The 144,179-nt window shown below is 48.1% G+C and overlaps 1 protein-coding gene across 3 annotated transcripts; it reads right to left on the minus strand.

Moving 5' to 3' along the window:
• Positions 1-8,043: 8,043 nt before the first annotated feature.
• Positions 8,044-116,171, minus strand: TOX2 (TOX high mobility group box family member 2). 3 transcript variants are annotated; one of them, XM_072350116.1, is made up of 9 exons: positions 115,983-116,171; positions 75,634-75,699; positions 56,172-56,417; positions 30,120-30,359; positions 27,048-27,275; positions 18,729-18,809; positions 16,348-16,749; positions 14,208-14,338; positions 8,044-9,281 (listed from the first exon to the last, which is right to left on the minus strand). In XM_072350116.1, the coding sequence occupies exons 1-9, from the start codon at positions 116,082-116,084 to the stop codon at positions 9,245-9,247; spliced, it is 1,533 nt and encodes a 510-aa protein (XP_072206217.1). In that variant the 5' UTR covers positions 116,085-116,171; the 3' UTR covers positions 8,044-9,244. The 3 variants fall into 3 exon arrangements, with proteins under 3 accessions (XP_072206217.1, XP_072206216.1, XP_072206218.1); XM_072350115.1 differs by having other exon boundaries at positions 16,348-16,764; XM_072350117.1 differs by lacking the exon at positions 75,634-75,699 and having other exon boundaries at positions 16,348-16,764.
• Positions 116,172-144,179: the final 28,008 nt, after the last annotated feature.

Genomic DNA, 144,179 nt, shown 5'->3' on the forward strand with positions numbered 1-144,179 from the left:
TGGATTTTACCCCCTGACAGTTGGGCAGAAATAACTCACTGGGTGTACTTTGCAGGCTGTGCAAGAAGACTCTTCTGTGTTGAAGGTGGAAGCCATTGGATCACCCAAGCAGCATCCCAACCTCCTTTTCCTCTTTCCTCATCCCTCATTGCACAAGGTAGACATGAGCCAAAGGTACAACCCAGGCTCATTTCTGTGCTTTGGTGACTCCAATCCAAATGTATCCACTCTTGCTGCAGATGCTTCCTGGGTGTTAAGCTGTGATGGCCACATGCTGCATGGAATTGGGTTGTGATGGGTTGGACTAAATGATCTGAGTGGTCTTTTCTGACCTTAATGATCCTGTGATTCTCCATTCAAGACTATCAAAGGGAAAAGCAACTGCTGTAGATAAAGACATTGTGCCCACTCAGTGGGTGGGAGAGAAGTGAATGGCACAGATGGGTGGCTTGGAGACAAGGTGGGGGTGAAGAAGCTGTTCTAGAAGGTGCAGAGCTTTGGTGCTGCCCAGAACAGTTCAGGAACTGACACCTGCCTGCATCCAGCGAGCTCCATCCCTTTGGCCATCAGGTGCTTGGTGGGCTTTGCAGCAGTGTGCACAGCCACAAGGACCTGCAGCACCCACATGCAGCTGGGGCTCCTACGGCCCTTGGGTTGTTGGCTTCCCTTTGAGTTTTAAGAGGAGCTTTCCATGGAGGATCGCTCTCACTCATGGCTGAGAACACTCATGAGTGCACCTTTGCCTCTCCCAGCCCAGCCCTGGTGGGAACATGACCCTTTTCTGGTCTATCTTCCCCCAAATTAATTTCTTCACCTTTAATAATATGCGTGGGAGAGTGGTTTCCAGCAAGTGACACCCGCTGAGAAGCCCCCCCGGCAGCGGCCTGCCAGCCCTCCTCCTCCTTCTCTTTCTTCTTGCAAACACCTACATCCTTCCTGTATTGTTTGAAACCACAAGATAATAAACTGAGAAGCAAACGCTGTCAAACGTTGAGTGGAAAGGTCTGTGGTGGGAGGTGGACCTTAGCGCCTCGTGGGCTCCACCTCCCACTGCAAATACCACCGGAAACCTCCGTCCTGATTATTGCATAAGGAGGAACAAAGCCATGGTGCTTGGTTGGCACTCCAGCCTTCATTGTGGTCATCACGACCTTGGCCATCCCTGCTGGCTGGATTTGGTAGCCTAGGGCTCCTGGTATCTTCTGTTCCAAAGGGCTTCTCGCTAGGTTCTTACCAGCAGGTATTTGGGCAAAGGGCTTTTTCAGGTGCTTGGTCCCAGCCAGCAGGTTGGTAGCCCACTGCCCAGTATGGGCACACCATGACATAGGGATGCACTGGGAGCTGCCTGTCTTGCAGACCCTCAAGGTAACTGGAACACAAGTCCCCAGGTGAACGTCCCCATGCCTGGCTGCTTCAGAGTGGGCAGCTGAGAGCTGACTGCTGGGGCACTCTCAGTCATTGTGACTTTGGGTGATGGGCACATTTGAGCCCCTCAACACCAGCAGTGGGGGGCTGGGTGCATCCTGTCCTGCTCAGTGTGGCTCTGCTGCCCTGCATCCCTGCATCCCTGCAGGACAGTGACCACCACAAGACCAGAACAGGTGAGGACCAAGGTTTGTTTTCAAGCACGGCTACCTAGTGGCTGTCTGGGCAATGAAGTAAGCTGCCTTTAAGGACTTGGAGAGCAGGACCAGCACTTGCTGACCCATTGCTGTGCAAAACATGGTGGCAGACAGTCCCATGCAGCTGAACCTTGGGAAAGAATGGAAGAAGAGAGGAAAGATGAACTGGCAGAAGTCTCCTGTGACACTCCAGGAGCTGCCAGTTGAGCACTGGCACTCCAAGCACACGTAGTGTTGCTCAGCTCCAAGGAAACCCTTCACTCAGGTTTGCTTGTCACTACTCACCAGTTCCCTTGCTCCTCTGGGATGGAGGCATTCAGGAAGGTCAAGCCAGTTCCCAGTTAAGCAATGTTTAATGGACTTGTTCTTGTGGTAATCTGATGTTATACCAGAGGAAATATTAAAGTCCTGATCAGACAAGACAAGGCTTCAATGCTGTGACAAGGGGGTTGGAACCCAGATGATATTTTGATCCACTTCATGCTGATGTTGGAGTGCTGCCCAGCTCTCCAACATGGGGTAAGCCTTGCATTCCCCACACCAACCCTAAGCTTTGGGATGCACTGAGCTGAGTGGAGACCCCGAAGTTACCGTGGCTTTAGACCAATTTAGCACAGCAGGATCCTCTGTTCCCATTCTGAACCAGGTCTGTTTTGTGTTTTGGGGGGAAGCCCAATGCAGTCAGTGGGGCTTACTGTGGAGTGAGGGTGGGCCCGAGCCAAGGGTGGACAGATTGGAGGTCAGAAGGAAGGTGGTAGAGGCGCGTTTTGATCTTCTCATGGAAAACTTCTGGATGAGAGAAACAAAATTGAAGTTTATGTCTCATTCTGGATTCACATTTTCTTTCCATTTTGGGTTTGAGAAAGAAGAAATTATTCATGTCTTCAGTTCCTCCCCCCCCCCCCCTCTCTTATTTCTGTCTTTCTCTCCCTGTGCCAAACACGAGAACACAAAGGAATGGATGGATGATGTTGATGGGAAGGGAAGACATTTGCTCCAGGTTTTCCAGTCTTTTCAGCTCTTTATTTAATGCTGCAACTGTGTAAAAAATTGCAACTTGAAAAGCCAAAAGTGAAGTGCCGAGTTATTCCAGTACAGAGAAAAGAAAGGAAATCAATCCTTGGATGTTTCTTGCATTAATGCATTCAGTATTACGGAAGGGCTGAAGGAAAAAAACCAACAAATAGAAGCATGGGACCCGACCAGCAGTCCTTCATTGCTGAGAGGGTCTGAGAAACCAGATTTTTCTCACCTCTCAAGTGGAAACTGTACATTTGCATTGCATCGTAAATTCAGATTGTTTTTCAGTTATTCAGAGTGAGATATTCACTGTTTCTTCTCATGGTTTATGGAACCCCAAAGCTGATACAGCCTTCGGTCCGAAAGTGTTTCCAGTGCAGTTACTGAGTGCTGAGAGGGGCTCTGAGAGCCCACGGAGCTTTGGCTGAACGTCTCCCAAACTCTGAGGAGGGTTTTTCCCCCACGTGCTCTGAGCCCACAGTTCGGTGCTTGGGGTGGGGGTGGGACCATCTCAGAATCACAGAATCACAGAATCACAGAATGACCCGGGTTGGAAGGGACCTCAAGGATCATGTAGTTCCAACCCCCCTGCCTGGCAGGGCCACCAAACACACACCTTTACTAGATCAGGTTGCCCAGAGCCCTGTCCAACCTGGTCTTGAACACCTCCAAGGACGGGGCATCCAAAACCTCCCTGGGCAGCCTGTTCCAGGACCTAACCACTCTCCTAGTAAAGAACTTCCCCCTAACATCCAACCTAAATCTTCCCTCTTTTAACTTAAAACAATTTCCCCTAGTCCTGCTATTATCAGCCCTTTCAAAGAGTTTACTCCCCTCCTGGGAGTAAGTTCCCTTCAGGTATTGAAAGGCTGCAATGAGGTCACCCCGCAACCTTCTCTTCTCCAGGCTGAACAAACCCAGCTCCCTCAGCCTGTCCTCATAGGGGAGGTGCTCCAGCCCCCTGATCATCTTCGTGGCCCTCCTCTGGACCCTTTCCAAAATCTCCATATCTTTTTTGTACTGAGGGCTCCACACCTGGACACAGTACTCCAGATGGGGCCTCACAAGAGCAGAGCAGAGAGGGACAATCACCTCCCTATCCCTGCTGACCACCCCTCTCCTGATGGAGCCCAGGATCCCATTTGCCTTCCGGGCTGCCAGAGCGCACTGCTGGCTCATGTTAAGTTTCTCATCTATCAGGACCCCCAGGTCTTTCTCTGCCGAGCTGCACTCAAGGACAACTCCTCCCAGCCTGTACAAGTGCTTGGGGTTCTTCCGGCCCAACCATCTCCTCAAAGCCCAAGTGAGGGAGCCGGGACTTGCTCACCCAGCTCACAGTGGGACCCTTGGTGGGATGAAATTCATTTTGCTCATACTCAGGGCAATGAGTTTGATGTGCTCTGAGTTTTAGTGACTCAGCTTCGCTTTCCAGGCTGTCCCTAGGGAAGGCAGCATGGCCATGACCCCTTGCAACCTTCACTCGGTGGCTGAGTTGATGCAAGGAACCCCCAGGAGACACCCTTTGTGCATGGAAACATCCTTCGTGTCCATCCTGTCCCACCTTCTTCCTCAGATAATTTGAGAAGCTGGCAGAGCTTCTCCATATGACATTTCCAAGCTTCTGGCAGGGCAGCTTAGGGAATGCTTGCGCTCTTTTTTTCCCTCTGTATCCCACAGTGATTCAGGTGAGTGGGAGACTGCACAAGTCCTATAGTGGGCGGTGCTACCCAACCTCTCTGCCAAAAGACCAGCCGTGATTCAAGCAGTTAAATGAGGATCTAATTACAAAAACGCCACGCATAACTACAGCAATATTTTGTGTAAATTGCTGGAGGATAAAAAATTAGTATAAACTGTGCTGCAAGCCAATGGATCTACTCATATTGTAGCGCTTCCGGAGACGGCATCTAGCAAATGTCTGCCTTCCAGAAAAAGGTTCAATATGTTCTGAAATGCCTCTATCCTGTTTCTCTGCTACCTTCCCCCAAGCCGTGCTGTCTCCTGGAGAAGTCCCAAATCCCTGGGATTTCTTCCAGCCCTCCTTTCATGGCCGGCATTACAGGCTTCTAACCAGGAAACAGATATGAGTGCACGTTACCTGAGTGCTCCAACCGGATGAAGAGATGTGCTCGGGCACCCGGCATCCCCACCAGACTCCTGCTGTGTGGCACGAAGGGATGCAGCACAGTTGGTGGAGCAGGAGGTGGGTCTGAAAGCCCATGTAGTTCCTGCCAGCCCCCTTCCTCCCTCACTCCTTGTCCCCCTGGGTGCAGATGGTGGCCCTGGTGTTCCCTGTGGGGCCATACAGGCCAGCACAAGGCCCCTCAGCTTCACAGATGACAGTGACCTACAGTTCTGTAGTCTATTCTATAGTCATAACTGTCTTCTGTGACCAAAATTCATCTGGAAAGCAATGAGACGTATATTAATTACGTATTGTAAAGCTGGAGATGTTTTACTCTTTCCCATGGACTCGCCAGCACATGGTGCTTGGTTCATAATACAATTGTAGTGTGATTCCAGCCTGAGGAATTGCATCCTCCCACTGAAGCTGAGGGCTGGCAGGACCCAAAGCTGTGCAGGAGACTTTACAAGCAAGGACCAGCCCTGCAGCACCTCCTGGCATTGCTCCTGCTGCTGAGTGTGGCTCCTGAGAGGTGAGGATGGGGACATGCCAGGGACTAAGGGACATTCAGGATCCCACTCATCTCAGGGCTCTCCCGTTGAAGGAGGCTGGGAATGGTGAGCAGCCTCCCCCAGAATCCAGCTTGGTAAGGGGAGAGCACAAAGCCCCCCACTATGTCCCTTTGCTCTTGGAAACCTGATCATCCCACTCCAGCAAATGAGGGGTGATAGGTGATGCATTGCCATGAGAAGCTATATTCAATCCTGTGTATAGTCTTGCCTTTGCTGCCTTGGAGACACAGGGGCATGAGCACGAGCAGAAGGGCAAAGCAGGGCAAGCGGGAGCCCTGCATCAGCTGAGATGGAGAGCTGAGCACTCTGAGCACCAAGTCCCTTAGCTGCACTCATACTGCAAACCAGCACCCCAGTATCACCTGAGAAAACACCCACCTTGTATGTTGTGCAATAGTTGACTTTCTGTCCCCACAGATAACACTGACAGAGCAACAGAAAACTCTCCAATGGGCTCACAGAGTAATAAAGTAACCCCACTAGGAACAAAGCCTAAAGCAGTTGCCGTGTCAGGTATGATGCTGACTGACCACGTTGCAGTTGAAAGTCAAGAAGAGCTGAGGATGCGGTGATAAAACATTTGATCTAAAATCAGGCTTTAAATTGCCCTTCTGGGCAGCACAGCATTTCACCCAGGATTGCTGTTATTCCCCTCATCTCTCTCTTGCAATAAAATCATTGCTCAAACAGATACTTTTGCACTGCTTGTGTTCTGAATGCTGCACTCTGCACCGTGTAAGTGCTCATACTGAGGTGATGCTGAGCATTTTGGACCAGGGGGTTCAAACTTCCTTCATACACCTCCCTATTCCAAAGGGTTAACACTGCTGAGATCCGCTGATGAGGCTGGGAAACTCCCCCTTACATTTCACTGTGTTGCTAATTACGGCCTCACAAGCTCAAGTCAATTAATGAGGTTTCTCCCTGTGTGCCTCCTGGCTTTCATCTCCATCATTAGGAACACCTGCATGGGTCTGGTTTGGATGGGCTGGGGTTGGACTTGGTTGTCTCAGTGGTCTTTTCCAACCTCGGTAATGAGGATAAGGGGTTGCTCCTTGTCTAGGAGTAGCAGCTCTGTGGGCAGTCTGGCACCAGTGTGGAGCAGTCACACCCTGCTCAGGCAGGAGGAGAACGGGGGGAGCTCATATCCTTCTTCAAACATGGAAAAAATCACATGCAGCAAGGAAAGCAATGAGTTCTCTGCGATGTTCAAATGTGAGGGATTTGCTTTGTAGGGAGAGAGATTTAGGTTAACTGCCTGGAACTGAAAGGTTCTCAGGGGGAGGTTAGGTGCACAGAGAGGGCTCATGCAGGTCTGACCCTGCCCCAGGGCGTACAGGGAGGTCAGGTAGCTTTTCAGACCCAGTTACTGTATTTTCCACTAGAGCAAACAGTAAATGAAGGCTGATGTCACTCTGCTCAACTCAAGGGTTGCTGTGCTTATACCAGAATGGACAGCAGGACAAGGAAGAGGCACTTGGTGTTTTCCATCCGCCATTCAGAGAGCAGGAAGGTTGGGGTTAAAACATGTTACAGCTCTAATGAAAGCTGATTCGCAGAGTCACATCTGGATTTCACGCCTCACTCTCATGCAGAGAAAGCAAATGTTCCCTGCCCTGTGTGATGAACCAGAACTTGGTACGATAGATGGACTTCATGCAATAAGCACAGGGCACAGCAGCATTTTGGAAGGGTATATAAAACCACTGGGCAATGAGAAATATCTTTTATCCCTTAAAAAACCCTTAAGCTCCCTCTGAATTGTTACAATGGTCTGAAGGCTCAAAGTTATTTGAAGTCGTTGGAGGATAGAAGTGTTAAAGCCACCTTTGTCATTATCAGATAACAGTGGGACTACTAGGATCTTAACTACGACATCTGGACCTAAACAAGATGATGCCCCACACTGCACAAGAAACACGGCCATGCTGCTGCTTCACATTTTGCCATTTAAATGCATGCTGGCAGAAATGAGGCCTTATCTAAATGACTGCAACTTGTGCGCTAGGAGCAGAGCATGGCGAGACTCCTATGGCCAAGGCTGCCTCTGAAAGTGGTACATTAATTAGTGGGTGTGAAATTTCACATTGTGTCAGTTTCTGTGCCATTCACATCTTCCATCCTTGCTGTTTGTTTTCATCCTTCTCACTAGTGTTTCCTAGGAAGAGTTGGAAAGGGCTCTCATGGGCAGCTGGTGGCCATGGACTGAGGTATGGGTTATTCCAGGGAGGGGGTGGAGTCACCGACCCTGGAGGTGTTCAAGAAATGTGATGTTGTACTGAGAGACATGAGTTAATGGGAAATATTGGTGGTAGGTGGATGGTTGGACTGGATGACCTTGGAGGTCTTTCCCAACCTTGGTGATTCTATGATTCTATGCTATGGTTCCATGATTCTACACTCCTAAAGGCACTGAGCGATGCTCAGCTCTGCTGAGTGTAAGGTGGGTGTTTTTGAAGAAAGCAAATGAGAAATACTTGTCTGCTGTGCTGGTCATTTCTCAGCCATCCATTTTAATTGCCAGAGGTGGTCCCAGACATAGTAGATTAAATCCTGTTGACCCAAAGCAAGGGGAGGAAAGAAAACAAGCGAGGATGTGGTGGAAGAGGAGGGAGGGATGGGACAAGGGCAAGGCATGGGCAGCACGGCCACGTAGGCCATGGCCAACCCCAGAATAAGGAGACAGCGGTTCAGTTAGATTTTTCTTCTCTTTTATTATAAAGAAAGGTAAGATAAGCATTGTGAACCCAATGTGCCAGGTGCTGCCAACACAGCGCCGTCAAACAGAATAAAAAAGGAAAATAAAACCAAAAGAAAAAACGCACCTTATGAGAAACCGTCATGATGCTCTCTAGTTCTTCATAAATAGACAAAAGTCATTGTCAGCAATTCTTTAAATAGATGGACATATGGCAGAAAAAATAGAGTAATGCCATACAACATGGATATAAATCGGTCCATTTCTTGCTGTACAAATAATAGAAACGAGTTTGGCAGGCTGTTTTTTTTTTTGTTGTTGGTTTTCTTTTATACACATCTCCCTTCTATGTGTAACTAAAAAAATGTGCTACAATTAATATAAAATGCTTTTACTATAAAGGAAAACTACTAATCTTTGTCACCAAAAAATCTTAAAGATGTCTTTAGCACAGCTCTAAAACACTTAGCAAACTACTTACAACTATCCAACAAATTATATTCTCATGGCCTGTTTCACATCTTCCCTCCCGTATTTTGCCTTTCTCCTCCTCTCTCCCCCACCACCTACCCAGGAATAGTTTTTATTTACTATTTTTTTTTGTATTTTAATTCATTTTTATTTCTTTTTTTTGTTTTTTCTCTTTTTTTTTTGTTTTTTTTGCCAGACATCCAAGGCCTTTGCATGTACAATATTCACACAAACTTCACATTGTTTTTTTAATTCTTGCACAAAGTTTAGTGCTGTTAGCAAGTCAAAAGAGTGCATCCTCCTACTGAGCTGGCCTAATGCTTGAGGACACCAGACCCAGGCTTACGTTGCATCTAAAAGCAGTTCACTAGGAAAGTAGTCTGTAGCTAAGCTGATGGCAAGCAGAAAAATTGTGTCCTTATTTCCTTACTATTTATTATTACTATTATTATTTTGTTGGTTTTGTGTTTATTTAATATTTTTTTTAAAATTTTAATTGTTTTACTTTATTTTGTTCTTTGTGATTAATGAGGTTCTGGCCTTCCACGGAAAGTAGACTTTAGAGTTCAAAAGCAATCAGAGAAAACTGCTCTTCGAGCCTAGGGACAAAGCCAGCGACGAGGTGCAGAGGTTGCTCTCTTGGCAGTACGACTTGCTCGGAGCCTCGCCACGTTGTCTGTAAGATAGAGCCTCCCAAGTGTCCTTCATCTGAGCCTCCTGGGACAGATGGTGAGCCTTAGGTGAGGTAGAGTGCCTTGTCCCTTGGCAGCATGCTGTAAGGGAAATGAGAAGAGGAAGTGAGACGGGCAGCCCTTGGGAGTCAGGAATGAGCACTTACACAGCCATCTGCACACCTGGCTCACCATTCACACACCATAGGATCACAGAACATCCCCAGTTGGAAGGGACTCCACACAGCACCACCCAAACCCTATGGCTGAGAGAGGTGCCCAAATGCTCCTTGAGCTCTGGCAGCTCGGAGCTGTGACCCCAGGAGACGAGTGGGTTCATCTCCCAGATTAAAGCACGATGTTGGCTTTGCTCTTGAAGCCCATTTCATTTCAGTGGGTCTTCTTGTTTGCACAGATCTGATAAGAACATTATCAGCTCCACAAAGACATCTTGGCCTTCAAAGTAGAGAAGAACACTGCAAAGCTTTGGGAAATTCTGGCGTGGGTGCAATTGTGAGTGGAATAATGGGGAAACAGCAGCCAACAAGCAGTGCTTTTGTTGACAGAGTGCAGCACAGACGAGTCTGCATTCTGTTAATCTCCACATTTTATAATCTGCATTTGAAATGCAGAGTGTTCCCTACTGCACTCAGCAAAGATTTTAATACCGGCGAACAGCAGAGAGGTTCTCTGATACTAAAACTTCATTAATTTTACAAAGTAGGCTACAGAACACTTCCCAGTTCATGACAATGTATTGCCATAAATAATTGAACCCGAACTAAGTGCATTCGTGATGTTTTGCCTCTGTCTTTTGATGCAGTTTGCTCACTTAGTGTCTGATTCGGAAATTTCTCCCACTTAAGAGTGAATTGCTTCATGGTTAGCAGGGATTGGAGAGGCTGTCAGCATCTGGATGGAGCAGCTGGCTGTACATGGGCAAGGTTTATCTGAGAGCATCTCCTCCTTAACCCCGAAGGGTGGGAAAAGAGGAGAAAAGGTGCTTAACGCTGATAACCCCAGGGAACACAATCTGGGTAGGGAGGTGAGGCCTTGCTTTGCAGTCAACCTGGATGTGACTGCAGGAGCACCAACACTTCTGCTGGGCTTAAACACTTCTGTGCCGCATCCTTAGGTGACCACAGCCCTTCCACCACGGGTTGGCACTGATCTGGGACAGCTATGCCAAGGAAGAGCCAAGCCAGCTCACCTCTGTAATGGCACCGTGCAGTGACACGCAGGTAGCGGTTTTAATCAGCTCACATAATTTGCAGGCCTAGGCTATGGGTGAGGTGAAATTCATTGGGATTTTAGACAATACACAGAATAATACAGGCTGGAAGGGCCTTGGAACTGCCTGGTTCCCATGCAAAGCAGGGTCAGCCACAGAGCAGGTGGCTCAGCATCTCCAGAGTAACGCTGGGCCTTAACAACAACATCTCCTGCAACCTGGAGGATAAAGTTACCTCCTGCAAATGAGAGGAAGGAGGTGGGAAGATGACTGGCATTCAGTGCTGCCACCACAAGTCTAAACAGTAGGAGACAAATGGAAACAAACCCTGCAGACTGCTTTGGTAGGGAAAGAGCAGAAAAATACGGTGAGGTGCCTGGAGGAATTACAAAAGGTTTGCAAGTATTTGTAAACTGAGCTGCAGCCAGGATACAGGGGAGATAGGAGCCATGGAGAAACTCACTGCAAACACAGGTATCTGGTGGGTGCCTGGGAATGAGCAAGTGCGAGAGCAAGGCTGTCAGGTGGGGGAGACAGGGGACTGCATAAGTCTGTGATACGATGGCAAATAGCAATGAAATTGGATGCTGCAATTGCTTGTGGGAAGTGATAGTCATGCACTAAGCAGAAATAGAGAAAGGAGGCTCGTGTCTTTGCTAGCAGGCTGGGTTAGCTTGGGCTTAAGCCCAGAAAGAGCTAGAAAAAAATTGGATGGAAGTCAGTGAGCAAAAACTCATTTTAAATGGGGAGAGGATGGGCTAAGAAACATCTAAAGCTCCCTCTAATATGGCTGATTTATGAATTAAGGAGTGTCTGTTTGAAGGATCCTGGAATCTGAGGGGTATGAGGGAAGAAGAGACTTTTAATGGCATTATAATAAGCACCAGTTGGCTGGAAAAAGAAAAAAGCTTCAGCAATCCTTCCTAAAGGGATCTATTAGATGGGGGAGGACAGAGAGAAAGCCCATCTCGTTAGCTTTTCAGATGACTGGATGACAAACACAAAGGAAAATGCAAGACTGGGAGGTTTTACCCCAGCTAAAGCAGTGCCAGCACATCACAGAAGCTGAAGAAATGCCAAGGGCAGGCATGAGATTGGCATCCTTGTCTGAGAGCCAGGCACACTGCTCGTGTGCTGGGGCAGTCAATGGGATCCTTGCTTTCAGGAACCTGGGGCTCCACAGCTGAGCCACATCACGACAGAAAACAATCCTTTTTCCACCCGGCCTATCGCTGATTTTGCTTAAATCACAATTAAGCTGAACACCATTTGGAGGTTGAAATGGGCAATAACATGATCCAGAGGCTTCCCAATGATACCCAAAGCCGTGCTGATGAATCAAACCCAATGAGATGTCTGTTCCCTTTGCTGCTCTGCATAAGCCCTGCTGGCAGCTGTGGCTCACCCTGTGCCCAGCTGTGGCTCACCCTGTGCCCAGCTCAGAGCAAGGCAGCAAGGGGCCGCCCAAAGGCTCTGAGCATAGCTAGCAAATCAGTGCAGAACTGGATAAACAGCACAGGCAGGAAGATGAAGAGATCTGCATCATCACTTTCCTGGACGACACATTTAAGATACACACGGGCTGTAGTGCAGTTGTAAGAAGTGGGTTGTTCCTATTGATGTGTATGGACACTACAAGTGGACACTAAAGAATCGTGGAATCAATAAGGTTGGAAAGACCTCTGAGGTCATCCAGTCCAACCACCAACCCATCCCCACCACGTCCCTCAGTGCCACATCAGATGCTCCATATGCATCTGAGTTCATTTCTATAACCCACTCTCGTAATTATCTGGTAGTCTCTGCATAATCTGTCTGGTTTTAAAATGATCTTATTATATTTTTTTTTCCAGGAAGCAGTGATAAACCCATGAAATTCAATCTTTCTGCTGTGACAAAGTCATGCAATGCATGAGCTTTGATCATGAATTGCATGGGCCCTGTGCTAACAATACGGCGCTACAGCCGGATGGCAAAGAGCTTGTTTTAGCAACACAAAACCCAACCCTGCCTAGAATGTTAGCATTTCCCCCGTGTCTGGGAGTCACCTCTGCTCAGCATCTCCACAAATAACCCTCCAAGTGTTTTGCCTGCAGCATCTAAAATGGCTTTTATCATCAAGTGCCAAAGAGCTTCCTCTTCTGGGGTCGTCTGCAGTGCCTCTGCTAAGGAGCATGCCAGATTCCCCAGCAGAGCCCAGAACAATCCCCGTAGCTGAGCACCTTCCTCAGGCAGACACGGCCCCATTCTAATGGCTTGGTGAGTTATTTATTTCCCTGAAAGAAATAAACGTCTGTACAGTCTGTGCCCAGCCCAGCAATTGTAAGTGCACTGCTGGCACAGGCGGGAGCTGTACTCTGAAAAGCCTGGGAGCTTGCTATTATCTCCAGTGAAAGCACTATGTTCCAGCACTTCAAGCAAATCAAACAATACTCAGAAGCTACCAACCTCCTTCCCTACCTGCTCTCACAGCAGCCCCCGTGCCTGTTTGACAGAGCACAAGAGCAGGCTTGAAGCTATTAATGCTGAGCCAGGAGCGCTGGATTAGGCTGTGGTTGGAAATGGTTTTTACACCCTCACTCTTGCCCAGCTTTGAGATGAACCTGATGTTTTGATTTATTGGGGAACTCAAGCTGTGTTCCCCTTTGTGCTGGCCCTCTTGGGGTGTAAGTGGGAAGATCTGGACAGAAGAACACCTGGTAGGTGCAGAGGACTGAAGTCCAGCTTTAAGGAGGATGAAGCTTTGTGCCCACCATGGTTAAACCCTGGGACAGATAGAGAGAGCTAGAGAAGACTGTGGCCTTGGTGGTAAGAGTGATCACTTAAGATGTAGAAGGACATTGCTTATGGACATGGCCAAATGCCCTCTAACCCCAGCATCCCTTAGGACTCTGCTTGGGGTACGCAGGCACAAAAGGTGAAGCTCTTCAACATGAGTACAGTTTAAGCTTCTCAAGCAAGCAGCAAACCCACAAAATTACTGCTCTGGCTGCACACAGTCACCACTGCCAGCCAGCCCACACAATTATCCAGCAAGTAGCACTAAAATGCCTATTTACAGGGCACAATCATGGAGTCATAGAATCATTAAGGTTAGAAAAGACCTCTAAGATCTAGTCCAGCTGTCCACCCACCAACAATATTGCCCACCACATCCCTAAGTGCCACATCTACACATTCTAGTTGCACCAAATACTCACAGGATTTATTTGTTTATTTGTTTGTCTGTTTATTGTAAGTAACAGGGTGGGCTTCCCTGCCTTGCTCTGGAAGGAAATGTCTCAAACCCTTCCATTGCTCATGGGATGGAAAACCTCCAAAAAGGGAAAGCCCTTCATGTCCAGTGAAAATATTATCTGTGTTTTTTAAGATAACTGCCTTCACAGCTTGAGCATCATTTACCATAATTAGCCTATCCATCATCTTGCTGTCTGTTTTGGGGTAGGTTCCCAGCTGTTGTAAGCTGTCAGACCTCCAGTCATTTACAAAGACATGATGTACCCTGTGCTTTGTAGTGAAAAGGTGCTGACCCGTTTTGCTCACGGGAGGCAGAAAAACCTCTTCAGAAATTGCTCCCAGAACTCAGTGATGGCTAAACCAACTTTATTGGCACTTTAAGCAACTCGAGTGACTCGAACCTAGGACTCAAGCTGTGGGAGGAAGCACCATGACAAGGACATGCAAATTCTTTGTGCAATGCGACATCTTCCTCTCTTTACCACCCATCCCTTTTGGAACTATATTTTCATAGTTCAGGTGAGAGAAAATGTGTGAGCAATGCCCTGCTGTCTACTGGCCTGCAGTGGTTAATCCCACACTCTCTGCTGGGGTAGTCATTGTCCCACTCAGTGCTTCCTGGAGGATTTGATGCACCAGGCGAACGGGGTCCAACGCTGTTTGGGAACTCAGAGGAGATATGTGAGAAGTCCTGTGGGGTGGAGAGAAAAGGAAGGGTTACATGCATGGACAGAGGCAGGAGACATTGAACATCTAAGCATATTGAATAAACACGACTGTATGCCCCAAAGGCACTGCAGTGCAGGGTGTAGAGCCCTGACATGAGGAAAACAGCCCAGGACCCAAAGCCCCATGGTGGGGCTGAGCAGAACATGAGCTGCTGCAAGCATGTGTCCATGCAGCTACAACTCCCATCCCGTTGACCCTCTGTTATTTGGGTCCTCAAGGGAGTGGTAGGTGGCTGCAGGAGAAGCACAGCCAGGAAAGCTTTCGCATCAGTATTTGGGCAATCAAACCCATTTTTCCACTTGAAGTGCTGCTCCTTTTGCAGTGAGGCATTAGCCTGTCACAGAGTATGGTAACAAGGTAAGGAACAGCCACACAAGCAATGCTGTCTCCGTCAGCTGTCACTGCTGGCAATTTAACAAGGGCTCTGTGGAGCTGTTTTATCTGAAAGCCAATCATGATCCCAGTTTTGGGGGGCTTGCTTAATTAGGCAACGTGAATGAAAAAGGAGAGTTGTGGCAGTTACCTGACCAAGATTATGGTTTTATCGGAAACATCCAAATTAGGGAAGCATGTGTTTTTTTTTTTGCTTTACATTTAAATACCCCAATTAAAGTGATTATGAACATCCCCTGAAATACCGAAGCTACATTTGATTATGTAGAGCTAAAATACAACCAAAGTGTGGGGGAAGTTATGTGGGATAAGCTGAGCAAGCTGGGAATAAAATCCTGTGCTTGGACTTACTTTCCTAGATGTATCACCTCCTTACAGTGGTCAGGGATGACCACGCTTCCACATCCCTGTTCTCCTTTTCCTTTCTTCCACTACAATAGCTGTTCCAAAATGAACAACTTCTGTTTTCTCAGAGCTAGTCCCAAACTGAATGGGTCATAATATGTGAAAGGAAGCTTTGTTCATTGCTAAAGTACTGTGTGAATTTTGTGATATACAGCTAGTAAACATGTGAAACCCAAATTACTCAACCATCTGGGTGAATAATACAGTTAAAAGTATCATCAAGTAAATGGTAGCAGCTGTGAATTCAGAGCATATGTCCTTCACTATGAATAGTTGGTCCAGTTCATATTCCAGATGGAGAAGCTCTGGAAAGCACTCATCTCCCTCTCCATATACTGGCATGTTCTCTATAAGATAGAGGGGTGGTTCTTGCTGCTGCCAGCTTTTCCTTCAGATCCATGTTCTTATCAGGTTTAGAGGAGCAGCACTGACCCCTCAGCTTGGCTGCTCAGTGCTGCCAGCCGCAGGCATGGCTATGGGTCATTCCCTTCAGCAGGTTTTACACCTGCCTAGCACGGGTCTGTGTGATTCCTGCTGCTGTTGTTAGCACTAGAATACATGTAAGCATCCTCTCAGCTCCCTGTCACAACAGCAGTGTCCTCCAATTGCTAGCCAGTTATTGGAAAAATGCTCATGTTATGTCTTTCTTGTTGTGGCATTCCCTCAGTTCTTTTCCTCCAGGTGAAACCCAACTCTGCTGCTCTCTGGTGTCCTTCCAGCTCTTCATTTAGCAAAGTTATTGGGGCTTTTCACAGCCCATCTAACCCATTGCTTCAGATGACTGATCGGTGAATCCAGGCAAGGCTAGGGGACCACATGCACAAGGCACTTCTACCAGGAGCAAACCCAACCCCTGCAGCTTTTCCCATGGACAAAGCCTTCATTGCCCCGGTTGCACAGCCCAGCCCTGTTTGTGGTGCTCCTGGGTGTCTCAGCACTACAGACAACACCACCCCAAAATGTGTGATGGAGGATGTGCAAAGTGATGGAGCCAGGAGAGGCTCCCCTGACTGTCAGCACTGGGGCTGATATTCCTGCTATGGTGACTCGCACCAAAGTCCTTCCAAAGGGGGCAATATTTCCACCCCCAAACCACATAGTGACCAACCGACCCCACACAATGAAGGGGAAAGATCCACCTTTTATCGAGCACATTGCTGGTCATACACTCACCTGCTGCCCGGGAGGCGAGGAGTTCATGGGGGGCTGTACCTGTAGTGCCATGGGGGGGGACAGGAGAGGCTGCTGGGGGACCTGCTGCATGCTGATGGGCTGGCTGAGGAGGGAGCTCTGCGGGTGGTGCAAGGAGAGCTGCTGGTGCAGGGGAGGGCTGATCTGGAAGGTGGGTGGTGGGGAGGCACTGATGCTGGGCAGCATGGGCTTGGAGGGCAGGGTCCTGGGGAGGCTGGGATGGCTGCGGTAGCTCTGCAGGTCCGACGGGGACAGGAAGGAGCCCAGGCCGGGGTAGGGTGACGAAGCCTGTGGTGGCATAGGGTACATGGTCTGCTTGGGTGGGATCATCTTGGAAGCTGTGTTGGCCTGGGCACTTTTCGTCTCCCCCTGGTCAGCAGAGCTCTGTGGGAAAACAGACTGGAAGTGGGTGAGAGAGGAAGGAGGTACCATCATCTGTCCCTAGGCACTTGCCCTTTCCAACCATGCAAGAAGAATCAGAGCAGAAGCATGATTTGCACTGAGATCCTCCTAGAGCTTGGGCTGATCATGCTGCTCAACTCTACGTCTGTCCTACCCAGCACATGCAGCTCCAGCCCAGGGGCTGGCACAGTACCCATAGCTGAGAAATTTAAGTCCAGTAACTCAAATATGCAATGAAAAAGCTTTTCACAATAAGGCTGGTCAGGCACTCGCCCGGAGAAGTGGTGGATGCTCTATCCCTGGAGGGGGTTCAAAGCCAGGTTGGACCAAGTTCTGATCACCTGATTTGTCTGTAGGCATCCCTGTTCATTGCAGGGAGGTTGGATCAGATGGCTTTTAAGAGTGTCTTCAAACTCAAACGAATCTATGACTGTGATTTGGCAGAGCCTGGAGCGCAGGAGAGGCAGCAACCAGCACAGATACAAGCTGCCTGTCCACAGCCCACTGCTTAGGTCCACATAGGTGGGTGACAAGATCCCTTTTGCTTCCACTAAGGCACAAACGGGACTGTAAAAATACTCCTTTCTTAATCTTGAGCATTTCTGCAGCCCGGTGGGGTCTATAATGCACAACACAATGGTGGCCTCATTTCTGCAGGAATAAGAGAAGAATAACAGGACATTATCTGGCTCGGACAATGAGGTTTTTGTCTGGTGATGGGCTCTGTAATGATCCTCCAGATCTTTTCTCACCCATCAGCAGGGAACACACCGTGCTGTTTTACTCAAAATAAACTTGCTCTTCTGCAAAAAAAAATTGGTCATTGGAGAAAAATGGAACCATAGAGTGTGGTGACTCCATGCCCTCCATGCTACCCTACCCCACAACACTGCTGTCCATATTCAAGGTTTCCAGAAGAAGAGCCTTTAAACCCCAAAATAGTTATTTCCATCCTCAATTCAGATGTCTGTCCTTGCTGCTGTTCTGTTCACAAGACAGTGACAGCACTCACATCCGTGCCAAAGCTTTGAGCCTGCCCAGCCCACACCACAGTCACACGGATCCCACAGACAATGGTGGATCTGGGACATCACGTTATCTCCTGTAGCAGCTGAATATGATTAGTAAGTACTGAGGGTGTGGTATAGAACCAAGCAGATATAGTACGTGCAGCATAGCACATCCAGGGAGCAGGAAGTGGACAAGGTATTTTGCTGTTCCAACCCTATTCTGCCCCTCACAGTGCCCTGAGCATGTCCCAGTGCTAGGCCAGAGCTGTGGGCTTGCTGGGAACCCCACAAGGGCTTTGTGAGTCTTTGTACTTGTGATTGGACAAACACAGCAGAGATGGATCAAGGCATGGACCAAGGCATGAGACGTTCAAAGAAGGACTAAGGCACCCTGAGACACATGGCAGCAGCTCAGTACCACTGCAAGGTGTTTGTGGGCAGGAGATGTAGCACCACTCCTGCAGATACGACCTCACCAGTGCAGGTCTAGCCTCCTCCCTCACCTTTCTCAGTGTCGAGATACTGGCAGCAAGGAGAAGCAGGTTTGTGGGGTGGCAGCTACATGAACCACCATACTGTTGGCACTCTTGGAGCTCATATCGCAGGAGAATCTGTCCCTCTCCCTTTTTCTGTGCCCTACCTCAGTGCTGGCACTGCATGGTGGGGACAGGCAGCAGACACCCCTTGGTCCCTGAGCAGGCTCAGCCCTCCTCTGCAGGGCCAAGTGCTGATGAGGACATTCCAAAATGGGGTATCGCTTTGGTACTCCTGTGCTGGCCACAGTCACACAGCAGAGCATTCCTTTAGCTCCTCGGAAAGGCAGTTAACACCAATATCTGCTCTGACAGCACAATTACATTGCATTCCTTACAAACTCAGAAGCCTGGGAAGTCCCATGGGTCACAGGGAACTCATCATTGCCACATGCAGAGACAGCTTGCACCAACATACCTTGGAGACCAGGCTGGCCCGGTATGCAGCCAGAGCTTTCAGATACTCCTTCTTGGCGGCTTCTGTTTTCCTCTTGTATGCCTGCAAGGACCAAATAATGAAGAATTATGACTGAAGCAGAATGGGTTGCTGCTGCTGGGTTGGCTGCACCCTCTCTGTTCTGTGGGAGTCTGCATGGCCTGGGCAGGGATGGCACTCTGAAACACAGCATGAAAACCTCAGTTCTGCCAGGGAGGAATTGACTTCAAATCAAGCAATGAAAGCCTTGAAAGGCTTTTATAGGGTGAAATCACTATGTCTGCTTTCTGAACAGGAGCTGGAGGAGAGTGAGATCCAGGCTCTTGGTAGAACCAAGTCTGGTTCCCATTGCATGGAGAAATAATGGCGTTATCCAGGCAGGATGGCTCCCCATGGGGTAAAGCACATCAAACTGAACATGTCAGAAGAATATTTTAAAATAGAATACAAAATATAAGCGAAAGGAAGAAACTCCCTAGAAAAATATCTGTCGGCTCTCTTCTCTGCTGGAAACTCAAAGCCCTCCTCAAGCGGCACAAATGAAGGTAATTTCAATTAGGACAGTTTTGCATATGTTTCATTCTGCTTTAAAAACAGCACCAGCCTTGAACAATCAGCACACTGAAGCCTGCTGGGGAAATATAGCTAATTTCTGAGGTCTGTTTGCTTGCTGTTTTACCAGGCCCTGAACATGGGCACCGCTGCCCTGGGATGGTGCTGGGAGGTGATGGAGTTGGGGTGATGCCTGTTGACTTTAACCAAAATGGGTCGTGCTGCCAAAACGAGAGCAGGAAAAGTAAAATGACTGCAGCACAAGAGTCTTGGTGAAATTCATTTGAGCAAATTAAGCAGAATTTCCTTTTCCATTCAGGAGTTTGACTCAGCATTGCTTTCATGTTGTGCTTTTATAAGTTCTCGTGCCACCTGCCATGACAGCACCCTTCCAATAGCAAAGAACCTCCAAACAGAGCTACCTGCTCCAGCAGCCAAGCCACGCAGATCCTTGAATTTCTATCTCAAACCACTGCGGATCAGATATATTAAAAAATGACTGCCAACTTTATTTTCTCTGCTAAATCGGAGCAAATTCTGCAATAAAACGTTTTGCCTCGACACGCTGCAGCTCTGCAATTTGTTCAAAAAGGAGCATTTTTCCAAAGTTTGTCTTTGGCTTGATGGTATTTGGGAAGTGTTATATTTGCTCCATTCAGAGCAAAATTACATTTTGAAATGTCAGCCTGAAGAAGAGTTTGCCCGTGAAAAGCAACTCTTTCTTCCAGCCGTACCCTAATAAAAGCTATTACCACTCCCTACAATGCCTCCCTTACACCCTTCACCCAGAGCTCCCACTGTAGCATTTAGTGTAAAACAGAGATGTGGGGTTTCTGGAAGCTCTGCTTCTAACAGATGCTCTTAAGGGCGGTATCCGATGCTACACAACAGTCACACGAATTCCTGCATCATAGGCTGCTACAATGATGGCCACAGTGGTGCTGGTGAATTGAAAATGTTGCTTTTCTTTCCTCTGAAAATACCTGGAGTAGAGGAAATCAAAGCATTCACAGCTACACAGGGATAACTCAGTTGTGTGGAAGACTTGTCTGAAGAAAAACTGCACTTCATGGCCGTGGGCAGGGAGAGGGCTGGTCTATTACGATTCCTTAACCTAAATGCAAATAAATGGATAACTAACCAATTCAGTGCCTACATTCATCTCAGGCATTCAGTCTTTTTGTGGTTTTCTTCCCCACTCTCCATCTGTCCCTGTCTTTCCCAGCACATGGCACAGCTGCCCAGGAAGGGGTTGGAGTCATCATCCCTGGAGATGACCCCGGAGAGGGATGTGGTTTTGTGGTACAATGGTGATGGGTTGATGGTTTCACTAGATGATCTCAGTGGTCCTTCCAACCTCAATGCTTCTATGAGTCTATGGGCACTGCACTGTGCTGGTGTCTTTGCCCACGGCTGAGTCCCAGGTCTATTCCTGTCTCCACAAATGGGGCTCAGGGCAGGGCACAGGGAGGCCAAGCCCACGGTGTGTCTGTGGATGCTCTCCCACACCCAACTGTGTCCATCTCATGGGTGTTCCCAGGGGTCCCCCATTTTGGTGTCCATCCTGCTGGGTCATCTGCTTGAGCACACAGCATTTCCTACACCCACAGTCTGCCCTATTGAGGTTGCTTAACAGCAAAAATGCAGCCCACTGCACAAACCTCAGCACAACCTCTCACCAACCCTCTGTGCAAAAGCAGCTTCACTGCAGCATTTATAACCTTTACAATTTTAATTTAAACATTGACAAAACCACGTTACTTTCTAATTAAATCCCATTTTCTCCCAGGGATTTTAATTTCCAAGTAATTTATCAGATTTAAGGATCCTCAAAACATTTTGCATGTTTTCCTCTCTAACCTGCCATGCCCGCTGACTTATTTTTCCTACTTGCTAGCAGGAGGATTCATTAGTCATTAAGCGAGTGGGTGGGTTGGGGGGGGGGAGCAGAAACGGTTAGTGATTATGAAAACACGAAATCAGAGCTGTAAGAAGCATATGTTGGGATCGTAATCCTGACACCTCTGTGTCTCAGCAAAGCAGCTAGTAATTGTACCGTAATGAAATGTTCTTGTTTGATAACCAGTTAATTAGAGAAGACAATTATTCCGAACCCCGCTGACGCCCACGAGCAGCTCCGTGTCGTGCAGGCACAGAGTGGCAGCGGGAGCTGTTATCAGTAACCTCTGTTCCCAGGCATTTAAGAGCAATGCTGCTTTCCGAGCCTGGAGAGGAGCGAGAGGGACACTCTGCCCCAGACCCACCTTCCTCTTCCACGCAAGGGGTGCCTTGGTTTTACATTATCAGTGTCCATTGATCCTGGGTGCACAGCCCCTGCTGCAGTGCCAGCTGGAGTACGGGGCATTTTGCTTCAAAAAAGAAATACAGGTCGAGGCTGGAGCTCGTTGTTCCTCAGGGTCCTCTCCAAGCTGAGCTGCTCTGCTCTGATAGACCACGAGGAGAGAAAAGCTGACAAGCAGAGTGACCTAACTAAATGAAGGACTCTACTGACTTAGAAGACCAGGAGGAACCACAGCCTCCAAATGTGACACTGCAAAGAAGGAGGCAGTGACCGATCCTCTGCAGATAGGAAAAGAGGCAATGAGCTTAAATTGTAGCAAGGGAAATGTTGGCTAAGCAAGAGCAGAGCATTCCTAGCAGTAAGGATAATTAAGCACTGGAAGAGATTGCCTGGGGAGATGTGTAATCTCCACCACTGAAGGTTTAAGAACAGATTAGGCACACATCCATCAAGAATGGCTTAAGTAGAGCTGATCCTGACTTCAGGCAGCAGTATGGTCTGGCTGACCTCTTAAGTCTCTCCTTGCCCTCCTTTCTATGATTCCATGACTCTTTCCCCCTAATGTATACATTTGGATTTTATTCTGCTTGTAATTCTGGAGATTTTTTTTCTTGTAACTATTATATACTTTCCTTGGAGTTATCTCTTGGGATCATCACAATTTATATGGCTTATTTGTATGATCACTTGAGAGTACTTCCTCACTACACCCCACCACCTGTCTGCTTTGCATACAGCCTTCATGCCTCCACTGAGAGTGCATGTAACAAATACAGCCACGTCATACCTTCAGTTCCCATCCAGCTCTTCCCCAGGTCATTGCATCCCCCTCAGCATCCCTCCTGCTCCCTTCTTGGGAAGGGCTTAACCCATTCCTCTCCCATTACAATGAGCTCACCCAAATCACATTTTGTTTGTTGAAAATATTAACACACGTCCTTCTGTCCAGTAGCTGTGCTCTGGGTTGCTAAAGCCTGAGGCCAACAAGCTTGGCCATGGGAGGCACCTGTCCATGATGACCATCGTTGCTAATTAGGTGCTCTTCGTCTTCAGGTTCTGCCAGCTACAATGTCTGACAGCCTTGAGGACACCTCCATGGAAGACTCTGGCTATGGAACTGTTCTCATGGCTTCAGGAGAGCTCCTCCCGTATGCTGGTGGAGCAGTGCTGTGAAGCCTTAGGAGAAGGAATGGATGGACACATCCCCAAGCAGCAATTACCATAAAGCATCCCAAACACTTCCTGCTATTTTTCCTCTGCCATCGTGTCACCCGGGTGTGAGTCAGCCCTTCCTCCAGAAGAGCCCCCAAAATGAAGTGAAGGATGAGGGTGACAAATTCAAACCTTAACCTCCAAGGAGGAAGAAAAACACACAATACACACCTTCCCCAGCTCTCATTTTGCCTGTCACACATTTGGAGCTGCTTTCAGAAGCAGCCCTGCCTTTTCACATCTTCCTGATCGCTACCCTGATCCCCACAGATCTTTCCTGACATCATTTGGGATTGGTGCTTTCATTCTTCTCCAGTACATGACTTTTCTTGGCACTCAGAAGATGTTATAACTGGGCTCCTTCCAGCTCCTTGCTGCCAGGTGTTGGGAAGCAGCCAGTAGCACTCCTGGCTCCTGCACCGACAACCCTGGAGCAATGCTGGAAGCGGGCAGTTTGCTGGCCATGCTGCATGCAGACCCCACAGGACCTCCACTCTGTGATGGCTCTGCCATAATACAGCCTTCCAGCTGGCCCCGGACTTGTCTGTTCTCTAGATATACGTAGTGTCCTGTCACCAGGTGATGGATCAGGTTCAATGAGCAGATGGAGCTGATTAGATGGGTGATCTATTATTTTCTGCTGAGCAAGTAATTCTTCTGTTGGGTAATTTATCCCCGGAGTCTGCATGCTGTGTTATTCTCAAGGCTGTGCATTTGTATGGGAAAATCACGTATGCATTTTGCCATGGAGCAGCTTTTCATGGCTGAGCCAGCATGAGCATCGTGAGCTCACATGTGCTGGAACCCTTGTGCCCTTGGTGGGTCCCCAGATTATTCTCATGCCTCAGGCCCTGTTCAACCTCTTCGGACAATGCTGTCATATAGAAATAAAACAGAGCAGGGGATTCTGGAGACTTGAGCAGGGCCGGGAGCTGCAGGAGGCTTACAATGGCAGGTACCCCACTGGATGATAATGGCTGCATTAGCATTTCTCTCTCCACCGAAGTCTAAGCTATCTCTACAGGAACAGCTGCTAAACTATTTGCAAAGTTCAAAGAGTACGTATTAATATTTTTTCTTCCCCGAGTCACATTCTTCAGATTCCCATGTAAGCTCCTTAGGAAGGGCCACGCCAGCTGTTGAAGAATGCAGATTACAACGTCCCGCTAATGCAGCACTGCGGATATTGCAGGGCATTGTTATTTGCGGCTGTGAGGCACAAGCAGCCACGCTGGAAGGGGTTAAAGTGGGGAAGAAAACCGCCACTTGCCGAACAGGTGTCCTTGAGCAGTACCCAAGGACACGGAGATTGCTAATCCTGTATTCCACAGCATGATCAAATCACCAGGCAACAGATATAAATAAAAAAAGGCAGGAAATAAGGAAATTTAGATACAAGTGTGTCAGAGGGAAAATGAAGATTCATTGTGAAGAGGCTGAGAAGAGGAGAAGAAGAAGGAACAAAATGACAAAGGCACAAATGATAAACCAGTGAGAACGACAGAGAGGGAAAAAAAAGCCCCTCTGTGAAATGCATGGCTGTGACAGCAGCAGCCAAATCAAAGATGCTCCTAGATTATATGGTTTCTTGCATAATGTGCATTCTGATTCCCGCTCAGTGTTTGTCTTTCAGCTCGTGCACAGGGAAGAAAAAAAAAACCCCATATCTGAAATGGTACGTGAGCAACCTTTATTTTGCTTGTTTCATCAGGAGGAGAAAGCAAATTTGCTTTGTGGGAGCAGCAGCACCTGCTCGATGGCAAATAAATAGCTACAGCTTTGATATTACAATGCATATAATCATTAGCAGCCCAAATGCCAAGGGATTAACCCTCTCTGTGCTGCCTGTTCTCCCTGGCACGTAGTTGGCATCCCATTTCCTGCTGTAGTAATGGTGGGAATTTGGTTTATAGCGTAATGTCCTTCCCTGTGCTGTCCCTGACCAGGCAGGAACAGAGCACGCTTCAGGCTGGGGAAACACTGAGCCTGCTGGCAAGTAGAATGAGGTGGGTAAACCTCATCTGAAGCAGAAGCTACAGCATGAAAGCATCAGACTATGAGCTGCATGGTGGGGATGAGCTCTGCACATCAGCCTGACAGAGAAGAAATGCCCTGGCCCAAATATCTCCCTGTACTTTGGGATACGAGGGATCCAAGTCCAGAACCACAGTGCAGTCCCAGAACTCACCCACCAGCCCCAAATCTCACAGCAGGACCACGGGAAGCTTTCATTAACTAAAGCCTTGGTCTGACTTGAGTGAGGACATCCAGACTTAGCGTTCTGCACCTCTTCTGCAGTGAGGTTATGAACTTAAAGGTCTCAGATGGATCTGAGCCATCGGTGCTCAGCTGTCCTGCTTGGTCACTGTCCCCTCCCCAGAGAACTTGGCCGTCTGCCTTCATTACACGTGCACATCACGCTTGCAGTCCTTGGGAGAAAGGACATGCTGGACATCCTTGTTTTTACATTTTAAAGGCAGTTGGCTAATGTGTTTTCTGCTTTCTTCCTTTTTGCTTTCCTTCTTTCCATTGTGTTGCCTTACGAATCCAAACAAACCTGACAGGGTTGCTGGCAGGAGAAAGCAAACAGGGACTAACGGGGCTCTCATCCAGCCAGACGCTCAACACGCAAACGTGCCCCATCGCACAGAGCAGTGCGGCGTCCCTCCAGCCTGGAGGTAACTGTGCTGGGAGGGGAGCGCACAGCTGGAGACAAAGGCAGGAAGTTAATATTTAAGCATCCAGACAAGGAACAAATGACTTAATCAAATCAATTACAGAGGGAGAAATGGAGCCACTTAGAAAGCGCGTGTAAAGAGACAGCGAGGCTGCTGCTATCTCATGGAGGAGAAGAAGGGAGAGTTAGCCGGGAAGATAAACGGACTGGTTAAATCCCTGCTGTTAATTAAGAGCCGAGCATTTGCACTGTGCTGAGTCAGGGTTGCCACAGTACTTCCACTACATAAACCACATTTGCAGATGAACTCAGCTCCCAACCTACAGAGATATTTCTATCCAGATGGAGTAAGGGAGAGGCAGAGCAGGATGTCAGGAGGGAGGAAGGCAGCAGCAAGAGGAGATGGAGAACCTGGGGCAAGTTTTTTTTCCATGCTCCTGGACCGCTTGCAACGTGGCCCAAAGCCATTCTCTGCACTGCAGATCCTGGGGAGGCAGCCTCATGCCTCAGGGACAGCCTCACAGCCCGGGGACAGCCTTACAGTTCTGGGGACAGCCCCATGCTCTCAATCACTGCACCCATGGGCTGCAAATGAAGCCCATGTGGCCAGAGGACTTTGGATGGATTTCAGGAAGAAGGTGTATGAGAGGGAAAGGCGGAGTTGTCAAAGCATCAATGCAACTCTTTGCCCACTGTGGGGACTCCCAATGGACCAGCAGGATGGCTATCAGCCAGGCAGACTGCCTTGTTTGTAAGGTGTGGGATGGAAAGCAAGGCAATTTTCTGGTAGCATGACTTCCACTTCAATGACTTTCCCTTGCTGCTGCTCCCACCCTAAATGCAGCTGCTCTGAGTTCAGGCCCTGGGCATCCAACCAAAGTTGGAGATGGTCTGAGAGGAGGGCTCTATGCGGGCAGGACCATCAGCCCCATTGTGGTTGGGCTCAGAGATGCATCACACACAGTGTCAGACCTTGCTCTGCCCAACAAAAAACCACACGTGCTGTGGAAAGTGTTCCCTGGGGCTTTCTCAGCAGGGAGAAAGCAATTATAAACTGCTGTAACTGACTCAGCATCAGTGAAGTGGTTGAACCCAGACTCGCATGTCTCCTGTGAGGATGAATGCTGCCAACAGCTCCGAGGCAGGAAGGTTTCCTCTGTAGGGCTGCTTCAGATGCATCCCGCTCAAGTTTTTAAGCCCTAAACATTCAGTTTCTGGCCAGTGAGGCAGAGAGCTAACCATTTTTTTCCAGTTTCCAGACACTCTTTGTAAGCAAACACAGAAACTTTTTCCATAAAAGAGCTCATGCCAGGGAAATACCACTGAGGTTGTTACAAAGCAAGTCCTTATCAAGAACAACTAATTGTCAGAAACGTTTGCACTTCCCCGTGTAACAGCAGAGGCTTTTTTTTCCTACAAAAAGAGCAGAGGTGAAACAGACACTGTGTATCCTACAGGGCCCCTGACTGTGATCCTGAATATCCTGGGGAGATGCTGACCCTTTGCAATGGAAAAATACATTAATAGCTGAACAAAAAGCACTAAAAAGATAACTCACTTGTTTCTGTTCTTCTCCCAAGCCGTCCCACATAGATGCAACAATTTTTGATACGTCTCCAAAGGTAGCATTGGGGTTTTGCCCTTTGATAGCAGCTTGCGTGTCTCTGAAAAACAGGGCATACGCTGACACGGGCTTCTGAGGCTCATTGGGATCCTTCTTCTTCTTCTTTTTTTGGCTTTTAGGCTTTTTGCCCAGGTCTGTTGATGGTCTTTTCTCTCCGGTGACCTGCAGAAACCAAGAGAGTCCCTCAGTGGGCAGCTGTGGGCTGTCTGACACTGGTCTTTTTCCAGCTGGTTAGGAGTAGGGATGGGATGGGGCAGGAGCAGGAGAACTTCCAGCACAGTGAGGATGCCCTAAGGGTCTTTTCTGCCCCTCCTTCCAAAGCTGGGGTGTTCCCAACACGGATCCTTAGTCACCTCCCTTCCTGGCATCACAAGATCACTCTCTCTATCCTTGTCCAGGACCTCTTCAAGCACACTGCTTCCCAACTCCTGAATTCCTGCAGACTCATCCTACTGACCTCCATCCCCACAGCCCCTGTTTGTGAGCTGCTGCTGGCAATCCTCATCTGTACATGACTTGACCTCCCCATGCTCATGGCAAGGGACACAAGCATCCACCCTGAAGCACACATATTGTCTGCCCAAACATTGCTGCACCCTGATGATGCTAGAGTACTCCCATCCACACAAACATACAACAACCAACTCTTTGAACTCTGCACAATAAGTGCTTCACAGTCACTATTCCCTTATTGCAGCCTGTCTGGGTGCTGCCAGACGAAGCTGGGTGCTTGAACCAAAGGGATCCTAGGGTTGGGAGCCAGCAAGGTGCAAACAGGGGTGCTTCCAGTGGAGGCACCACAGAAACAAGATCCCAATGCTCAGCCTGTGCTTGGGCAGGCTGTTAGACATACAGCACTGACATCCTGTCAGTGCTGGGAGCAAAAGATCTTTGCTTCTGATGGGTTTGCTAATTTGATCATGAGCGCAGAGGACTTTGATTTCAGAGGCTTCACGTACATTGGTACGGTCAGCAAGGGGAAAAAGGGCAGCCCTGCTTGTGTTCTCTGTACAGAAGAGCTCAACTGGTCATTAAGTTCAGTATCAGTTCAGTGACATTTGTCAAAGGGACAGTGACCATTAGTGAATGAGCAGAGAGACCAAAAAAAGGCATTTAATTTAAAACTGTCCAATTGGGCTTGAATGGGAGGCACTGAGGTGAAAGGCCACCTTATTAGGAGGAAAGAAATTCATAACAGGGCTTCAGTCCATTAGCAAGTGAGATGGCATCGTAACTAACCACAGTCCTTCCTGATTCACTCAAGTGCCACATGGGGGGCTGACCTCATAGCCATGGGAATGAGCTGGGGACATCACAGAATGGGTTACGTTGGAGGGGGCCTTACAGGTCATCTAGTTCCAACCCTCCTGCCATGGGCAGGGCTGTCAACACTAGATTTGAAGGCAGAACACAGCTGACAGCTTTGGGGAAGGAAAGTTTCTTTTCATTGCAGCACAACAGCCATGACAATGGCTATGGAGTCAGCCCTGCACCAAAGAGCCAATGGCATTGATGGAAAGGCCAAACAGAATATCCTCAGAGGTGCTGGAAGCCCTCATACATGTCAGACCTTGAAGGGCTGAACCTCATGGATGCCATGACATTTAGAACTATAGAGACCTCTAATCCAGCTGGGATCTGACAGCTGGTTATAAACGCATCTCCACCCATGGAACGACACAGCAGTGAACCGGTTAACCCCAGTACAGCTTGGAGACCTACAATTACAGGGACCCTGGCTCTGAGGACCTGCTGCACCTGAACCACCCTCTGCCATCAGACCCATTTCTTTAATGTGCAGCTTTCTTGTCCACAAGATTGATTTCTGCTCACTGGAAATTGCTTTGATAACCTGTTGTACAAGGACCATTAATGGCCATACCAAAAATGACCAATGGGTACCTCAATGTTTCCAACAGCATGTTGAGAAAGCAAACAGAAACCTACAGGGCATACAGCAGCTCTTCTACTTTTACACTTCTGCTCTCCTTCCTCCATCAAATACATCACTCCTGTTTCACCCACCTCGCTGGGCAGTTTAAAGGGCAGAAAAATGAGGGGTATACATTTAAGATCATGAAAAATCAAACCACTGCATGTAACTTGGACGGCTCTCTGTATTCTTCCTACCCCAATATACATCAGTGGCCCAGTGAGATGCAGCCACCAAACCATGTCACTGGGCTGCCAGGAGAAGAGCTGAGCAAAGCTGAAAGAGGCAATGGAGAGGACCTGGTGTGTAACTAAAACGAAAACTCATTTTCCAGTGACAGGAAAGGTTACAGCTCTATGTTAATTGTCCAGAGCTGTGTGATCAGGCTCTGGGAGACAGCAGCTCATGGTGTCCAGTGGCACATCCCATCTTACAGACCCCCTTGACATGCAGTTGGAGGGTTCGTGAAGTTCCACCTATAATCAGTTGTGTACCACATCTTTCCACAATTTTAGTCCACCAGACCTCAGTTTGGCATACATAAGTGCTCTCTGCTTTGAAATGCTCTGATCTGAAGTGAAAGCTGCCAAAGGTTAAAAAAATTACATCAATTATGAGAATAATTTTGCCTGAATTTCCAAGGAAAAGCATTTGCTCTTTTTACTAATTCCTGGCATTTTCCTGCTTCCTTGCCAGTCCCTTTGCTGTTTCTGGCTCCAGTTACACATTCACATCCCATCACAAATAGGTATTTCTAAAGGATGAGGTTACAGCATTGGTGCTTTTGGCATCATTCCTGGATCAGCACTTCCAGGTGAAGGTCTTCCATGAGAGGCTTTGATTAAAACCCACAGGGGCTGACCTGAAGGCATGGAGACATTAGGGTGAAGAGATAGTAACCCTGTGATCACTGCAAGTTGTCCTCAACAAACAATAGAGAGAATATATATATATATATATGGAAAGCTATTTGTCCAAAAGCAATGGATGTAAAGTGCTCTTACTTGGAATGACTGGAAAACATCATCTAATGTCCTCCTACTATCTGATGTAAGAGCTGTGACTGCACATACCTTATAGTGTGACTCTGTCTCCTCTTCCTGAGTAGAGCTGGAGGGAGATGGTGTAGCAGACTTGCTCCCTGGGGGTGATGGGGAACCATGGGTGACACCGCTGCGCATCCCCATCTGTGAAATGAGCTGTGACTGGCTGAGGGCACCCATGGGGCCAGCCAGCATGGCGGGGCGGTTCAGCAGTGGCACTTGTCGGTTGGACTCGTAGGACGCAGCGTCCGAGTGGACCATCTCCTGGATCTGTGTAAAGAAGAACATCACTTTGTAACTCAAAATGTATTCAGTTATTTGTGATTCTGTCAGATCGCTTTATGATGCACTCATTGGTTGACTCTAAAGGGATGACAAAGCCTTCCTCATGTCCCTTCCAAGCAAGCCAGGTGCAAGAAATGAGTCAAGTGCACCAGGGGGGCTCTGTGAAGGTGTCACAACCAACATGTCAGCTGGTGGGTTAAATCTAGGGACAAAAGTGGGGAACACAGAAGCCATCAGGGAAGTCTCAGGCCCCCATGTCCACTGTGTTGGGCTGCCCTATCACTGTTACTTGGGAAAAGAGGCTGACCCTAACCTTGCCACCACCTCCTTTCAGGCAGTTGTAGAGAGCGATGAGGTCTCTCCTGAGCTGCCTCTCAATTTTAAATACTGCTGCTTGATATCACTCAAAATGAGCACAGCACAATAACATCCAGAGAAGGGCAAAGGAAATTCCTGGGTCGTCATTGCTATTTTGCAGTGCGTAAGTGATGTAAGTATATGCAAAGAGATGAGAGAGGATGCTTTGTGGAAAAGCTGTCCCTGAAATTGCCATGAAGCCCTAAATCCCATTTCTCTGTTCTCATAAGAATGAGGGAACATCCAATGAGACTGAAGTAGCCAATGCCAAGCAGCTGCAGTGACACAAGGACACTGCAGTGGCCACCAGCACCAACACTGCCTCCTGAGGCTGCTGGGCCCACCAATCTTGGAAGATCTGGAAGAAAAAAGTGGAGCTGCCCCAGTGCTGAGCCCACAGCCCATATTTCCCTGCACCTCTCCATCCTTGCAGCACTGAGATGCCCCCCTGCATCATCCGGTCCAGCCTCAGCTGAGCAGTGAGTGGTGGGAGGGGAGAGAAAACCCCATTGGAAACACTTTTTTTTTTTTTTCCTTTTTATATGAATCTGATTAATGTTAACATGAGCTTAAAGACCCAGGCTTTATTTCTTAACAACCTTCATTTCTGATAAGCCTGCTGAGGTGCGATCTCTCATTACCAGGGGAGGCTTGCCAGCTCCATTAGCAGCGCACGCAGAAAGAAACCTGGGGAAGACCTACAGGGGCTCCGCAGGCTTCAGAGGAAATAAATCCCAATGCAAAGCCAGCTTTAGAGACACAGGTCAGGAATCAGGAGCTTTGAACAACACAAGACAGCACACTCCGCTCTTACTTTCCCATTCTCCACCAGTAGAGAAGCATGCATTAGGGGAGTAGACTTCCCCAGCTTTGTGCTGTTGTTATACGAATTACAAAGTGTAGGGATTTATCGCGCCTTGCATTTACACAGCAGCAAGAGTTTGGCTGAGGCTGGCTTGGCGGCCACGCTGCACTGCTGCTTCCAAGGAAATGTGTGTTTGCAGAGGCAGTGGGGCTGGATTTGCTCCAGCACGCCGCCAAGAAAACTCGCTTCCTGAACTATGTGAAGTGTTATGCACTCTTCAAGTTGCCTTGTTGCAAAGGTCAGGCCTCTCCTTGCAAAATACAACACATAAGACATCCTGACCAAGAAGGCATTAAGCAAAGTAGGGATGGACAACGGGCTTGGGTAGCATGGGATGTGTCAGGGAGGGGATTTCTGCACCTACAATAGGATTTGCAGTCATGGTGGAACAGGCAGTGATGGGGAGCCTGCAAGGGTAGAGAAGGGCTGGCAGCCCCTGGCCCTCAAACAGTGGGATCCTTCCCAAATGGTGGTGAAAGAAATGTATGCTCGGCTCAGATGACGTCTCTTTAATGATACCTTTCGTGTTCAAGGAGATGTCCTGCTAAGGAAAAGAATAATGGAGTGTTCTTCTTTTAAATTTGAATGAGGGCAGAGTTTTGAAGATGGCTGTTTCAGAAGTGATGGGGATGGCCATGAAATGTGGCTTAAAATTTCATCAAATTTAAAACAGCCCATTCCCATCTGTAGGCATGGCAGACTCTTGGGTTAGCACTGTATTAAGACAATCTTTGTGAAACTTTTATTATGTGGCCAATAGACCGCAACAGCTCCATTTATCCATTAAATATGTAATCATACACTTTTTTCTCTACAGTGCGTGTTATTTATGCATCAGAGCAGAACAAGTCCAGGAGTGCAATTACGGATATGGGACACGTGCTGCAAATGTTGATGAAAATTCACAGGTAAAAGGGAACCCGAGCCACCTGGAAGCTGACACCATCCCAACCACAGCAGTGTTTTTCCTAGGAACCCTGAAGCCTCCTCCCAAGCAGCTGTCTATTGCTGTACATCATTAGGAACTGGCATTTTCAACTACAGTCTGCTGAATATTGGTGGTTCTGCCTCCCCAAACTGCAGGCTCTCTGGGCAGTGGGTTCTGCTGAAAGGCAGCAGCTGGATCCAACAATTATTACTCACTGCATTTCTCCCCAATACCTATTTTATTAATAAAGAGTTTGTAAAGCAAGATGACAGCTGCCCCCTCCCCAGAGCCTCTGCCCATGCCTCCAAGACTCCATTCGCTGCAGCACTGATGATCTCAGGGCTGGAGAGGGCCATTTGTCCTCTCCAAATTGAATGTGTTTATAGAGTGAAAATGAAGGTGAGTCACGGTCTTATAATGTCATTAAGGTTGGAAAAGACCTCTAAAATCATCCAGTCCAAACCCAACCCATCCCACCATGCCCAAATCCCTCAGTGCCACATCTACCCTCTTCTTGAAAACCTTCAGGGACAGTGACTGCACCACCTCTCTGGGCAGCTGTGCCACTGCACTGCCACTCTTTCTGAGTAGAAATGTGTCCTCATATCCAAACTGAACCTCCCTGGGCAAAACTTAAGGCAATCACCTTTCATCCTGGGAGCAGAGGCAATGATGGCAAAGCAGAGCAACACACGAAGCCCACTGTAAGCCCAGGGTAATTACCTATAAACACAATCAACACTGTCACCAGGACAAGCTCCCAGGACAGGCTGGATCTTGCTGCCTCATGCAGCCCCAGTGCCATGAGCTTGCTGAGAGATGCTGCCAGACCCTGGGCATGTCTGCAGCCTCCATGGAAGCTGATCTGCATCTCACGGGGAACAGAAGCGAGATGTGATGCAGCCATAGATGAAGTAATTAAGTGCATCTCACTTAGCAGATTCCCAAAGGCTGCGCTAACTCAAAGACAACTTTTTCCCCCACAATATTTTCTTCTTCTCTCTCTCTCTCTTTTTTTGTTTTTTAAATGAATATGCAGATCAGTCTATAAAGGCTCCAGCTAATCCTTCTGAAGGACAGAAATGGGCTGACAAACACACAAGCTGTGCTCCTTGCTGTGGGAGAAGGGCAGGGCAGCATGGGCAATGGAGTCTGTGGGTCGGGGCTGTGGCCTGGGAATCCCTGGGTGTGCTCCTGGGAAAGAGCCATTACAATCACATCAACCAGGGAGAGAAATTAGCAGCTGAGAAGCTTCAGAGCCAAGTTTTCCCAGCAGGCTTTTTCCTGTATTGAAGTTTAAATGTAAACGCATCACCATAGCTGAAATACTTAAAGATGATTTACTTAAAAAAGAGAGAGAGCAGGAGAGAGGGAAGCTGATAAGAAAATATATCCCCAATTACCACCCCTCCTCCTCCCGATTTGTAACTGCTCCTAATAAACTTTCATGGTCTATGTAAAATGCTTTAGTGCGGTGACAAATTTCTGCTGGAATTTGAGATGTCTTGTTCAGAGTAATAGCTATCTCACACAGGTGCCCAGCTGCTATTGTAAAATCAGTAAGCATTTAATTGAAACAAATGACTATAATAATAGTACATTATCCCTGCAGGCTCATAGCCATAACAGTTTTAATTATTGAGTTAAGAGTCAAACTAATTTATCCTTTAAAGTAACAGCCACATCTTTGGTTCCACCGATCATCCCGTTATGAATACGAAAGCAGAGGGAGGAGAGGATTTACAAAGGGAACGGTTTGCTTCTGCGGGGAGTTGGGGTCACCTCCCATCTGGCTCTGTGCATGTAGGGGGTCCTGCCCATAGCTGAGCCTACCCTGGGTGCTGGGGCTGAGCATCCCCTTGGATCAGGTGCCCACAGCTGCCAGCTTGTGGGGTTGGGACACGTAGAAGATTTTGGGAACCACATCAAAACTGCAGTTCTTCTCCATCACTCACACCGAAGCATGGGTGTTCCCATCCCTCCCATCCCTTTCCTGGAACCATCTGGGTCCTCATTTCCAAATGCTTTTTTATTCCCCTAGGTAGGACAGTGTTGGTTCCTCAGTGCATATTAACTCTTTGTGGTTAGTTTACCAGAACCTACCATCATTACTTGCCTACTTGCTGCATCATCTACACGCTCCACTGGCAATTATGTAATGCTTTCAATGGTAAAAATACAACAAACCCTGGGAAGGCAGAATGACAAACTGATCCATCAAACTCGTATCACATTGATTTCTCATTGTTCGACTTTCTCAACACACTTCGTGCTTCCAAGTCAAATGTCTTGCAGATGCCTAAGTATATTATGTTAACATCGTTACCTTTAGCACCCAAACCTGTAATCTCATCAAAAAAGATATCAAGTTAGTTTGACAAGATTTGTTTTCCATCAGCCCGTGTTGATTGGCATTAATTGTATTACCTTCCCTTAATTCTTTATTAATTGAGGCCTGGATCTGCCGCTCCGCTATGTTGTTGAGAATTGATGGCAGATTGACAGGGCTGTAATTACCTGGGCTGTTCTGTTTCCCTTTTTAAATATTTGCACATTAGCTCTTCTCTCATCCTCCAGAGCCTCCCCAGTATTCCAGGAATTAATAAATATCGGCATTAGTGGTACTGAGTGCTCCTCGCTCTGTTTTTTCAAGCCAGACAAGCTAGCTCAGCCTGCTGATTTAAAGGGGATTTGAGCAGATATATTTGAGAAAAGAGAGTTTTACGGTCTGCTCTAAATGCTACCTAATTTGAAACCCCGACCTTTCTAATTGATATTGGCAGCTTCAAATATAACGCTCTGCAAAACAGAGCTCTGCTGAGCAGCCACGCAGCCAACACCAGACCATGCTCCTGGAGCTCCTCCTGCTTCAGAGGTCTTTATACCCATCCTTCCCTGAGGGCTTCTTTTTCTGTTTGCTTCTGGTACTGCAAAACCTGCTCCATGTCTCCTCCAGCCTCAACCAACTCCCATTTCCATGGTCCCCACCAGCAGCCACATTTCTGGACCCATTTGGTGTGAGTGTGCCCTGGAAGCTCAAGCTCTACATTCAATATTCCAGACACTTGCCAAGTTATCCCCTCAAATGAGAGGTAACGGCGTGTTGTTTCCCTGAGGAGAATCTCTCTGTCAGGCACAAAACAGGACCAAGGGCTGGGTTTGGAAAGCACCTGCCTGAAATCTGCGCTCAGCACTTTGACAGCTTGTGATCTAGTGGTACCACATCCTGCTATTACAGGGGAAAAGAATCCTCCAAACACAATTAACACCTCGTTATGAAGATTACTGTTACTTCTGGGTGAGCACAGCGGTGCAAAACAGGATGGAGACTGCTTGGCAAACGGGAAACATTTCTTGTTAATGTTCTTCTCGCTCCCTGTGCTGGAGGAGCACGGCCAAAAGGAACTGCTCAGTACGACACAAACCCAATTCTGTTTTTGTGTGATATGACTGTCCATCAGGCTCATTTGCCAGTAAGAGTATTACAGTGTACTTGCAGGGGTGTCCGTTACTGGATCCCCTGAGAAGTGCCATCCAGGTGACAGACCTGCTCCAACTTGCTTTTTAAGGAAAACACCCAAGTTTTGCAAGTTTTGCTCATCCCAAATCCAAAATACCAAATCCTGAGTCCACCAGCCAGTGGGATCACAATCACTGCAACTGAGATCAGGATCCGGGCAACCTGTGCCCCAGCCAGGCTGCCCACGTGTTTCTCACATGCTCTCAGTCATGGAAAAGGCTGTAAATAATGTATTCAATAAACCTTTTCTTTTTTTTGAAGTACACTATTTCATGGATAAGGAACAAGCTTGATAATTCAGTGAACATGTTTGCAAATAATCTGTTCCATTAATTTCCAGCACGTTTTCTGAATACATTATTTAGTAATTTTTTAACAACCACTTGTACATGAAGGCAATCTCTGCTCACCCAGGCATGACATCACCACGTCCCAAAAGCAGGAGCCAGAACTTCCCCATGATGGGAAAATATTCAATAACACAAGGTTCTTGGCACCCCACCCATCCACAGGGGGTATAAAACTTAATCAAATTACCATATCCCCTTTGTGTGTGTTGCTGCAAAGCAGCAAAGTGTGGGGGGGTAAGAAATCCATGCAGGTGTATGGGCAGAGGGGCTGAGAGTCCTAGCAGTGGGGATGGGGTTGAGCCTGTGGGAGGAACTGGAAGGAGCTCTCCAGCATGGAGACACAAGATACTGTGGTGACATCCCATGGCCCATGCTATTGGGGATACCAACAAAGGGCTGGCCTCGCTCAGGTCCCAGTGGATGCTGCTTCTGCAAGGTGATCATGGGGAAGGTCTGAGGCTGCTTCTGGTGGAAACAAAGCACAGGAAGATGAAGACCCTGTGCATGCCAGTCAAAGCTATCCCCATGGGCATCAAGAGGAGAAGTCTCTCCACTATGATGCTATCTATCCGTCTGAATTTTATGGAATCACAGAGTCCTTTATCTTGGAAAAGATATTCAAGTTCATCACATCCAAGCAACAACCTGACCTGAGAGTTTTCTTTCCGTATTAGTTTTCACTTTTTAATCCCAAGGATGCTGTCAAGAAGACAGATCCATAATCCACAGTTAAAATCTTCTAAGAGAGTAATTAACTCAATAGCCGGGCTTGCTGCATGCTTGTCAGGATCACTTATTGCTGCAGAGGGCCCTGGACACACTCTGCAGGTCACCTTCGGCTATGGAGATGCTCCCCAGCAGTGTAGCTTAGGTAGACCACAAAGCTGTCCCACAGGGTTTGGGAAAAGCAGATGGATTCCCTAGAAGCAGAGATCTGGTTTTGTGCAAACAGCCTCAGGGATAAACAGAAGTTATGACATGTTTTACGTCTTGAGTTACAGCTCAGCCTTCTTTCAAAAAGATTTTGAACTGCTGAGATGGAGAGAAGTGCTCTCCATGAGCTCTGCTCCTGCAGACCTCGTGGCACTCCTGGCACATCTATCAAAGCAATAGGGCTGCCAGACAGACAGAATTCACTTCTCAGAAAACACAATGGATGCGATGTCCATTTACACTCCCTACGTAACAGAGGACAACATCATAAAAAAAAGCCAAAACAAAATACCCCACAAATACAAAAAAAATGGGATCCAAAATGGAGCAAAAAGGGAAAAGGAGCACAGGAGATGGCCCTTCTACCATCACGAAGTCATGCACTGGAATGCACCCTTGTTGGGACCCATTGCCCTGTGGTCTCTCCTGGCTTCTGAAGATATTTTACACATTGCATTCACACCAAGCAATAGACTCAAAAGTAACGACAGGTCTCCATGTTTCATTGCATGGAGTATTAAAAAAGAAAAGGAAGAAGAAGAAAAAAAAGAAGTAATTTTAGAACACAAGCACAAATTGGGAAGAATACAGACAAAAATCATCCTGGTGGTATTAAACACCATGAAAAGAAAAGCTGGCAGTATGAGAAAGAGTTAAGTCCCCTGGTGCCGGCCCCACATCTGCACAAACCAAATCACTTCAATGCACCTGCAGGGAGCTCCGTGAGTCTGTAAATCCAGCTCTGCTGGAGCAATGTGAGTCAGGGACCGCATCTCCTGCCCATCAGCTCCCCACTAGCTAAACAGAGAGCTGCTCTGCAGAGGGGAAACTCCGGGAGCGGCAAGGTTTGCAGCAACTTTGCTGCATCACATAAACTGTTAACAGAAGGCGCCGTCTGTTATCTGCTTGTCTTTAATTAGAGGGAATGTGAACACTTTTAAAAGAGGTGCGAAAAGCCCGAATGATGTTTCATGCACAAAACTAATTGCAGGAGGGAGCAGAGAAGAGAAACACTGAGAGAGCACTGTCTCCTGCCACCAGAGCCAGATGTGATAACTCCTGCTCTGCCTCACCAACAAGCAGCCCTTCTCATTTTGTCACTAATAGAACCACAGATGCTATTTCAGCACAAACTGCAGACGTGCAAAAACCAACGTAAATGCAGTATTAAAACTATACAACTTCAGAGAGTGTTTATTTAGGCTCCAGCAGCAACCTTAACCTGTGCTTCTGTGCTGCCTGCACTGTGCAGTCCGTGCTGTTGGATTATTGCACTGCATTAAGGGCTAGTGAGAGCTGCTCCGTCCAGCAGTGTGTTGTCCTGCTGGGATGCTGCCTGATGGATAACAGGCACCCGGGAGATTCCTTCCTTTCCTTCCACCATGGAGAGAGCCGACTGCTGGAGGGAACAATGCCACGTTTAACAGTTTGTCTCTGCCCAGCCTGCAGTGCCACCACCACAGTTTCCTACCTCCAGCCTTCATTTAATCCTGGTAATGGGAAGGATTTGGGCCACTGAAACCACTTCCCTCCTTCCTGAAACACAGAACCCATTGGTTTTAAAACCACAAGCAGTGCTCGACCCCATTACACGCTTAATTTTTTCCACTGGGATTACAGGCTGACACTGGGGAGCTTGATCGATGGAGTCCTGAGGTTTGATCAATAAATGTCACCGATAACGCACTGCATTACAGCGATGCTGCCCATTCATCAACTTCAGTAACTGCAGCCACCCAAAGGCAGAGGCACTGAAGCAGCAGCTTGGAGGTGTGGGGTGGCCTGAAAGCAGCCTGGGACACCCCAGCCTTGCAGCAGCTCCTCCTCAGTACTGATCACATTGACCTTGTTTGGTGGACACAACGGGGCAACAGCAAACACTGCCATTAGGTTCTTTAAAAACAACAACAACACAGCAAAGCCAGGAGGTGAGGGGAAGCAGGAGGAAGGCAGAGCACAGACAATACCCAAGGGCTCACAGTTCTTTAGGGCATTGCTGTCTCCTCCATACTTGTGGCACGCTGTGGCACATCGCTGCTCTCCTGCCTGCTACAAGAAATGTGGTGCCTACTGCAGAACGGCACCAGGACAGCTCTGCAACACCTCCATCCTCCTCAACCCCAGCCATGGGCCTTGCAATGGCCCAAAGCCTTCCTACAATCTTCCAAGAACAAAGCTTTCTGTTCCCAGCTGTACTTTGCAGGTTTTCTCCCAAACTCAGCAACCCTGTCTTGTTCCTGTTCTACAGAATGCAGCCATTCAACCTTGGGGTTCCATTGACGCCCATCCTTGCTTTTGTTTAAAGACTTAGAGCTGCATATAGGAGGTGACCAGCAAAAACTGATACCACTTTTGCAGACACGTTTCCCAGGAACATCCAGCATATCCCAAGTAACTATTCAGGCACTGAGGAGGATGGGATGGGACAAGCAACGCTGCAATACAACATACTGGGTTTACAGGGACCGAGCAGGAAACGAAGACAAAATACATTATCTGGGAAGAAAGGGTTACTTTTCAATCGAAAATTAATGCACTGAATTCTGAATTAACATGTGGGATAATTAAAACCATCTTTCCAATGAATTTATTATAGGATATACAAAGCTAATTATAAATTCTCTGTTGCTTAATCCCTTGCAGTTTGCTAATGCGGCGTTGAAATCTCTTTGGCCACACTTGTTTAAATTATTCATTAGACACAGCAACAGTTGTGAACTGTAATTTAAATTGGCATCTCATGAATATTCAATTAATACAATAAACACCAGAATGTTTTACAGCACGCTGCTCAATAGTTTGTGCTCAAGCCCGTGTTTACACATTTTTATTAACTCTTTATAAAGGTGTTTCCTATTTATGGCGCTGATTACAGTGAGAATAAAAAGTCCCACTCATAAATATTTGTCTCATCATCTTAAGAAAGACAATGCAATTAGGCAAAGCTTCCAAACCCATCATTAATATTGGGCTCATATCCATTCCTATCCATGCGCACATCTCCCCCCACCCCCCATCCAGACAGGCTGGGTGGCACCCATGGGTGCCCAGTGCCACACTCCCCACAGACAGCAGGAATGGAGAGAGAGATGTAAATATTTACTGCCAAGGCTTGGGCCAGAATTAGTAAATAAAACACATCTGGAAAGAGGCTCCTCGTGTGCGGTAGCCTGATGGCACTCTCATAACAGGGTGTTTTTAGCAGCAGCACTACAAAATAATTATCGAGTGGCTGTTATAATTCAGTGTGTTTTTCTGCTTTAAGATGGAACTTTTTCATTTCAAAGCACGGTCCCGCTCTGAGGAAAGGCTGTAAGAACGGCATGGTGAGGTGCTGCAGCTGTGCTCAACAGCAGCACCAAGTCACACTGCCTTGGTCTGGAAATTAAAATATTTCCCCCATATTGCTAGCTCTGCCAACAAGGGTCAGTGATGTGAAGGTGAAGGGAACAGAGAAGCAATAGCTGCAATTCAAGGCTTCAAGATGTTTCTTTGGGTAAATCCTTGGTACTGGATTGCCCCAGAGCCCCACTGCATGCACCAGGGGTGCTGTGCCAGGCAGGGCAGATGCCCACCTCCTTGGCACAGAGATGGAGCCATGCTGCTCGGTGAAAAGGCAGCTTCTGCAGCCAATCTTTGAGAAACAAGCAGCCAGGGCATCTTCATGGACACGACAAAGCCAGTCTGCTTGCTTAGCAGTACCTCTGTAGCAAAATAATGTAATTCTAAAGTTCTTGCCAATCAGGGCATTTTAATTGGCCTGGGGGCTTTTAGGCTCAGAGTTGTGGACAGTCACTTCCATAAAGGCATCTGCCTACATCAAGCTATGCATGTTTTGGGCAAATGGAAGGCACTGACAGACACCTGCAGTGCTTTGCATCCACCTGGATCTGTGCTGCTGGGGATAGGCCTGGTGCCTCCAGCTCATGGCCTCACTGGCAAATCCTTGTTGAAAGCTGATGCCTCAGGCCGATCAGCCCCTGATAAAAGACTTCAGGCAACAACATAATGTTACATCTGATGCCTTTTTAGAAATACATCATAGGGCCCAGCATTCATTGTGGTGTTTGCTTGTTGGTATTTGCATCTGATTTCTGAAGTCTCCTCCTTCTATTCCGCTCTGTGCATAGCAGCAGCCAGCATCTCCGCCACGAACTTTATATTCCTTTGTATTTTCTTATATTTCTCTATGGCAAAAAGCTGGTTTGACATCTGGCAATTACAGCACGGTGGCTGGCAGCCCTCTGCTCACCCCGGCCTTTATTCCCAGTGACAGAACACACGCGACTGCCGTGCTCCTGTTGTGATGCTCAGCCCCAGATCCACCCCCTGAGCCGGTGGAGGGCTGCACCGCCCCATGAATTAGTGAGCGATCCCCCCCCCCCACTGCGAACTGCATGGGGCTTTCAGGAGCAATCAGTGCATTTCTGTTGGTGTTCCTTCAAGCTGTTTCTCATGTACCGCAGCTGGCATCTCGTTTCAACTTCGTGGTAGAACAGAGAAAATCACGACACTTTGTACTGCTAATGCCTTTCTTTTTTGATCTGTGAATAATTTTCTCTGCCACTGCGGCAGCTCACCCAGAATACCAAATGCATGTAACCGTGCCAGCTCAGCTCTGACGCCAGCCCTGTGCTGCTGTGATGTCAGTGCGTGACTCAGCCTCACTCACTCCCTTTGTGTTCCTGGATCCTGTTCTGCCTGTGGGAAGGGCTGTAGTTCCAAGCCCAGGTGAGCTCTGCAATCTGTATTTACACCTCTAGAAGTTGCTCTTGGTTTCATTCAGCTGGGAACTGCTTCTCCCCAAAGCCCTCAGGTCCGCATGGGATGCTGGTGCAGCACACCCAGCGAGATGGCTCCTGGTGAGCCCTTTGCTCCTGCAGATTCCAGCCTCACAGGGCAGTACAAACATCTCATTTGAAGATCCAAGTCCCTGAGACTGATGCAAAGTGCAAGACATCCCTTCCTCCTCCATGGCTGCACTTGGACCTGTTCACACCAGTGATGACATCTGCTAACTCCCTGGCAGCTTGCAATGTGCTTCTGGCCCTCTTTGCTAAATAGCTGGAAAAATCTGTGTAATTGGAGGCACCTAGCATGTGGACTAGTGCACCTGAGCTCAGTGTCCAGCTCTCCTCAGAACACCACAGAATGCTCATTCTATCCCAAGGCTCAGACAAGTCCATTGAGTCACACTGCAGAAAAGCCTCTCTGCCTCTTCTGGGCCATAGCCAGCCAGGTGCTTGCTTTAGTCCAGGAGGGCAGCTCCTACCTGACTATCAACCACCCCACAAAGCTGGCTTTTTCAAGTTGGCACTTTCTACATTTGCAGTGTTTTTAACGAGGTGGCCAGGCTCATTGCTTAGTAGTTTTTATGCTCATGACTCAATGCTAGCACTATCCAGCACTTGGCAACCGCATTGATGGCTTCAGATAGAAAACCTGTTTTTTTTCACATACATGCATTTCTTTTTCCAAAGGACTCTATAAACCACTGTCTCTAAAAGACTTTTCCTAACACCCTTGTCAGATCCCCTGCACCAAGATGCAGGGTCGGGTTCCCACTGCTCCAAAACAGAAAACATTCACAGCCCTGGCCCCAAAGGAAGGGGCTCAGGGAGTCAAGCCATGAAGGAGCCCCTGGATGGAAGCCCTGAACTCCAGCTCGTCCTGGCAGTGCCACCAGATGTGCTCCCAGCTCCAGCCTGGGGCTATAAACCAAGCTTATTTCTCAGAAGCTGATCGTAAGCTCATAAACAAGACATGCTCATGTCTCACCTGTTTCATGGCACTGCTGGCTGCCCTACGTCACAATCAGTTTGGAGAGGCTGAGAAGTCTGCTCTGCTCATGTTAAATACTTGCACTTCTACCCAGAAAGATGCTAGAAAAAGGCTTATCTGAGGAAATATTAAACCCAGCCTTCCTTGAGCTAATGCTGTTTCCCATCACTTCGGTTCTCAGCTCTTGACAAGACTGACACGTCTTTGTGAGAGTGAGAATGGAGCTCATGAAGTCTGGTTGCAATACGTATTGATTTTAATGATCCATGCTTTTTAAATTACAGTAGAATACGTACTACAAACGAGCCATCTTACCACAGCAATAACTGTAGTTATTCATCTAATTTTTCCTCCGTGAACCCTAAATGGAAGCTCCAACTGAAGTCTGGTTATTATTATTTGTGGTGCACATGGAATCTAAGTGTGCCAAGTGATCAAAGGGGTATTAAGATGCTACTGGCTACTCACCTCTTTCTTGTCATCCTATGGACAACTTCCCATACAAAGCAAACACTACAAACATGGAATACAACGGGACATGATTTAAAACCACTGCAAGGACTCTACTATGATTCCTCTGCTTCCACATCTACAATGACAGCTGATGGGAGTGCTGCATCACACTGAGGACACGAGAGCAAAAATCTGGTCGTGATAACCAAATCCTTTGACCATTCATGGGCAAGAGTGAAAATCCACATGAAATTCATGGGTTCTCCCACTCCCAGAGAAATGCAGAGCTTCCCAGTGAATGGCTCCATTAAATCAGCATGGCTGAGCTGCTGTTGGCTGAACTAAATTCACCGTACTGTGTACGGCTTTTCTACTTCACTGAGAAGGCAAAGCAAAAGGGAATGAGGCAAACTGTCACTCAGGAGAATTCTAGCTTCACTCACTCATTACGGATCATGAAATCCAAACTTTCAAAGGGACTTCAGTGTAGTCCTGGATGGATTTTTGTCCCAAAGCACAAAAGCAAAAGGCAGGATTTCTGTAGGCAGTTGTTTATCTGTGCAAACCTGAAGATGTTAACACATGCCAGAAAGGTTCACGCAAGCCATTCCTTGCAGGATGAGGCCTGGATGTGCAGCTCTGTGTGATCCCAGCAGATCCAGGTTTTCTGCCTCTTAATTCTGCGGGGATTCACAGCAGAGAAGTTTTGTTAGGTCACATTTCCCCTCTGGGACTGTGAGAAGCCAGAGTAAAAATACATCCTAAAAATCCCCCTTGTCCAGCTCTACACAAAATACCTTCCTCAGCCAGCCTGACCATACAGGTCTAAACTACAAAATAAATATTCTCTAGGATAGCAGAGGAAATGTTTACAGAACCATGCTGCTTAGCCACACATGCACACATCCCATAAATCAGCAGTGATATTGCTCTTCCACTTGGCATTAATACAACACCCTCATCAGGGCATAATACTCCGTGCTGAACTTTGGCTTCTATCCCTTCAGGAATTGGATTTCTGCCTTGTAAAACAGCATGGCAGAACCACAGATGCTAAATTACAAAAGAAGGAAGTTCCAAATCTGCTGTGCCCTGCATGGGACAGAGATGTCTGTAATCTGCCTTACAAATTCCCTGACACAATCTGTACGGGTTCCAGCACAGCCAGTACTTCACCAGTTCGGTCATTTGTAAAAGGATTAAAAAATCTTTTCCATCCTATCTGGGCTCCACTGTTGGGAATTCATCTCTAGGGTAAGTCGTGCTTAGATGCTCCATAAATGCTGTAAAGTATCTACCACTGTAAGCATTCACTGCCCATCACAGAGAGGCTGAATTTGGCTGGGCAATGGGCAGCCACTGAGGCAGCAGTAACCTCCAGGAGTACGAAACCCATAATGAAATGTGACCTTAAAAAGGAATGGATTTTCCAGCTGAGAGAACTTGGCCAATGCTAGCAATAGACCTAAACCACCATGGTTGGCTGTGGTGCTGACCATGGCCTTGCTCCATCTCTGGGGGTAGGGCAGGGACTTTCCATCCCACCATGTCTACCAAGACAGAGAAATCAGAGCAAGCCCTTGGATTTTGCAAGTCATCAGCTGGGAAAGGAATGTATCCTATCTATCTTGCTTTCACCCCTGCTTCCCTCTCTCCCAAACTGGATGTCTTCAGTTTAGCTCAAGATGAACATGAAGTCAGAGAACTCATTTTGAAAGGAAAAGTGATTTCCCTGCAGGTAAGAGCGCAGCCTCTTCCCTCAGCTTAATGCTAACCAGATGGCCAGCTGTCTGCAGTCAGTTGCTAAAAAACACAGGCTGAAATAATCAGAGAGCCTCTAGGACAGACACAGAAAGCTGATACAGAACTGGAAACAAGCCATGAAAGAGCCCAACCTGTGAGGAACTTGGAGCTGTGTGCAGGACTGGGCAGAAGACCTCTGTGATACAGCAGGTGGGCCAGTGCTGGCAGATGGATGCTTTGTGTTAAGAACACGACATCCATGCTGTGCTCATAGCTGGAGCTCAGCTCCTGCAGAGAGACTGCTTCTGCACATGCAAACCTAAATGTGCACCTTTAGGAGATGGCTGGCAGAAGCTGGTGCGTCCTCATGGGCTGGCACTAGTGTGTGCGGGAAGAGAGCAGTGGGACGGACCTCGGAGGTTTAATTTGGGAACATGCCGAAGTCTCCATCCCCACACTGTTGGGATAGAGAACCAAGGCTTTGGATGCAGAGGAAGCAACACAGAGCTGCCTGATGGTGCTCCAAGGAAAGGAAAGCAGTTAGCACTTCTTCAGCCGTCAGTTTTATCAACAGTTTACAACAAATCAGTAGTAGTTAAGTGTTACCTCTGGCCCAGAACAGACATGGGCCAATTCCATCCAGCTTTGGGAGCTTCCCACAGACCAAGGTGCACAAGGATCCCTAAGAGTTCCTTCTTTTCCCTTTCATCCAGACAATGATAACATACAGGGTGAGCTGGGCAAAACATGCTCCTCCTCTACAGAAACCATCCAGGATAAGGCCAGTCACTCTTTGCTATTCCCTTTTCTTGCTGCGACACCTCAATTCACCCCAAATCCACCCACTTTTGCCTCTGCCACTGCACAGAGCAGCCACTCCATGCACTGCAGCATCCCCCGATGTTTACAGCTGCCTCGTGCTGCTTACAGGACATCTCGATCTATAATGAGAAATGCCCACTGCAAGGAGATAAGTGTGAAGTATAACACCGACAATTTCCATGGATGTTGAGGAATTGCAGCAATACACTCCTTCCATCGCGCGGCCGGTCGGAGAGACCAAACAATTTCCACGGTGTAAAAAGAGGGTTCGTAATGGGATTCTGCAGAGCTGAGAGACGAATCGAACCACCAGGCAGAGCATTATGGAATGCTTTCCAGCCAGCAGAGCCAAAGTGAAACACTCGGACATATAACATTACCAACTGGCTCGCTGCCATGCATCAGTTGCAGGAACATTTTTCTCTTTCTGTGACAAGCTGCATCTGTAGCAATCATTATAATTTCTCTTGACACTGCATCCCACACCTCTTCGCAGAGGCAGTTCTCCAGCACTATTCTTTATTTAAATGGTAACTTAGATTTTCCCTGGGCTGTGGGGTTGGGAACTGTTTCAGCTGCAGCAAAGCAGATGGGAAGGGTGCCAGGAGATGCGATTTTCAGAGTTCAGCCCTCTGCGTCTTCTGGACCCATCCAGATTCACACCCACCCCATTGGCTGAGGATCAGGACGGAGGATGGGAAATCAGGTTCGAGATTCCCATTTTTCTTACTTGTTCTCCACCATCACTGCAAACCTTACAGGTGCAGAGAACTCCTTCTACAAGGCTGGGACTGCCATACACAGCAGAGGAAATCTTACCACCAATTACAAACCCTCTCCCTTCCCTTGAGCTGAACCACGTGGCTGGTGGGGCTCTTTGATCTTGTTGCACAACAAAGCCAGTTCCAGCCTATTATTTTTATCGTAAGCACTTTCTGTTACTTGCCTCTAAAAATGGCTCCCATTTTAATAATACAACAGACATACTCAACGTGTACACACCTACAGCAGTGAATAGTCACTGTAACTTCTCTGTCTGAAACAAAAGCTGTGGAAATTTCCATCTTTCTGTGCTCTCCTGCCCCAGGTGTGCAGCTCAGCAGCCTCCAAAACGGGCTGGTTTGTTTGTGAATGGAACTTCTGGAAAGGTGCTGAGAGCCACTTAGTATAGCACAGCTTGGAATGAGAATGCTCCTCAAAGGGGCACGGATCCTCTCTTTTGACAAGGAAGATCCGAGACAATGAGTAATTGCCAGAGCAGGCTAATGCAACCTGGTAACAAGTAAAGAGGAGGCAAATGACAGCCAGGAGATAAATATGATGGATCTGAGGGATAAGGGTAATTAAAAAGAGGCTGCAACATTGATCAAAATGTTCCGAATGGGATGCAAGGAGCTGACAGACGTGCTAGTTTGCTGGGATAACTGACAGCGTGGTTTGTCCTGCAGCCAAAGTGCTGCTGGTTAAAGCTGGCAGGAATCATTCTTCTCTCAGCTTTGTGATGCACTTCAGAGTGACTTCATGTTGCACAGGGAAGTGGGTTAGAGATGCATATAGGAACATGAAAAAGGCAGTGTCTTTTGCACATTGCAAAGCACAGCACTGAAAGGGCAGCAGGCAGGGTGAATATGGGCAAAGCACCCGCTGGGATAGAGCTAGCCATGCCACTTTGGCAAGGCCACATCCCTGGGTCATGCCATTGCTACCAAGCCAAACAGGTGGCAGTCAATCTTGGCTTAGATTTACATCCCCATGTTGCTACAAGTGATGGGGCACAATGCAGGACAGGGTGCACAGTTGTGTCTGGATGACTGTCACTGCTGGAAATCACCACAGCCTCCTGGGCATGGCCCAAACAACAAGTTCTTATATATCCTTTGCCATTAGCTCATGTGCAAAAAATCAGTGCAACTCAATTAGTGAAAACAAATGGGGACAACCAAATCAGTGTAACCAAACACAGGGCTTGCTTAGCAGCGAGCCCCTGGAAAGATACAGCTCTGATTTTACTTCTTGTTCCCAAAAGGGTCCAAACAGGTCCTGAAAGCTTTACACCAAAGACCAATATTTACGCAGAGATGATTGGATACAGTTTATCTCACACTGCAAATAAAGGTACGATGCTTTGCAATGTCCGGCATAAGTTTGCGTGGATAAAGGTAAATCTGACATATTCTGACTGTTCAGCCTGTGTATTTTTTTCTGATCTTTACTTTTTACATCATTTCCTATTCTTTTTCAAGTAGGAAGGAAGGAGATGGCAGATACGATTCAAGCACGCCACAGGAGAGGGAAGAGATGGTCCCCAAGCACAGCAGAGTCCATGGGGCTCCAAGCACATCCCTGGCTCTTGGGACCAAGGTGAGAGATCCTCCAAGGGGAGGTGGAAATTGGCCACGTTCAAGCACACTTTTCCTAGAGCCACGGCCCAGACTCCTAAGAAACATTCTTCTGAATTTCCAGATCCAGGGGGAAAATGTCATCAGTGGGAAGCAGACAACCCAAATCCAAAGGGTTAAAACCAGGCTGAGCGATGGGAACCCATCTGCATGTTTGTGTATGCAGAGATGAACACATTTTAACATCAGAACCAGTTCTTAAAACAGGCCCATCCCACCTCTTTAGCATATTTACTCCGCACACTTCCAGTTATTTGGTATTGTTCTCAAAACCCCCTTCAAGCTGTATTATTTTATCCGTGACTGCAACTGGCAGCTTTTATTTTCCGCTATATTTTTTAATTTAGATCATGTTTTATTTATACCACTGTCTTTTATGAAACCCCAAATTTCAGAACTGACACGAGCACGGCACACACCACGTAGACTTCTTAATATCAACGTGGCGGAGGAGACAACAACAAAAAATGACAGGAATAAATCTGGGGTTTTATGTCACCGAGACGTTCTGCGACGTAAGTGACATTTCTCAGCAATACAAATTGTACATTAAAAGATAATTTTCAGAACATGATACCAGCGATGGAGTGCAGCACCATTACGCAAAGTAATATCGTAGCGGCGCTTTAGCAAATGCTTGTTTTTATGTTGTGCTGGTTTGGTACCAAGATTGCAGCGGGTCTTGCGAGTGGATTGAGGAGTGATTAAGTTTACGGTGCGCAAAAGCCAGTTATTTGGCAACCTGTCAGCACAGCGTAATTGATATTTTAATTACACTACTAATACGCATGCTGTTCACAACGAGCCTCCTCGGTGGTGTTGCACAAGCTGCGTGTTTACAGCGCTGATGGTTGTTCCTGAGAAGTTTGCATTTAAAAATCGGTAACATTTTAAATGGCCGTAAAAGCAAAGCAAATTGTTTTGCAACTGCTTAATAGCCAGCAGTGTGCGACGTGGGGGGAGCAGGAGGATTGCCACTAGGCCTGGGGACAATGCTCTCATGGGGATATCGTGGCTGATGCGGTGACTCCAAGTGATGAGGCTGCCAATGGTACTGAGCAGCCTGAGGGCAGAGGGGAAAGGTGAGAAGAGCGTGTTGCTATGGGATGGGGAAAAGGCTCCCCATGTGGTGCAGAGGCACTGCCAGCTTGATCTGATTTAGAGGGTGGCAGCCCTGCCTGTGGCAGGGGGTTGATACATCTTTGAGGTCCATTCCAACCCAAGCCATTCTCTGATTCTATGATTCTATAACCACAGCTGTTACAGCACACTGGGATCAGACCAGCTCTGGTCAAGTGATGAGCAGGAGGAGATGGGATAACAGTGTGCAGAACAAAAGCAAAGGAGAGAAGAGGCATTGCTGCAGGCACACACACACACACACTCTGTGAGCCTCTTCCTGCTGTGGGTAGAAGCACACCTGAACACTTTCCTGCATCCCCTGGTTATGGGACAGAAGGAAAAGGATGGACACGAGTGTGTAGCAATGACTCTTACCTATGACAGGAAGGATGGATGGGGAAGAAGAAATCTAGATAGAGTGTAACCACACAAGCATCCCAGAAGCAGCTCAGTTTATCATGCTCACTGCAGGCCCAGCCCTGCTGCTGTCTGAGCACCAACACAGCTAGGACCTGGTGCAACCACTGTCACTTGGAGCTCTCCTGCTCCACCTGGCCTGGATCATGATGCAGCTGCAGCAGCTGCAAGCAAAGAGCTCAGGCTGGTGTTCAAGATGATGAGAAGCCCCATGAAAGTTCTCCCATAGAGGAGGAGCTATGTCCCCATAAAGACACACACTTCTGGCTGCAGCACCAGCTCTGCACCCAGCACCACACGTAGCCAGAAACAGCCACGTTTGCTCTCTGCAAACACACAGGGCTCAGCCACAGCTGCCAGAACTTCCCCAAGTAACTATCAGACCGTGCCCCTTCCTGCTCTTAAATACACAAACAATTTGCTCTTTGATTGGGAATCTTGTCTGCCTGGTTCTGACCTGGAGCAAAATGTTACAAGTGATAGGGCTGAGAAGGGGGGTGGGGTGGGGGGGAGGGGCGTGCATGGAGGGAAGGGGCTTTCATATGAAATGCCAGCAGACATCAGAGCCAGCAGCATGTGTGGGTGTAGCTAAATTAAGCTCGCAAGTAGGTGGGGCAAACGCCTTAAACAAGTTTGTGAAGGTAAAATAACGTTCATTAAAAATAGAAAAACAACTGAAAAAATATCCTTTGTATTCAACTTTGCACTCGTACATCATAATGTTCCAGTAAAAGCCCATTTTCCCTTGAGATAATAAAAGAATTGAATTTTTCCTTATCGGTCATCTATTTTTCTAGCTAAAGCTATTACTCCCTCTCTGCGGTTGCTAGGCAACAAGAAATATTAATAGCAGCTTTTATTAGCTTAGCTTTAGCAGTGGAGTACCAGAATGAGAAAATGGAAAACATAAATGTGTTACATAAATCTTTCAACCTTTCAGGGTTTGTGTTAGTCTCTGTTTTCATAATGATTTATTGAAGTGATGGTTCATTTATGAGAAAAAGGAGTGTGAAATAAGAAAACGGAACATTACCCTGAAGGACTGTTTGAAAATAAATAATTATAGGAGGTGAAGAAAAGCTGTTTAAAACCATTTTTCTGAGTTTTATAAAATTTAAAAAGACATATTTCTTTCATTTATTGCCTCTGAGAAAAACACTAGCAGGGAATTGCAAACAGGGCTCTGTTTAATACAAAGAGCCCTTCACGTACGGCTGTGTTATTGCTATTTTCCACCAAGGGCTCGTGTTTGGAGTTCAGCTTTTAATAGTGAACCGTTAGTAAGCAGGAAGGCAAATGAGTCAAAACCTGAAGCACACACCATGGGAGTGCACAGGGATCTGCTAACCCTTTGCTCCTGGTGACGTGGTGACATGGTGCCAGCCCATGCTCAGGACACTGCTGGAACCAGAGTTGTTTCTTAATAACTTATTTCACCAGGCAGTGATTTAAAATTCTTGCAATATTTATGCACTGGAAGTATTTGCCAACACCATGTAAGCAGCATTGCCTGCTGGAACATCTCTATCACCTACGGAGCTGCAGCGCTGTGCGTATCCAGCCCAGTGCCCTCTTCATGTTCCATACTGGAGCTACTCAGACAAACAGAGATGCTCCTGCCCTCTTGTGACTTGGGCTCCAGTTGAAAAGATGGGAAGGATGGGAGGTGAAAAGAAACCCATAGCACCAGCTGGGGAGATGCTCTTGCCAGCTGCTTGCATGCCGGAACCAGTGCTGGAGCAGGCTATAGAGCTGCTGAATCATTAATGTTGGATAGACCACCACTAAGATCCCCAAGTCCATCCATCAACCCATCACCACCATGCTCATCAAGCTATGCCACTCACTGCCACTGCCAACCTCTTCTTGAAAGCCTCCTGGGATGCTGAATCCACCACCTCGCTCAGGGTCTTCTGCTGGTGACCAGTGAGATGTTTGTCCTCAGAGACCTACGCCACCCCCATGGCCCAGACAGGCACACAACCCTACTCTGGAGAGGTGGCTGCTTTTCATCTCCATTTCTCACAGGGAGCCAGGTAGGTGTGTCACAGCTGAATTTTTTCTTGGTTTTGTGTTCTTTTTTCTTTCTTTTTTTTCCCCCTTTCTTTCAATTCCACAGAAAAGCCCCGTAGTGCTACATTACAGCTGTCTGCTTTCCAAAGCCAAGCTACCTGAAGTTGCATTCATCCTTGTTGCTCTGATTCTTCCTGCCCTTAACCTCTCCTCCCTGGAAGGAACCCCTAGGAAACAATAATTAAAGCCAGTAACCCAGTGCATAGAGGTTCCAGACCTAACCAGAAATCTGACATCTTTTATGCCACGAACATGCTTCCCAACACTGATGATTTTGAACATTTTTCAGATGATCTGGTTTTGCTCAAACTGAAATGAAACATTTCCAGGATATTTCTGGAGTCTTTTTCTATTTTTTTTCTTCTTCTTTTTTTCACTCAAGCTGATGCACCAGCTTGCTGATAGCAGAAAAAATTCATCACCCAGAGCTCAAGGGATAGTTTCTTTCCAACCTCTTCATCTCTCCTTCTCTTCCCAGCAAGGTGAAGAGAGGGACCATTGGACAGCATTTGCCTCCAGAAGAGCTAAACAATGAAGGAGGCTGATTTGGGGTAGCTTATTCATAACTACATCCAGTGCAAATGTCAAGAAAGAAAGTCAAGTAGATCTCCCATGATAAAGAAGCACCACAGAGTGGAGATGCACGGATAGTTGCCAGGTCCTCCAATCAAACTCTCATACTGATGGCAAAGTCAATGCTTGCTCCCTAACAGCTGCCACTTGGAGTGTCCAAAATGACGTTTCCACCAGCAAAAAACACACAGCTGTGCCATAGTTCCACCCAGCAGAGAAGGGTGCAGCACCCAGGACTGGGCACCATCCCACCTGATGAGCAGAGACACGCCGCTATCTAATATTTATGGAAAAATGTTTGCACTGTGCTGGAGATTCATGGGCTCTGACCTTGATCACCCTTTCTTTCTGTCAAATATGTTCTGCCAAATCCCTTCTGAAATCTCATTTATTCACAGCAGCTCCTTCCCGCAGCAGCACCCCGCCTTGCTGCCTATCCCCAGCAATGCACGGTGCTTCCCAGCTCTCACTGACATCCAACAGGTCCCCACTGGACCCCTATGAGGGCTCAGTAGCCACCTGTCGACACCAAAAAGCTGAGAGGATGCTCAGAGTGAGCAAAGTCACTCTATTTACTTGAAAAACAGGTCTTTTTTCCTCTTTCATTTTCCTAAGTATTCACCATTTCTCTGTGAAAATCACATCTCTCCTATTTACTTTCCCTCCAACCATCCTCCTCCCTTCATAGCAAACAATAATAATAATAATAATAATAATAATAATAATAATAATAAATAGATGGCAAGGGAGAATAACCTGTCCTGTTAAGAATTTTCCAACTCTTTCTTTTGCCCAACACAACTATAACATGCCTTCCCCAAGGCTTCACCTTCACTATCCAGCTCTCAGCCTATTGTGGGATTTCCTGCAGCTGCTTTAAATCTGCTCTGATTTAGGTCTTCACCTGCATAATGGGAACAATTGCCTCCTTTGCAGAGGCACTGAGAGGCTTAACTCAATGTATGGACAATGCTGGGACATCCCGGGACAAGGAAATGACACATGGGACAGACCAGCCTGCAGGTATATTTTTCACCTGTGAGCTGCAGAGGAAATAATCCATCCCTACTGTGCTCAGTGAGTCCTCACTCATGCCTTTCCAGCAGGCTGAGATTTGGCACAAGGTTGCCTTCTGCAAAACACCAAACTTTTAGCTGCTATTTGGAGAAGCCTTACCCACATCCAAACACTTGACCTTGACTCGCTCACCGTATTTTTTACTGCATCCCAACCACAAGACATGGCAGCTGAGGCAGGAAATAGCTGTGTGTGCAAAACGCGGTACAGAGTACAATGCAACACCTGCCCTGGAGCACAGACAAACTTCCATACGCTGCCTCTGCAGAACTCCAGTTGTGTTTCCCATCACTGCCTGCATCACAATAAATCTACTCTTTTTGGAAGAGCAAGCAGATAAATCCCTTCCTTTTTTTGTGGATGCTCCATCCCTGCAGGCATTCAAGGCCAGGCTGGATGTGGCTCTGGGCAGCCTGGTCTGGTGGTTGGCGACCCTGCACATAGCAGCGGGGTTAAAACCAGATGATCACTGTGGTCCTCTTCAACCCAGGCTATTCTGTGATTCTATGATTTTATAATCCCTATATCAGACCCTTTGCTGCTGCTGCAGCGCCCACCTGAATGTGATGAATGGGTGGGTTTGGAGAAGGTCACACATGGCACAGTGACAGGCAGCAAGGCCTGAAGCATCTTCATGGTGTCTCACCCAGAGAGCTGAGGCTCAGTGGGATGCGGTCAGGTGGTGTCAGTGACACAGGCTTAAAAATCTGCTCTGTTTCTTATATTTAATTACTCCATCATGCACATGCCTTGCTCCCCATGGTAATTATGGAACACGTGCCACAGAGGAGGTATACTGGAGTGAGGGGAACTCAGTGTGGGCATCCAAAACCACAGCTGGGCAGGAAAAAATAGGGTTGGGAGCTGTTCCTGTAGCTCAGGCCTGACAGCATGGAAAAAAAGGCTTCGGTGGGAGGGGAAGGCAGGATTTAATTTCAACTTGACATTGCAACACCATTCGCACCCTGATCTACTTCCTTTACTGCTGGGACCTTTGAAGACGTATTGCAGCTCCGGAGGTTTCCACTCAAAACTAAGCACTTTCAATTCACTATTGGCTGGAAAATTCAGGGTTCACTGGATTTTTTATTTTAGTGGTAAGGGGCAAACAAATCTTAATCTCTCTATTGTATGTTTACAGCCCACTAAGCCCCCTTCTTATCTTCTCCGGTTCAGCCCTGATTTATTGTCACCACGCTGCATTTGTAAAACAGTACCATAAAATAAGAAAGAGAACATTTCCCAAGGACTACTCCAAAATAAATTATTTCAGACGTACAGAAGCTGTTTAATAAATCCCACTATTCTTGTTTCTTTAGGTATTTTAGAAAGTGATTTATAAGTGCAATATCACCTCTCAAAAATGAGACAATCAACACAGGATAAAATTATTGTGTTATGAAAATAGGGGTCAGGAAAAAGGGTTGCGCTTTAAATTAAACTAGGGGAAAATATTTCATCCGAAATTGACTCTTTTTGTCTCAGAAATGAATGTTTTAATCACCTGCGAACCTAAAAGCTAACACAGAGACCTAAGTAATATTTAATTTCATAGGAATACGCTCGTGTTCAATATTGATAGGCAGAAGATGATGTTTTTCTTGAACACACTAACCACACAACTTGGAGATGCACCAGGACTTTAGAAAGCCTTGGGATTTTCCTAGACTAAGAGATAATATCCCATTTAAATATTTAAATATCACTGTCTTTCAGACCATTATCTACTCAAGCAATCGACACCAAATGCTGTCTAGCTAGAGCAGTTGCAGGCTTGCAGGCAATGCTAATAAAGTAAAATTAACTCTGTTTGATATTGATGCCTTCCAACAGCACCCATGAAAATCAATGATCTTAGAGAGAAACAATGTAGAAAACTAACCATAGAGCTAAATGAGCTAAAGAGGAAAATATTATTACACAGCTCCAGTGTTAATTCAATACCACAGCCAAAAAACAAGAGAACACCTTTCCTCAATGCTGCTGCTGCAGAAGCGTCTTAAGGCCTAATTAGCCCCAAAGTTCCTTCCCAGAGCTGACTTCACTTCATTATCCCTGCGTTATTTATTCCTATAGAAGCATCATTTGAAACTTTGCAAGGTATCACCTTACCACCGTGTGAGCCAAAAGGCAACTTGAGCTTGCAAGAGCAAGCAGGGATCTTGTTCTCCTGGAAATCAAGAGGAAAACTCTCCCTCCATGGGGCAGCCGTGCTCCTCCTGCCAATGCCACTGAGCCACTCCTGCAGCAGGGCACGGGGTGGCAAGCAGGAGGCTCAATCCCCATCCCAACAGCTCATTAAATGTACAACATCTCAATCGGATCATGGCATGATGTACAGAAATGGCTTAAATGAAAGATGAAAAGAGGGGGAAGTCACTGACCGTGGGTAGCTGGCTGGAGAGGAGATGCCCATCCTGACTCAGCATGTTGGAGACCATGATGGCTGGCAGGTCCATGTTCTGGTAGGGGTACGCGGGTATCAGGCTGTTTGGAGGCAGGCTGTGGCACAGGGAGTGATATCCAGCTTCGTGGTCCACCAAGTGCAGGAGTGAAGGGTCGGGGAGGTTGGGAGGTGTGATGGGTGGGATTTCGTAGTCTTCGTTATTCTCATTCTGACTATTATATGTCTAAAAAGCGAAAAAGACATTTCACAATGCATCACCGCCTTGTTGCTTCAGCAAATAAAAGTGATTGCATTTCCCAGTGAAAATGTTTTCATGTTAACAGAAAAGTTGGCTGCAGCCCTGGCCATCAGCTGGTCATAACCAAGTAGGAACCAGGTAATAAGCACTGCATCATCAACTGCAGGAATCCGCAGGTTCTTGAAAGCCACCAGTGCTCCTGGAACACTGCTCACTGCCCCTCTCATTCCTGCTGCAACCCTTTACCAGTTTATAAGCTCCTCTGAAGAAAGAAAGCCTGATGGTGCCCCACAATGAGGTCTGTCCTTCCTTATATTCTCATACAAATCTGGTTTGGATTAGCATGCCTTCATCTCCGTACCAACACTCCCTGTGAATGTACAGAGATGCTGCTTCTTTTGTTTCCCATGTTTTCTGCTGATTTGTGTAAAATTAAGCATTCCAATTTGTATGAAAAACATATATATATTATTACACCTGTGTAACTGCTTTTATATCAGACAAGAACATATTTGCTTCATAATGTAAGCGTAAACCTATCCAACACTATTAATTACGGAGGCAGTCTCTGGCAGAGGAGGCTTATTCTAAAGATCTACTGTTTCACTTATTATTATAGCATATGAAATTCTGATTAGCCATAGTATTACACACATGGATTTTAAGCTGAATTTCTCAGATCACCTAGCTTCATGGTTGGATTTGGACTTAATACTCGATTTAAGAGCAAAACCCCAGGCGTGTGCAAAACTAGTTGAACATTTCAGGCTTTATTAATCCATTGCCCCAGAGCTCACACTTGGGTTCACGCTCTTCATCACCCCCAGACTGCAGGGAGAAAACCCTTAATAAAATGAAATGAAATTAAAAAACATATACATTTTCTAATCAGAGCTCAGAGAATCCAGTAGGAGAGGCGGCTAAGGGGAAATCCACCTCTTGTCTCCTCTCATCCCATCACAAAAACAGAGCAGAGCACATATGCTGCACGTCCCACCCAATTACTGAAATTCCTACTTGCTTTGGGGAAACACGAGTACACCAGAAATATAAGAAGGAGACCAGGCTGAGCTAGCTCCGTATCAACAGTTATTGTTCAGGGGAAATTCAAGCCCAGTTGTTTTTCCAGTCAGGTTCTGTCTAGTAGTGGTATTGTGCTGGCAAGGTAGGGGGATGAGAGGCTGCACACAAAAGCAGACAGATCCCATTTAATACGTCTAGCAGTTAAGTTTTCATTTGAGCTACACTCTTCGAGGTACATAAATTCGTCTCCAGCTATTTAAGAGGATTTCACTCTGCGCTTTATGGAAAGGGATTTAAATAAATCATTGCACAGCAAACTTGTTCCTCCAACTGGTTTATTTTGGTATCAGGTATATAAGCGAGTGGCTTTTCTGCGCTTAACTAAATTATGTAAAACCCACTCAAAGTTTCCTAAAGCTCTCTTCAAAACTACCAGTTGCTTGTGCTGCCGCAAAGCAGCTCACGGAAGGGCTTTGAGGTGGTTTTGCCCCCGCTCCCCCTGCACGTTCTTTACTCTATGCTATTCAGCCTGGGAGAAAAAAGCCTTGTGTAACTCACACAGCCCTCCGAAAGAGCTACAGTATTGTGCAGACCTATCGGAATCACAATCAAAGCCGTACACAATCAAAATCAGATTAGACAATATCCAATCAACGTAATCAGCCTCGGTGCCTGCCAGCTTTTACACCACACTGCAGAGAAGGATTTTCCAAAACAGGCCGCCGTTATTCTATATGTGTTTTAAATAGATGGCAAGAGAGATAGGGAAGGGAGTCAGGGTGGGAAGGGGGGGGCGGGGGGGCTTTATTGTGGCACACTGTTGGCATGGCCAGGGGGATGTATCCATGCCTATGAAGGTGGGCTCACATCGCACGCACAAAAGCCATCATCCCCAATCTCCTGCCAGCAACACCCCATGCCCCTTCCCACCACCGCCCGGGTTGCGTGGTGGATTCTGTTTTCTATTCTTATGTTAATTTGAATTGAATTAAACAGCCAATTATACGTTATAAGGATACATTACAAATTAGATTAGCGAGCTGGCCTAAACCCTTTCCTCCCACCAGGAATCCCAAACCAGGCGCGGGGAAGCTTGCCCTGCTGAAAGGCCGCCCGTTGCGGACTGCACAGCGAGCGAGGGAGATCTAGGATTTTCTGCTCTCAAACAGATGACAGTTGTTGTGATGACACATTATTCCCTTTCGAATTAAAACGCTGACATCAGCTGAAACAACAAACCTCCCCGTGCCAGGCCTCTCCAGCTCAGCTCTGCCCTCTGTTCCCTGTGAGGAGCTGCAGCCGCCATGGGTGCTTCCCTTCGGCCTGCTCTGCTCCAGGCCCAGCAAACACAGCAACCTCAGCAGAGCTCTGGCTGCTCACAACCCCTGATGTTTTCTGGCAGAAGTAGACATACTAAGGCACTGTCCCTGGCACCCAAAAACCCCTCACAGGATCCACAGGCAGCCCACATGAGGCTTGCAGGGAGGAACACTGCGGCCGATAGTGACCTGTGCGGAAATAGAGATGAAGCGAGAGCTTTGCAGGGATAAAGCCGGTTCTTCTGCTTGTCTCCAGTGTCCCATGATGGGATGCCTGAATTTTAACACTAAAATTGAATGTTCTTCCATATGTCCATAGACAAGGATCTGAACTAAAAGGGTATCAAGCTGCAGACATCTTTTCCAAACATCCTTAAGCTATATCTGAAAACTGTATGGGCCAAGGAGAGAAGCAAGTAGCCCTCACCCTAGAATGTCAGCAGCTGGCAATGAGCAAACTGGAAATAGAATCATACAACCATTAAGGTTGGAAAGAATGTCTAAAATCATCCAGTCCAACCCCATCCCAGCCCACCATGCCCACTGACCACGTCCCTCAGCGCCACATCTACCCTCTTCTTGAACACCTCCAAGGACAGTGACTGCCCCACCTGTGCATCTGGGCTACAGCATCACTGCTCTTTTAAAGTAGAAAGCTTTCCTAATCTATCTGAACCTCCCCTGACTCTGCTTTGAGGCCTCTTGGGACAGACAACTGTACTTTGCTCTGCTCCCATCAGCGTGCTGCAGACAGGAGGAAGGTTTGGGGAACAGCCTATTACTGGGCCATTTAGGGTCCGTCTGCCCACCTCTGCACTGTGACCACGCAGCTCCTGCATCCAGCTGCCTGAGACTAAGGGATATCCAGGTATCTGAACACTACTCAAATCTCAAAGAGCTGAATGGGAGCCAGCCAAAGTCATAATCACTGCCTTATTGTGAATGACACCAAGAACCCACCATGCAGGTAGCTTGAAGGAGCTACAAGCCTTGCACACATCCACAAATTAAGCCTTTAGCTTTCTCCTGCCTTTTCCTTCTTGGACGAGGAGGGAAATACTGTCTTTCTTTAAAAAACACTCTACAGCTGGCCAGCACCACTTCTCCCCTGCTCATTGCTATTAATCATAGAAGACATGACTTGACCAAGGACCTGGGAACCACTCTCCTCAGAAGCATGGCAAACATCCAGTGACCCCAATTCTTCCCTGAGTCGTGCTCCATGTGATTATCCACAAGGATCCAGAAGTTGCAGCCAAGCCCTGATTCAGAGAAATATTATTCACAGTGAAAAGGATAGAAATTCGCAGCATTATTGCAGGTAAATATTTGCCCTGTCAAATAACACTCAACAGTAAACGCAAGCCTAAGAAAGAAAATGTATTCCCAGTAAGGTACAAAGGAAATATGTCGACTGATGTGATTCATCGCACCCTAATCATCCAGATGAAACAAAACACCATGGACTCTCCCACCCCTTACCTGCTAACGAAGCTTTTCCTGCAGCTAACACGAGAGCTTATTGCTGTAGGAACGTGACCCCCTAGGTATTTCAGACATTACATAGGGTTGGATGAAGAGCAGGCTGAGAAGTCTGCAGAGTGAATAAAACATTGCTATTTGTGAACAAGTGCGACCAAAGGCTACCGTGACAGACACCAACAAAGCTTGTGCTCCTCTATGCATGGAGAGCACAGAATGCTGTAGCCACAGGGGCAGCAAGGTTGGTTCAGGTGGCAGGAGAAGGTGGAAGGCACCTGAATGTTGCAAACCCTAAAGAAACACTCCAGTGCCAGCAAGGACCACAGCACGGTGCACACCATGGGGCTGCCGAGGGCAGCACTCCCACCTGTGCCTTCCAAAGCCCCGTGCCAAGATGTGAAGCAGTGCTGATTTTCTGCATCAGCAACTCTGGGGCTTAGCAATGGAAATTGATTTGCCTCATCTCTGCACGTGGAGATCCTTCCTGTGAATAGCGGGGCCAATGAATTACTTGGGTAGAGTTGGAGGGATACTGTAAAGAAGTATTTATTAACAGCCAGCCACATGCAGTCTACAAATTGCCTTCGATGTTCTCCCAGCCCCTTTTAACATTAATTTTCACATGCTCAGGTTTTTGACTGAGGGAATAGGGTTGAAAAAGGAAAAATGAGTCCTTGCACAAAAGTAAACGTGCATTGAAAGTGCGTGCACAACCTCCAGTAGCATGCAGACATGCCAGGAGCCCAGCAGGATGGCAGGCAGCCCCACCACCAGCAGCAAACTGGGTTCTACCTGCCTGCTGAGACCTCTGTGCTCCTTTCCTTCCTGCAGTGTGGGATTTAAATCCCTAACGAATGTTGGTTCAACCAAAGAGCAATCAATCAAACTCTTTAACGTTCCCCAAGTTTCTCCTCATTTCCTCCTATTGTTGCTTTGATACACATTCTGCATGCTACGGTGAACCCTAGCAGACAGACAGCCTCCACCACAGTGCTGCTGGACATCAGTGTCCTGGAATGGAGCTAGAGATATACTTCTTCATCCTACCTGCCCTTTGTCCCCAGTGCTGTAGACACAGATCCCACGGGATGGGATTTCAATCAATCCCTTCTGAATGGTTTAAACCAAATTTGACAGTGCAAAAGAAGCCCTTCGGACAAGTTTCAAAATCCAAATGTGCATGGAAAGGAGACACCAGAGTCCTAAACATTCACTTTTGCCCTGCAAACTTTGGATCTCCTTGTCTAGCGGCTACTTGGGTGAAGGGATTGCCACGATGGGGTGCCACGTTGCTAAGCAGGATGGAAAATGCAGGGAACTGGCCATGAGTATTCACAGCATACACTCATTTTTTACATCACCTGAGCTGTGGTTGACCTGCATCACCACTTCAAACAACAAAAAAAAAAAAGAGCTAAAAATAATGGAGTTCTGCAAACAATTTAGAGCAAAAGAAATCAGCCATAATGTAGGTTTTTAAAAAGGCTCCCAAGTCCCTCTCCCCCCACTTCCCTCTCTTTTTTTTAATCAGTGTCTTATCCAGGACTGGAATCCTGTCAAGAATAGTGGATAGCACACAACTATAACTTCTTATTATGTGTATAGTGATTTTATGAATTCAGTGGGGAATGAAATGCAATTTTGTCAGACTTGTCTGTGTTCGTAATGACCAAGTCAAATTAATCATGGTGGATAATACTCCTGTGTCAGCCATTCAAGAGATTTTTTAATAGAATTTTTCTGATTCATGTCTTGCGGTACATCAGATCTGTAGTAATGCAGGCACTTCTAAAAATCAGTGCAATTATGGCTTCTTGTTGGCCTGTCATTTTCCTGGAATAAAAATGTCTCTGCAAAAGTCATATACTGTATATAAACCAAAATGGAAAACAAAAATATAGTTACAATTAAGACTTGATTTTTCCTAAAGATTTAATATCTTCTCGAGGCCGTTATTTACAGGCAATACATAACACAGCGGCACATGATGCTGAAGATGGACTGGCTTATCACAGCACACACCGATTTTGTCCTGGTTGTCATTCTTCCTCTGATTGCCCTATGAGTTAGTGCTTTCGTAGGCATGGAAATGACTATCCCATAGAACAAACAGGGGATAGGTAATGGGACTGCAGTCAAATTATTGTGTTTATTAAAAATATATCCAAGAAAGCCCACAGAGATCCCAAAGGGCTCTTGTTCAGGAAAATCTCTGGTTCAAGAAAAGGTTACAGTTACCATAAAGGCAGATAGACATGCATGGGAGCAGCAGTGCAGCATTCAGCGGTGTATAAAGGATTAGTAATGGTACACTTATCCTTCTGAGGGAAGAGAGAGACCTCTAATTCCCCAGAGACAAAGACAGAAATGAGTTTTGGAAGAAGTTACCCCCAGGAATTAAGTGGAAGAACAATGTAATCCACCCCAGCTCTCAGCCTTTCCTTCCTTCATTACCTGGCGTTCTGCACTTATTGCCATGGAAGGGAGCACAGGGAGGGTTCCCCACCTGGGCCAATGTGGGTGCCAGTAGATCTGCCCCACAGCCACCCCATGGCACCAGGGAGAAACACTTCTGGGACCACTTGGGGGGAGGAATGGAGACACATCACCATGTATTGTGCTCCCAAGAACTCAAGGCCTGCCTAAGGCAGCAGATCAGCAGTTCAGCCGGTCAGGTTAGCTGGCTGAAAAACCAGCCTATAGCAGCAAGCATTTTGGAGGAGATAAGCAAACCTCTGGTGAATGTTTCTTGAAGCCCCTCAGAGACCAGAACAACTCACCGCCCACTCTCACCTCTCTCTTCTGTTTTTACTAACTTTCCACCTCCCTGTATTCCTATTACATTAAGTTCTGGAAGTCAATATCCAGCAGCAGAAAGCTCTGCATGCTCCTTACAGAACATGCCCCAAGCTCCTGCTTTGCAGGTTTGTTGTTACTGTGTCTCTGAATGCCATTTTCATGGAGCAGAGTATGTCCAGCCTGTGCTTCCCCTCCCTGTGCTATCCCCAGCCACAATGGGACCCACATGGAAATGCTGCCTTTAAACTCCCACCTCCACCACTGAAGGCAACACCACATTCCTACAGGCACAGACCTTCCCCTTCTAAACACCTGGGATACACAGCTCCAAGTCTGCCCAGGAGCACTCACTATTGGCTCATGCAAATATTGGCAAATAGCTGGAGCTACAACCCCTTTGTTGTGTCTTCATTAGCAGGACTCGAAGGCATATTTGATGCACAGCTGCTCTTTTTCACCTGCAGCAATATCTAACTGCAGTATCTGCTCTGAGCATGGGTAGATACCGCAGTACAGTTTTGTAGCTGTTCTTTCCCCAAGTCTTTCAAAATAAACGTGGCAGAGTTCCAGGGGAAGCTCGGAGATGTGCAAGCTCTGTTCCATGTCAGCAATGCACACCCTCTGTCATCTGTCTCACAATTGTTTATAAAGCTTCATTTTAAAACATATTCTTTAGGGACTGCACATTCGGGCAGAGAGGAGCCAATAGGGATCTAAAATTAGATTGACCAGATAGGACAAATGCAAACCCTTTGCTTTGCTTTCCTGGGCTCTTTGCTGTTAGTCAATACAAGGAATATGATAATATTCTACTCAAGAATATTATGCGTTTCTGGGAATTATTTGAGGAGTACAGACTTTACATAATTGCTTTTTTTTGTCTCATGGCATACTGAACTTGCATAATAAGATCAGTGCACTTCACAGAAACTCATTGTTGGGCTGGCTGGATTTGGTATTCTGCATCGAGCCAAGGGTACATTACATAATGATGTATAATGCACTGTAAGCAGGTCAAGAGATAAGGCAGCCTGCAAACAGTAATGGAGTGCATATGGGGAAGAATTAGCAAAAAGCACTCTAAGAAATTAATTCAACCCAGCTTGAGTCGAGCAAGGACTCAGAGCAGGAAGGAAACTTTATTCCGTACCCTGCTTATCCCCTTTTGGCTTTCATTTTGTTTTTCCATTGAGTTTAAAACTGACTTTGCACTGCATTTTGGATGGGTGCTCTGTAGCAAGTTTTCTCCTTTGGGAGCTGGTTGCACAGCCCCATTCCATTTGCTAAATTTCTGTTACCTAACATGGTACCTAACATGGGCTGGGGCTGGGACCTGTGCTGCCCAAAGCATCGCTCACCACCAGCACGCTTCAACTTTGGACCCACGTGCTTCCCCAGTTCCACTTGAGGCCCCAAGTCAAACTGACAAGGAAATGATGTTTGCATGATGCAAAAAAGGCAATAAAGCCCACGAGCAGCAGCACAGCCCCTTCCCAGTGCCCAGACTAGACGTGTCTGATTAGCACAAGGACGGGGAGAAGTGGGGAGAGCCTGCATAATGTGTGCAAGCTAGCACCTCCCCCAGGGTGCCCAGCTGCTGCAGAAGCAATTTCACAGCTCATCATCCATTATGAGATTAAAATAATTTATTTTTTTTTTTCCTCCTCTGAAGTACTAATAAATTGTGCGGGCAGAGCAGAGTTAGCATTTACACAAATGGTAGTGAATCACCCACCTAGTTATTTCTTAATGGATTGAGTATCTGCTTTCCTCCTTATCCTGTCATTTCCAAAACTAAAGATGCAAACCCGTTTATCTGCACCGTTCAGCTACAGGGTAATAGGTACAAAGGCAAAGAGGGGCCTTGCCCAGCGATTCCCATGGAACAGCACCAAAACATCAGTGTGAAAGGGGAAATAAGCTCCACAAAAGGCCACCTGAAATCACCCCAGAACTCACTCACTTCTCCTTCTGGGTGCAAAACTCACTGAGGCATCGCTGACACAATGCAGCTTCCATGGTACATCCAGTGAAGATGTAAAGCTGCAGTCAGAGCAGAGCTAATGGCTCTGGGAACATCCCTGCTGTATTATGGTATCAGACGGAGCAGGCATGTTTAATGTTTAAACTTCCAGCGACAAATGCCTACAGCAAATATGTTTTATGTATTTATTCAGTGCTTCTTATGCACCTGTCACCTTAGTAGCTAAGGTGCTGCTTACTTCTTTTTATATTATTAAAATTGAAAACATATCAGTGCTTTGTGACATGCCACGCTCTCCCCTCCCCTTTCTTCTCTCCATCCCTGAGAGCAGCTCGATATCCTTTACCAGCCCACCCCCTGCATAACATTGCAGACTGCCAGAAAGGGGTTGAAATGGGAAAAGGAAATTAACTGGAAGCCCCGGAGCAATAAATCAACCTCCCATGTTATCCTCAAGACTCTCAGCCCCAGACCTGGCCCTGAGCACCAGGAGAAGCACCGATGTCAGACACTGAGTCAGTCCTGAGAGAAGGTGGCAGGAGCATCCCCTGATGCTAAGCTCAACAACTGGGTTCAGACAAGTGCTGCCTCCAAACCAGGCCAGGCAATGTCAGTTTGAAGCTGAATGTGACCTGGGCTGGTAGGGCAAAAGAGAAGTTAAAGATTGCCTTTGGAACTGGGATGCTTCCCTCCTTGCAGACCCTGAATATGCAAAATTCATCCATGCTCCAGCCTGCCCCGTCTGTGAGAGGTTAAGGGCAACAGCTGGGATCTCTCTTTGCTTCTTTTGAGTTTACTGAGCTTCCAAGAGCCACAGCCACAAACCTTCCTCCACTACCACCAGCACTAGAATGTTATCATTCACACACTTATCCAAAGCAGAAGCTGTCATGTCACAGGAGCACAAAGGTGCCGGGCTGTTAGGGAAAGCACGAAGCACCAAGAGACTCATGACAAAATGATGAGAACCATAACCTGGTGCACAGCCAAGTCTTCAAATCCCCAGCGTAGGTGTGAAAATCTCAACCTTAAGCCTCCAATATGTAAATTTGGGGGGAAAAAAAGCAGATTTTAGCTTTAATGATTTTAACATATTTTTTTTTTCTTCCCCATATTTTGTTTATAATTTTAACATATATATATATATATATATATATTTTTTTTTTTTAATAATAATAAGCCTATGTATAGAATCACACACGTTGCTCTTAGTGGCTCATCTATGTCCTAACTCACAGATGTTCATCAAATACCCTCTAGAGAAGAAGTGGCCACGACAAAACGAGTAACTACAACCACAGGATCACAGAGTGGCTTTGGTTGGAAGGGACCTTAAAAGATCATCAAGCTCCAACCCAACTAGAGAATATCCGGGCACAATGTGGGCTGAAAGCAGAAACAAACTCACATTTGCCCTGATCGCTCAATGGCTTCTGCTATCATCTTTTAAAGTGTGGACAAGACATAAATATGCCCACAAACTCAAAGCTGAGTGTTTCTATTGCTCAGAAGGACACCAAACCATGTACCCGGTGCCCTTCTGGCTGTTAACAAAAAAGAGCATTGTAGGTAGACCCAAATGTGACCAAAATGGGACAGGCTCTCTGAAGAAAGATCACCAGAGAAGCTCCTATCCCTGCTCTTGATATCAAACAACAGAGATTGGAAGCTGTGAGGCAGACCCTTGATGCAGAGGTCAGGAAGGCAGGGCAAGTAGATGGATTGCATGGTGTCTTCCAATGGTACGAGCAGCTTAAAGAGATGCAGAATGTTCAGCATTTCACAGAGGGCTTTCCCCTTTTAATCCCCAGCATTGCTCCATGAGCACAATGAATTCGTTCCCAAAGTGGCATTTGAGTGCCCAATCATTCCCATCCCATCCCGTCCATTTCTTCTCTTGACGTTTCATGACCCGTTTTCTCAGGAAAACCTTAAAAGCTGACTTAAAAGTGTTATCCCAGCTAGTCCTTCGTGTGAGCAAACCCAGGGAACTGCACACAGAGCATTTGTGCACTGCACCTCCAGCACCAACCAGGTCCGTGGTGGAAATGGGCACCCAGTGGGTGTTTGCTTCCAGACTGTGCTGGTGATTGCTCGAGCCTGGGAAAGCGGCAGTGCCCGGCACGAGGCTCGGCTGCAGAGCTGTGTGTTTGCTTTGGAAGTTAGCTGGAATTCTTAAAATAAATTGGCTAAATTGTCTTCCAGAGACTGATGGCTTTTCTTCTCTTCCCTCCTTAATAAACTTGCAGGGGTATCTTTATTGTTATGTCTAATTTTAGGGAAAACTAACATTTCCTGAGATTCAATTTCTCTCATAATTGTTGGAAGGAAACTAAATTGTCTGCTGTAAACATTCACTGTATTGTGTGAAAAGTATCTTTATTGCAGCCCACTGGGAATACCAATAAAATCCCCAGCCCTGGCCCTTCCTCACTTCTCTTTTTCCCTTTAGCTGCCTTTTTTCTCTCCCGTCCCCATTAACATCAGTTCAAACATTCTGAAGTCAGGCCACGAGAACTTAAAATATATTATTTAACAATCAAGGGTAGAATAAAGGCTTGTGAGCAGCAAGATCCTTTCTCCCTTCTCCTTGCTGCTTTCTATTACAGCAAATGAGAACGGCTATTCCATTTGTGTGTGTCCGTGCTCAGAGTTGATGAAAAAAATCTCATTAGTTTAGTCTGACATATACTCAATACAGCCTATGTACATACATATATATATATTTCATTTTATTCTACAGCTGCAAAATGATACTAAATTTCATCAGATTGGAACGAAAACTGTGGTCTTGGAACATTTCCCTTTAAGGGTCTTATATTTATTCAGAATTCATGAATCATTTTCCCGTAATACAACCATAATTATTCTTAAAGTGTTATGTTTGAAGGTTTAATATGAAATACTTGCAAAAAGCTCTTTTTCACTTTGATAGTTTGTAATCTTCATGGTAATCAGATCAGTTAGCCCTTCACACAGCAGCCTGGAAAATACAATTTAATATGAATCTCATACCCTTCACTCATGTTTTAATTAAAGTAATAAAAGCCAAGTCATATTTTGCCCTTTCCAGTGTACACAAATGTATAGACCTGAGCACACAGCATGAGCGCAGACTCTTTTGGTGACTGCTGATGAATTACCTGGCCTGAGATGAATCTCAGAGGTCGCTGCCCATGCCAGCAGTGTCACTGATGGTCAACGAGCAGAGCTGCAGTGCAGGTGATGGGCAGCGCACTGGGTCAGCTTTGCCCCTTTTTATGCCATCATCCTTCACATGGGCAAACTGTCAGGTCTGCTCTCCTGCCCAACTGCATGAGTACATAGATTTTGGAGCAAACACATGGACCTGGTGTGAGCAGCAGTGTTCTTGCTCTTGGGATGCACAAACTCAAGCCAGGGTCGTGGAAGCGCAGCATTGGGGCTGAGCCCACCCTGCACAAACTTGGACAGCCCCACACCCCTGGGGAGCAGAGGGCTTGTCCTGTGGCCACAGAGGTGCCTTCCTGTTTGCACAGGCCTCCATCCAAACTCTGAAGCGGCAAGCGACATTTTCCTGCTGGAAGCGAGCAGTTCCCCAGCTAATCACCCTTCGGTGGCCGCAGATCCAAACACAGGATCCAATGGGACAGGAGAAGTAATCCATCACTTGGGGTAGGAAATCCCAAGAGCACAAGGCCTGGAATCTTTTCAGTATTTCTGCAGCCCACGATGCTACCTTTCCCCAAATAAACACCATTTCCCAAAGCCACTCCCCAGAGGTCCATACCAGAAGCAAATGAACCTCTGCATTCACAAGCAGGATCCAAAACCGACCCCCCAACAGGGCACAGCAGAACATCTTGCTTGTTACAGCTTAGAAATGATGATGCAATCAGAGCCCAGCAACTGAGAACACGGCAGCCCCAGCTCCCCATCTCATGGCTTCACAGCAGTAATTTGGCTCTCAAGAGCAGTGGCTGACTAGAGGGGCAGGAGTGGAGGTTTTTCAGCACACACAGCTTCGTATCAATGCAATGCTGGGGGTTCAGAAGTGTGAGCTGCTCCCCCCGGAGCTGCCCAGGTTCCCCCACGTTTTGCATCAAAGGCAGCAGCTCTGCAGGCTCCACATGCGCTCACTTCCAGCGGCATGGAGCACAGTAGGAAATCTTTGATAAAGTGATAAATGTTGTTGGCTGCATACCATCTTCCTCTATATTTTGCTGCTATTTTATTAGCTGTCAGCTGGCTTTAACAGCTCATCAGCATTGCTAGACAGCCAGCCCATGTGCTCCTTATGCCATGGGAGTCACTGTGCTCCCCAGCAGGCCTCCTCCAGAATGACTTAGCCTGGCCAGATGCTTGGAAACACAGAATCATTAAGGCCAGAAAAGACCTCTGAGATCATCAAGTCCAACCCTCAACCCATCACCACTACTAAACCATGACCCCAAGTGCCACATTTCCATCTTCCTTGAACACCTCCAGGGATGGTGACTCCACCACTTCCCTGGGTAGCCATGCCACTCTTTCTGAGAAGAAATTTTCAACCACAACAACAACCTCAGAGTTTTCTCTCTCTACAAGGCGCCTTCCACACCACCTGACAGACCTTGTCAGGTGTATAAGTTGCTTTTTTTATACCCCTGGAGTAAATGCAGCAGAAACAAAGATGATTCATTTGGTCTCGGAACTGCTCGGTCACATTAGCTTTTCACTCCGTGATGTTTTTCAAACACCCTATTGTTAACAACTTAGGAGTTCTATTACTGTACTACCCAAGCACTACACAAGCAATGGAAGCTTTGGTTGCTAAGATGGAAGTTACAGGAATTGCTTCTCGACTTCACTTTTCAAAAATTTCACTGTCACATGAGAGTTCATACAAAATTCACAAGCCTGGATCATCAGCTATAATGCTGTGCTCACCTCCAAAACCCCATATGGAAGGGATTCCATTAGCTGCTGATTGTAATAAATGACGTGTAACACTCTACTGTTCATTCTAAAATAGTACATGAGATTTCTCTTGAACTGTCTGCCAAGAAAGGCATTTAATATCTATCAGTGTCTTCTCTCTATTTTTTGTTCTCTAGCACAACATATGAAATGACACAGCACTGCTTTAAGAACAGCAGAAAAGAAGTAAAATCTTAGTACAGCTGCAGTGCACACTACGACTTCCACCACACTGCAAGCACAGTTTAGTCCTTCCTTTCAACTTCAGTACCACACAAAGCTCACTTCTCTTCACCAGGGATCTTTAGATATATATATACATGTGTATTATGGATATGTAGAGACATACATGCATATGTAGGCAAGAAAGTCACATACAAGGCAAAGCGCGTGATACCGGTAGACCTTCAGGAGCATCAGAGCTCTCCATGCCTGGAGGCCAGAGTTTCTCCTCTTTGACATTCTCCTACTAATGTCAGTGATTTTCTCTAACACTGACCATCATCTGACCATCATCCGTTCCTGTAATCAATACACAGCCGAGATCAAGCGATTACAAAGACCCTGAGATCTATCTCCTCCAGTTTAAAATGAACTTGTGGTACTTGTGGTTTCAGATGCAAAGACCAATCCCACTCCTTACAGTATCATACTCCATAGAATATCTCAAGTTGGAAGGGATCATCAACTCCATAAGTTCATCCAGGTGGAACCTGGACCTGAGTGGAAATTACAGCCACATTACAGTGGGCTCTGAGCTTTCCCCTGCCACTGTGCTGTGTAGTCTTTAGTGGCACGAGTCAAGGGAAGGGTTGTATATGAGTCCTGCCCAGCCATGTGTACGGTCATCTTCCAGCCTTCCTTCTGGAGGAAAGCCAGGCCTGAGCAGCAATGGTGGTCACCATGAACAACCTGCTGCAACTATGAGCCTCAGTCAATGGGGACAAATAGCTGAAAACTCCTCCACATTCACATGTCCTGGGGGGTGAGGGACAGAACAACACAAGTAGACGTTATCCTCCAGCAACTGCACTGCCAGCAATGGAGCATCCTCACCAAAAGTCAGTGATGAAGGCAAAACACAAGGGAGGAATGTCCACACTGGTCCTGCCCTCCACCTCCTGACAGGGAGGAACCAAAGAATCATTAAGATTGGAAAAAAACACTAAGATTATCTAACCCAATCACAAGAAAAAAGAAAGCAGCAGGCATTAGGGAAGGACTAAGTGTCTTCATTAGCAACCTCTAATTGCCCTTCAAGGCAGTGGCTCCTGGCTGCCCAGAGCGATGCGTGCTTCAGGCTGCACTCTGCCCACCAATGGACGGGACCACTGATGCTCACCCTCAGGTATCTGCTGGAGACTAGTTTTATTTTACCAACTGTTGCTATTTCTCCACGATTCAGCCAAGCTGGGTGGGAGGCCCAGGAGGTGGGAGTGTGGAGTGTCTGCCAGGATTGTGACAAGGTTTGATGGCATGTTTTATAGCAGAGCCTGCCAGGAGGAGCTCTGTCTCGTCTCAGCACTCGCAGCACGCCAGGAAGGTATCAGAGGCTTCCCATGCTGTCATTAATTTCTAATTATGCCATCGGTTACTTTCTCTATTATTGCTTATTTACCAAACACAGCTTTATTGTGACATCTAGTTCCTCATAACTAGCAAACCCATTGTTATGCTAAAACTAATGTTCTAAACGTTATTTATTATTTGATAAACCTTGTGTAACCCTGAATGAGGACATTAAATGGCAAGAACACTACTTCAAAATCCCATTTTAAATAAGTCACCAAGACAGCTGTGCCTTTATAAAACACATTAGAGTGGCACTCAGAGCACATATGGCTCAGGGATATATACAAATTATACAATTTCTGTCATTCGGTCAAATAAGAGGGACGTTTTGACCCCAGAAATGAGTCAAATGTAAGTTGTAATTCAAGCCCCACCGGAGGCTCTGCTGTAATGCATCCTGACGGCTGATCAAGGAGCCCTGACCATTTGACCCAGCAGTTCAGCGACTCACTGTATCTATTATGGCTAATACAGACCCCAGCTTGAAGATGTACGGGGATAAACAGATAAAGGGCAATAGACACAATAGATAAATGTTGATTTATCCACATCCAAGCACACATACATGTGCAGATGGATTCCATGCATGCAGGAATGGGCAGGCATGTGTAACCTTGTGCTAACATCTGTAAAGGGACACATCTGAAAACAGATGTATATGTGTGTGTGTATGACAAACCTAACCTCTCTCAACTCCATTTCCCCCAGTGCAGTTATTCAGTTGAGCTCCTGCCGACTTGCACACAGCAAGAGAAACCCCAGCTTTACTCTATGCCACGTGGAAATATAGTGTCAAAATTAATGAGAATATGTTAAACACCCACAGACACAGCAGTAGGGTCCTTGCTGTGCTCTCAGCCACAAAGGGAAGGAGCTGCTTATAGCAAAGCTTCCTTCTGGCTTGAATAAATGACACTGATGTGTAACAGTGTTTGCACAAGGAGTTGCGCAAATTAACTTGTCGGTATAGAAACCAGAGTGCTGCTCAGCTGGAACAAGTCGTGCACAGAAAGCTTCTGGGATGATGATCAAAAGTGCCCGGAGGAGCAGCCAGAGAAAGGTGGTGGAAAGAGAAGAAATGTGGCAAACGCACTCATCAGCACGACAGCATTAGTGGGATCCCCACATCTCAAAGCCAAACCCAACACACTCCCACCCAATTGTGGATTTTGCCCTATTTGAGGTTACTTTCCCCATCAGAAAGGACTCGATGAGTGACTTCCCTTTGCAAACGACTTTGCAGGTGTTTTTGTTTCTTTTAACAGCACTGCTGCGTCTCTTTCATGATACGTGGCCTGGTTGTGGTTCTGGGCATTTCTTGGGATTTTTCCTTCTTGTTGCTTGGGGATGGGGAAGGAAAGAAGCAAAATGGGCAGGGGTGAGGAATGATGCTCTGCTGATTCAGGAGACGCATCAGATCCCTCACTCATCTCGGGGGTCAGATGTCTATGACTGTTTGATCAGATGTCAGCTTGCATTTATGCTCCGGCTCCTGCTGGGGGTTGAGTTACATTTCACATTTGACTCATTTCTGGGGTCGAATGTCCCAGCTATTTGATGGAACAAGAGGAATTATTTTCCCCAAGCAGCCTGTGCCGGTGCAGGTACGGATCTGTCAGTGCCCTCATTGTGTTTTAGGCTCCTGCATTTCTGCATTTAGCTCTCAGCTGAGACAAACCTCTTTGGGGATGAAAACAAGAAACACGGACTACAGCACACAAGCAATCACATAAAAGAAGATTAGGAGGAAAGCAGATCAGCTGGCTTTACAGTGCTCATGGCAGTTGGTCTGTACAAGTTAGCAGCTCAGAGCTCAGCAGTGCAGAAGAAGGAGAGGGAAGCCATCCTGCCTTCCCCTCCTGTTATGAGAGGCTGCTTAGGATGAAGACTGTGGAAGTGGCTGTGAGAAGGTGATGTTGGGATGCTGCAGCTTCATAATGCTTTCCAGGGACTGCTCAGCACCAGAGCAGCCCTAACTGCAGGCTCTGCAGTGGTAAAATGAGAGTAATCTTATCTGTGTGATGGGAAGGGATGGCTCCAGAGCTTAAGCAGTTTTTGTGTCTCTGGATGAGAAATGTAAAGCATTACCATGATGGACAGGAGCCATTTAAGTGGGAGGAGATGTGGTAAACTGAATTCTGCTTCCCACCTAACTCTCCGTATAAATTATGAAAGAAAAATCACCAGAAAATGCAAACTACAGACCCAGAAGCAAAAGGCAAGTCCCTATAGCCCAGAGCAGTGTGAGCATCCAGCCCTGCTGAAGCTCCATCTGCGGTGCCCAATGTGGCCAAGCAGCTTAGGACCACAACAGTGGGAAAAACATCATATCCATCAATTATGGCATGCTGGCTCCTATAATTAGTGTGCAGGACTTGTCTTTATCCCCACGAGTGCTGCGGACCAGGCACTATCCCACCTGTCTTATGTGGGCATCCAGGGGCTGATGATTTAGCTGCCGCTCAAATGGGGCTGTGAAAGTGCTCTCCTGCTGTTTAACGTACTCATTCAGGTTCCAACAGGTCGAGCAAACAATAAAAAACATCTGGATTCCTCATTTCATTAGAGGCACTGTATTATTAGTAATAAAGTCATGACCAGTGCCATAAAGCACTCAGTGGTAAACAGGCAGTGATGTGAATGTATGTGGGGGGATGTGAACTGATGGTGATGATGGGAGAAGTCTCAGAAGGGGCATGAGAGGACCCTGAGCTCCCCATCACGATGCTCCCCACCCCACAGAGCCTGTGCCCTGGGGCACAATGCAGTCCCAGACACACTGTCACCAATCACCCACAGCTGAATTTGGGGCATAGTCCAGAGGAGGAAAAGGCACAGTGTGGAGTAACCCATCAGTGTATTCATTGCTTTGTAAACAAGCTGCTGTTCATTTCTGATGGTGCCGTCACCTGTCCAGATGCTCTGGGCAGTATAGGGTGGGATGAAGCTGAACCCCAACCTGCAGCACCTTGGGGCCACCCTGTTCCCTTCTGCCTTTACTCAAGCTGTGACAATTCCCGGTGCTGACCACAAGCAGTGCCTTGGTTGGTTGACTGTGTTTGAACAGCTGAACCACCTTAAAGTGCAAAGTTTGCAGCTCCTTCCCCACTCCTGGAAATACTTCTTGCACAAGGACAACCCCCCACCCGTGTCGTCTCACTCTCTAAGTGGATGAACAACAGATTTCCATCCTGTTTAATATACAGATAATTTTTTTCATCATAGGAACCCAAGGTAGATGTTCACCAGCCTCCTAATCTATAGCAATGCTGTGGCATCTCCCAACCCTGGCAGCAGGAGTACACTGACATCTCATCCCATGCAGCTTCAGCAGCATTTGGGGATAGATGGAAATCTTCACCCAGCTGTCCTTCATGGTCTTGCACTGCGCTGAGTTCACACTGGACTCATCACAGTCTGCACTGCACGTGGCTGTGGTGATACAACGAAGTGGCTCAACTCAATCCCCAGATGAGGGATTTGATATGAATATTAGTGACAAACTTGTGATTTCCCTTTCACTGAGGTGCTTCATGCCGAGGATCACAGAAGAACACAAGTGGGACCACCCCTGGTCTCCCAGTTGGAAGGACAGGTAAGAACGTGCTGAAGTTCTCCCCTCCCAGCAAGATCTCAGCGTGTGCCTATAAGTATGTATTGATTCATAGACATTCAGGGTTCACTGACGAGCCATTCCTGCTCTATGAGTTCACAACGGCCCCTGTGAGATGTGAACAGTTCTATTCTGATCCTTCCCACGAGGGTTCATAGCTCCAGAACAGGAAACCTTTGATTCCTTTCTTCTCCCCCAGCCAGCCCACCGTCAACCTATTCCGCTACAGGAAATGCTCTGCGTGGGGGCAAGGAGAGGCACCCACACTACACACAGTGCTCAGATACCTCACCTCTAGAAACACCACTTGCACCTCCATATACACTGAAGGATGCTGACCTCCTCCGTTCTCCCTTCTGCTGTCCCATGACCTGGAGATCTCCCAACACTCAAGCTCTGCCATAGCCTACGTCTCCTAGAAAGCCTCCCCCACCCTGTGCACACAACCCACCCAACGCCAACAACACTTACCTGATTTGCCGACAGAAACTCCTGGGTATTGTCGTTCATTCCCATGTACATGTTCTCCCCATCAAACTAGAATGGCAAAAGAAAGTTAGAGTTAGAGAAATGCCATCTGTGTGCCAGGGTTATGTGCTTCCCTGGCTCTTTCCAGAGCCAAGACTTGCGGAATGAAATCCTGAGCTGGTCCTCGTGTACTTCTGGGTGTGTATGAGCCCATGAACATCACTGATATTGCAATGGGATGTGGTTGCATAGCATGGTTATGGTAATTCTTTCAGCAAAATGAAAGAATGAGTCACTCCGATTCAAACTAATAATCCAAAACTGTGCAAAGCTGTGCAAATCCACAGATTCAGCCAGCAGCAAGCAGTGCTGAAATGAAGTTCTGCCTAAAATTCCCACTACACCATCAGTGAACTATAAAAAGACAGTTTCCATCAGTGGAAATTTCCAAGACAGCAGGTCACCTTCAGTCCTCTCCCAGACACCTATGTATTCCTTTATCCCCAAGCAGACACAGGATGTGCACAAGGGGTTCTACCCTAAACCCCAGAATGGGGCAGTTTGGTGTTGTTTGCAAACTCCCTGTGCAAGAAGACGTATTTCCTTCCCTTCTCATCCCCTCCTGCTCACTGGGACTGCATCTCTGTGGATGGGGATCCAGAGGCACCCTGAGCACGGTGTATTCCCATGGCTGCTGCAAGTCTGCCTGCTGCCTTCACCTGGTTCTGAGCTGCTCGATCCAGCCATTAGATGCTAAACCAGCATGGAGAGCTGCAAAGCTCTTCTCGTTAATTAGCTACAGCTGATCACTTGCTCCGGCTCCAAATGAAGGAAAAATGCCGTCTAGAATTGACTCAAAGTGTGGTTGGGGCAGTTCTGGAGGTGAAGTTCACAAATTAATTATGGCAATAAAATGGGATATGCTGTAAAACACTCCCGAGACAAGGATGGAGGTACAGCTGTGAATGACACCGTGCACTTAACAAGGGGAAGAGCCAGCCCTCTTGCCCTTACAACCGGATGATGAATTGCAGATTGTTCACCCTGTACGTGTCCCTTTGCTCTCTAATATGAGGCTGACAAGCAGTTATGCCTTAACAGAAACGGGCCGCATTAAGGCCAATAAAAGAGAAATCTAAATAAAGCCAGGTGAAGGTTTTTGCGTAGGCTATTAATTACACTTCCATTTCTCCGAGTGCCACTGGATTAGCTATTAAAGTCTGCAGAGTTAGCAAAGCCCTGCGTGGCATCAGAGTGCACAGACACCTCTAATTGCTGAACCCTCCTCTGGGACAGCACAGAAAACCAATTAAGAGCAGAAAAATTACAGCTATTCACCAGCCAACAGCAACTGCAGCGGGACGGAAGGGGATCCCCGCACGTGTGCAGGATTCCCTATGACCCCTCAGTGAGGAAGGAGCAGCGGGGTGCAGCAAGCACCAGCATCCCTAAGGGCTTTCCAGGACCAGCAGCAATTCCAGAAGCAGGACACACTGAATGGAATTTCCCTCCTTGTGTACAATGATTGCCAGCACAGCCGCTGCTGCTAACGCGCTCTCAGCTGGAGCTGACGGCTTTCCTGGTGTGCAGACTCAATCAGCTCCACAGCCTAAAAACCCTCTGCCAGCCCGAGCGGAGCAGGCTGTGTTTGCAATGGAGATGGCACAAGGTGGTGGAAAGGCTCAGCACTGACAGTGTGGCAACAGCACCGGCTGTGGGGAGTCCATCTCTTTGGAACAGGGAAAGCAATGGACAAGGCATCTTCCACTGCGGGCTGCCAGAGCAGGGGGACAGCTCTTCTTTCTCCATCCTACTCTATTTGTCAGATGTTTTCTTATGGCATTTTATTATTCCAACCTCCATTCCACACTTCCTTCTGCCCTTTATGCCTTCGTAATAACGGTAATGAATCCTTCCTTCAAAATTACCGTGCCTCTGATTGCCAGGCTGAGCAGAGAGCCTGAAAATCAAGGCTCAAAATACCACCGGAACTCTGGAAGTTCCCCAGTGCTGATTTTTGTCCCCTCTCTCCCAGGCTATGAAGGTGCAAACAAATTTATTAGGAATTCTCCCATCGAAATATCTTTTTCAACTAGACACTTGCATCTTCCCCAGCAGCCAGGTGGAGCAGATGAGCAATGTGCTCTCCTTCTTCTTGTTATCCATTTGCTACAGAATGCACTTTGGAAAAATCAGCCCCATCACTGCACCTTGGACCTATTTCAATAGCTCTGCAACATTTTAGTACGTCCTGTTGGTTCTAAACATTTCCTCCCCATTCACCATGCTCTGGGTGCAGACATTCTGTACTCAGACCCCAGATTCATCACACTCATGCTGAATGATGCACGTGTGGAGCAGCAGTTACCTTTTCCAGGTCCTTGCTAATTCACAAGGAGTCTGCTCTTGCACTGCTGTCTTCATCATGCCCTTGCTCTTTTGCAATTGCTTCATTTTTGTTGTTCTTCTGTTAACAGAAGCAGCCCATTGAGCAAACTGGCAGCTGTGGCTAATCCTCAGCTCTCCTGCATGGACTGGGGATGAGCAGAGGGAGCTGTGAGTGCTCTGTGTTTGAAACCGAGGGGTCTGAAACACACACAGTCAGAGCTGGGACTGGGAGTGGTGGGGATGATGCACTGTGATCCAACATCACACCACGACCCAACATCACACTGTGACCCAACATCACGCTGCACCCAGGGGCTTCCCCCAGCCCCACGGCATTGTCAGAGCTGCAGACAAGCCCAGGGAGTCACGCAGGGCCCATGTTAATAAGATGTGAGAAAAACAAGAGGCGTGTGCAGCAAGCTGGGGCAGCCCCAGGGCAAGTGCACTGAGGGATCGGCTGTGAGCAAACACACGGGGTAAATGTTTGTTCACAGGGAGGGACCTGCTAGAAGGACATACAGCCCTGGCAAGGCTGGGGACGTGCTACGTGCACTATCAATGCCAATGCAGCAGTGACCAAAAGCTACCATCACCGAGCAGTTACTTAATGCCCTGAAGAAGGAATGGGATGCTCCCAGCAATCCCTACTGCTCAGAGTCACAAGCACTGCCCTCCACTTTGCTCCTCATGTAGGATGCAGTATCAGGTCCCCTCTCAGCCATGGCACTTTTATTTCCTGGGTGCTGGGTGCACTGGGGCAACACCTGTCATGGTTGGGGTGCACCTGGTCATCATGTCCTCAGCATGTCACAGAGAGCAAACAGAGAAAATCATAGAATCATAGATTCATTAAGGTAGCAACTTTCAGCCCTGCATCCCCACGGTGATGCTCTGGGACATCTGTCCCTAGGCTCAGCCCTATGGGCTGCAGCACAGCACCCAGCAGCCCCCAGTGCTGGAATGGATGAAGCTGATGAAGCTGTCAGCACACAGCCCTGGGATGGGAACAGCTCACTGCAGCCCAGTGTGTGGCCGCCTGCAGAGCCACGCTGTGATTTCCTGCAGGAGTCATTTGTATCACACCTCCCTGGAGAATACAGGGCTGAGGTTAGCTTAATCTCTTTAACTGCAGTTTCCCCCATTAAGGTCTTTACACAACCTCTGGCCCAAAGTGATCTACTTAGCATTATTTATTTGTCCACTGCAATGCTTGGATGGCCCCCTCCGTTGCTGCTGTCAGAGAGGGTCATGGGTTCAGACACAGATTTACAAACCCCACTCCTGCAGGAAAGCTCCATGTTTCCCAGCTTCCATGCAGCCACCAGCCTCACTGCTTACTGCAATCTGCCTCTGGACAAATGTCATTAGAAGGGAGCAAAGCGATGCAGATGTGGCAGTGGAAGTGCACCTGCAAAAGGGCTGCACAACCAAGCACTGGTGGGAGCCAACTGGTTCCCAAGAAACAGCGTTTTTTCTATGTAATACTAAATCATCACATCACGTGGATACAGGTGAAGGCTTCAGCCTTAAAACTATTAGAAAAAGTACTTATTTTTATAAAAGAATATACAAATAGGATAAATCTACAGTAACAGTTCTTTCCCAAACACAGCAGAAGCAGGAGCACAGCTGGTGATGCCAAGGGGTGACCAAAGTATGACAAACAGTGGTCCAGAGATTAAAACCACATGCAAAAGGCCAAAATGATCTGCACTGCCTCCTTCTGATTTCAGTTGTCCCTCATCCTCCTCTGAGAGACCCAACTGGGCAACTACCTCAAAATGGGACATCCAAAAAGGATCGACTGAAAGCAACGAAACCAACCAACCGACCAAAGCAGCCACTCTGATTGGCCTAGTGGGACTCAAACATCTGTGCTACAGGATTCCAAGCTTACAAATGCAGTGCGTAGCCCACCAGTCAGGCTCTGCAAGTTCAAAAGGAACCGGAGTTGCAGGCAGGTGCCAGCAGTGTTTGGTTTTAGCTTCGTTAACTCCAAAGTACCAGAATTAAGTTTCATTTTGGGTTTAGAAAACTGCAGACTTGTAGGTCCGACTCCCACACTCTGAAACCAAAAGCTCTTAGAAGCCAAACCCAGCTCATCCTGGGACCAAAGGAAAGGTCCTTCTGCTCACAGTCAGCAAAAGGACATCCAGTGGGTTTTAGCAGGGCAGTCATGGGCGAGAGAGCTGGGTTATAATCCATCCAGTTCATAATAGAAGTGATCTAGAAGGATTCAAGTTTATTAATGAGAAAAAATTATGCAGGCTGGCCACAACTAAAAGCCAACTTTGAATGGCTTTGTGTTAAGAGTCTCACAGCACTAAGTGGCATTGAGGAAATGGAAGATTAAATTTAATGTCAATAAATGCAAAGTAATGCACTGGAGAAAAGCAATTCTGACAACACAGGCACGACAATGGGCCTTAAAATAGCTGTTATTGTCCAGAGAAGAAATAGTGCATTCATCCTGGAGAGTTCACTTCCAACTTTTGCTCAGATCTCAGCGGCTGCCAAAAAACACCATTCAAGATTTAGGAGTTATAAGGGAAAAAACAGAGGATAAAAAGATAAAGCATGTATTTTCCACCTGCTATGATCAGAGGGGTGAGCAACACAGATGGCGTGGCATGCACAGATGAGGACGAGATGATGCAGAGGGTCAAAGAGATGCGCACACAATCCCAAGACAAGAACAGGGAATGGATCTTCCTCCGTACTCACAACCTGAACTCAACAAGCAGCCACTAGAAGCAGTGCTGGTGGAACCAGCACCTTGAGGGAGTCCTTTCCACAGGGCCAGCACCAAAACCTCCTGCTGCAGCATGGAGGGACCCAGAACAGCACTTAGCCAAATGGGAGGGGAAGCTCAGTGCAAGCTCTCAAGCCAAGGGGAGGATTTCTGGGTGCTTCTGTGCCCCATGGGCACCCCAGCACCTTCCCCAGCCTTCCCTTTTGTTCCTGCATACTCGAGGCAGCAGTATTCAACAGACAGCATGCATTTATCTCACGGACCGGCTGGTATTCTGTGTGCACCGCTCACCAAATTATTGTTATTACATTATTTGGGGGGGAATGAGGACTTAAACTCATTTACCCGGGCCTTTCAGAGCCTGCAAAAGAGTTCAGGTTCTTCACAGAGGCACACAAAAAAATACGTCCACTGAAAGCTACAGGGAGCAGCAGAATTCAGTCTAAAGACTGACATGGAAATAGATTAATTTTTTTTTTCCCCCATTTCATATTCTAATTACAATTCTTCTCCCCCTACTATTTTCTGTTCTCATTACAGTCTTAAAATTGCTCTGCAAATTCTGTACCTTATTCTGCTCTTCCTACCATCTTTGTCATGGAAATGAGAAACAGAATGTATAAGCATGAAAATATTGCCGAGATCAAAATTCTGCTTAACCCTTTCTTGTGTGACTCCGACAAGAGGCAAAAGCAGCACTGCCAGCAGAGCACAAAGCAGACTGCTCTCCATCCATCCATCCACCCATCCATCCATCCATCCATCCATCCATCCATCCATCCATCCATCCATCCATCCATCCACCCATCCATCCATCCACCTACTGATCCATTCACCCATCCACCCACCCATCCATCCATGCTCAGAAGTGCTCACACTTGCCCTTGCATTGTGCATGGGGGATGGGGTTGGTTTTTATTCCATCCTATGAGGACAGACCCTGACCAAACGACTGTGTTTAGCTGTAGCTGCCTGGTGTGTTGCTGGCTGGAGGGAGGCATGCAGTGCCCCAGCATCCCCATGCCCCAGGTACATCACATCCCCTCCTCCTCAGAGCACAGAACTGCTGTACAGCCCAACCAAACCCTTCCCAATTTCTCTCACAACTTGGGAAGAAAGAAATACTTTGCCATGGGGGCACAGCCCTGCCTTCACCCCAAAGCACCCCATCCCACTGCTGACTGCACTCAGGGCCATTTATTTGCAAGGTACAACCAATGGAGCTGCACGTCTCCACCACCTACATCACATCCTCTATGAAACCCAGCAACAAGCACACCCTGTATTGTTTATCAGCTTACGCAGGTGCTGGAGGTGTTTATCTGCAAAATAAACCCAGGGCCCTTGCTAAGCTGCTCCTGCTCCCTCAGCAGCTGAATAATCCCGAGAGCTGTGAGTGCCTCTGCCATGTGCATTGCTGGGGAGGGAGGGAGGAAGGGAGGGAGGAGAGTGAATGCAGCACGTTTCCTGGCACTGGGCTGCTATGTAGACAGTCTGAAACAAATACAGTAAGTGATAATGAGACTTAACTGCACCGCTTGCCCTGCTGCTAACACGTGTAATTCACAGGAAATGGGGAGAGGTAGAAAACGTCCAAAGATCTGAAAGAAGCCGAGGAGGCTCTGTGCAAGGAGTGCTGTGAGTGTCAAAGGCATCTAGAAACACTGGTTTTTTTGCAAGACAAAACCTTGGGCTGAGATAAAAATAGAGCTTCTACCTGTCTGCCTCTGCAGCAGCAGCCAGTGCTGCTCCGCTGTGTGAGTCCTTATGGAGGTGCTGATTTTGGAAGGGAAACAACAGCCCTGAAATGGCCAAGGAGGGGAGGGGACAGTTGGGAAGAAAGCAGTCATAAGCCAGCAAGTTTCTCTGTCTTATTCACAGGAGAACTTTGCACCACACACAGTGGTGCTTTGATGCACAGCCATGCCTGGGGATGGATGCAACCTGATCTGTCTGTAGGTGTCCATGTTCATTGCAGAGGAGATGGACTAGATGGCCCTTAAAGGACCTCTCCAACTCAAACGATCCCATGATTCTGTTTCTTTGCAGGCATCCATGGGGTGCAGGTCTGACATGCACATCCTGCACGGGAAGGGAGACGAAGAATCAGTTTTCAAAGCAACTTTAGAGAGAATGGGAGCATTATGCAAAGCTGACCAAACCGTGGGGGGAAAGCAATCACAGAACCTCTGCTGCAGTCATTTGGAGAGGAATTTCCAGCAGGCAGATATTTGGCACCGGTGACATCTCCCTCCCGCAGCTATGAGCCTGGCGCTATGCAAATCGCCTGCAGCCGTGCGATTTATGACCTGCAAAAACAGGCTGACAAAGTATATTTGGGGCTGACAAAGTACAGCTCAGCTCGCAACTCGAGTGTTGAAGGGTGCGCCTGGAGCGGGGCCAGGGGACCCACTGTCACCCACCGGCCATGCTGGGTTCTTCAGGGGGAGAAGCAAAGGAGAAAACAGGATTCCTATCCGCACAGGGCGTCCCTGTGTGCTGTCCCTGTGGGATCAAGCAGATGGAGGCAACAAGCCACACAGTCACAGGGTCATAAAGGTTGGTAAAGACCTTTAAGACCATCTTGCCCAACTGTCCACCTACTGCCACTATGCCCATCAACTCATGTTCCTTAGTGCCTCGTCTGCATGGCTCTTGAACTTCTCCAGGGATGGTGTCAGCACCATCAAAGCTCCCCAAGCACATCACTGGGGAAAAAGCACCTCCAAAACCTTCAAACCCTGACCTCGAAGAAGAGCAATTCCACATGGAGCTCAGCGCAAGGAGCGGTTCCAACACGACCCACCAACTCCCATTATTAACAAAAACCCAAAGCACCTCTCTCAAGCATTTCTCATTTCAGCTCTTTTTGTTGGACACCTCTCCATTCAGCTTCTTAATCTTCCCCGCAAGTTGTACTGCTGTGTAACGTTTTCATTAGAACAAGGAGGCAATCCACGTTCACTTGTTATAATGTGCACCTGAGCACTGACAATCCCCTGTGCTGGAAGCTCACGGAAATTAAGGCAACTAATGAGAAAGAGGCACCTCTCATTATTATTCTGCGCCTGCCTCGCTGGAAGTAATTGACTTGAGTTATCATTACTATTATTACAACTATTATTATTATTACTATTATTAACCCTAACAAAAAGTTTAAAGCACGTTAATGAGAAAAAGAAAAAGCAGCTTTGCCCGACTAATTAATGGCTTAAATAAAAAATAAACAAAGGGAGTCTTCCCAATTTGAGCAAAGTCCTGCCTTTCTCCAAGCAGTTAAAAGCAGACTGACAGCTTTATAGATAGGAGAATGGGCGGATAAGATAAACACGCACAATACAAACTTGTCCAAAGCTTTTACAGTCTTTCTCTGCACCACTTCCAGCTCATTAAATTACAGTATTACTATAGATTTGCAGCAAAATTATCTTTTATCTTGGCTTCTTTTAAAGCTATTTGGCATTTGCTAGTATTTTCTATTATAAATCTAATTGCAGATTCCAAACAGACAAGGGCTCATTAAGCCTTAATTATGCACATGTTGTTTTCAACAAACATTTTCATTTGGACTGCTGTGAGCTGTAATTGTTCAGAAGGCACCGCAGCCTCTGAGCTACACACTTGCTGGGGATGGCAAAAGCTGCTCTCAAGTGGGTCATGGCTGGGCTCAACGACCAACCTGCAGCCCGGGGTGCATGGGGTAAGCCGGTCCTTTGGTAATGCTGCTGGTTCCAGTGCTAGGAGCCACCACAGTGGGTTGGAACAAGGGTGGGGGCATGGTTTGGGATGGGACACTGAGCACGGTCACCCCTCGCCAAATCCCAGGTTGGTTGAGGTTGGAGGCACTCTGGGTCCTGCTGGTCCCATCCTGCCCCAGCAGGGCCACCCTGCACTGCTGCCCAGCATCCTGTCCTGGTGGCTTTCGAGGATCTCCAAGGAGGACACCCAACACCTCTCTGTGGAAGCAATGGGCACCCACACAGCACTGCTTCCTGATGGGCAGAGGGAACCTTCTGCCCAGACCTCACCAACCAGCCTTCCCCAAACCTCTGTAGAGGAAGAAAAACATCATTTTGATCCATAATTTCAGGTCAATTAATGATTAGGGCTCCAAAGGAAGGTGGGAGGTGCTGGATGCTGCTGGACCCAGGAGTTCCTTGGCAAGGTTTTAAATGGAAACACAAAAGTATTTATGTAGTCAGCATTGCAGCTTCTAGCCTAAAATCCTGCCTATGAGGCATCCAATGTACCATCTCTGGAGAAGAGAGATGACCAGGAAAGGACCAGTTATGTTAAGAGATCAGTAACCTCCTTTGTCGCCATTTCTTTCTCTCCTCAGTGTAGGAGATGATGAATTTCCTGCATCCCACAGACTCACATCGCGCTGTTAGAAGGAAAATGTGCCAGAGTAAGCATGAAATGTTATGGCCTTGCCCTCGAAAAAGACAACTTTTCAAGCACTAGTTTGTCCTAGAAAGGCTTTCTAGGTCATTTTGACTTGGCATGTATATGGCTGACCTACTAAATCTCACACAATAAAATTACAGAGTTTCAGCCAGTCGGTGTCAGATCATTCATAACTTCAGAGGCAGTATTTACAAACTCGCTATTCATGTATTCACAAATAAGGTCTTGCTCGGCTCTTTCTGGCAGGAGAACGCCTGCCCTGTTCAACATTAAACTCGTGCTGACGGAGGGAAAACGTAAAAGCCGCGCTCCCATCTTTGCCTCTCCTCACACAGCCCTCACCCCCAAATCCCACAGGGTTTATGGTCTCGCTGTCCCTTTTTACTCAGATAAACAGTCAAAAATGGGTTTGTCGTGGAATGGGGAGCCCAGGGAGTGCAGGCACTGACTGCTAAATGGAGGGCTGAGGGAGTAATTAAGGAGCTTTGCTCACACTGTTATTCCTGGGCTGTGTCCTCTGCATTCTGACTGCTGGTCCAGCCCAGCACAGTGCCCCTATGTGAACCTCATGGAGATTCCTCAGTGGGTCTATTCCAGCTGCAGCTCTACAAAAGAAGAGATATGTTTCCACCTCCACCTTATTCACAACTGTTAAGAGAAAGAAGCCTCCTTGTTCTGGACCCTCCTTGTCCTGTGCCAGCACAAAGCACTGCACCAGCCACAGGGTGCACGAGATAACCACCAGCACTTCGAGGAAGCGCTTTCCCAGGGTTTACATCATATAGAGATTTAAGCACCTTGGAAAGGTGAAAACACTCAATTAGTGCTGCCAGGCCATCATCTCTGTTTCCCTCCATTCTCCTGCAATCCCCTAGAGCTGCATGTACAGCACCTTCCCCACCTCCTAATTACAGGCTCCATTGTGCCAGATAATGCAGCCCCAGCAGGCTGCAGGGAGCCTGTGTGACATCCCCACCGTGTAACACTGTTGGCTACAAAACCAGAAGAATTCATCACCTCCTCTGGTTGGTAAGTGGGACCAGACACTTGTGTGCTCATTGGAAAGGAAAACAAGTTTGGGTCCTTTACACCAAACACAGTGAATCTCCCAAACAGCTGAAAGGTCCCAATTTCTATCTCTTGAAAAACAGTGTTGTTGTTGCTCTTAAAACACGTATATAAATCGTCACAAGTCACAGTGGGAACAACGTTCAGCCTGGTCAGATGGGAAGGATGCTGTGATTGCCAACATAAACAGCTCTGAGCAAACACCTGATGTGCAAATCGAGTTCACCTTTGCTGCTCAGTGGGGCTGGAGTTACAGCTGGAATGGGAACAGTCTACAGCACAAAAAACCAGCGCTGCAACCCCAGGGTTCAGAGGCTGGGGCAACTTCTGGGCTGCAGGATGCTGAATTCCCACCCCAAACATCCCAGCAGGACAATATAAATCCAAGCTACCCCAGCAAACAAGTGGGGCTTTGCTCTAACCAAACTGGAGTTTATATGTGATGCTGTATGTGACCCAATGCTGATGAGAGCCAAAGAGGCAAAACTAAGCACGTCATTTGTTTTTCAAGGCAGCAATAATTAACACACCAACACAAGTATTTAACCAGGTCTCCTGTTGCTTAATATCTTTATTAATGACCTGGAAACCAGGCTGTATGGCAAAACAAAGTTTGCAGATGAAAAGAACGCTATGTAGGTTAATTGCAAATGAGGAAGTCCTGGGAATTGCAGAGTCACCACACCAAGCAGAACAGCAGCGAGCAGGAGAAACCCAAAGCTGTCAAATGCACACAGGAAGGAGCTGCCTGAAAGCCTTCCAGTCTTCAGCAGGTTTTAAATTAACTCAGCATTAAGTGATAAGTCCAACTATCGCGTCAGCCGCCCTGCGCGAACCTCTACTGAAAGCACAGCAATAGTAAAATGATAGAGTGCAAAAATAACAGGCCAGAAAATAACAGAGAAAATACTGTAATGCTGTTATCCAAACTGTCAGCACATGATTGTTCCAGGTACCGAATTCAGCTCTGCTCACCCTTTCTTAGAGAAGAGGGATGGGAAAATAGGGAGAAAACGGGAAACCAGGCTGCGTGGCAGCAGAGCACTGGAAGGATGCACTGAGGTCTCCCAGATCCTTCCCTTCTCCAGGCTGAGCACCCCCAGCTCCCTCAGCCTGACTCCATAGCAGAGCTGCTCCAGCCCTCTAAGCATCCCTTGGCCCTGCTCTAGACCCAATCCAACAGCTCCATGTCCTTCTTGGGATGGGGACCCCAGGGCTGGATGCAGAACTGCAGGTGCAACATCACTTTCCCAGGTGTGCAGTGGGGATAACCATTCTCTTTCATGGTGAGATGCCTTGCAGTGCTGAATTAGAAACCCTCTGCTGACAAACTGGTGACCTGGAATTTGGTTTTGTGTGGTTGGTTTTGTAATGCAGCCACAGCTCTGCTCAGGGCTGGGTTAGAGTTGCAATTCATAATGAAACCAATGAAGGCTTTCATCACTGAGAACAGAATTTAATAGTGTGCCAGGCCAAAAAAACACATACAGATCCCAAAGCAGATGATGGCAATGCTTATAGGAAAACAAAAGGGAGAAAAATCACCTTGGGCCTTAGATTTATACCAGTGAGAAATTTCACTCCACTTTCCACCCAGAAACCCACAGTGTTTTACTGAGAGTTTGCTTCAGGGCATTTGTCCCATGCTGAGCCAGCAGTGTGAGCAGCAGCCCTTGGTGCTGGGGGCTGTTTCCATAGCTGTCCCCTGAGCCTCGAGCCTTTCTGGGGAACTAACTGGGGAAGATACCATGGCAGGAGGGATTCAGTGGCAAGAAAGGCAATGACTGCAAGGCTATTGGAGAACTGGAAAATACAGAGATGTTTAATGCCTGGTGCATTAAACTGGTGTCTGTGTCCCCAGTGATGATGTACTACAGCAGCAGCTCCCCATGCCCAGAAGCCCATAGAACTCAGGGGAGAACTGTGCATGGAGCTGGCTCCAGCAAAGGGACATTGTCAGCAAGAAACAACCCATCCCCAGGCTTCTCCAACCTTGGGACCAGACCTGCTTAGCATCTTCCCCACCTGGCTTGTTGTGCATCATCGCCACCATTCGTGGCCAAGGGCTGCTTGCTGCAAGAGGCTCACTCAGTTGCCCACATCCAGCTTCCCAACAGAGAGACACCAGTGGGAGGGGAGGCAGGGTGAGAGATGAAGGACAGGCAGCAGCAAATCCAGCTGCTCAGCAAGGAGACACAAAACCCCACCACAAGCCCCAGCATCCCGGCTGCTGCCCAGCTCCAGGTGTGCAGATGGGACTACAGCCCTGCTGTGGGTTATTATGGGGTTTGCAGCCATCACACAGTGACTGTGGTTGCACCAACAATGCACCAAAGTGGACTGAAGGTGCACTGCATGATTCTTTGGCTTTGGCCCACCATCCATCACTGATGGAGTAACTCAAAGCACAAACACCATCCTGTAACAGGGACAAGCTGTGTGTCAGCCAACACCTGCAGCACTGCTGCCATGGGATGGGGCAGACCCACACATCCCACCATGCTCTGTGACTGCCACTATCACCCGGGGGGGATGGAGGGAGGGCACAGCCAGTGCTGGCAATGCCTGGCCAGGTTCACACTGCTGGCAGAGAGGGAGAGGAGCTAAGCTACATCAAAGAGAGAGGATACCAGGAAAAAGCAAGCAAACAAAGCAGTCGGGACCATTTTTGGCCATATTTCCTTCTCACTCTCCCTCCCCTCCTCACAGTGATACCTCCAGCTTCCCCCTCATCACTTGCAGCAGAGCTTCGTGCAGGAGAAAGCAAGCTGAACAGCAGCACCACAAAGCTCAGGGCGGCTGCTTGTGCCTGCTGACACCTTCACACCATCCAGACAAAACCTTTGCGTGCGCAGTGCCACAGCCTCACAGCTTCCTGACAACTTTGGGACCAAATCTCCATTAAGTGGTTATTATAATTTTTTTTTTTCTTAAACAGACTTTTGTGTTTGAAGACAAAACACGCAACAACAACAACAGCAACTGCAGGAACGAAAACCAGCAGCAGCACACGGCCAAAGCAGCCCCCAGCCAAGGACTGCTCGGCTCTGCAGCAGGTGAAAGAGAAGCCCGTGTTCCAAAAAAGCCTTGCCATTCAAACGCTGCTTGAAAGTGAATGAAAATGCCAACCAATCAAAGTCCACGGCAGGATTCAAAGAACAATATATCCAAACCTCAGCGCCGTGGCCAAGGATGTATTTGCAATGCAGGAGCACTACAGCAGCAGCAACAGAAGCCGTTTGCAGGAGTAAATGAGGTTATTTTGGCAGCAGAGCGGATGTAGCAAACAAGCCACTTTAACTGAATATGGTAAACAGAGATGGAGTGATTATGGCAAGAATGAACGTAATAGGGTTCTGAGCTGCTTTGAATTGCCTCGACGGACCACAATATCTGATAAAACCAATGGAAAAAGTTCTGGTTTCCTCTTGCATATAATTGATTATCTTGCTGAGATCTGCTGTTTTGTACACACACACACACACACACACACACACACACACACACACACAGACCTCTGAAATTCAGTTACTTGGTGGGGCTGCCAGAAATAACCCCGGGCAGGAGCAGTTAGGCCGTGTTTATTTTTGCCTGGGGTCAGGGGCTCCAGAATTGAGCTCCTGAAATAAACACCTTTGGTGGCCCAGCTGCACATGCTCCATGCACAGCTATGTGGCTCCTCAATGGCTTTAGGATAGAGGGAATAAGCCTGGGGACAGCATGCTGCCATTGATGGGGTTCTCCTCGGGTTCTCCCCCTCGACAGAGCAAATCTGGATTTGATTTACAAAAGGAGCTGCAGCCAGGATGGAGCAGGGATGGAGCAACGAGCTTGTGCTCTTCTCTCCCCACTGCCCCAGTCCCCCTCTGGTTGGGCATAGGGTCAGGGAAGCTTTGCAATGGGATCCTCCCAGTGCACATTGCCTTTGGTCATAGAGAAGTGGGGGATCCTATGAAGGCACCTGCTGTCCAGCCCCTGCCATGTCCCCAGAGCTGGCTGTGGGATGGAGCTGAACAGCTGAGCTTCCCGCCTGCAATTCATTTATGATTTTACTTACTGAAACAGCACTCAGCTAAACCTGTGATTAATATTTTCCTCCCCAGGCTCCTAACATGACAAAACAATAACTAATGAGATAGAAAAGCGAACCCAAGTTACAGTAAGCACAGAGAAAGATGCATAAGCTGATGAGCAGGGCAGTTTGCAACCCATGGTTTTTGGGAAGCAGTACAGCAATTAAGAACAATAAAACAATGGAAAAGCAGGTGGAAGGTCCTCTGTGTGCTGTGTTATTTTGCCTTATCACAGAATCATAGAATGGCCCGGGTTGGAAGGAACCTCAAGGATCATAAATTTCCAACCCCCCTGCCAAAGGCAGGGCCACCAACCTCTATATTTAACACTAGACCCAGGCACCTCTGTTGCTTTTATCCATTATCCTCTATGGGGCATCACCCTGCAGGCTGGGCTCACAAAATCCCACTGGCCAGGTCTCTTCCCATCAGCCCAAAAGAGCAGAGCATGGCTTCTCAGGTACTGTTCCCAGCCAGGATGCACTGGGAGAGGGTTTAAATAACAGCTGCATCAGCAGAGAAGCTCCCCTGGAAGCTGAGAGCTCAGAGGCAGGTGGCAGCCCTGGGCTGGGGACAGTGGCACAGTGCCCGCAGCATCCTGGCTGCATGCCACCATACATGGCAAAGCTGGGAGCTTTGCCCTCAAACCCACACTCCTCTCAGCTGGTAGTTTGTGCCTGCCCCATATCTAGCTCAGGTTTGCATAGCAGAGCTGATTCCCAAGGCACAGCCAGGAAAGAAAACCTTCCTGCCCTCCCCACCCCCAGCTGGGGTCAGGCTGCAGTTAATACCAACAGGAGCCCCTACACAGAGAGGGGATGGGTGGAGCGATGCAGAGTGGAGCAGGACAGCAACCCTACAGAACAGGTGTGCTCAGATGGGGCAGCAGGAAATGCACAGCCAGATGGCTGATGGGGAAAACAATTTATTGCTTCTACCTGTACATACAAGGCTGTTTCAAACTGTGCCTATAGAGTAAATGTTCAAATAAATCATTGCTTAAGCCTTCCAATGGAGTTTCTCAAAGTTTCATTTTCACTCAGAGCATAAATGCATGCATACAAACAGAAAACCCGGCACGTAAAGCTGACCAAAGCTAAAGTGCTGCAGAAGTTGTTATACATATGGGCACAAAGACGCAGACACAGTTTGTACACCCCCATCTATTGATGTGCATGTATTTACACACGTGTGTGTGCATACAGACACTGACCCCCTGCAGCCCCGCTCCCACAGCTCTGCCCAGCCCCAGCCTCGTGCAAATAAGAGCATCTGTGGATGTGATGTGATGGCTGTGCAAGGCAGGGGACATGTCACAGCGATGACTTGTATGTTCACTAATGACTCCAAGATCAATGGCACAGACAGGGGAGAAGAAAGCGATTTAATTTCCCCATCAACAGATTACATGGGTACACGAAATATTCACTGTCAGATAAATGTGTTACCTTCATTCTTTCAGCCCCTCAGTGGAGGCAGTAGCAAAATGCTATTGCTTTGCCCGTGCTTCATTCTTGCATCCCCTCTGAGATCCTGGCCACGTGAAAGGGATAGAAAGGACAGAAAGCTTATGAAATATTTGCCTTGCTAGAAGGAAATCTGGGTGCTGGTAACTGCCTGGATCTGCACAGCACTCAGGAGAAGAACACAGGGAAACAGGAGGAGGAAGACAAGAAACTTCAGGAAAACCACAGAGCAACAAAACCATGACGTGTACATGGGGTCTGGGGGATAACCAGAACTACCAACCCGATGACAGGTGGAAATAATGGGCTGGGATTGCAGCAAAGAGCCCAGGAGATGAGTGGGATGCCATAGGCAAGGTCTGTGCTCCCTGCCCTTCATGGGATGCTGAGGATGGGGACCAGCAGGGTGAGGAGCAGCTCAGGGTTTCCCACCAGCCCAGGTCACTGTACACCCCCAATGGGTTTTTTGGAGGCCTCATCTTGGAACTGATTCATTGAAAGCATCATCTTCAGCAACCAGCATTTCCAGTCAGCACCGATTGCTGCTCAGCGTTGGGTTTGGAGGTTTTTTCGAGCTGGGTAATTAACACACGCTTAAAAGAAAGTTGTCTCCATCCTCAGGAGTCTCACAGTTTACTGCATCTCTCACTTGAATTCATGTATGACTTGCATTTCCAGACATTATGTAATGAGGTTTTTGTGGTCCGTAGAGCTTTCTTACCAGTTCTGTAGCTGATGCAGCCAGCAGCAATGACAGCACACACAAATACTTGTAGTATGGGTTTTCAGCACCTATCACTCCATACATGCACAATAAACCCCCGCTGCCTTCACTAGCAATGGCATGCTTGGGTTAAGATGACCCCAACACAACTGATACACATCCACTGTGCCCAGCAGGGCCATGAGCTGCCCGAGGGCTCTGTGGCCATTGGAGATGACAAGGGTTGAGAAGGACTTTTTGGCCCAGCCTTCTTGCAGCACTGCTCCCAGGGCAGGAGGAGCTCTGCTTCAGCCTGGGCTCACCAGAAAGCAGAAACTCAATGGTTTCTCAGAAATCATCCACTGCTCGAGGAAAAGTATATAAGGCACAAAACTTACCTCAAGTCCACCTGATCACAAAAGAGGAAAGCACAAATACAGACATACGGGGTGACAGCCTCAGTTCTATAGATAGTCTGTCCAAACCTCCCGCATACAACGATGGCTCTTCTCTCACAGATTTCTACATGGGCCCTTTGGAAACCAGCACCTGGCCCACTGAGGTACCTGGGTTGAACTGGACATGGTAAAACTGCACTGAAATTACTGCATAAAACTCAATGGGTTTCAAAGTTCTAGTGACATTTCTACGTTCCTCCGGTTCGATCTACACTGCAATACGTGGCTCATGCCAGGATGCTCATCTTTCTGCTGGCAGTAATTCTACCCAGATTCCATAATGAAAGCTTAAGTTCCACTCAGGCCAACAGGCACAACCAAAGCACCTAAAATCAGAAGATGATCACAAAAAAACCCCAGAGCCTGATCACAGCTCCCCCACTTAACACTTCAGGCACACAAAAAAAGTAGATTTAAATCAACTGCACACCCACAATCATCGTTACATCAGCTCAGCTGCCACCCAGCACTGCCAGCGCCCAAACACTATTACAAACCAATTGCTGAGGCGAAGGCTGTGAACCACAAATCTACAACAGGAGGATGCGTAGCAGTTTTGGTCAGCTTCAGCTACACAGCTCTATGCCACAAAGAGCCACCCTGCCTGCAAAGGCTCTAAGTGGCATGAATGGTGTTGGGCAATAAGTTTGGTGCCCTTTAACTGCACAGCACTGAGAGCATGAGCTATAACCAATGCTTTCAGCAGCGGGTGATAAATCACGCGCCCTTTAACTTGTGTTGCAAATGTAGTTAATTAGGAATGCACGCTTGTGTTTTTTTTTTTCATGCATTATTTCCTGCTTGATTTACACGTGCTGCCTTTATTTGAATACTTGCTGGGATTGAGGCTCTGGGGTGCGAGATATGGTGTGAGCACAGAAGTGCAGAGCACTTGAGGTCGTGTTGCTCTGCAGCCTGGAGCCAGCAGTGCAAAGAGCAGCAGCAGCAACAGGTGACCAAAATGCCTGACGGACACATGATGGGAGAATGGCTGCCATTGGGACCCTTTGCAAACCAGAAGTACAGATAACTTACTCGAGCATTTTTTTCCCATTGCAACTAGCTTTATAAAGCTGCTTTCCAATTGCTTCCATAGGTATTTTGCTAAGACTGGGGCATGCCAGCCTCTTTGAGCACCAAAGCTCAACATCCTCCTGTGCCCCTTACACCCCCACCACGTGGAGACCAGCTGCCCTCATCCCCATCCCCGCTTTACCAACTCCACACCACAGTTTATATCACTCCTCATTACCACAAATCATCCCCACTCTCATTCCCAGTTATTTTGTCCCTCTTTTTTTCTGCAGATGTTTTCGGGCTGCCGACAGCATTTTCAGCACTGGTACAAAAGAGCATTTGTTAAAATGTTCCCTGATGGCAGAAGGTTCATAACAGATTCAGAAACCCGGTTGTAATCAAGGTAATTTCTTAGCACTCATCTGCCGTACAGAACTACCAGCAGGATGGGGGCCCTGTTATCTGCAGGAGCAATATATGATACGCTCATTTTTTCCCCTCTATAAACTTCTATTATTAATGATGGAACTTTTTTTCCCAGCCAGCTCTTCCCTTGGTGGGAAAAGCAGCCATCGGTGACATTTGCCAATTTAAATCTAATCCTCTTCATCTGCGTGTTGACAGGGCTCCGTTTGACTCTACTCATTGATCCAGCCAGGAAAGGCTACTCTATAACTTAATCTGATGTCAAACCACCATGTGTCCTGTAAGAAATAGGCGCTGTAGATCTCCGTGCTATAAATATGTCACCAGAATTAACTGGAAGCACTAATAGGTCACTCGATGAGCCCCGCGGAGCAGGCAGGGCACCAGCAGGCTGTTGTCAAGGGACTTGTGATTGATGACACCAAAAACGAGCCAGAACAGAGAGCTGTCAGACAGCCAGCTTGGGGATGAGGGACTCGCCAACATGCTTTGCTCGCCACGTGTGTCAATTAAAACAGCAGCAACAAATCCTGTTGGCTAATATAAAACCAGAGAAGAGCAGCAGGATCTCTTCCAGCTCTCCCAGCTTGCTCCCCTGCACCCAAAGCCTTTGGGCAGCAGCTAAAGCCAAAGGAGAAGCCTTGGAATCTTGTCACAGGCAGAAATTGCCCTTGGAGGATATCAGGAGCCTGCAAAGGGATGGTGGCGGGTCCCAAAAACGCAGCCCAAGTTGCATCTTTCCACTGCAGCCCTTTTCAACCTGATGACGTGGCTTTTGATGCCTGGCTTAATTTCCCTGCCCCAGCCCAACCTGCTCCAGCTGCTGGGAGAAGTGTCAAGCGTGGTGTGGAACCGTCCTCTCCCACAGGAATCATAAACATTGTGGGGACAAAAGCTGCCCGTGTGGGGACAAAAAACGCCATGCTTCCAGCATGATGCTGTTTTCCTTTACTCATCAATGGTCTCATAGATGAATTAAGCCCAGGACGAGCATCCCACTCAGCCTTATGTGATGTCCTTCCCATTCGCTTGTACCAACTTTCCATCTTCTCCTCAGTCAGGCAATGACTCTCGACTCATTCCACAGCTTTGTTCTCCAAACAAGGAAGCCACTGAGACCAAACTGTCATCATTTTCAGCCATGGCAGTGACAAGCTTTATCCTTTATAGCTCCCACAGAGGAGTTCTAAACCATGGATGTAAGATGCAAGGCTCCAGACACAAACAAGCACCCATCCGCCCCTAAAGAAGTCTGGCCTCCAGCACACAGCTCGTTATCCTGGGAGCCAACCAGATGCCAAGACTGGCAGACCCAAAAGTGGCCCGACCCTCCACGCTCCTTTTCAGAGCTATTTTTACAGCTATAAATTATTTGTGCTGGGTGCCTACAACACAGCGTTGAATGGAGTCAGCTCCTCCATTCAGCCAACCCATCCCAAGAAATATCACAGGACCAACATTCATTCAGGTTTCAAACCTGGTCAGAAATCACTGGATCCAACAGCAAGCACAGACTTGAATTTACCAACCTTTGCTCTTTCTAGAGGTCCCCAAGCCCTTGGCAATGCACCAGCCTTAATGCCTTGCCCGTGGGCTCAGCATCGCTGCAGGTGCTGCCCTGACCACACAGAGCATCATGATGTGAACGCTGAGATGACAGCGAGCCATTCCAACAGGCAGCTGATATTACAGACCCACCTCCAGCAGAGGAGCCAGCAGCACCTTCAAACAGAAACTGGATTCTTTATTTACCTGAGCAGATGTTCACCACAGTGTTTTCAGAAGCCCGGAGCTGGGTATTTGTCAGCGCTAATGGGATTTCCAGGAGCCAGCTTGCTTTAAGAGCTTATTTTCTCATTCAAATTGTAACAGTCACCATTTTCTGGTTTGTGTTGCCTCTCTCACCCATGATTATCTCCCCGAGTGCTCACTTTTCTCTGGGTCACTGAGCGGGGATCTGTTCTAATTACTGTCAGCTTAGCTTTTGTGCGGCACCCCATCACACCAGGATCCGGGCTGCATAAATAAGCAATGTGTTTGCTCTTTGTAGGCTTTGCTAACCAAGACACAGCCCAGCTCACTTCATCCAGCCGACCGGCTCGTGCCACCAGCTCACCTGAAACAAAACCCAACGTGCCAGAGCCCTCATGCTTGCCAGGTTTGTTCCTCAGTTTCTTCATCACTTCTTGAAAATGGATGCATTACCTCTGCTAACACCCCCCAGTGTAGATGCTGCTTTGCCATCCTGAGGGGATGAAGCCACATTGATACTGATGGCAGGGCTGCAGTCCTGTGAGAGGCTTGCTAAATTAACAGCATCCCTGCCAGAAATCCTTGTGCCGCATGGGAAGGCCTAAACCAACACCCAAACGCTGATCCTGAGCCACGTGCCATACAGAGAGGTATACAAAAGGTCATAAATTGTCTTTTAAACCCTCAGATCCTCTGATTGGGAATTCACCGCCCCTTCTGATCGGATCTGGAGTTCTGCTTGTTGTGCTCTCCAGAGCGAGGCGGTGGTTACAGCGTGACAGACCTGCAGGACAGCAATCTGCACGAGGCAACTTCCAGTGCTTTGGGGGTGCAGGATGGAGGGATGCTCCCTGCAAAGAAAGCAGCCCTCTCTTCCCTCCACAAGCAGCACCTCTCCAGCCTCAAGGACAGAAACGGCTGCAGAGCTCAGCACAGGGAACATAGCAGGGTTAATACCTGGACATGTCAGAGGGCTGCCAGGAAATCAGATGTGCTGCTGCCAGGAAGAGGAGGAAGGCACAGGTAGCTCTGAAACAGAGCCAGCTGCTGGCTCAGAGGAGGAGCAGTCTGCAAGCAAAGCAATGGGAGCTGGGTTGACCAGAGACAGATCTCAGTGCAGCAGCACACACCTCTGAGCAGAAGCCAGCAACGGCTGCAGAAGTGGTGAGCTGCAAGCAGGAACCTGAACAAATAAATACGAATAATAAAAAACAGGCACCCCACAAGACTTTTATTAAAAGCAACTCTTTTCTTCTCTCCTTTCCAGGAAGTGACTTTGCTGTCATGTCTCCTGGTGTAGTTCAGGACCGCTCTCAGGATGCAGAGCAGCATGTTGGCTCCGAGCTGCTTCTTGCAAGCATTCAAAGAAGTGAGCATTCATTTATTCAGCTGCACAGCAGTCACAAGAAAAGCACGAAATATCCAAATCAAACTGCTTGCAAGCATCCAACAGGTTGGGATTCGGGCACATAAAGCTACTTCTTAAACAATGCCTCCAGGCAAACACATTCAGCAAAACACAGCAGCAGCAGCGCACAGTTTGGGAGCAGACAGAAGAATCAGTCACACAGGAGCCTCATTCACAATTACAGACTTGGCCCACGCTCCTGGCACACAACTGCCTGCAACGCAGCGTGTCCTTCAGCTGACATCTGCTGCTGCTCTGATGCAAAAGGACTTTCGGTTTTGTACTGAGTGAGAGCTGTGGTTGAAAGCCTTGAAGAATAAGCTACTTGCAGACGGGCCCCATAATTCAAGAGAATCTTATCTGAGGACTTTGTATTCTTATCAGAAACATTCTCCCATTCATCTGATAACACGTAGATACGTTTCTTTGTAATGAGATGCCAATGAGAATCTGGCCAGAACCTCCTAAGAGTGAAGGCAAATGGAGACAGCAGAAGGGGTGCACCTGGCCTCCAACGGGAGCACAGGATGGAGAAGACGCCGTGCTGTGTTTGCACCACTGAGGTGGGCTCTTGTGCTGCCCCAGCAACTCACAATGGGAGGTGCAGAGATGGAGCGGAAGCTTCAGCCCAGCATCGCTTCCAGCAGCCCAAGCATGGTTCAGTGCCAGCCATGAGTCATGAGTAACCCTGAGCACATCCTCACCAGAAGAAGGCCAAGGCAAAAACCACAAGTAAGTGTCAGAAGTATGAAAACAAGTGGCATTTCTCCTTCACTTGTTAGTGATGCTGGAATCAAAGGTTTATACAGGACTTAGGTGGTTTTAATCCGCATCCCATGACTCTGGCAGCTTGGTGCTGCCTCTTAAGGGCTGTGCAAAGCTGTGCAGAATCAAGTCTTCTTGTAAGGACAACCCCAGGCAGAATACTGCTGTCATGAATCAGCAAAAGCTGCTAAGCCATTTCTCAACAAGCTCTGTGCTTGTAGCAGGGCAAAAGGTGAAGAGTATCGCCTTGTTACCATAATTCAATATTGAAAAAAATACTGAACTCCCATTTTCTGACTGCAGCTTTGGATTTTCCTCCTCTTCTGCTCTAAGATTTACTCTCAAAGCCCACGTACCAACTTAGCCAGGCAGTCCCATCATCCACATTTAACTGGCCACCAAGGGGAGAATTACTCTTAATTGCAGCTTATGGGCTCGTGCTAAATAGTCTCTGCTGAATACAGAATAACCTTGTAAAAGCACGAGTCTGAAATGAAGACTGAAGTGAATGAGTCTGAAATGAAACGTGGCTTCTTGCTCCAGCCCCTCAAACCACCCTTCAGCATATCTTCACCACTTTTCTTACCATTTCATGAGGCCTGCAAGGAACAGTGCTGCATTTTGGGGCACCATGAAGACCTGTAGCATCAATGGGGAAGCACAGTGACAGACACTGCTGTGCTCACCTGGCTGCAGGGATATCCAGGCCTCCAGCACACAGCTGTTACTCTATGTAGGTGCTGCCCCATGCCCAACACGTTTCCTGGGCATCACACAGCCCTGCACTTCCATCCATGCCCAAGTAGACCTGGCAGCACCCAGCAGAGGCAGAATTACCACCATTCTGCACCACCAAACCACAGTCACGTACAAATTCTATAAGCTCACAGGGTTTTACATCTTAACCTCCATTCATTTTCAATCAAAACGTGGCCTTTTTTTATACCTCTCGTCTGAAAAATAATGAGAGAGGGAGAGAGAAAGAGCAAGAGAGCCAGAGAACAGAGCCTTCCTTCCTCCTCCCTGTCAATATTTTATCACAGCAAACACCTGCCATGCAAACAGCCCTGGGAGAAACAGGAGGTTCGTGGAACTGCCTCGGCAGCAACGCAGACACCACAGGAAACAAAACAACCTGCACTAGCAGAAGAACCACGCTGCAGCACAGCCCACAGAGCACATGTTTGCATGTTTCGGAGGGATATGAGACAAATTCTGCTTTATTTTTCTTGCTGATGAAGGGGGTGTGACTGCTCTGAGCCCAGCCATTGCAATTCTGAGTTCTGCAAAGGGGGGTTGCAAGCAGTGAAAGCCTTCCTTGGCAAGGCTCAGCTTTGGCGGTGGAAGCACGAGGCAAAGGCAGCAGAGTCTGCACTGAGCTGTCAAACTGGCAGGTTCGGCACTCAGAGCCTCCTGCTGAAAGCACCAGGATTCAGAGCGAGGCGAGATGAGAGACACCAAAGAGAAAGAAGTGTGGGCAATCACTCCTGCTTCCCTCTGAAAGACTCAGAGCAACGGCTCCTCAATGCCCCCTGCCCGGGTGGGCAGTACTCGAAAGAATTACTTAGACTGATATTTATGGAGCTGAGCGGTGTGGAAATTGTCTGATCCCCGTATCTTCTGCACTCCTGGAAAGCAGCTGGGATGACACCTCGGGGAAGGCACCATTTATTTGTTATGGAGCACGCTGGGATCAGAGAGACTGGAGGTTATTATTTCTATCTGAGATGTGATTTCAGGCTGTGAGGACAATTTTAGACTGTGCAAGCCTGAAATAACTCCGTAGGCCAAATTTTTGACTTGTAACAGTACTACCAGATTCACTTGTCATGTTATTAAAGACCCACACCACCCCACGGCTTACACACACACCAGGGCTGTCAGTCCTGGGAACCAAAAGCATCAGTGAGGCCAGACCCGCTTCTCACAGCACTGCTTTTGGCTCAGTGGTGTTTTTTAAGCTATCATACGCTGCAGTGGGATGGTTCTGTTCCACGGCCACGTCCCGGCTGGCTCATAGGGTTCACTGAATCATAGAATGGCCTGGGTTGCAAAGGACCACCATGATCATCTAATTTCAACCCCCTGCTATGTGCTGGGTCACCAACCAGCAGCCCAGGCTGCCCAGAGCCACATCCAGCCTGGCCTTGAATGCCTGCAGGGATGGGGCATCCACAGCCTCCTTGGGCAACCTGTTCAGTGCGTCACCACCCTCTGGGTGAACCCTGTGGTTCCTCCAGGCACAAGGCATCACCACCCAAAGCAAAGCATCAGATGGGGGGGGATGCTCCTGTGCCCACAGCTCCGAGCAGGGAGGACTTCACATCTCATGGGTTACAACCCAGGGGGAAGGCTGCACAGCACCTTGCCTGGTGGTTACAACCTCCACGTTTGGTTTTCCCATTCCAACAAGCACCCTGATCACCTCTGGGGTTCCTGCCAATTCAAGCCATTCTACGATTCTATGATTCTAAGTTGCTCTTCTCAAACATGACCAGATGTGCAAGTGGTCAGCAATCACACCAAGTCCACTGACACCATATAAATGATGCTTATCCTGCTCGTCACACCGGGCCCTTCACACGGAGAGAGAGGCTAAGCTGTACCCTGCAGGAAATATTGAGAAATCCAGTCTTTTTGGTGGAGAGATCCTCTCTAAGCACAAAAACCACAGGCCCATGATTGATGGAGCGGCTGCGTTTTCAAACAGTCACACAATCCCAAAAGCCAGGAGCAGCACCCATCAGTGAGCACGTAGAACCGTCTGCAGACACAAGGGTTAACAATCTTATCTGGGGTCACCAGAAGACATTCCAAGTAAAACCCACAGCACGCAGATTTCCTGCTTTCTAACCCAATGCCCTATTTATACCTCTCTTTCTTCACAATGCCAGTGACAGCTTTTTCCTCGCTCACAGGCATGTTTCCTGCTTCTTGAGCTGTGACTTTCATTTGTAGCTCATTTCCATAACCTCAGAAACAGGGTTTCAATGGAAGTGTTAAACGTACTGATAAATTCTTCCCAAACCTTAAAGCTACGGGCAGAAAGAATGGAGGCCATTTACCCCGTATCAAACAATTGGAAATTATATATTTCAAAATCCTTAACCTGAACGTGGCAAGCGTTATCTCTGGCTGATAACGGAATGCCTTGTTGCTGGTGAGACAAATAGCAGAGCCTGTTTCCAAACCACCAAGACATGGTTGGATGGCAAATAGACTCTGCGTGCACAGTGACTTTCACAGCCTTCAGTTCTCATGGTGGGGACATTAAAAAGAGAGGGGGAAAGGAGAAACAGGGGGAAGACAACCCTACCCATCGTCCTCCCAGCCATGAGCCTGAATGCATTGCACTGCACAAGCAGGGTGCACAGGGGGGTAAAGTGAAGAAAGAATGAATGGAGCTTTGCTGCAATGTCTGTGCTTGGCTGAAGCTGGCAGAAGACACTGCCACCAGTGCTGGGATGAAACGTGGCTGCAGACAGACCGGGGCAGCAGCACATCTCCACCCTTCTTGGAAAGCTCTTGGATTGTGTGTCCATCAAGTCCTGCATCACCAAGCCCAAAACAGCTCTATTTCAAAAATGAAGCTGAACCGCTCCATGCGAACTACAGGAATGGGGACAGAGCTGCAGCACAAAGCAGGGCTGCCCCCAGGCCCTGCTCACACCCAGGGACACCAGCAGCTCTGTACCCCTACAAAACCACGTGCACCATCAGGATCCCACAGAACAACTTGACTCCTCTCTTGCTTTCCCCCTCAGCCAATCCCATGCCAAAATCCAGCAGTCAGAGAGGTGGCTCGTTTCGGAGCAGCCTTTCACTTCCCCATCTACACTTACAAAACACGATCCTGCTGATTCCTTTTATTCTATGCCTGGCATTGAAGAGCTCTGCACAGAATTTGAATGGTGCTGCTCTGGAAATAATAATAATAATAATAACAATAATAATCTGGAAGGAAGAAAAAAATTAAATTCAATCATTGCTTTACCCTCTGTGAACTGCAAAAGCCTTGGGAACATGAAAAGGTGCTTTCTGAGGGATGTTAAGCATTCAGAAAGATCAGACTGCACCGTGCAATTAAATGTTCCACAGACCTTTGTTAGAGGACCCAAACCTTACTCCTATGTGAACTCACACCCTCCCGCTGGGAGCACATTGGATTGCCTTTGCTTTAAACCCGCACTTCGGATATTCCATACCTTTCCCTTTCATCATCCCCCAGCACACACTAATGCTGGCAGAGTTAATAGTGACTGACTAATTTTAAACCCTATGATTACTGGAGCTGATTTATATAGTAGCTTCACTTCACAATGCTGTGAATCACGCACGCGGTAATTGCCAAGTTCAATTTTAGCTCTGTCATACTGAAGCATTAGTTTTTTATGCCTCAGCTGTTGCCTCCTCCATGCTATAGAGGTAAGTTGATAATGCAGTAGGATTTGCTGTTAAATATCATAATATTATGATACCCCGTGTCAGATTCCTGCAAGCTTTGTGAGCTGTGCAGTGTCTATTAACTAAATACTTTATTAAAGGAATGGTTTGAAAAGGTTTCTATTCTAATTTAGCTCAGAGCACTGAATACTGGGGGAAAAAAAGAAGGGAAAAAAAAAAAAAAGCTGTGGTTTAATTCACCACCAGAAGTGACTTGGTGGAAAGCAGCATCTGTCATCATCATCATCAGGAGGGGGAATGGCTGTTTATGAGGGTGGACAGCGATAGGACAAGGGGAAATGGTTTGAAACTGAGACAGGGGAGGTTTAGGTTGGATCTTAGGAGGAAGTTTTTCATGCAGAGGGTGGTGACGCACTGGAACAGGTTGCCCAAGGAGGCTGTGGATGCCCCATCCCTGCAGGCATTCAAGGCCAGGCTGGATGTGGCTCTGGGCAGCCTGGGCTGCTGGTTGGCCAGCACATAGCCGGGGGTTGGAACTGGGTGATCTTTGTGGTCCTTTTCAACCCAGACCGTTCTATAATTCTGTGATTCTATGATCATCAGAGCTGAGTGGTGGGAGGCACAGAGGTGGGACCAGAGCCTGTTACAGCAGCACTGGGACCAGAGGTCCCACATCTCCAAGGTCATAAACTGTTTTTTTGTGCCTAACTCTCTGTCCACCCCTCCTGAGTGGTAATGGGGTCCTGGCAGCCCCACAAGCACTGCCAGGAGGTGTTTTAGCCAGTGAGCAGGGAGCTTCAACATGCAAAGGCAGGCATGAGCAATCATCTCCTAAGAGTCCTTAAAATCACTCATTTCTCGGACTTCAGATTTAATTCTTTAAATATATTCTGCTCATATCAAATCTATCAAGTTCACAAAAACTGGAACTGCCTTCTCTTCTGGTTCACAGCAGAAGCCCCCAGATGTCAGAGAGGGCTCTGTGACATGCAGGGTGCTCCAGGCACTGCCCGGGGATGGGTCTGGCACCACCTCTGCGTAGAACTCCTTTCTGGGACAGCCAGGGCAGAGAAATTGCCTCTATAGGCCCTATTACTCCCAAATAAAAGTGGACAGATATGCAGTTCCAATGGTCACTGCAAACATGGCTCTTAACCCAGCTCTGCACTTTGTGCACGACTCAGCAATGCAGGCAGCAGTGACCACTCCAACAGCATCCTTTCCCATTTACCTTCCCATTTACCCTCCCATTGTTGCCCCAAGGAGACGAGTGTGGAAGCGAATGAAATTCTCTTCCACTATGTTTTCCTCCTGGTTTTCTGAAAGGAAAGGAATTGAGGTGATGCGCCAAAGAGAAGATGGCTTGTAGGCCTGGAGCTGCAGCTGGACTGTTCAGGTTCTGGGTAATGCGGCTGTGGGATGCTGACAGCATCCCAGTCTCAGAGACCTGAAGGAGCAAACAAGAAGGGACTGCAAAGGGGCACTGCCTCATGCAGCAGGGGAAGCCCAGCCCTGCACACCTCAGCCCTTCCCCAGCAGCACACAGAGACCCTCCTGTTCCCAGCCAGAAACTGATCCCTCCTCCAGGATATCCAGGTCACCCCCATCTGGTTTACAGTTCAGAGATAATGAGCTAACTGCAACGCGATGCTTAAAATAAATGGACAACACCTTTGCACAAGGAGAGCTTGACTTCTCTTTTCAATGCTCGCAGTCGCTTTCAAAGTGTTACTCATTGCATTGAAAACAAAACCAGACTAAAAATGTCCTTGTTACTGTATGGGAAAGGAAAAGAAGCAAGCAGGTGGCCTTGGCTGCACGATCCTCTTACCGCAGCATTGTTACTAAACTGAACGTTTACACAGGTCTGACAAATTGTTTGCAATGAGCATGCAGGCAGCAGTGCTACCAGATGTTGTTCTCCTAATATTTGCTATATTACATCATTGGATACTGCTGGAGAGCCAACCTGTGCCAAATTTGCTGAGGCCTTTGGTTTGCTGTGCATGCATCTGCAGCTCCAGCGAGCTGAGCTCTCTCTTGGACTTGGGTGCACAGGAGCCTCCCGATCTCAGGGCTGTGCATGCACATGTGCTGCTGGTTTGGCAGCCACCCTGCACCACTGACAGCTATTGAGGCCATCTCTCAGCTGTGAGAGCTTCCCTCCTGCATCCCACTGTGAGTCATGTTGGGTTGCACCTCCCAAGGGGTCTGACCAACCCTAGGCTCCCTCATCCCAGCGCCCAGAGAATGACAGCACTGGATGGAAATGCTTCAACCACTTTGCTGCGGTGAGATGCTGCTCTTCCTCACTGAGTTTTACACCCAAACATGGATTTCCCACCCTGAGACATGTGCTACTCATCCTCGCGGCTGTTGGCTCCAACATCAGCCCCAATGAGACTGAGCAGTGCTCAAAAAGTGCTTAAGAACTCTAATGGAGAGGTCACAGCAAGTGTTTCCTTTTCTTGTTCAAACAAAGCAAATGCAAAGGTAACCCTATTTTAAACAAGCTACCATCACCACACACACACACACACACACACACACACAAAGACACCGAATATTCTCCTCCACCATATGGTGCATTCACTTTCTGCTCTTCACAGCGACGTTCACATCGGGCTGTGCAGCAGCATGATGAGGAAACTGCAGATCTCTGCCCTTAAGATCCTCTTCTTAATGAAGTCAAGAAGGCTCTCTTTAATGTATATTTCATTTCAAGCTCTCTTTCTCCCTACTTTCTAGAAAAGCATAATTTCAGTGACATTATTTCTGAATTATTCCCAAGCAGTGTGTTCTTAAAGTATTCCCAGCTGTCTTTGACTTATCATTGGGCTTCATTTTTCTTTCCCATCCCCACCAGCATCCATAACAGCTGGGAGGGAACTGCAATTGTTCCTACAGCCCTATAAACCCGAAGCAACTCCAAGGAAGCAAAGAGAATACAGCAGGAATGTTCCTTGCATCCTCTGCACCACCACAATACTTGCTGAGACCATCTCCACCTCCAGCCCCATTACAGAGCCTGGAACTCACATTCAGGATAAACCACCTGGCATTACCATCCCTTGATAACAAACATGAGTCACTGTGTTGCAGAGCACAGGGAGCACACTGTGTTGCCATGAATTTATATGCTCTGTCTTCAGCACTATAAGTCTTTCTTTGTTTCTAAGACAGGCTTTGCATGAATATATTTGCCCTCTTTGGTCATAAAGGTTTGTGTGCCCCTTGACATGCACCCAGATGTGATGAGTAGCATGAGGAGACCTGCAGCTTTCCAGCTGCCCTTCTCTTCTAATGCATCCCAAAGCCACCATCCCAAGGCACAGGCTTGCAGGTGGCACCCCGAGATGGCCAAGACAGCCACCCTCCTGTGTGAGCAGCTCCTAGGGGTGGGTTCCAAGCAAGAAACTCAACCAGAAAACCACCAACCAGCCAGGACACCAACAGGCTACATCTAGATGTTCAACCACAGTGCACAGCAGTACCCATATTCCACTTCATCTCTAGTTTGAGAGATGGCATTCTGGGCTTCAACTCAAGTGGCCATGAGCAACAACACCCTGCACACACAACTCCATTGCTGCTGTACATCTTCTGGTCATGCTATGGTGGGATGCAGGCATCAGCCCCCAGCCAGGAGCCAGACCAGCGCCCTTCAATTCCGTGGCACTGCAGATTAATCGGATGCTGCAATAGGAATAGATGTACAGCTACCTTAAGCATTCATCAACCTTATAAAGGTTAATTCATTAGCCTTTCTGCTTTGGAGACAGGTTCTGCTTTCACTTACACCTCCGCAGAGTCATCAGCTCAGAGGAGGTCTCAGAGATGTAATCTGGGCAAATCTTATCAATGAATTCAAATCTTGAGCTAGATCAGGAGGAGGAATGGATTTAGCCTAATCCCCTCCAAACATCCATCAGCATCACCTGCCAGTTCTGCGGGATTTAATCTCCCTCTAATCTCTCACAAACAGTGGAGTATGTGGGGAGGAGACTGGGCATGCAGCAATGGTAGTTCCATCTCTCTCCCCCTCCCTCTCTCTCGCTCCCTCCAATCTGGCTGCCAAATCACATTAAGAAGCACTTAGAAATTCATTAAGGTCTCTGCTAGCATCATTTTCCAGGCAAACAACCAAGGGAACGTGCGTGCTCCAATGGAGGTCCCACACCATTTGGGACAGGAGGAGAGATCCCATCTGTCCCTGTAGGGACAGCATCCCCGTGAAGGTTCTCAGGAGCTCCAGCCCCAGTTACAGTGAGCACAGGGACCGTGCAGACATGGGTAAAAAAAAGAGGTGGAGATGCAAAGATCCTCGAGAAACCACTCCCATACAGTGCACACCAACACTGCTGCCAACCCATCAGCATCGACAGAGACCCCAGTGCCAAGAATGAGCTTTGATATGCAGGTACCACACTCAGCAACAAGCTTACATCCCAGCCCCAAGCTACTAACAGCGTGCTTTCATGCCTCCCACTAAAACTATCAGCTGTGAGGGTGACGTTGGCTCTGATTGCCGTGGATAACGAGGCCGGGGGCTGCTGGCTCTGGGTGCTGTGCCAAGCGACCCGTGGCACGCCGTGCCCGACGGCAACGCGGGCGCCAGTCCCATCCGCGCATGCAGGAGCCCCAGCTCGGGGCGTTAGCGTGTGATTCTAGGTTTACATAACACTGCCAAACGACTTCTGGCAGAAACAATCGGTATTAGCAAGGGAAAGGAAGCATCAGGAACAGCCGGCGGAGCACTGAGACACCTCTCACAGCAGCCCCCAGGCTAAAGGAAAAGATAACAACGCAACAGAAGCAACGCTTGGGCAACAGAGATGAAGAGGGGAATCCTCCATAGAGGGAATCTGTAGAGGAGACGAGCAGGGAATTCAGCTTTCCCTTTCTCACCTCCCTCCACCCCCTTGGACCGAGCTCTTGCTTCGGTTGTGGCACGCAGGTCAAGTCTGCATCACTTAACCACAGCAAAGGGAAAATGCGCTCCCGCAGGGCCCCGGGCTGTGAGGTCTGAGCAGCTCCAGCTGAGCTACCTCGGCCCCGGGGCTGCTAATTGCGGAGCTCAGTAGTGCTCTCGCAGGGATCCAATGTGCTCATCACAGTGGCCAGGCAGCCCCGAGCAGCCACACAAGCGTCGCGTTGGGCTTTTTAAGCTCGTTCAGCCTGGATGGAGCTGAATTATAGAGTCATAGAATTATAGAACCCTTAGAGTTGGAAGGCACCTTTTTTGGTCACGGCAACAGGTCCCACTTTAGATACTGACAGGCTGCTCTCAGGTCACCTCGCAGCCTTCTCTCCAGGCTGCACAGCCCCAGCTCTCTCAGCCTGTCCTCATGGGAGAGGTGTTCCATCCCTTGGATCATTTTTACGGCCCTCCTCTGGATGTGCTCCAGTCTATGTCTCTTCTGCACTAAAGACTCCACATCTGGACACAGTGCTCCAAGTGAGGTCTCACAGCACAGAACAGAGGGGCAAGATGCCCTCCTTCACCCTGCTGGCCGTGCTGCTTCGGATGCAGCCCAGGATATGGTTGCCTTCCCGGGCTGTGAGGGCACACTGCTGGCTCACATCCAGCTCCCCATCCACTGGTACCCCCATTAGTAATGATCGGCCTTGAGTTTGTCTCCAAACAAGCACAAAGCCCAAAGGGAGCCGTACCTCCCTGATGGCTCCTCCAACTCCAAAGCAATGGCCACCAGTTTCAGCTGTCCCTGTCCAATGCCACACTGCCACAGGCTCCTGAGACCTTCATTGCCAAGCAAGGGATCCCTTCCCATCTGGTACCATCTCCACTCTTGTGACACGATGACACAAGATCCAGATCCGAGAGTTTGACCTTCCTCGTCTCCAAGTAAGATTTTAGCATTTTCAAATTGCTGCCCATGATTTCCAGCTTTGGGAGCAAGTGAGAAGCTCCAGCTGAGCTTCACAACGTTGTAAGACAGCTCCATGAGACAAGAGGATGTTAAATCCACATTTTCCTCTTAATTCATTTCTCCATAATTCACTTAGAGAAGGGAAAAAATAGGAACTGGATTTATGGATTCACATGCATACTGGAGGACAGTTCTGCATAGGACTTAAAATGAACCACAGCTCAAGCTAGAAATGTTTCCATGATAACCTTGGATTTACCAGTTCTGCAGTGATCTCACTTTGACAGTGCACAGAACCTCATGTTTAGGAATGCAACCTCTATATCTGACCAGCCCCAACACAGCAACAGGCTTTCCAAGGAGCTGCATGTGCCATTGCTAATTTCTTACATACACTTCCAGAGCTGCTTCCAACCAACATTTTATGATTTTAAACACATATCTGTTTCATTTGTGCTCCCATGTAAGTTTGATATCCCACTTTCATGCTATAAATTGTTATTTGTAGTATATGGTTACTCCTACCAGGGTTTTCTACCTGTTCCCAACGGAAGGTCACTGCATGTTGACCACCTTGTGTCAATGGCTGCAAGTGCATGAAGCTGATGTTGATACATTTAGATAGACAGCTGGATAGACAGTTGGGTAGATAGGTAGGTAGGTGGATGGATGGGTGGGTGGATGATGGATGGATGGATGGATGGATGGATGGATGGATGGACGGATGGATGGATGGATGGATGGATGGATGGATGGATGGATGGGGAGACAGATAGGGAGATAGGTAGATGGATAGATGGGTAGATAGGTAGGTGGATAGATAGACAGATAGACAGATAGACAGATAGATAGATAGATAGACAGATAATACTTCTCCCCTTTCCGAAGCCCAACAGTAGAAAAAACTGTTTAAAACTGTTCTCAAAAAGCCCTACGCATCGGTCTGACTTAACTGAAACAGTTCAGTCTCCCACGTGTGCAGTTTGGCACGGCCACAGCAAGCAGACAGCTATCCACAATTCACTTGCCACCTTGATGCAGGTTGTCAATTAATTACAGAGCATATGCCCCCGGTCTCTGGTTCACTCTGTGACCTGCATCCTTCTGGGCAGACTTTTTAACTCAAGGAAAAACAACAACAACAACAACAAAAAAGCCCTACCGCTTAATAATGAAAACATGACTCTGGCTTTCTTGGCATCTAATAAATTCTATTCTCAGCCTTAACAGATTTATCAGGTTTAAAAGCATTGTGTCGCCAACATCTGTTTGGGCTGGAGGAGCCCAGAGCGTAACTCCAGCACAGGTCCCTCCATACCCGCAGGCTGAAGGCAGTGACCTCACTGTCTGGCTGCAGGCTGGGCCCTGCTGGAAGGTTTCCTCCTGCTTCCAAGGGCCGTTTGATCTTCAATCAACAATGCTTATCAGCAGCGCAGGCTGCCAGCCATTCCCCTAAGTTCAGTATTTTTAACAGCACATTCTTCTTCTCCTTTGAATGCTATTTAGAGACAAGATAACGCATTGGGGAGAAGCCGTCTGCCTGGACTTAATGCTGGCAAACAGAGCAGGATCCCACCAGGAGCAGCTGAGCCCAGATTCCTCCCAGCAGCATTTCAGCTTTTCCTTCTTCGGATGACATCCCTGCACTTTCTGCACCCACCATTCAGCTCCATTCTTTTGGTCCCAACGTAGGTTGGTTTGTTTTGTCTGCTCCAGCTTGTTTCCATGCAGAATTGGCAATTGGCATTGCCCCTTCCCAGTGCCCTGGAACCAAGCTCCCCATTGCCGTCACCCACCTCATCTCCCCAGCAGCATCCTCCTGTTACAGCAATTCAGCAGCCCCCTACAGCCCAGCACCTTCCCAAAGGAAGACTGGGGAATGAACTGCTGGGAACATCCAACAGTGAAACCCTTTGGGGATAAGAAAGCAGAATCCTAGAATTATACAATCATAGACTCATTAATGTTGGAAAAGAGTGCTAAGATCTTCTAGCCCAACCGTCAACCCACCATCACCATCATATCCACTAACTAGTGCCCCTCAAAACCCATGGCTTGGGAGGAAAGGAGCCTCTGAGGAGCCTTGGGAGGGCTCTGCATGCCCCACTCCAGGGACCCAGGTCTCAAGCAGTGGATGCTCAGAGCTCAGGGTGAGCTGAGCCCTAAAGCCTGGGATACTCCAACATGAGCCGCTGCATCTGGAAATGGAGGCCAAGGGCAGTTCCTGCAGAGGATGAACAGCAGAGCCACAAAGCAGCCCTTATCTCAGGCTCTGGCCACATGCACACAGCACGGGCTGCACCTCGCAAACAAAAGGAGAGGCAGTGTGCTGGGAAGGGGAGAGCAGGGGCAGAGCTGCATGCAGACAGAAAGGGGATGGAGCCTGTGGGTGAATCCAGATGGAAATGGGAACTCTGAGTCATCGGGGCGGTGGGAAGGAGCTGCTGCTGGGATCCACACAGTCTGATACAGAGCTGGGAACCAGGTACCTCCCCACCACCCCAGAGATGCGGAGAAATTCCACCATGAGAGCAAGGGGCTGGGTGTTAACCCAACAGGAAAGTATATACGTGTATATGGATAAAGCTCCCTTTTACACAGGCTGGCAATGCAGCCCCCGGCTCATCCATCTTCCTCCAAAAGGTTCCTGAGCACCACATGCAGCCCCAGTGTGCACGGGCTCCAAATCACCCTTCCAGAGTACCCACGGTGGGCAGAGGGCCCTGCTTTAACACTGTGCTCACAGCTGCCCAGCCACACAGCTGCACGCTGCGTCGGGAAGGGATTTCATGTATCTGTGGAGCTCACACAGTCTGTGCATGAGATTACGGCAGAGGAGAGGGATTCCGACACATAACGCAAAGGTTCTGCCTGCAGGCAACGGTGGAGCCAATGCCATTTTACAAGGAAGATATGGGATCCATCAGAACAAACCATCAAAGGAGACAACAGGAAGAAGGGAGGGGGGATGACAGGAAGGGACAACGAGGGATGTGTGTGATTAAGACATTTTAAACTGGCCTTCTAAGTGCAGTCACTTCTTTTGGTATAACAGCACTTGTTTCATTAAGTTTCATAGTGAGATTCCCCTTCTCTGCTGCATCTCAGCCCCAGAATAAGCTTTGATTACAGGGAAACGTATGGAAAGTCACAAAGGTGGAACATCAGAGCTCAGATGTCCATGTAGGAGTCAATGGTAGCAAGGATGGGACCACAGCAATGCTCTGCCCCGAGTTCAGGAATGAAGAATTAAACAAAGAAGAGATTGGGAACGTGGCACACCACAGCTTCTCTGGGTGTGAAATCATCAAGGAAAACACATTAGCAGCACAATAACTTCTTTTTTTCTTTAATGTAGAGCTGTTAGGAAAACACAATTATGTGCTTCATTTACACTGAGAGATAGAAGCCAACTTCTGGTAAAAGCATTTCGAGCTCATTTTGTCAAGAAATAGAAGATGAACGAGCAGGATGAGCACAAAGGTAAAGGCAAAGGAAAAAATAACAACAGCCCCTATTGGGGTCCCAGTGCCCACATTTCCAACCCAGTGGGAGCTGCTGGCCATTGAGAACCAAATGGGCCCCACGTTAAAAGTCAGCCTTCATCCCCAAAGATTTATGTGACATCACAACAGAACTGGATTAGAAATTACAAAAAGAAAGGCAAAGGAATATATTTTATCTTCCAGAATGGTAAAGCAGTTCCGGAACAGTGAGAAACGGGCTGCATTTATCGCTATAATTTACAATTTACAGTCAAAATCAAAACAAAACAGAATGTTCTGCAGCAATGTACTCCATCCATCAAGCCGGGCTCCTACCAGCAGCTTGGATCCCATTGCTGAAGGCTTCTTCAGTGAAGAAGACAGCAGAGAGCAGATTAATGTCCATCTCGTGACCACTGGACTTTAATTATCTGTAATTGATGATGGTGCATCAGCTAAACAGTTTTTGTCCATTATTCAGCCCCAAAGGCCCAGGGTGTGTGTGGAGGTACAGAGCAGCAGGGTGCTGTTGGAAGGACGTGGGACGGGTATGGATGTGCTGTGCTGCAGGAATGCTGCAGGGTTAAGGGCTCGCCCCATTTGCATCCCTGTTAGCATCCCTGTGTGCTGCTGTGGAGTCCCCCAAGGACCTGAGCATCCCCAGTGCCACAGCAATGCTCTCCGTAAGGATTCGGTGTCCACAGGCTGGACCCCCCTCCTCCCCCCAATCAATCATTGCCCTCAGTGGAAATCCAGCACTGTGCTAACCAAGCCTGGCCAACCAAAACACTAGAAGCCACCGAGGATGTACACTGAAATTCAGAAGAGAGGTGCTAATTCTCACCACAGATTAGCTCTGAATTGGCAGAGGTTCTCTTCCTGCCCATTCTGCCTTGCATTCTGGCACAGGTAATGCTTGCTGCAGCATGCTTCTCTATTTGCTTCTGCACCCCAGGCTGAACCCAGCACTGAACGCAACCCCAAAGCCCATGCCATTGGTCCTGCCTGCAGCAACCCAGGCAAGTGTGGGCTTTGCTCCTCTCCCCACATATCACAACCTCAAGCAGGGCTGGGTGCTCCAAGTGGGTCACCTGTGATGGAGATCTGGGCAGCCCCAGTGCCACCAAGGTGCCTGGAGCACCACAGCTCCTCACCAAACCCAGTCAGCACAGAGCACAACCTGCTCCCATCCAGGTGCTCAGCTCCCACCACAGGTCTCCACTGAGGACAGGCCCCAGCACATGCTACAGGTGAGCATCTCTCCAAGGAAAAATACAGGTAGTGAAAGAAATGGTGCAAATGTAAACCTCTCGGGAGGCCTGGGCTGAACACACTGTCCCCATTTCACTGGCCTTTAAAACACCCCTCGTCCATTTAAAAATGGAAATTCTGCCTCACTGTAGGTACCTCTGCGGCTGCAAAGAGAGATCGTGGCTTGCTGTAGTGCATGGATCAGATTGGGAACCTCCCAGCAAGAACACCACATTCAGATGGTGCACAAAGCACTTTGGGATGCTCAGGGCTGTGGCTCCAGTCAGCTGCTGATGGGCAGCCACACTACATGTATCGGCCCCACATCCCCAGTAGGAAAACCAACAGCAAAGCCCCTGGGAACCAGAGCTGAGCCTGGACAAGAGATGCACTTTGGGCAGAGGGTTAAAACCCCTTCATGGACTGCCTCACCTGCAGCATCGCTTGGGCTCTGGGGCTGGGAGCACCGTGGGGAGCAGAGCCCATGAGAACTCCTTATCCAGCTCTTGGGATGCCGTACAGCCTGAGAACTCCCACACTTTCATACTTCACCCCACTCTGCAGATTTTTCAAGCAGAAAAGCTTTCAGGCAGTGATATTTTGGCTTAGAACGGGAATGGGACTTTCTGAAGTTTCATACAGCATCCTCCATGGTTCTGAGGGTGCACGTGTGCTCAGACTGCGCCCGCAGCAGTGGGCATGAGGTCCCAGAACACCCTTGGGCACCTTCAGCCCAAAGGAACTCTGCAGGGTGATGCCACAGCCCTGCGGTGCTGGGACTGCAGGACTTGCATTGGGGCAGGGGAGGGGGGGACCAAGTCAGCTCAGCTCACCTCTACCTTCTTTCCAGCTGCCTCATCCTGCAGACAAACGTGCACCACTGCACATAAGCCAGTGCCACGTGGTAACTCAGAAAAGAGGGGGAAGAAAACAAAACAAAACAAAAAAATAGAAAAGAAAAAGCACCCTGAAAAGGGTAAATCGCTTCCTTTCCTCCCCCCCTTCTTCCTTTCCCCCCCCTCAGGTTATCTTAAGATCCACGGTAGCAGTGACAACAGCAGCATCTGGTGGCAGTGGTCAGTACCTTGGGTGCTCCTGCCGGGTGTCCCACGCGCAGCTCCTGGCTCCAGCCCTGCGGTTCCCTCCGGCCCCGCGGTGCCACTCTGCGCACACAAGGGCGGCTCATGCGGATCGATCACAGCTAATCCGGGCCTCAGCCCAGAGATTCGGAGCAGCGAGGAGCTCCAGCACAGGGCTGCGTGACCCGGCACTGGGACAGTGAGAATTGGGGATGGTAGGGCCCCGCATCGTGGGCCCGGAGAACCGGAGCAACGCCAAACCGCGTTCACACCTCCGAACTTCGTGGCGAATTGAAGCTCCTAAAGGCAGTGGGATTGGGGTGGGTGCAGCTCCCAGGGGCGCTCCCCGACCGTCGGTGTCGGCACTCGGTCGCCCATATCCCAGCTCCCACGGGGTCGGCTCTCGAGAGCGTTTTAAAAGCATCGTTCGCGTTTTAGGAACAGCGGCAACGATAAGAGAAGCGTTTGAAACCAACAATACGTGGATGTAGGAGAAATCTATTAGTTTCCTTTCTGGAGAACGGGGCGTCTCAAAATAAATGAGGGCTATTTAGGTTTACTACAACTTAACAAATAGAGACAAATAACCCAAACGTCAGAAACCAGTTAAATACACGCAATCAACGCACAGAGCTGAATTCCCCGCAGCCGGGAGCAGCGCATCTTTCCTTCTGCCTCTCCTAAAGAGTTCGGCCCCGAAGTGCCACAGTGGCGGGACGAACCGCTGCCATCCTCCAGCCGCGGCCCCGCTGCAGTTTTGCTCCCCCTTTTGAAACTTTCCCAGCTCAAACCTCGTGCTTTACCCCCCCAGGTGCCCCTCCGCAGGGCTCTGAGTCCCGCAGCTCTGTGCTCCAGCGCCGCGATCCCGCACAGATGCGGTGCGCGGAGAACTCTTTATCCCCGCGCTCCGACTGTCTCCGCCTTTCCCTCCGGCTCCTCTCGGCCGTTCCTTACGGCTCCCGCAGCGCTCTCAAATATCCCCGCATCTCGAATTCCACTCCTCGTTATGAACGGGGATGGAGGGTCGGGAGCCGACCGCGATGCGCGCAACGAGCGCGGTGAGGGGCGGGGGGCAACCCGGGGGTGGGAGACAGCGTCGGACCCCCGCACCCATCCCCGCATCCCGAAGCAGCTCCGCTCCCGCATCGCCCGGCAAACGAAGGGTGCGAAACAAGGCGACAAAGTGCCCACCAACAACGACAACAAATGTAAAAGCGCACGTAAACCGCTCCGGGCGAAACACTCCCGGAGGGGAAAAGAAGAAAACAAACCGACAGCTCCGAACGCGGCCGAACCGAGCGCTCCGTGCAGCCCCCGGGCGCTCCCTCTGCCCGACCGCAGCGCTCCGGGTGGCGGCCGCGGACCGACGCGGGGAGGTGCGGGGCGACGCGGGCGGCCCCGTCGCCCACTTTTCCAATCCCCTCCAGCCGCCGCCGGCACTTTTCCTCCCACCCGGCGAGAAGTTGCGGGACGAACCAAGCCCGGGGTTAGGAGGATTTGGTGGTGGTGGTGGTGTGTGTGTGTGTGTGGGGGGGTCGGCCCGCTCCTCGCCCCCTTACCTTGTTGCAGTGATAATAATCCAGCGGCCCCAAGCAGGGGGGGTCAGCGCCGGGCAGGGAGCCCACGGCGGTGGGGGCGGAAGGGTAAAACCGAACGTCCATGCCGGGGCTGCGGGCGGCGGCAGGCGGGGGCTCCAGCGGGCATGGACCCGGCTGCGGCGGCGGCGGTGCCTCTGGCGCGGGGGGCGGGGAGAGGGCGGGCGGCGGCGGCGGCGGGGGGGCGGGCGGCGGTCCCCGGCCCGCCCCGCTCCGCACCGCCCCGCAACGGGGCCGCTTTGTTCACGGCGGGGCCCCGGGGAGCGGAGCGCGGGCGCGGAGGGCTCGGGGCTGCCGCACCAGGGAGGGCTTGGGGGAGCGGATCCCCTCTCGCCGGCGGTGCTGCGGGGTTTGCCCTCCTCCCTGCCGGGAGTCCCGCTGCCCGCGCCTCGCATCGTCCCGCCTCCTGCTCCCGTGCCGCCCGTCCCGACGGTCCGCTCGGAATGGCCCCAAAGCCGAGAGCTCGCTCCTGCCAGGTCTGAACTCTCGCCGTGCCCTCCCACCACAAAATCCACCCTGAGCCTCTGACATCAGCCCCGCTTCGCGCTCCCACCGGCCCCGCGCTGCCCATCCCGCACCTCGGCAGTCCCCGCTGCCGGACGGACGTCTCCCCTTCGCACTGACAGCCCTCCACCCCACCGCCGCTCCCTGGGGAGGACAGCCCAGGGCTACAGCAGCGCCTGCACGGAGCGCTCTGCAACGCGAGGTGCTATTCCCGGAGCCCATAAGCCTCTCGTGTGAGCCCACGCAGATAGGACAGAGCCGAAAAGTGTCGCTTTTCCGGCGGACCGCTGCTGGAAATCGCCTTTTTATTTTCTCTATTTCTTTTATTGAAACATCGTGGCTATCAGACACGGTTGCAACTCACACCCTGAGCGACTCCGGGTAGCCCCGCTCTGCAGCTGGAGCACTAAGCTCAGCAAATACACGCCTCTCCCGCGGCCCTTCGGCTGCACCGCCGAGATGAGGAGGTTTCGAGGGAATGTCAGCTCCAGGAAATCAGTGCTTATGTAAAAAATCGTGGCTCCCGTTTAAATGAAAACCAAGCGTTGAGCCCCGCATTGATTTGAGGATAAAGATCGATCTGGGCACAAAACCGACTTCCCGTTCAGTATTGTTACTGAGGAGCACTGATCCTGGCAGGAAGCTGCTCCCGGCCACAGGCGTGATGGGGACACACAGCGGTGTGTAGCACAGCTTGCCGATCAGGTGCCCCGTGCTTTCACACAGCCGGGAGGGGCTGCCCCTCCCCCTCCTCTCAGCAGATACTGCACAGACATCCCAAATTCTGGGGCCCATCGTTTTTCTAAAGCCCTCCCAAGCGCAGAGGCCGCGTATTGAGGAGTACAGAGGATGAAAACTAAGGGAGAGTCGTTGAAATAAAGGAACAAAGTGTGTTTTCTGATGCATTATTCTTGCTTGTTTATCCGCAGAATTCAGTAGTTAGTAAGCAGCCTTTGAGTCATTAGTATGAATTAGCAAGGTTTTACTGTATTGTTATCTTTATTAATTATCATAATCATTCCATTTCACATATTTTAGAGACACTGCTAGCAGCACTACAGTTAAGGCTGAATTGGCTTTTTTTTTTCACTCATAGCAGGATTAATTCTGTTGATTCCTGTAACTACTAATGCGTTTTGTCACTGAATGCTCAGCACTGCTCCTCAGATGCAGCCTGTTTCCCTTGCAGCCCCATTCCAGCCACCTTGAGGCACACGGGTTCCAAATGCTGCACCACTCCTTCATTGGTCTGAGCTGCTCTCCTCCTGTGATGTGAGACCTGTGCTAGAGAACCAGCCCCCTCAGGACTGACAATGCAGAACTTCCTCCTGTGGGAAGGGGGAGGAGGAGGATGTGCTGTGTGTGCTCCTGCCCTGGGTTGTACCCTGGTTGATCCCTGTTGATGTTCTGCTTGGGCAGCCCCAACCTGCAGCCTCAGCTCACCTGCAAGGAGCACTGCAGCAGGGGAAGAACTGTGGGGCTGTCCCAGCCCACCTACAGTGTCAGTGGGGATATCTGTGGCCAAGACTTGGCCCTGGGTGGCTCAGCTTGAGTGCTGTCCTGCTCTCAGGTGCCCATTGGGATAGGACACAGGAGACAGAGCCATTGCAGCCCCATACAGGACCAGCAATTGAGTAAAGCCCTCAATCTTGGGCCAAGCACCTGAAGCCAAAGGGACAGGAGGGGAGGGCTGAAGAGCAAACAGAGCTGGGAGCATTGCTCACAGCACAACGAAGCCTGATATTAAAACATGGCCATGAACAGGCACTGTTCTCTTCATTCTCCTTGCAGCTGACTCCTCACCAGGCCCAGGAGGTCGGTCCTTGCTTTGGCTGGGCTGCTAAACGAGGAGCTGCACACATGGCAATTCTGATTTCATGCCTAACGTTAGCGCTGCAACAGAAAGAGCAGGGTGATTATCTCAGCAATCCCATTTAAGCTGCACCGACTCCTCACAAAGCAGAGAAAACTCTACAGTGAGTATCTCTAAATATGAGGCTCAACCTGAACGATCCGAGTTTCAAAGGTTTGGAAGCTGGGAAAATGGACTGAAGTGATGGGTTCCGCTCTTTGTTTCAGAGCCGTCCTCCAGCTCCCATCCCTCTTTCTAACACTGTGTTTGAATTCGTGACGTGCCAGCAATAAAAGCCTACAGAAATCATTTTTAAAGTAATTGAGCACTCTGCAGTTTTTGTTGTTCTCTAATACTGGGATCCATTTTTTTTTTCCCCAGTGTTATGCAATGCTATGTTGGCATTTTAGTCCCACCCCCAGTTTACGTCTGAGGGCAATTTAATTCAGAGCCGCACTCCTCATTTCTGCACGGAAGTGTATGTATGGATTCAGCAGTTCCATCGGCCATAAAAGTGCTGAACAAATGGATAAAACCGGCTGCCAACGAACACAATGCAAATGTGTACATTAAAATGCAATGAAAGTGGATTAATTAAATCCACATCGCATCTGGATTCGCGTGTAATGCCGTGCAGGATTCAGTGGGAGAGCTTCTCGTTACTTTGAGATGGGTTTGCTTGGAGGAGTTGCTCACTCAGCCATGCGGGTCAGGCTCAGTGCCACCCCTCACCCAGGTGAGCTGGATGTGACCCACAACTTGAGGGTAGAAATCTGGCGTGCCACACTGTTTAAAATCGAACGTGGAATCGCAGCTCAGCTAACAAAGCAGATGGTATTAGGCCTTCTTTCTGGCATTGGGTTTTGGTACCTGTCCAAAAAATCTTCTTGACATCCTTTAAATGCAGCTATTTAACCACCTGTCACTTTGCTTTGGATGCCCATTGAATTTCTGACAGGAAAAACATTATTTTGTCTGCGCGTTATTTCTTGCCACAAGAAACGCAGCTCACGTACAGCAAAGTTTACCCATTGTGTGAAGATCTGTTTTAAAAAGGAGGAGAGTTGTTACACGCTACCGAGGCAATTACTCCGTAATTAATGTCACTGATGGGATAAAACACTGCAGAAGCCCAAACAGAACCAAACAAAACGCTCTCACATGTGGCAGAGAAGAGCTGAGGGTGCTCACGCATCCACTCGTATTGTTCTTCTGCCCCAAGTGGCACCGTGTGTGCTGCTGTCACGCACAGCCTGGTGGATGCTCGGCACTCAGACCCCATCCTTTGGGGCAGCAGCATCACACGGTGTGGGTGGGAGATGGGAAGGCACCGGGCTGAGCTGCGACTGCTGTTGAGGAGCTGGGATGGGTTAGGAGACACCTCGTGTGACAGGAGGATGCTGCGTGGTTTGTCAGCTGCCCTGTCCTTGCAGAGACTGAGGTGTTATTTCTGCTGACCCTTTTGTGGGGAGCCCTTCCACAACAGCTCTTCCACTTCCCTCCTTCAGCTCTACCACTTCAACCACCACCCAAAGACACCCCTGATCTTCCCAGAGGTTGGGTGACTGGCAGAGCCCTCCTCACGGTTTGGGGCAGTCCCTTAGGTAAGAAATGTGCCCATCAGATGCAGCCTTGCTTGGAGAGTCCAGAGAACAGGACTCACATCTGTCCCAGTGCTGTGTGACCATCTGGGGTCTTGGCGTCCTTGTCCCATTCTGTTTTCCTCCTCCCTAGCAGTGCTATGTGGGAGGAGATGGTCCAAATGGCCAGAGATGCTTGTGGAAACCTGGGGTAGGGAGATACTGTGGGTACAAAGGAGAGTTATATGGCCACGTAACATACCTCCATCTCTACATGGGGAGGTGGCACCAGAGCCACTGTGGAGCTTTGGGCTGTCCCTGCCCAGCTCCCACCTCGGCACGCTGAGCTCCATCTCACCACGTTTATAATTCCTCCAGAAAAATAATGTAAGCTTTCCTCAGGCAAACTGTAAGCAAAGACATGAACAGCATCCAGGAGCATAAATACAGGCGCTGTCATGCACAGATGGACTTCATAGATCTTACCCGAGGGAGAAGAGGAGCAGGCAGGAGCCCCAGGGCAGCCCAGGAGTCAGGGAGGTGATGCCCTGTCCCTGTGTGCTGCAAAAGCATTCAGAGCAATCAGTGATCGTGCCACCTGTATGGCAGAGGGAACAAACCCTGGGTGCCCACCCAGCGCTGGCAGGAGCACCTCCCAGAGATGAATTTGTTTTCATATCTCTTCATACTTTGCAACAGCTGAGAAAGAAGCACTGCTGTGGATTTCAAGGATGTCACAGACTGTGAGCAGCTTTAACAGTTTCTTCAGCGTTCTTCCTCCCGAAGCAAAGGAGTCATTTCTTATAAGTGAGCTTTGAATGAATGTCTCAGGCTCTGAAAGTGATGCCATTGAATCATCTCACCGGTTCATTCCAGGGGGTGAAGCCCACACTCCCCTCCTCTGCCCAGAAAATTAATCTTTCTGAGAGCATCTCTGACTCCACAAGGCAGCAGAGTGAGTTTTTGTTTTATGCATCATCTCCCAAACCTGGAACATTTGGTTTGTTTCTCTAAACCTATCCAACATTTTGGCAGTGGGAAGGAACTCCTGCATTCACCCTCAGCCCATGGAGAAGACAGCGCCTGGCCTTCAGAGACCAAGTCCTAAACATGATTTTCCCTTAGCTTACGCTTGCTGTATATTTTTTCTATTTACCCAATTGCAGAAAGAAGGCTTTTTAGAAACAAGTGTTAATGATGGCTGGTGTGTGCTGTGAGCTGAACCAGATTGGCAATGGATTTTCATTGCAATGGCAGAACTGGATGCTCCAGCAGTGCCAGGCAATGTAGGTGCTGGTGGTTATCATGAGTTAATCCCCAAACATCTTCTGTCTGCAGCAGAACTCTCAGCTAGGTTTCAGGTGACTCACTGCCCTCCGCATCCTCACATGATTACATCAGTCAGGAAACAGAGACCCCCTTTCAACTTGAAAACAGAAAATGCCTCATTTTGAAAGTGCTTAAATGAGATGCTGTGACTATTTCCAAGCCGCTCCTCCACCTCTCTTTCTCTTGAAGAACCCACTGGCACAGTTAGCACAGCTCACAAGTCTCTAAACCCTCTGGGCTTTCTGGGAGATTCACTTTTCCTCAACAACCTCCTTCCCCCCCCACTGTCCAAGGATATCTGCCTGCTCCAGCTGCAGAACTCAGTCCCACGCCTCCCATTGAGACCCCCAGACCTGAACCACACTCCCTCCTCTCCAGGCTCTGCCCAGTTCTTCCTCCCTTCCCCACTATCCCTGTTCTGATGCCCTTTCTGCCCTAACTGTCCCCCTGTGCCTCTCCTCCTTGCCCCTCTTTTTGCACACATGGCCTTGAGCTTCCTCTGGGCCAGCATTTCTCCATGGCTATAGAAGACCATTTGCTGTTCTCCCCTCTTCTAACAAATCACACCTGGAACTTTGGTAACAGGAATACCTGTCACCAGACTTGGCTACCTTCCCTCTTCTTCCTTTCCTAGATTGCTGCAGGAAACTTGTGCAGCATGGATGCTGAGGATCTCCTTTCACACCGGGCTTTTGCTTTAGCTCTTAGTCAGCCCCATCCCAGCTTCTGACATTTTACCTCTCTTTCTCTGTGAAAACCCAGAAACTTGGTCCCCAAGCATGGCAAGAAAGACGCCATCAGTGTGGGCCATGCAGGCTGGACTGAATCAACAGTCCTTCTGTCTACAGCTCATTTTCTGACTGCTCCAGGACGGCTTGCTCTGAGACACCAGAGGACTTCTGGGCTATGGATGATGAACATCACAGCCATGGAGGGTAGTCAGGTTGAGGTTTCAGTGAGCACTGGCTCCCATTCAACACGCACATGTGCTCACTGACACAGACATGCCCCCAGACTCGGTCCCCACTGAAGCTTCCACTTGCTCCTCTTCCCACAGCTGCTGACAGATGGTGCATATGAATGCAGCGGGGAAAGGAGGGCTCACACTGGTAGGGACAAAGGGAATCCCACACTGCCCAACAACATCACACCAGGCAGGGGGTGCAGAGCAGGCACTTTATCACAGGGAGAAGTGCCCTGGGGTTGCAGGATCCAGAGGAAGCAAGGTTTTGCCACATAGGATGCTTTCAATAAAACACAATTTAGAAGCAGTGCTGGAGGCATAATGGCCTGTGGTTGGTCGATGATGCTGTGTTGCTGGTTTTGTTTGTTTGTTCATTTTCTTTTGTTACTGTTGTTTTTATAAGCATCCAGAACAGCTTGTGCAAGCAAACTCTGCAATCTCTGCCCCCAGGCTCAGGGCTGGATGAGCCCCAGGGCTGTCACATCACACCCAGCCATGGCAGCCTGAGCCCCATGATGCAGAGCAGAGCCCACATCACCTGGAAATGGGTGCTTTTCCCTTGACAGGAGTCCTGAGATGTCACACAAAGCCCCTTCAGCTGACTGGGCAACTAAAGAAAACACTGACGTAATACAGTGAACAACAAGGAACCCAAACTTAGCACAGTGATCATTCTGGCTGTTTTCACTTTCAGCAGCTCTGCTCTGCACAGCGTTGGGTTGCATTCACAGGGGCCATGCAGTGTGTGCAGGCAGCACATTCTGGGCTAAGAATACTTCCCCACTCCATGTGAACCAGCAGACCTCTGCAAAGTGAAATCCACTCACACGGTGCAGCAGCTCTGCTTGTTCTTTTTGCCCCTTTATGCAGAAAAGAAGCCCCAGAAGTCACTTAAGGGTGCTTGGCTTGGTAACAGAGCTATGATGGGTGAGGGCAGTGGGAGCTGGAAGGCATAGAGAAACCTGTTCCATCCACTGAAATTGCAGTAACAAAACTGCTTCACCCAGCCTGGTTTTTAAGATGAATTTCTGCAAGCAGCTCCCTTCAGCATAAGGGTTCTAACACTTGTGGGCCTTTGTGCCATGAAGTGCTCAGCTGCAATGCTGCCGAGCTTGGCTTTAGGCACTGACCGCTCAATGCTGGCTGGTCAGGTAGGGCTCCCAGTCTGGCTAATGGGGACTATCCTGCTCCAAGCACTTGTATCAGCATCAGGCTTTCGAGATACTGAAGACAAGAGGAGGGGAGGATGTGAGAATGATGGGAAAAGAAAGATGCGTGCAATATTTAAACACTAAATTGTATCTGGATTATTCTTTTTTCTGGTCGCTTCTCCCCCTCTTTCAGCTGAATGCAAGTTTCTGTGATGGTGGTGTGGAAGGGCTGCCCAAGTAACTGGGGATGATGGCATGGCAGGGGGGATCTGTTGGCAAGAAATGCAATGACTGCAAGTCTATTGGAGAACTGGAAAGTACAGTGCTGTTCAATGCATCGTCAGAGCTATGAGCTGCTCCTACAGGGGAAAAAACTAATAGGGCAGCTAAATACAGCTGGATTCTGGATGCTAGGAGAAATTGCTGAGGGAGTTCTGATACAGACCTCCCAAATCAAGAGCAGTGTGGAGAAAGATGCTCAGGAGCGACCATTTATTATCTCTTGTAATGGAAAAGCCATTGGGACCTGAATGAAATTATCCATAAGAAAGTAGTTGTCCATCTCATAGGAAATTAAATTGAGGAGCTCGTTGCCATAGGGTGTCATGGGAGCAAACGTACAGGTGGGTTTAAAAGAAATAAGTCCTTGAAAGCAATTAGTAGCGATCAGCTGAATATTGAGCTTCAGGAGCTCCCCATGGTCATATTCCCCTAAATCTGAGGTAATACCCCAGGGAGGTGTCACTCAGTCCAGCCTTTGTCTCTCCTCCACTTCCCTTAAGCAGCCGCTGGCTGTCACTGCGATGGGGTGATGGGTGATATGAGTGCCTGGGAAACAGTTATGACCCTAAAATGGTGGATCCAATAGGATGAACACAGCTGCTGTGGGCCCTGAGCACAGAAAGTGAATGACACCATCAACTTGAGCCAACTTCAGGAAGCCCATGGCCCTGAGCTGGAGTATTAATTGCATTTGTTTGTTTTAGAGTATGAACAGCATGACTTCAGCATTACGTTGGGAGCACTGGCATTGGCACTGCTCAAGGCATATAGCTCAGAGCTACACAGTGCATGCTCTGCTTTAATCCTGGCCTGCCATCCCAGGTGAGAGCTGTTTGCCACACAGCGCAGTGCTTTGGGAGCTCAGGCAAGACAAGGCCTCCCAACACAGAGCCATTACCTGAGCTACAGATGGTTCCTCACCGCCAAAATAAAGAAGAAAACAGGAATCTGACATCTAAATCACACCTCTGATATTGAGAGCAGTCGGGTGTTGCACACAACCTCTAAGCCGCAGAATAAACAGACAGCAAAACACACCACACAGAACTGAGGATCCAAGACGAGACTTAAAGCCGGGCATGTGGAGTCGTAGGAATCTTTAGATTTGCATATACAATATCGAGATCATGAGAATGTCACATTTAAATGCAAAACTCACGTGGCTCATGAATAAATCATGAGCGGTGGCAAGGCTGATTTATTCTTTCCCACCCCCCCCCCATCCCTTTACAATTGTCATCTCCCCCCTCCCCACCCCCGAGATGATGTGCTGATGTGCAGAGCAGGCGATTCCCCTTTCCCTTCCCCAGGAAACACGCTGATAGATGAGACCTGATAAGGAGCTGAAAGCTCATCCAAAACAGAAACATGTGCGTGCGCTTCTTGTTTATACTTGGCTAGGAAGTGAAGACGCATCATTTCCTCTCTCTCTCTCTCTCTCTTTTTTTTCCCCTTCTTCTTTCTCAAGAGATACCTTAATACCATGGCAACAGCCTTCAACCCTTTTCTTGTATGACACAACCAGATTTGAAAAAGGTTAGCAGTGTGTTGTAATCAAATCCAGGCAGGTCAATCATGTAAAGAAATGACTTCCCATGCTCCGTGGGGTAATGAATGAGCAGATCACAGAGGTCTCCCTTACTTCCTTCCTCTCCTTCTCCCCTCGCCACCCAAAGCATGGGGTATTAGCATTTCTCTCTGGTGACTGAAATGGAAGTGAACAATATCCGAAGGTTGCTGGAAAGCAGAGCATTGATGAGATGAAGAACCGATGGATGTAACACCCAGCAATAGAAAAGGTGTCTGACATGGAAGCGTTCCTTGTTGCACCAGAATGAACAGAGAGGTCCTACGTGCAAAACAAAAACCAACGTGTCCGTGCTGTGAAACATGCCATCTCACAAGCTGAGCAGGGCTCTGCTTCCTCGTGCTACATGAGTATCATTTCCAGGCTTAAGATATCACTGCCAATTTCACGCTTTGAAAACAGCAATTCAGATCTCATTAACATCAGGATGGTTTGTTTTTTTTTCTTTCATTCTTTCTATTTTTTTTTATGACACTTTCTAAAATCCAACATTTAGGATTCATTCAAATGACAGGAATGGATCATTCCGACCTCTTGCCTGAGAGAAGATAACTTTGGGATGTAGTTTGATCACAGCTGGGGACACGCTATCTTGATCAAGAAGGACACTGGAATACAGGGCACGGGAGCCCCAGCTGTACATCTCTTCTCATACCTCCTGCTGAAGCAGCTCCATGTGGCAAATATGAAGCCCTTGTTGACTTGGGCACTTGGAACTTAATTTTCCGTAGGCAAAGCTGGTTGTCTTGACCACTGATATTCATCCCCCATTGGCTCAGCTCTACTGAATGCGGCTTGCTGGAAGTGGCTTCGTGGTCAGAGCCACAGATAAAGCAGCGGCAGGGCATGATCCCATAGGAATGATCCCAGTGGTGTCACCAGACAGGTGATAGTGGTTTGGGCAGAGTTCTGCTGCCACCTGAAAAGGAGCAAGGAGGACTCCACTCGTCCCTGTGGCTGTTCCTCTGTTGAGCACCACGTAAGCAGTCCAGCAGCACTAGGTCTGTCTGCAGACAGATGAATGTGCAGCAGGTAATGGAGAGAGGAAGAAGGGAACCCATGGAAGACCCCAGTACCTCCAGTTCTAAGTTAGCATTCCCAGTGTATTCAATACTTTGTGTTAATCAGTGTGCCCTGTTCTGCATGCACAGCTCATGGCTGCATGCTGGGGCTGCACGCTGTCACTGATGCAAATTTTTCACCTTCAAAATGGATTGAAATGGCCACAGTGTAAGCAGGCAGCACCTTTCTCCATCTGATTTACTTTAAACTATGTATGTTAAAGTGCATCTCACTTCGCTCACATCATTTCCCATGACTTTGATTAAAGGACCTCCAGCTGCAGGTGCTGACCAAGCAAAACTCCCTTAGTGCATTCCCACCCAAATTGCACTGGGTCAGTTCACTGCATTAGACCAGGCAGTTCCATCCAAACCCTTGGACAAATCTTTCCAGGTAATACAAACATAGTCTGATGGGAACTGCACTGAAAGCCTGCTGAATCTGCAGAGTTAAGTGCTCAGGACCACTTGTGCATCCTCATTCATTCTTGCTCTGAGTGCAGCTATGAGAAGTCCGCATGCTAGTTGGTAAAGCAGGCAGATCTTTAATACACTCATAAGACACACAAGTTGGAGCCTTCAAACTAAGTTCACCTGCAACTTTCTCATCTACTGGAAATTATCAAGGCCTGGTTTTGATGTAACTTAAGTCACGACGATGTCAACTTCCATAGGAAGACAATACTTAATGGGGGGAAATTCAGAGTGGAGGAGCCTTAGAAAAGCACACAGCACCACTTCAGGAGAAGTCCTTTCAGCTAATGTACTTTGTTCAATCTACAGAAAGGAAATATCTATGAAAACTGCAATATTAACCAATGCTTGAAATTGAAATTCATCATTTTCTTTTGGAAACTCTTATCTTCCAGCACTGGATCCGAGTTCTGTGTCAGAATTTGCCTTTTTTAATCATTTCTTCTCAGCAAAGGATAAGAATGGAGAAGCGTAAGAGGGATTAGGATGAAACCATTGCAGGCTCGATAATGGCAGGGAGGTTTTGAAGGCTTGACTTTGAAGTGAAAAAATTAAGCAAACCTTCAGAAAAGACTTCTCAATCAGAAATGGAGTATTTATAAGAGGCATCCATTGTAAACAACTGAAATAGCTAAATGCCAGCCTGAATGCGTGCCATCCATCTCCAGGAACCTGGAAAGCACAGTTCATCTTTCTTCATTTACGTCTTAGATTTAATGGAGGCAAAGGAGAAATGTTTGGTGCTGATTGAAGGTGGGCACTGAGCAGACCGGTATCATTACTCCCATCCTGTCACCACGGCTTCTCTAGCTGCCATTTATCCCAAGCTGCCTTCTCAAAGTTGCTGTGGAAAAAGCTGATTTCAGCTCAGTTCTCACATCACACCCTTAAAACCCACCTCAGGCAATGGGGTGGAAAGCTTTTGAGCACTGAGAGGCACTTTGGCTCCAGGTGGCCTTTCCCTATGGATCAGATCTGCTAAGGTATGGACCAAGGCACAGAGCCTTGATGAGCCTGTAGGGCTGGGGAGACAGAGCCTCAGGGGTAGCAGCTTATGGAATGTTTCTAAGAGATTTCTAACTGGACAGCTCAATTGGACAGAATTTGTTTGAGCCTCTAATTAGATGCCCAAAGCTTAGTACAAAACTCTTCTTCCAGTCCCAAATTATCTGCAAACATTCTTAATTTTTCAGTGGGACTAATAATAGCAGATAGAGCTTTGCATTCCGGCTGGGGGAACCCTACTGATCCATTTACTTCAGCGAATAAACAATTTATACTGTTCTTAAGAGACCTCTTCCCTTTCCATCATTGGCTTAAGTTAAGTCTCAGCTGTGCACCTTTCAATTCCCTGTTTCCTCTCCCTCATTCCCTGCATCCAGGCAGGGCCGGGTGCTCCCTGGCTGCAGGTGAGCCAGGCTCACAGATGAACACTTTGGGTAATACAGTGATAAAAGCTCCTACACAGATCAAATTGCTCTTTGCTTCCTCTTCTCTTGTGTTTAATAACCTGTTGCCTTCTCCCTTTGGTTTGGTGCTCCTAGGAACTGCTCTACGTGGGGTTTAGTCACCTTAATTAAAGAGATGTGGTCATTTCAGCTTTATTGCTTCCTTCTTGTTATCCTCACTTAGAGCCAGCAGTTGCTCCTGTTTTGCTTGAGGGAGCAGCGCTGGTCATAGGCAGTATCAAAAGTAGTTGACACAGGGAAGCACGTATTTATGCTTAAGCTTAAGGTTAAATCACACTCACTTCAAGGAGCACTATTGTGACAATCCTGTTCTATATCAGACCGATATCCTGATATGAGATCTAACAGAGGTGATGGGAGGACCTGACCTATCTGTTTCTAGCTGTCCTCCGAGAATGAGCATCACTCACATTCGAATACCAGGTACATCCCAAACTGACCCAGCGGTGGGTTTGGGTGCAGTATAAATGCCCTTTGCTAAAACTGCAGCTTGGCCTTTCCCACAGCTGGAGCTCATCTTAATTTATTTCCCTGAATTTTAACGTGCTGAATCCCTATTCAGCTTTGTGAGTAATTATTTTGTCAAAGCAGAAGGTATTGTGAGACCCACTAACAGATGCTCTGCTGTGATTTCGCATCCACTGACGGCACTGAAGCCTCTCAGGCATTAATGAGTGTTGTCTCTGAAGGGGACTTGTAAGCAGCAGTGTGGGATGGAAACAATTTCCTAGGCTTGATCTCTCAATAAATGCAGAAATCATCCCTGCTATCGTCTACTCCTCCCTTTGGGTTGGCATCATCCTCCCCTCCTTTCATAGGATCGCTACATCAAAGATGTGAGAGAAGATCCCAGCTAGGAGTGCTCGTTTCCAATTCAAGCTCAGGACAAATGAGAGGGATTTCCAACAAAGTTAATGACAGCAGGAACCGCAGGCACCAAAGATGCCACTGAGCCTCATGCTGCAGCGAGCTCTTTTTGTATCTGCTGCAGCAGGGCGGATGGGGATGCCTCTGTGCCTGTGTGTTTGTGCTCTCATCCAGTTCTCTGATTTATTTAGCAAGCCCTGGTTTCCCTGGTTCCTCCAACCAAAGAAATCCACTGGTTGCCCTGTGGGACCAGCACTGATGTCATGACTGTGGATGCTGGGGGTTAGACCATCTTTACTTGGAGCTGAGATCATGAAATGGTGTCATTCCCTCCTGTGGTTGTTCAGTGTCTGCCTCTGTGCCACCACTGGTGAGGAATCTGGGTCCCTTCTCAGGATACAACTGTGCTTTAATTGAACTAAGCTATGTCAAAGCAACCCAGCCATCCTATTGTACCACTCCAGTCCTGCCCCAAAGCAGCTAACAGAGTGATTCACAGCTCACACTCCCAAGGAGAAGGGACAATAATGAGTTACTCCTTTCATTTAAGGACAGAAGTTTTGGTACTTCAGTTTTTCAGAACTGATTCTCTGCATCCAAAAGCTGCTGACGGTGAAGAGCCAGGTGAAGATGGGACATGGAAATTCACGCCGACCACAGACCCTCTTAACCTTTCTCAATGTTTTTTGCTTCCTAGTGCTGCCAGAAAGTCACAGCTCCAGTTTATTGCTTCCTTTCATCTGCACCTTTTGCATAGATCTGCAACTGCACAGCATGATGTTTTCCTGCGTCCCTGCAAACAGAGATCAGTTTACCCAAAGACCGTAAGACCAATGCTCATTTGTCTGGGAGCAGAGGGAAGATGGAGCTGGGCAAAGCATCCTTGTTTGCTCGTGTACCTTCCAATTGCTTTCAAAGCGTCTACTGAAGCTTCTGTGCTGGGACATGGACCAGGAGAGAAGCCAGGTTGCTTCTTACCCCTGCACGTCCCCTTTCCTTACTGTCACCTGAGCCCATGTTCCTTTGGCACGGTGCTGGCAGTAGTTGGATACATCCTGCTGGGCCTGGGTCCAGCTCCTTGTCTTCAGGTCCACTGCTCCATGGGCCTCAGTAGGACTTGGTGCTGTTACCTCAAGGGGACAAATCTGGTTACGGTTTAAATCTACACCTCTCGGTTTCACTTCCACGGGTGCATTCACAAGAGATTCTTCCAGTTGCATTTCAGTCCCTACATGCTGAAGCCAGGGGGATGGGGCTGGTTTAAAACCACAACACAGTCATCCTGTTCATCCCCTTTGACTGTTTCCTGGCCAGAAGGTGATTGTCACCCAGAGGGACCTTCAGGATGACCTCACTGTGATATCTGGAGGTGGTACAGCACCATGAGGCTGCCACTGCTCAGTTTGACCGGGGTGCTTCATTTCAATGGGGTTGATAAGGCAAACAACATGAGCTGCATTTGTCTTTGGGGTTGAAGGGTCTGGATTCAGCTCCCTTCTTCCTGCCTGCTCTCCCATAGAAACCAGGCAATTGTGATTTATCTCATTTTAATGTACTTTCTGCTGAGGATTTCAGTATGATTATCCCCCAGCTTTGGCCGACCACTTCTAGCCTGGATCCTTGGCCTTCTCCGTTCATGAAAGGCTGCTTTTAGCTCTTTGGCCTACTTTTAACCCTCAAAGATAATCTCTCGGCAGCGCTTGGCCTGCTGCCAGTGGGATTAAAATCTGCTGGGGTTATTTACTCTCCTAATGAAATGCAATATACCCAAGTACGTTGGTTCTAATTAACACCCCGTCCGCAACATCTCTCCCTAGCTCTGATAATGATGAAAAAATCCACCCTCTCCCAGCCACCCTGGCCATTAGAAAGGAAATTAATTTCAGTAGGTGTTTTGCTTTTATGACTTGCAAATAGCTCCCTTCCCAAACTTCGTGCTGGCTCACTCCTCGTTCCCTAAGCTGAATTGCTGCCAGGAGTTGTCTGACACTTTTTAGTGTTAGGTCTTGGCTGAAGTTTGACTTGGGTAAACCTGGCTGTAGGGTGGCACAGGCACGGCTGAAGAGCACAGATCCCACTCACTGGTGGATGTTCTGGGCTGGCTTTGGTTTGTAGGGCACCTGAGCAGCCCTCGTCCTGGTGGGTGAAAGCAGCCCGATGGAGGAAGAGGGCTCTGAGGATGCTTTGGCAAAGCCTAGAAAGCCTGTCTTAACTTTTCACTGTCACAGCTGCTGATAGAACACTAATATATTCGTAATTCGGAGGAGAATAGCTCCAAATAAGCACTGCAGCCTCTCAGAAGCCCTCATCTGTGCTAGATTACGTCAAGGGCTCTTGAATTAAACAAATCTGAAGTTTCTAGGCCAAGCCATATTTGAGACATGACATGAAAAAGCATTAGGAGATGCTTCAAACACTCTGAATTACACTTATTTTCCCTAAGACCTATGTCTCAGAAAGGGATTGTCTGATTTGTCTCGGGTTTTGCCAAAAAAACCCTCCTCTTCTGGCTGTATACCATGTACACAGTCCAAAGATGCACCCAGTTTCCTGTACCACTCCAGCAGCTGGACCAAGCCTAGCCACTTGGAAAGCTCATTACAAGGTTCATCAAGGCAGATGGGGAGAACGGGGACAGTGGATCCCTGTTAGTCCCCGGTGTTGGTGTTCTGTGAGACCTGACTCTCCTGTCAACATAGAAGAAGTTGCTACTGAAATGCTTGGGAAAAGAAGAAAAGAAAAAAAAGAAATAGATAGAAAACCGATTTGTGAAGATCTCCTTCCCTGAGGTTCATCTGCACTAGAGAAGAAGAAACAAGAAGTCTGCTGAGCCCAATGGCAGAGCCCCATGGCAAGCCACATCCTGCTGTGTGTGCCATCTTCATCCTGCCCCCAAGCAAGACAGGAGCCTTTTAATGACATTTGCTCACATTTCATCACCCTTGGTGCAGCACAGCCTCAGTGCAGATAACTGACCATTGGGAGAGGAGCTACGAAACACAGTCTTCTCCAGTAACTTGGGATCTGTGCATCCTTTGAGGTCTGCACATCCTCACCTCTTCCTCCTACCCAAGCCCAGTGAATCTGACCACCGTGGAACACCTGGGCAGCTCTCCCCAAAGCACCTCCCAACCAGAGGTCCCATGGGCTGAGCCTTTGCAAGGGACATGTGAGGGAGAAGTGCTGTATGACCGTGGTGGTTGGGAACACTGAGAGAATTGCAGGTACCCCAGAGCTACTGTGCTGCATTAGTTGCAAGGTGACAGGCAGGACTTCTGGGAGAGGCCATGCAAGTTGGATGCTTTGGTGATTTAACTGAACTCCAGCCTGGCTATTTATGGACAGAAATCGTAGCCAGAATCCAAGCTACAAAAGGGTTTAAGTAATCCACCAGGGAGGTGTGTTTAAGGGCTTGTTTCTGGTGAACCTTGCCCTTGGATGACAGCTCCCACCCTCATGTCAGGACAGCTGCAGGAGGCCAGGTGGAGGAAATGAAGGTGAAGTATTAAATTCAGCCATGACGTGAACGTTAGTGTGAGACAGCAGCGTTGGGAGAGGTGCTGCAAGATGCCCCACTGCTGCAACCCTAAGGATGCAAAGCTGTGAGTAATGTGAGTCACATATCCCCAGACTGGCTCTGTGCCTTACAGAAACAATCTGTATGTATTTATGTATATCTCTGCGTGAATAAAGGATGAGGGGGGTGCTTTTAAGTTTCATTATGAATTTTGCAGACTGTATTTTTAATCGTTTCTCTGCAATGCTGAGGCTCAGTTTTATTCCATCTGTTACTGCAAGCTGAGGGTGCTGGGCAGTTACCAGCTGCAGAAGCCACAGCTTCTGAGGTGCACCAGTAATACAAAGAACAGCAGAGCCCTCCCAGGTTATTTGCCATCATGCAACCAAAATGGGATTTCATTGGGGGTATATTCTCCAAACATATTCCAAGGCAGGTGTATGCAAAAGAAAATCTGTGGAGGGAAAGAGCTGCTAAGGACTGCTTTGCAATTATTAAGGAAGCCAAAGCATTAGGCTGTAATTGTCTGGGTAAGGTTTTATGTAGAATGGTGATAGGCTTAGATTTTGCTTTGCTGAGATATCTCCTGGATCTGTGCTCATGGAATCTGTTCTGGGTCTAGAAAAGAAAGCTGGGAAGCAGGGAATGCGGTTTCCAGCCATTGCTATGTAGCTGCCAGCTCTTGCAAATACACCCTAGATCCCCAAAATGCTCCCAGAAACCCATCCCACACCTGCAAAACATCCCCCAAGCCCACGAATCTCCTTCTAGACCCTACCGAGACCCCAGAATTCTTCCCAAATCCCCCCTCTATGACCTCCCCTCCCCCAGAATACACCAAATCCCTACAACTCTCTCATAAACTTTCCCCATGCAACCTCCATGCACAGAATGTAGCACCCAGGCGAGCAAGTATGAAGGCCCCGAATCAACTTGCATAAGTTTCCATGCCTTGAAGTTCACTCCAACTGAAATGAGTGGGTCAAAATTAGGCCTTGAAAGGGTATTTTGGACCAAAGCATTTTAGCAGGGAATGGTGTGATCAAGAGCAGCCTTATAGTGAAGGTGTACATACCACACCTGTGTGCTGCCTGAGCCCTGGGACAGCCCTGAGCTCCCCATCCCTCCCCCAGTCAGGTAGGGATAATTTCTTACCCTAATTTCTGCCTTCTGGCCACGAGTTATGAGAGATGTTTACCCCAAAACACACAGCCGGGCAGGAGGGCTGCATCCTAGGAGAGGGTTAACAGAGCTGGAGGCAGGATGCCCTCATGGGAATGGAATGTGTAGTGGTGGTAAGTGGTGGTGCCCCAGAAGCTTTTGAGAGCCCACTGACTACTGCATGCTAACGATTGGTATTATTAAAGAACAATTGATGGCCTGTAACCAAACAACAGAAACTAATTACTGGAAAACTTTTATTGTCCTTTAATTACTGGGCCTCTTTGTCAATTAGCAAAAAGAGAGGGAGAAGGGAGAGGGAGAGTCGCTTTATAGCAACAATAAATTTTCTAAAACTACAGTCATCAGTAGCTGAAAAAGGGAGTCTATTAACACACAATATTAAGGCACTGTATTTACTCAGGCTGCTAAATGTAGGTGCATTTCTTCTGCAACAGCACAGAGCTCCGGGAATACTAATCAGGGTTTCATTCCTGGGGCCCTGCTGCTGTCTGACACCACCGCTCTCATTCTCCAAGCAATTGTACCCCTGGACTGAGGGGTTCTTTCTGGGAGCCTTCCCCAGAGCTGGCCCTGTGCCCACCGTGCAGCATGGCAGCATGAGGAGCGATGGCATTAGTGACAGGACAAGGGGGAATGGTTTGAAATTGAGACAGGGGAGGTTTAGGTTGGATATGAGGAGGAAGCTTTTCACACAGAGGGTGGTGATGCACTGGAACAGGTTGCCCAAGGAGGCTGTGGATGCTCCATCCCTGGAGGTATTCAAGGCCAGGCTGGATGTGGCTCTGGGCAGCCTGGGCTGGTGACTGGCAACTCTGTACATAGCAGGGAGTTGAAACTGGATGAGCATTGTGGTCCTTTTCAACCCAGGCCATCCTATGATTCTATGAGTTCATGGACAGGGAGACCAGTGTGGGGACCCCAGTGGCCATAGGACCTGCAGTCCATAGGGTTTGGCCACAAGGATCCACGTGTCCATGCTTTCTGCTCCCAGCTAGCACTACTCAAAAATAGTTTATTCAACTTTTGTTTTTCTTTCTTTTTCCTCATCCAATGCCAAATAAATTATTTCTGGGCATGCTGTCATGAGCAGTTAACCTTCTCTGAAGAGGTTTGACCTGCAGTTACCCCCCAAAAAAATGAATCACTGTTTTTCCCCATCACTTGGCAAATAACATTCAGCAGTGTAACTAACTTGACTTTCTCCCATTAACCACTCACTGACTGCTCCAGAGGAGATGCTGTGGCCTCCACCAGGCACCCATCTGACCCTGTGCTATGGGTCTCCTCTTCTGCATGGGAGCATAGAGGGCCACCAGACCTGGAAGCATTTCTGTCAGGGTTGAGTACTGAAGGGCTTTACCAAGTTTTACGCCAGCCCCTCCACGTGTGTCGGCAAAGTCAGGGCCAGAGGTTATTGCAAAGGGGTTAAATTACTCCCAAGAGTAACTGCTCTTAGAAGTAGTTTGCAAAAGAGCAAAGTATCAGGCTTTTATCAGAAAACAAACAGCACTCCAAGGCACAATGGCAAACACAGGAGGCGCCTGGTTTCCCTGCAGCTGGTTGCCGAGCCGGTGCCCATGTGCCAGGCTGTGCTCCAGGGCTGTGTGTGCTCTGGCAGGACGAGCAATGGGGAAGGAGCTCATGAATTTGTCACCATCTGTCTTACTTTATGTTACTTGAACAGATGTGGGTTTTGTGTTAACAGGGGGAACCCAAAGTGTGTGCCCATCTATGGCAGCTGGTTTGTAAGCAGTGTGGAGCTGGGACTGGGCACCCACTGATGCTCCTGGGATAGGAAGAAACAAGATGTCTCCCTGACCAAGGTCCCATTTCTGTGCAGAGCAGGGCAGGATGAGGGCATCAGCAGCTGCAGGGAGCAACTCCTGGTGCCAGGAGGCTTTATCTGCCCCCATGCCTTCATCCCTTCCTTATTCCTTCTTCTTGCACCTGTTGTCTCTCCAACCCCATTTCCTTCCCTGTTTCCAGCTATTGTTTTTCATTTCTCTTCTCCTCACACAACCTTCTTTCTCCTTCTATGTTGTAACTATTTCGTTCTCTGAGAAGTGAAGCTTTTGTCCCAGTTTCCCATCAGGACTGAGTTGAGAGGTTCCATTTAGAGATCTTCCCTCCACATTACACAGGCAACTGATGCCGGTAGAGACAAGAGGTGTGCAACCTCTTCAGAGTGGGTGACCATGCACCCATTTTACAGATGGGAAAACTGAGGCATGAGCTCAGTGCCTTCCAACAGCTTCAGTGTTTCGAATACAGCATTGCCCACCTCATCCAGCCTTCTTTATGCAGGTTGCACTTACAAAACATGCCTCCACCACTCTTAAGATGTGAGCAGGCCTCATGCAGAAGTACTTCTAGAGTGGTTCAGCACAAACCAAGGGGCTGGGAGACCTGAGATCTGTTCCCCAAACATACATAGGATCGTGGGAGAGGCTCAAGTTTTGCTTGTAACAACCAGACACTTTGTGCTTCTGCGCTGCTTCCTACTGCAGATACGAACACAACTCAGCCGCTCCAAGCCAGGAAGAGAATAAGAAGGAGCTCCAATTAAAAATGAAGATCTCATGACAGTTTGGCTGGTTCTGTGGTTGGGAACTTCAGCATTTTTTAGCAGCTGGGGTTGGTGGCACTCTCAAATTACAGGGAAGAAGTTGCCTTTTCAGGGAGCCTTTCATCCCGAGGATCCCAGCCTGCTCTGAACCCAGAAATACCCCCAGCTCCTTCAGCAGCACATCTCTGCCATCTCTCCCAGTGCCAGGTGTGTGATACATGGGGACCTTGCAGCTGGCAGCCTGTACCCTTCCTTCTCCCCGTGGCCTTCACATCAATGGCCATGAGCTTTTAGCCAAATCTGTGTGTTCACATCACTGAATTGAAGCGTGAAAGCTGAGGGACACGTGGGTACGGATGGAGCTCATTTTAAACACAAGCTGCATACAGTAATGAACGTGGTTTACAGGATTTATTTATGTAAAATGATATCATTACCTAATTAGATGACAATTTAATCTTAATTTTCACTGAATTTTATGGTAACTACAGGAAATGGCCAGGAATGCACAGAATCCATTATTTCACATGGTTAAATGTTTCCAATCCTGGGTGGCACTGCAGCCTGCAAAGCATCAGGTCCAGAGCACTTGGGGATGCTGATGATGTTAAACCAGAGCAAGGATGGTTGGCTCCCGCCTCTTGCAATGGTTGCAGCTGATGCCGGAGCAGGAATCCCATACGGAGTACAATAGTACAATAGACCTGCACTGTATAATTATCATGCTGTATCTGCTTTCAAATCATAGGTATTTTTAGATGTGTCAGTTTGAAATCTAGGATTTAGTGCACAGAGCCTAATGGATTGTTCTTTCTTTCTCTCTCTTTTAATGTCAACTCTCAATATGCATGAAGCAGACATAAAAGCACTTTTGTGCAGGTGCTGTGAATCTCTTAGCACAGATGACAAGGGGAGATGGTTTTCTAGATTCATTGAGCTTCAGAGGAGGCAGGACTGGATGATTCAGCCTGAGCTCTTGCATAGCAATAGCTCAGGTTTCACCTGCTGCCCTCCACCAGCCCAGCAGTTCTGTGCATCCCAGGAGAGACACAAAGAGCCCCTTGGGCAGCTTGTTCCTCCTGCCTCGGCTGATGCTTGAAGATTGTACAGTTAGGAACGAGAAGAGGGAGAGAACTCCAGATCTGTGCAGCCCTCCAAAGCCATCCCAGTTCTGCATGGCAGCACTGCAATGGGAGAAAAGGGCATCAGCCACATTGGCCAGGTGTCACAAAACCCCGTGCACACTGAGATAGATATCCCAGATCCCCCAACCCAGTGCTGGATTTGGGCTCAGAGACTGGAAAGATGGACCTCCTCCAACCTTTGGCACTCAATCCTGTGTGGAGAACAGAATGCAATGCAGTGCAAGGATGCTGTGTCCCATTGGGTGCTGTTCTCTGAGGTTTTTTTGGCACTCACACCACCGATGGTTTGACAATAGATTTGATAATGGTGCAATTGACTGAATTATGTGAAGGCCACAGCCGCTATGACATCGTCTCTAATCACCCCCTGCACTGCGGGCACAGGCTTTGCAGACACCTGCAGAGGTACATAAGCACAGGAGGAAGTTCACTCTACCCAAAGCAGAATCCCAAACCCATCTGACCCCAGTGACACATCACACAGCTCACATTAATACACGCTGCCTTCCAGAGGAGCTTCTCCACACCCAGCACATGCTCTGCAAACATGACCCCAAGCAGCTTCACCGTCGAGCTGCACAAGGCTGTGCACAACACGCTCCCAGCACCTCTAAGTGCCACAGACCAGCAGCAAGCAGGAACCAAACACACTCATCCCCATTGCCTCCTCATTACCCCAAGGTTTACCACCATGCAGGCTCCTGATTTTATTTCATTTCTCAGTTCAAATTGAGGTTGGAACCAGTCAGGTTTGTTGGTTTTTTTTTTCCCCCTCATACTCAATGTCAACACAGCACCAAGAGTAAGTAAATAAAGGGGAAGCTCTAACTGGCAGTCGCAGTACCCCGCACACTGGCAATTTCTGATTGTGTGAATGATGCTCCGGGATTGTAGTAAAGGCATAATTGAGACAAAAAGGAAAATCCTTCCAAGAAATCTCTGCTTATTTTAGCTGTCACTGCCGTATGACTGAAGCCGTGGTGGAAACCAGTAATTCATGGGAATGGATTTTCAAAGTCCTCCTTTCGTGCGCTGCAGCCCAAGGTAAACAACTCTGCTCTGATAGTTAACCCCACCCTGTTTGAGGCTGAAGGGAAGCATTTTTTCCAGTATATGGTATTTACTTAATAGTCGTTATCAAGCTATTATGAGATCCCCCTTCCACCGCCCATAGCTGTAGGCTGGGGTGCACCCCCCTGTCCCAAGCACAGTCCCCTGCCCTAGAGAGGAGTCCCTGAGCAAACAGAGAGCAAGGCAACCAAAGATAAGATGGGGGGTGGGGAGGGAGGAATCCATGCTTAGCCATGGCACAAAGACAACAGATATTGGCTAAACTAAGTCATCTGGAGCAGGATTGGTGTGTATGGTGCTGAGGTCCTGTTGGGGTTACACGTTCTAGCTTTGACCTGGGATGTGCTGTTGAGTTACAGTGGGGAATAGAAATGAGGTGCCATCCCCACAACCCGGCAACTGGGGGCTGGACCCAGCTCTGCACCTCACCACCACCACCACCACCCTACCACGGTAATGCTGGGGCACAGATGTAACACCAGATGTGCCACGTTATTCACAGTGCCAAGTGCATTCATTTGGGGAGATAACAATACCGGTTGGTCTATTTTTAATTCAGTTTCTTGACAGAACATTTAGCAGTTCCTCTCAGAGAAGAATTTTGTAATGGGTTCCTATCATGTCAATTTGGAACGCATTCCAGCCTCCCACTACTGAGAAGTGTAAAACTATTGGCAACATATGGCATCCCTGTGGAGCTATTTAATTGTACAAAGGGCTGCCAAAAGATAAATAGGGACTCAGAAAAGAATAAAAAAAAAAAATAAATACAAATACTACAGCTCCATTCCTCCCCTTTCAGCATCGAACAGCAAAACAGCTTGCTAGATTTCCTAAATCCCTTCTCAAACAAATCTGGGCTGCTGCTCCGGTGCTTAATAAGCTGGGGGCTCTCACAGCAAGATCAGAGATCTGACTTCAGCCCAAGATCTCTCATTTCTTCCTCTTCCTGATGGTGACCATGCCTGGTTTGGGACTTGTGTTTGTGCCAGCCCTGTGGCCCCAATGGGGCAGGGTGAGTCATGGGGCATCTGCGGTGGAGAAGGTGGGGATGGTGGGAGTCTACCCAGGGGTTGTGTGTCTCCAACTCACATCTTGCAAGGGCTGTTTCTTGGGGTCTTTGGATATGCTGTTATTTAACACGGCTGGTGTTAAAACTGGAGGACACATCTCAAGGTTCTGGAGAAGCTGTATCAAGTGTATGGAAGCTGTTGTGCAACCTGGAGTGGTTTTCTTCAAAACAGACAGCTTTTCAGGAAGAAAAAAAAACCTCCTCTGAATGTCAGAATACTCCTCAGACCCTGTTTGACCAACAGGCACAGCCTTGTTGCATCTCTGCATCTTATGCTGCCCCAGGCTCACCCTCCCAGCCCTCACCATGCCTATGCTGGCTCCTGCCTCAAGCCCAGGGAAACCAGCTCTTCTTTTTGCCCACCAAGATGTGAGACAGGGCTTGGGCATTGTCCACACACAGCATGGAATCAGAGCTGCCCAAGAGAGTCCCTCAACACCAGCCACAGCCTGCTGTAGTCACTCCGTGCCTGCAGTCACTCCAGCATATCCCCACTCCATGCACAGGCACAGTCATGATGATCCACTTTGGATGAATGAAGAACGCAGGATGCAATGCAACCTTCTTGTTCAGTGCTTTTCATGTTGACAGACAGGAGAAGCCTCCAGCCCTTGAGGGTTCTCTGCTGGTGATGGCAAGTTTAAATTTGGAAGATCAGAATTGTAGCCCCGGGTTAATGCTTCTGCCCCATGGAAACCTGAAGTGCAGAGAAAAAGAGGCACTTTCACGTGGGAGGTGCGACTGAGAGGTGCAAATAAGTAGATATTAACACATATATTGAGTGACAATTTTATGGGCACCATGGCTGGGTGCTCCACTGGGCTGCAGCCCCTCTGTGTTGTGTTGTTTCTACCCCAGACCTGCTCAGCCACGTGGCAGGGGCTGCTCCAAGCTGACATTAAGGGGGTCCTAAAGCCAGTGTCCTGCTGGGAGGCACAACTCCCTGGGGACACCGAGCTGCTGGCAATGGATGGGAGCTGCCTGGTTGCACCACTCCAGCTGGCTCAGGTATGAGGGCTCACTCCTTGCTTTCTCACTTGACACAGCACCATTCAGTCCCCCCTGGTGAATTCAGGAATAATGCTACATGGAAATACTAGGAATTATATGTAGAGAGAGAACAATTTCAACTAACTTGAAGCCTTTCCATCCTCATGGAAAAAAGCAGGTGAGAAACAAGGGAGCAAGTGAAAACTTAGCGCTGCTTGTATAGTGAGAAATTCGAGGGATTATTAAATGGCAGTGCTGAAAATGGAAACCCAACTTTAATTAATCCTATTAAAGGAGGCCTTGAGGGGGCAGGCAATAGGTATGTTCAAAACTCATGTTAAGAGGGATGGAGACTGGGGGCTAAAACACACAGTGACAGGTAAACGGGCTGCAAGACATCCTGTTACATCAGAGACTGAAGCCCACAAGAACATTTGCAGCACCATGAGATGCCAGGAAAGGGAGGAGAAGAGCATGGCAGGGAAGTCCTGTTACTCATCATGAGTAGCACAAGCCCCACACAGCCCTGGCCTGTGTGTGGGTAGAGAGGCCAAAGCTTCATCAAGGTTTTGGAAGGGGACATGAGCAAGTTTGCATAAGAAACAAGAAGAAAAATAAATAAAATCAACTCATGATGCAGTGAAAGTGTCAGCCAAGATCTCTTAAGATGATCCAGAAAGATGAAGGGGAACAAAAAATACCCAGTCTGTCACTAAAACCACCTCTGTGCTGAAATCCTGCAGGCACAGCCTGCACAGCTCTATGGGAGCAGCTCCGAGACTCACCTGGGTGCTGCAGTGGCAAAACAAGATGCCCAGGGCACATCTCCCAGATGGGGCAAACACACTCAGGCTTTCCCCCACATTGATCAGAGCTGACTTTGAGAAATGCTATTCCTCATTGCAGGGCTCAGATGTGGAGCTGGCCTGGGTCAAGTTGAGTCCCACTGCTGCCCATTGCTGCCTGCACATCAGATACCTCCCTGGGGGCCTCCCACAGCATCCCCACAGACCGTGCTCTCTCCTCCTCTATGGTAATCTGCAGGTGCTCACAAGAGGGACCAAAAGCCCTGGAAGGAGCCCACCTCCTGTCCTGGAAAACCCCAGCACAGCTCTTTGCTTCTTTCTGCTTTTTAGTGTTTTCTGCCAACAAAGAAAGAAATAGCCCGACAGAGATATAAATAACCCTGACTGAGATGAAAGATGCCTGAATCCCAGTGACTTTCCTAAAATGATCCTAAGTCACCAGGGTGGTTTTGAAAAGGTTCTCCCGTGGTGCCAGCATGGAAGTGAGGTTTGGCCTCTGCGGGAGGAAGAAAGCTGAGTGCATTGCTCCACTAAGGGCTGCTACAGCTCCCCATTGGCATGCATTATTTATAGCAGGAATAGCAGTAAATTAGTATCTGATGAGCTCTCAGATTGAGCCTTTGTGTTGGCTCAGTCCCACTAATGCAGCCTACAGAAAACCCAACTGCACAGAAGCGACAGCGTGGGCTCTGTTACTGCCAGAACCTCCCTCTGATTTCAGGGAGATGGCTCTCTGGTGCTGTTAACATGAACAGAAGCAAAAGGTGTCATTGTCAACCCTAGACTGGTTTTTATCAGTGTACATTGCGCTCCATTAGAAAAGGCTTCCGTGTTTTTGCATGGCAAATAAGTAGAACTGGAAGATGAGATGGGGGGAAAAAAATGAGGAATCATGTTGAATTTAATCAAAAGAGTAACAAAAACACATCTGCTGGAAGGACTTTCTCAGGGCCATGATTGAATGGAAGGCTGTTAGTGTTAAGGGAGTATGGTCAGGTTGCGGTTGGTCTCAATGATCTTTAAGGTCTTTTCCAACCTGAGCAATTCTATGATGCTATGATTCCATGACTTACTTTCCTTATATTCTTAAGTTGGGTTGGATCTCATTGGTAAAGGAGTAATTTTACTCCTTTTACAAAGAGTGCCAACCATTTAAAGTAAAGCAGAACACCTTGCTTGACCAAATGCAGCTTAACAATCGTCTCTCCCTTCCTTTTGCATATGAGATGGCAAACATCATTTCACAGATAGAGATTGATCACAGAATCATTAAGGTTGGGGAAGACCACAAAGATCATCCAGTCCAACCATCAGCTGACATTGTCATTCTGACAGCATCTGGCTTTGGGTTGGGTTTGGCCTTGGCTATCATCCTTAAGGAGATCCACATCACATCCACCAGCAGAGAAAGGTAGGAGGGGAGTTTTCCTTGACAGCCACATTTACCTCAACATTGTGGTCTGGGTTCCTATGCAGAATGGTTCATCTCATCCTCCACTGAGGAAATCAACAGCTGGAAAATGTCTGGGCACCAGAAATTACCATCATCTGTGTTTTCCATCTCACATGCAAAACTGCAGTGTTCCAACTCTCACATCTTCTTTTGCAGAGGATGAAGATGGCTGATGAGTTACTCCCTATCTCCTGCTCAGCATCTCAGCACAGAACAGGACTCTCTCCGTTTCTTCTGATTTGTTATGCTATTATTATTATTTCAGTTGTTGCTATAAGACTTTGCTGAGGAGTATTCAGAAGAACCTCCAGAGTTCCCTGGGGAAAGCAAACCCCATAGAGGAGAAGCTTGTTTCCATGGCCAGGAGGGTCAGCAGTGCTAATCCTGAAGGAAGATGGGGTTGGGTGCACCTTGGGATACCATTGCACCACCATAGCTTCTATCAGCATGGGGGTTTTAACTGGTCAGATATAAGCAACACCCAGAAGTACAGAGAGCCTGCAAAGTGAAGTGCAAAACCTACCTGGAATATGCAGCTGGTCTCCTAGCAGAGATACTGCTAGGAGAGAGGCTGAAAGGGGCAGAAGAGACAGATCATCTCTTTGGAGCCCCAAAACTGCATGACTCAAATGAGACGTGCCAGAAATCAAGGTACGTTATAACCTGCAAATAAAAGATAGCTCAAAAAAAGAAAGGAAACAATCTTAGGTCACACAGGCAAAGAAATAAAAAAACAAGAAGCATGGAGCCGCTATATTGGGAGGAGAAGGATGAAATAAAAGATAAATGTAGTTATAGCCAAAAACTAAATGAGCACTTTGCCTCAGTTTTCAATAAAGATGATGCTTCAGGACACAAGGGCACAGAGATGATAGCTAATGGGCATAAGATTTATAAAAATGGAAATTTCGGCATCCAAGGTGAAAGCAAAACTGAGAGAGAGAGCTTTAATGCACCGAAGCCAGGGGGAACAAATAATCCAGTCCAGACTCCTGAAAGGATTGGCACATCGAGTCCAACATTAAGGATTTTTAATACATGAATCAAGTGGGAGAAAATAGCAAGCCCAGTTCCTTGCTAAATAAAGGGCCCAGGCAGCTGGGGACATCAGGAGTATGCAAAGCTTAGAATAAATTTGCTGGGAAAGAATAATTAAAGACCTGAAGGTAAATGGAAAATGGGATCAAATATAGCAAATAAAACACTTGGGTGATCCTGACGAGGGAAGTAATAGA

This window comes from Excalfactoria chinensis, chromosome 15 (genome assembly GCF_039878825.1).
Source record: "Excalfactoria chinensis isolate bCotChi1 chromosome 15, bCotChi1.hap2, whole genome shotgun sequence".
NCBI lineage: Eukaryota > Metazoa > Chordata > Aves > Galliformes > Phasianidae > Excalfactoria > Excalfactoria chinensis.

Bases quoted from the DNA above. Each gene is read 5' to 3' on its own strand.
- TOX2 (XM_072350115.1), bottom strand. From the start codon at position 116,084: ATGGACGTTCGGTTTTACCCTTCCGCCCCCACCGCCGTGGGCTCCCTG. The intron at 75,700-115,982 runs GTAAGGGGGCGA...TTGCCATTCTAG, and splicing joins ATTATTATCACTGCAACAAG to TTTGATGGGGAGAACATGTA. The intron at 30,360-56,171 runs GTCAGTGACTTC...TTCTTTACACAG, and splicing joins TCTCCAGCCAGCTACCCACG to ATCCAGGAGATGGTCCACTC.